The sequence below is a fragment of the Chroicocephalus ridibundus genome, chromosome 1 (assembly GCF_963924245.1).
Source record: "Chroicocephalus ridibundus chromosome 1, bChrRid1.1, whole genome shotgun sequence".
In the NCBI taxonomy this organism is placed as follows: Eukaryota; Metazoa; Chordata; class Aves; order Charadriiformes; family Laridae; genus Chroicocephalus; species Chroicocephalus ridibundus.
In genome coordinates, this window is record NC_086284.1 from 109956381 (window position 1) to 110100559 (window position 144179).

The 144179-nt window shown below is 38.6% G+C and overlaps 2 protein-coding genes across 3 annotated transcripts; one reads left to right on the forward strand and one right to left on the reverse strand.

Annotated features, from left to right (window-relative positions):
* The first annotated feature begins 12128 nt into the window (after positions 1-12128).
* On the forward strand, positions 12129-71332 carry TMPRSS15 (transmembrane serine protease 15). The gene is given in 28 exon segments (XM_063341098.1): positions 12129-12273; positions 14756-14886; positions 15175-15242; positions 16099-16143; positions 18445-18587; positions 20256-20300; positions 22652-22656; positions 22988-23084; positions 25071-25190; positions 31331-31439; positions 34149-34258; positions 36275-36412; positions 37446-37595; positions 40063-40165; positions 40647-40797; positions 41986-42127; positions 46914-47003; positions 48187-48312; positions 48787-48918; positions 53814-53924; positions 56571-56703; positions 61744-61839; positions 65318-65367; positions 65790-65964; positions 67878-68059; positions 68331-68426; positions 69354-69493; positions 71162-71332. Coding segments are annotated over 28 exon segments (3204 nt in total).
* Positions 71333-76200: 4868 nt separating this feature from the next.
* CHODL (chondrolectin) lies at positions 76201-110562 on the reverse strand. 2 transcript variants are annotated; one of them, XM_063356395.1, is made up of 7 exons: positions 110369-110562; positions 87521-87833; positions 86594-86751; positions 83256-83303; positions 82661-82744; positions 80895-80997; positions 76201-76719 (listed from the first exon to the last, which is right to left on the reverse strand). In XM_063356395.1, the coding sequence occupies exons 1-7, from the start codon at positions 110454-110456 to the stop codon at positions 76635-76637; spliced, it is 879 nt and encodes a 292-aa protein (XP_063212465.1). In that variant the 5' UTR covers positions 110457-110562; the 3' UTR covers positions 76201-76634. The 2 variants fall into 2 exon arrangements, with proteins under 2 accessions (XP_063212465.1, XP_063212541.1); XM_063356471.1 differs by lacking the exon at positions 83256-83303.
* Between the last annotated feature and the right edge of the window lie 33617 nt (positions 110563-144179).

Genomic DNA, 144179 nt, shown 5'->3' on the forward strand with positions numbered 1-144179 from the left:
CCTTTTCTTGTTGGTTCCTCTACCATTTGGAGGAGGAAGTTGTCATCAATGCATTCCAGGAACATCCTGGATTGCTGGTGCCTTGCTCTGTTTTTCCTCCAGCAGATGTCAGGGTGGTTGAAATCCCCCATGAGGACCAGGGCCTGTGAAGGCGAAGCCACTTCTATCTGCCTACGGAGGGCCTCATCTGCTTGGCTCTGATGGTCAGGAAATCATGATTATTCTTTGTTACTTATGGAAAAAGAATTAGAAACTTTGTCTTAATATGTGTTATAAAAGACGTGGGACTCTGCTAATTCAGTATTTACAGATTCTGAATGTTACATCTGCGTTAGCCTGCCACCCTAAACCTCTGAAAACTTTTAGATCTATGGGTCCTTACTCCTTCAGAGCAGAGTCTTGGAGGCCAGTTTCTAGCAGACCATGCTAAAACATTTTTGTCCCCAAGTCAATAATTCTAATAACCTGGATTATTCTTTTTTTCAGTTGGTAATAACAGGAAAACCTTGCAATATAGTTGTACCCTAACAACAATGCCTTAGAATATATGTACAACTCAATCTAATCTCTGAATTTTAAGTTAAAGATTATTATTTTGTGACTGAAAATAGTTTAGCTTTCCATTTATAGTTTAAATAATTGACAAAGGTATGAGAGAGGGAATTACATTATTTTTTATGAACAGAATTGCCAGCTTGGTTACACTTCTGTAGTCTTTTATCACTTCTATATGTAAATGAAAAAGAACAGAGATCTCAAACCCATTTGCAGGGCTAGTACTTAATAACACAAATATTTAAAGTTATATTGATCCAAAATGGGTTGCTTATGCAAAACTGTGAAAAATCAGGTGGTTTATAGTCAGTAAAGTGATTACAGGGTTTTGAAATTTCTATTGAAATAATTGACGTATCTGTTAGCTGAAAATGCTGAAACTCTTAGTATACTTGTATAGCAAAAGTGAGATAGACAAATACAAGCTAAAATGCTGATATACTTGCAAGTTTTAAAATTCTTTCTTGTAGAATTACACTGAAGCACCCACTTGCATTCCCTGTCCCTTCCTTCCCATGAGGGAAAGAGAATATTGTATGAAATCTGAAATATTGGTCTCATCTGTAGGGAATTTTTTAAGGCCTGATTTTTGGCAGCATTGCCATTTTATCATTTTCTAATAATTTTTTTATTTTTTGCCACGTTTCAGACTGCCTTAAAAGAGACAATGTTTTTTGTATTAGCTTTTTTATTTTTCTCCAAAGCATATCAAATCTGTCAGAGTTGATTTATATTTGTATATGAGTCCTTCCACGCAGAGTAGTCCTGTGTCTCAGTTGTCCACTTTTCATTGTTTTTTTAGTGGCAATTCTGATTTTTAAATGAAGAAAAATTGAGGCTGAAAGCTTGTCATAGAAAAATATCATTGTTAGTATTTCATGTGTTATGTTATATTTTCCCATATTGGATAGACATTAAAATAAAGAAGTTACCAATAGTTTTAACAACAGAAAGTAATAAAACTGTTCACCATTTAGCATCTTGGGACCGTTTAAATTGTTTTGAAAGAGATTGTATTATTTTTGTAGCACTCACAATGGGTAATGAGGAACAATATGAACACAATGACCAAAATCTGAACTCCTGTTCAAACAGATGAGTCCAATTATATGAACCTTTGAGAAAGTAATTACATGCTTAGTTGACCTCATTTTCAAAATCCAAGAGCATTTTCCTCATCCTTGTGTGTTACCTGTCAGCTACTGTTAAAATAATTATCATGAAAAAAATAAAAATAAGAAACCCATTGTACATTCTTTCTCTATCGTCTTGTCAAATCTCCAATGTGAAAAGTTAATTTGGTGCAAGATGTCAAATGGATTATCACAGAGGTCTAACCTGGATGCCCTTCCACATGTGTTTGAAAGAATATAAATTATCTTTTGTTTTGTAGTTATTTTGTGGGTCGAGTACAGAGGACAAGAAAATAAGAGTGATCAAATCATTTAGTGATATAACTTTTGATCTTTGTTATCTTGTTTGAGGCATCTTGACAGATGCAGTACAATAGTTTACTTATCCTTTCCTCCAAAACAAACACATAATTGTTGCCCTAATGTTATGTAAAGTATAAAGGGGGATTTTTCAAAGGATTCTGCACTGATGTAATTTTTCTTGTACAAGTCAGGCTCAGCTTCTACTGAAACTTTTACCACTAATTTCAAAAGGAAAGGAGCAAGACTGAGGCAGAATGTCTTTGGAAGGATGTGCAGAGTATTTTTTAACATCGAAAAATGCCATGCTGTCAAAATGCTTTGTAATATGCATATTTAGAGAGAGAAAGCTAATGCTTACATTGGACACACTGAGCACTAGGTAAATGCTTATCAGTGCTCTTTACAGCTTCTGTAGCCTCAGCTTTCTCCTCATTTTGTGCACTATTTATATGAGTGAACTCCAAGGATTTCAGATTTACTTCTTCCTACCTTCTCCTTCAAATTAAGTATTCTCTGTCTGACCTGTATATCTGATTTTCCTTTGCTCTGGCTGATGTGGTCAACCAGAAATAAACCCTATGAGGTGGTAACAAATGGCATAATAATGGAGATATTTGAGGGTTTGTTTCTTATGGTCTGCCTTTCAGAATCTCAGAGAGTTAAGAGTGCTGTCACATCCATAATATAGCTACACAGGAGTAAAATATTTCATAAAACCAAACTGGATTTCACATACAGATTTCCCAAATTGTTCCAAAGGCTTATGGACAAACTACCTTGGTGTTTGTAGTATTGATTGTATAGGTTATAAATAGACATAATTATTGCTTCTTAGGCATTTCTTATTCTTCCTGCTCTGGAGATATTTATGGGTAAGTTTTTCCAGGGTTGTAAGAAAAGAGATCAGTTCTAAATAAGAATTTGCCTAAAGGAGCCAAAGATTTAGCAAGATGACATGGAGCCTGGGACTTTTAAAGCACTTAATTTCAGATAAACAAGTGCTATTCCCATTTTTAATAGTTAATGACCTTGTAAGTACCTTCAGCTAGCTGATCTGCAGAACAGGGGATTGTAAGGGGATCTTCCAAGATCTGCAGTCAACAAAGTGCTCAATAATTGAAATAACACTCATGAAATAGAGATCTTAATGCTTTACTTAGTATTGAACATGAAGTTACTCATTTTTCGTATTTTTTTGAGACACACATTTTTGAATATGTATCAAGAATAACAGTTTGCTAACTAGCATGGACAATATTGGGAAAGATTGCTGGAGACTACAGAGATAGATGAGGATGCATTTTAATGACAGTTGTTGAATATTTGAAAACATTATTTTTCCCCATACATTGCCGAGGTTATAAATACTATTAAATGGTTTACATAGGATGGAAAGTCCATGGGACCAGATGAAATCCATCCACGGGTCTTAAGGGAGCTGGCAGATGAAGTTGCCAAACCGCTTTCCATTATATTTGAAAAGTCGTGTCAGTCTGGTGAAGTTCCCACTGATTGGAAAAGGGGAAACATAACCCCCATTTTCAAAAAGGGAAAAAATGATGACCCAGGGAACTACAGACCAGTCAGTCTCACCTCTGCCTGGCAAGATCATGGAGCAGATCCTCCTGGAAACTCTGCTAAGGCACATGGAAAATAAAGAGGTGATTGGTGACAGCCAACATGGCTTCACCAAATGCAAATCGTGCCTGACAAATTTGGTGGCCTTCTACAATGTTGCCACAGCATTGGTAGATAAGGGGAGAGCAACTGACATTGTCTACCTGGACTTATGCAAAGCATTTGACACTGTCCTGCACAACATCCTGGTCTCTAAATTGGCAAAGCATGGATTTGATGGATGGACCACTCGGTGGATAAGGAACTGGCTAGATGACCGCACTCAAAGGGTTGCAGTCAACGGCTCAATGTCCACATGGAAACCGGTCAAGAGTGGTGTTCCTCAGGGGTCAGTACTGGGACCAGTGCTGTTTAACATCTTTGTCAGCGACACAGACAGTGGCATACAGTGCACCCTCAGCAAGTCTGCAGACGACACCAAGCTGTGTGGCACGGTGGACACACTGGAGGGAAGGGGTGCCATCCAGAGGGACCTTGACAGGCTGGAGAGGTGGGCCTGCGCGAACCTCATGAAGTTCAACCAGGCCAAGTGCAAGGTCCTGCACCTGGGTCATGGCAATCCCAGGCACAAGTACAGGTTGGGCGGAGAATGGCTTGAGAGCAGCCCTGAGGAGAAGGACTTGGGGGTGCTGGTGGACAGGAGGCTCAACATGAGCCGTCAGTGTGCACTAGCAGCCCAGAAAGCTAATCGTATCCTGGGCTGCATCAGGAGAAGCATGGCCAGGAGGTCCAGGGAGGTGATTCTGCCCTTCTACTCTGCTCTTGTGAGAGCCCAGCTGGAGCCCTGCGTCCAGCTCTGGAGTCCTTAACACAAGAAGGATGTGGACCTGTTGGAACGGGTCCAGCGGAGGGCCACGATGATGATCAGAGGGCTGGAGGACCTATGCTATAAGGACAGGCTGAAGGAGTTGGGGTTGTTCAGCCTGGAGAAGAGAAGGCTCCAAGGAGACCTTATAGCGGCCTTCCACTACCTAAGGAAGGATGGGGAGGGACTCTTTATGAGGGAGTGTAATGATAGGATGAGGGGTAACGGCCTCAAACTGAAAGAGGGTAGATTTAGATTGGATATCAGGAAGAAATTCTTTACTGTGAGGGTGGTGAGACACTGGAACAGGTTGCCCAGAGAAGCTGTGGATGCCCCATCCCTGGAAGTGTTCAAGGCCAGGCTGGATGGGGCTTTGATCAGCCTGGTCTAGTGGGAGGTGTCCCTGCCCATGGCAGGGGGGTTGGAACTAGATGATCCTTAAGGTCCCTCCCAACTCCAACCATTCTGTGATTCTGTGAAAGAGGTTAGACTAACCAACCCATAGTTAAGTCTTTGCTTAAGACCTTTTTCTTTTCTGTGTTTTGTGGTCCCTTAACATGCAAACAGATGCAAAGATTTTATTCCAAAGCTTCTTTGGAAACAAATATATACTGACAAAAACCTGTGTGTCTAGTGTAGAAAAGGTAGTTTGCATTTATTCTATCATTCTCAATAAAAGCTAAAGAAGACAGAAGAGAACCATTCCCTTGCTATTTTTCTTTTCAACGCTTCCATATCAGCTTATACAGCACAAATCTATATGTAACATTGCTGTAATTGCTTTATTCATAGAACCTATTACATTGTGGTATATTTACTGCTGTTTTCAGCTACTGCTCCACACTGGCTTTTACATTAATTCAATCAGAGCAGCAATAATCCTGCTACTTCTCCTTGACCTTTGTCTTTTACCCGCTTATTTTGTCATTCAGTGTTATCAGTTAAGACTCTGATTCTTTCACATGTATGCCATATCTGTTTCCACCTTGTCCTATTTACTTGTCACAGGGAACTTTGCATTGGCATGCTCTTTTCGTTACTCAGATGGTTCATGCTATTTTCTGTTTTCTTCTGTTCTCAGCCTCCACTAACTAGTGTTATATTTATTGATTGCTATTATTTTCACTTTGTTCCCATGATCCAGACCTTTTCTCTCCTAATAATACGCGTGCATAAAAGGAAGAATGTGCACCTAGGGGTGCAAACCCAGCTAACTAATTCAATATGACTAAGTAACTTAATTTCTAAATGGAAGGCATCATGTTATATTCAGCTCACCTAATTTTAACTACCTAAAAATTAGACAGTTATGTTAAAATACTTATTTATGATGTTCATTTAGTTAATGAAGAAGGGCTGACTGCCACCAGAAGAAAATTCTTCCCCTCACCATTAGTTCTCTAAAGTTAGGTGAAAGTCTTCCTTTATTCTCAGTGCTAGCTTCTAGCTCTGTGATCACTTTTTCTGAAGTAAATTGGATTCATCACAGATTTCCTTTCTGGATACTCTTAACCTGCCCCACTTTTTATTATAATCTATTAAGAAGCACACCTCTTTGATTCTGACTTAAAATAGGATTCTCTGACTCAGTGTTGGGAAGTCCTGGAAAAGTAAGTAAATGCTGAGCTGCAGCTACCGAAAGTCAGACAAGGTAATTGATTGATCTGGAAAGGAAATTCAGTGCTGTCCTGTGGAATCTTTCTGGATGTGCTTAAACAAGGGAAGTAATGATTTTGTTGGTGCTGGGATTTTTTGTGGGTCTTTGCTGTTGTTGTTGACTATTGTTAAGAAAAAAAATATCTTTCTCCAAATTGTGGGAGAGGTAATATATTCCACTTTTGCTTTCTGTGCAAGTTTTTTTTTCACCAAGCTAGTCTGAATAATTACTACTGCTAATAACAGCAGTGCATTTCTAATTACTTTCCTAATATGGATTGATTAACGTGGAGACAGATTAGTTCCCAGCAATCCATTTGGATCATTTCATTGAACATTTAATTTTAATCCATATTTCCGAATCCTCTTCAAGGGTTGTATAAAATCTGTGGGGGTTTTATGCTTATTTTTTTTTCCCCTTTTGTTATAGGCTTATTGGAAGTCAGAATTTAATTAAATTGTGAATGCACAAAACAGCATAGATATTAGCTCATGTGATAGGAATCTAAAACTCCTCAGAACCCTTTGTCAGAGTTTCAGTATGATCTTCCATATAAAGTAAATGTATTAGTTACTTAATTGCATTCAGTTACCCATTACTGTATTATTTTGCACACTATACATCCCATCTGTTTAGTGATCACCCCTAGGAAACTCTTATCTTGTCAGGTTTGTATGTGGAAGTTCTTGGGTAGAGTAAACACCCTTCTCAAATGACTCCATGAGCAGATCTTCCCACTACCAGGAAATCTTCCAATGTGATGAGACCTACCAGACATCAACTCAGAGTTCTCAGCAATTGTTATTTCAATATATACTTAGAGCTCCAATTTGGGAAATGCTAAGGGACTGAAGGCAGGTATCGGGGTCCAGTTCCCTCTTCTATCTTCCCACCTTCACCATACCTTAGCCTAACGGAGACCTACATTACCTAGGCCTCTGAGCAGTTATACTTGTAGCATGACTCTGAAACCAGGTTGGTTTTTTGGTTTGGTTTTGGAAAGTTTTGTTTGGTTTTTTGTTTGTTTGTTTTTTTAACTAGCTCAAACCGTATGACTTCAAGGGGAAAATGGAGACATTGTTCCTTCGGACCTTTCACTTGACTAAAATACAGGTCTTTCTACATTTATTGAACATTTTTGTGTTCTACAGCACAGTTTTTCCATCATCTCTAGTCCAATTTAAAGAAAAGAAAATTACTCATTACTTATATCTTTAATCCTGTATGCACTTGATTTGTTTTTCATTGATTTGGTTTTCTGCCTCCGTCTGTAGAACTCTGCATAGCAAAAGGGACAAATCAGAGATCTGAAAACAGCTGCCATAAGAAAGCTGATTTTCTTTTCATTTTGATGGAGGAGGGCAAATCTGTGTGGGTAACCAAAACATTTTCCTACAGATAGATAGCTATTAATGGAATGTCAGTCTTTAGGTATGTTTGTGATAGACTGGGTATTACAGGAATTATCGGAATACAACATCCCCCCCTTTCTGTGTCAGCAATCTTTTCACCCTGTGCTAGAGACTGACCGAATGAGAAAATAAAAGCAGCCCAATAAGGCTATAAAACCTATGGAGCTGCAGATGTGGATGCAATATAAACAAAATAAATTGTGAGTCTGTTAGGCTTCTACCACAGCAATGACCTATTTCTTTAAAAATTATCTAATCTCAAATTTCACTAGTATGACTACAGTAATAACTCTAAAAAATTATCAATTATCAATACTTAAATAAGTTGCCATATTTCTCTGGTTTTGAACAAATTTAATAGAGCTTTGTATCATTTAAACTATTTTTAAATCATGGTATAATTGTTTTATCATACAGTTCACAACCAGTATCATAAAACTAGAGTTTAGAAAATAACATTCAACTGATTTCACTAGTTTCCTATTTGCAATTTTTTTGCCAATAGAATTGAATAATGTGGTTTATTATTTTTAATTTTATATTATTTTCTCCAGTGAATAATTTCTGTGCTGCAGACTGTTCATGACCTGTGAATACTCACAACTTGCAGTAGATGGAAATTCTCTATAACGTTGGCTAATCCTCACTCTTTTCCTGAATGGATCACACCGTTTCATCAGTTTAAGTCATGTACCAAACCAACCAAATCCAATTTTCAAGAGTTCTATCAGTCTATAGAGGAAATGGAAGTGAAAAATAAACTTTAGAATAATAAATAAAAGAAAAAATATATGGCTAAGACTGCAGAAGGAGAATGAACAAGACAAGTTACTAAATGAGGAATAAAAGAGTAGAAGAAAGTGAAATTACTGGCTAGAGGGAAGTTTGCAGTTAGAGGACATACTTGTCATTAAGAATAGAAATGGCCTGTCAGAAACTTCATAAAGTTCAACCAAGTTCAACAAGTGCTAAGTCCTGAATCTGGGATGGAATACACCTGTGTACCAGTACTGGCTGGGGGCTGACAAGCTGGTAGGGGTGTCTAATTGCTGCCTTTGGCTACCTAAGGGATGACTGCAGAGAAGATGGAGCCAGACTCTTCTCAGAATTGCACAGTGAAGGCCCAAGAGGCAGTAAACACAAATGGCAGCAACTGAAATTCCAATAAGATATAAGGAAAAAAAAAAAACCACCATGCAGGTAGTCAATCCTAGCACAGGTGTTTTTTTCCCTGAGTGGTTGTGGGCTCTTCCACCCTGGAGGTATTCAGATCTCGCCTGGATGTGGCTATGAACAGCCTGATCTAATTTCAGTTAGCCATGGCTGGAGCAGATGACTTTCATAGGTTCCTTCCAGCATAAACTGCTCTAATTCTATAATTCATGGTAAGCTAGCATCGGCACAGTGTTGAAGTCTGTCCCCTCTATTTGAAGATTTCCAAATAAGTATGTGAAATCATGGGTTCTTATATTCTTTTTTAACCAGTTTATAGTAGTACAGGCCAGAACATGTTACAAAAATATTAATAAAAGAGCTCCCTATGGGCTCAGTGTCGAGGGCTTGCCTATTATTTATTGCTACCTTGTTGCCAGCTAGAATTGTTGAGCTAATGAGTTCATTTGTAGGAGTCACAACTCCAATTGGAGACTACACACGCTAAGTTATGTCCTCGGCCAGACTGTAATCAATGTGCATGAGCGTGGATACAACTTGACTGTCACATGCAAGGTGTAGTAAAAGAACTGAAAGGTAAACGTCCACAACTTTTACTTCTCCTCCAGTTAATCACTTCGCCATCAGGGCATAAATTCAGAATTTAAAATCCAGTGACATCTTTGGGTCATAGTGTTTATCTTTTGCCAGTGATACACAGTATCAATGATACAAAGAGTCAAATTATGCAAAAAAATGACAGAGGCGTCCAAAGTCCATCTGCACAGAACTCCTCAGATTTGTGACAGAAAAAGTCTGATTAGGAATAAGGCAGGAATAAACTAGTATTATTTCATTCAGCATGGACGATTACGCTGAGTTAACCTTGGTTGGCTGCCAGAAGCCCACCCAGCTGCTTTCTCACTCCCCCTCCTCACCAGGACAGGCAGAGAAATAGGAAAGGAAAGCTCATGGGTCAACATCAAAACCAGGACGATCACTCACCGATTACTATCACAAGCAAAATAGGCCCAGCTTGGGGAGAAGTAATTTAGTTTTTTGCAATCCCCACGTGATGGAGGGGAATGGGGAGCCAGAGGTTGTGGACTGTCCTTAACAGCTCCTCTCTGCTGCTCCTTCCTCCTCACACTTTTCCCCCACTCCAGCATGAATCCTTCTCACGGGCTGCCGTCCTTCAGGATAAACCTGCTCCAGCATGGGCTCTCCACAGGCTGCAGTTCCTTCACGAAATAACCATCTGCTCCAGCCTGAGGCCCTCCATGGCTGCAGTGTGGATACCTGCACCATCATGGTCTCTCCATGGGCTGCCGGGGATCCCTGCTCAGGGGCCTGGAGCCCCTCCTCCGCTCCTGCCCCTCTCCCCCCGGGGCTGGCAGGGCCGTGTCTCACCCTTTTCCCCTCAGCCCTGGCTGCCGGGCAGCGTTTTGCCCTTTCTGAGAGAGGCTTTCCCCGAGGCGCCGCCACGGTGGCTGCGGGGCTCAGCCGTGCCCTGCGGGGGGTGGGTTGGAGCCGGCTGGAACCGGCTGTGTCCGGCTCGGGGCAGCCCCGGCCGCTCACCACAGGGGCCGCCCGGCAGCTCCCCCTCACAGCCCGGCCCGGGCACCCGGACGAGGTGCCGCTAAAGTGCAGTTATGCGATTCTGCTAAATGTGGAATAACTTAACGTGTATAACTGAGGAAAGTGAGGTATTTAGAGGTACTCTGAACTTCTGTGATAGTGTGAGCGTTCAGAAAAATATATAAACTTAAATCCTTTGTAATGAGGGGTAATGAAATTACTGGTAAATAATCACAAATAGTTAAGAGATACTACAGTGCCATAGTTGAGCAGTACAAAGTTACTCTCCTCTTATACACACATAAGCATGTATATACACGCACATGCGCAGACATGTATATTCATATAAATGCGTGTGTGTGTCATATACAATATATACAAAAGCAGTTCTTACTCTAATTCATCTAGCATAACGACTGGAAGATCTCGTCCGTTTGCAGGATACAGGCCGCGTTTACTCTTGCTCTGTCAGGGGAATATGGTTAAGCTGCCCTGAATTTTACTAGTGTGACACAGTTCAGCTGAAGGCTGAATACACCCTTAAGATAAAATGCACAATCATGAAGAATCTCGTTAACTTTGTTTTTAAGTAAATCATTATTTATTGTTAGTAATGGGCAATATTACTGCATTACTTTCAGTGTATTAATAATACACTAAATTGAGGATGCTACTGTCAGACAAAGAATCTGATTTTTATTTATAATGCTTTAAATCTCACCAGTTGTGTCGGAGACGCTTTCAAGGACCCCTGTTCTCAAACACTGGGCAGAGAACTTTTATGTCATCCAAGAGTCTTATTTCAGGCCTTTCAAATTTCTTCCCAATTTTTATTATCTCCATTTCTGTCAATTTACTAGTAGCTGGAGCCTCTCTCTTCCAAAGATTAACTCAGACAAGTTTCCCTTTCCTCTTACAGGCAGGAATATGGCTGGTTTGCTCAGATTCTCCAGTTCTGTAAGGAGAACTGAGGAATATCATACCATAAGTCTGGATTTAGGACTTCTGATCCGGAGTCAAAAACAGTAGCTCACAGAAAGACTTTATTCTTCTGGAGCTGATTTACTCAAAAGTTTTGACAGATTAAATTTGTTTTGGAAGGGATGGTGCATTGTTTGTTTAATTTACCGTTTCTTTATTAAGGTTGCCGCACTGGCCATCCACAATGCTTTAACTTTATCAAGTTTGCACCCCATGGCACATTTATGCCTGGCAAGAAACTATAAAAGAATATAAAAGAAAAAGAAAAAAAAAAAAAAACAACAATATAAACCAAACATACATGTCTTCTCTGGTTAGTTCTCCAGATACATGCTCAAAGACCCACACCTTATGCAGATTACATTTGTACTGCTGAATTATCATTCAGCACTGAACGTGTTACTGAACTATGACATAGTATTAAAAAACTAATTTGCCAACATTTCCTATATATGTAAAATTACTTTTAAAGAAACTTTTTAAGCAGAATAATGAAAGGTATGGCTTTCACTGTTGTCTTCATAATTGCACTTGTGAAGAATTACCAAAAAAATCCCATGTAAGTGTTAAATCCAACAGCAATATTTTATATTAGTTTTCACTTAAAAATATCAACTTACAAGGAATAGTGCAAATTCAGTGTCCAACCTTACATTTCTGTGGTTTTGCTTATTTTTTATCTGAGACTTAATCTCAGGTGCTTCATTTCTGAAGACATTTCTTCCTATTTGCATATCTTGTGCATGAGTATGACTGTTCAGGAATGTTGTAAAAACCAATGTCAATGAAGTTTTATGGTGTAATTAATTTACAGGCGTCTCTTATAAATATCCGTTCATGTGGATTATTACCCTCCTTTTCAGGTTATTTGAGTCTTTGTCAATCCTTAATTCATACCAGCTTTCAAGAGAGAAATGAAGCCGAGGAAATCACCTGATAAGAAATATGTTCCTTTTAGTTACTATGAATTTTTGTTTGCTTCTCTGCTTGCAGTTTTTGTGTGTGTTTGTGTTGGACTGATTGTACTTTCATGGTTAACAATCCAGGAGTTAGAACGAGGTAAGTAGCCAACCTTTAGCCTTTTCAGGAGTTCTTCAGTAGACATTCAGACTTTGAAGCCAGTATTGTTGTTGCTGTAATTATATTTCATATTTCATGCTATGCTTTTAATGCTGGGAGGGTGGGGGGTGGGGGCATGTTGTGGTTTTTTTGGTTTTCTTCCTCTCCTCACCTGGAAATTGATGAGAACAAAACAGGCAAAAAATGCAAGCACTTGAAGCATATCCTGAAGCCATAGAAAAGAATTTTTATGGTTTAGGCTTTGGGAGAGGTCCTTGAAATACAATCCAAACTATAAAGCTTTGGTTATTCAATTGTGTTCATCAGCTAGAGAAGGTAATATGGCAAATTGTGAATTTTTTCTCTTTTCTCCATGTATGAGGTTTGACTCAGAAGGATATTGGTAATCCACTGAAGTCTGTGGGGAGCTTTAGGTGTTCTACATCTCTTAGAATCTTTTAATTTATTTAAAAAAATATTTTAAAGTAATTTATTGCTGTGAGAGAGATCCTGCATTAGACAGTCAGCGCTGAGCCCTATGTAAAGTTAAGTAATTCTTAATATTCGGCCAATGCTCAGAATGGGATAGAATCAAGCTACTGATAACTCAGACTAAATTAAAAAATCAACGTAGGATGATTTTTCAAATGGAACTAAAATTTTGTTTTAAAGATATTGTGGATATATGTTAACTGTGACTTGGTAAAGCTGCACCTGAGTACTGTGTCCAGTTCTGGGCTCCCAAGTACGTGAGACATATGGAGCTGCTGAGAGAGTCCAGTGAAGGACTGATGAGATTGTGGAGTCTCCTTCCTTGGAGATACTCAAAAGTTGGCTGGACATGGTCCTGGGCAACTGTCTGTAGATGGCCCTGCTTAGGCAAAGGGACTGGACCAAATGATGTCCAGAGTTCTGTCCCAACATCAGCCCTTCTGTGATCTAGGTTTTTGATTGTAAGGAAATGTATCTAGGTCTATGGAGACCTCACAGCTAGTAGGAAAAAGACATTTTGAAATGGGGTAAAGGAAACAGGCAAAAGGCTCAAGAAAAGTACTTTTTTACTATAGTGATTTTCATAGCTGAAAAAATAATTCTGATCCATTGAAGTTTTTGATGACTTCGTTAGCTAAAAGTCCATACTATTTCATACTGAACCATATGAATCCTAAACTAGCTAAAAGCCATTATTTTGAAAAAACTGTTTTATCAGAATATTAATGTTTATTCCTTTAGTTGCTATTGTTTTTCAATGCAGATTTTAAATACTTGTTCTCCTTACTGCCTTTCTTCCCCTCTTACCAGAATACTGTCACATTCCAGTGAAATAAAATGAGTTTAAAGGTAATAATGGTGTATTATTGCATCCAGTTAGAGACAGGCATCAAATTAATGACTTAGGTTTTAGAAGATGAATAGACAAGAATTTAATCATGTACAAATAATAATTACAAAACACTTTAAAATTATATTTAACATACATAATGAAAAAAGGCCTTTATAATTTAGATACGTTTGTTTAAATAGATTTGCAATTGTTGTAAGGACAAATGGCCTTCAAAGAAGCTCAAAGTGGTTGGCTGTTACTAGTTGATAGTAAGAAATTGGTGTCACTAGACTGTGCCTTCTATCACAAGCTGTATATTGTAGTATTTATTAGTAATCTGCTTTTGTGTTAAAACTTCTTTTGGATGTTAATGCCTTCAAACACAACCTAAAAGTGCCACTGGTACTGTAAGTGGCAAGCAAAAGGTATTTTCTATCAAGTACATTAATTCAGGTCTTATCTGAAAATTTCCAGTATTTTACATAATGAGGAAATATTTTTAATGTATAATGAATTGCTTTATGCATACCTCATATGCTGTAACCTATTAAAAATCAAGATTAAATTTTCGGTAAGGACCACTTTTCTAGTTTCCTCATAAATCTTCCCAGCGTTTCGTGTATGTATTGATAAGAAAGGTCAAAATAATTTAACTGGTTTGACACTATTGTTCCCCATGCTGTCATCAAAAACAGTGTACATTTATAGAAAAAGTGTACAGCATTTAGTACAGAAAGTGTGAAGTAGTAATTTGTAATATTTTTTAATCAAGAACACACAAAAAACTCATAATTCACTCACTCTTCCCATGTATCATGTATCTTTGTCCCTTGTGTTAGACATAACTGGACATACCATTGTCCCCTTTATCCATTCACAGTGCTTCACAGTTCAGCATTCAACATGGAATGGAAAGTAATGAGAATCAAGGATAAATAGTATTCATAAAAATATGTTTACAGTTGTAAATATTGTAAACATTGAAAAATGTCTATCAATTTTTGAAATCAGCACTAGGCAAAATATATCTGATTACAAAGCAAAACAGAAATTTAAAAGTTATTTTATTGATGATCTCTGTGGAATAAAATCTAATGTAATGTTTTTCATTTATTTTTATATAATTCAAAACATTGTATTTTATTTTTAATTATCTAGCTGAAGCAGATAGGAGTACTCATGGCTACATGGGAACATTTAAAATACTTTCTGGGACATCATTCACTCCTGCTTTGCAAAACAGATCATCAGATGATTTCAAAGTCCTTGCTTTTGACGTTGAACAATTGGTAAGAACCTGTTGATCTCTGGTTAATTCAAGAGTACATTAATTCCCTGACATGACCTTCTGTTAATGGCTTTTTCCTCTCTCCAAAATGAGATATTTCAGGTACTAAGCCTGGGTAGAACTCAATATATTCTTTATTTGTGAAAATCAGCGAAGCATCAAAGAAAAAGTTTGCTTCTGTAGTCTAGAATGGTGAAGGAAAAATTTAGTATTAAAATCATGAATGCGGTATACAACTGAGTGTATTTTTAATTACTGTATTGGTTCAAGATTTCTCTTTTCCATCTAGATACAAAAAGTTTTTCAAGCAAGTGATCTGCAAACTGAATTTGAGAGATGTGAAATTTCCCAGTTCAAGTAGGTACAGCTTAATTAAACTTTGCAAATAAACATCAAAAGTCCTCACTTAGCTGTTTCTTTCAGGAGTGCTTACCAATACTACACTTTTCAAGACATCCTTGGGAACATCTTATATTATTCCTTTCACTTCTTACATGTTCCAAGTGCTGCTGTGTGAAGTTTGGCACCACTGTGTTTCCTTGGACAAACTTCCTTCTCAGGATTCTGTATGTCCTTGTCTTGGCAAAACCAGTAAGGCTGAGTACTAAGACCAACTCACAAAACTTCTATATTGTAAAGAATTGCTAAAACCTTTTTTATGTTTTGCCAAGGTTTATTAGTTGTACTATGTTTGCAGGGTTGCCGGCCCTTGCCATCTAGAAGAAAGTTCAGGTTAGAGATCTGCTGGCGTAAGCTGAGATGAATGGAAATTCACTCATATGTCCCTATGGGCATGGGTCCACTGAACTCATATTCCTTAGGGTGTTAGCAAGTGACACTGTCATTTGACACCAAGAAAAGCTGCACACAGTGCAGGGTCCATAAAAAGGGACAGTAAAGGGTCCATAAAATAGGCACAGTAAGACCTTCTTCATTTATTAAAGTTTGTTTGACCTCATTTTTCAATATCCCATTATGTTGGTTGTCCTACTGAAGTTCAGCTAGCAAAAAAGTCCAAGATATGCAGTGAGGTCCATAGTGTTAGTTCCATCTGCACTAGTCTTTATAAGGTCCTGATTCAGCAAAACACATGTAATGCTGTCTCCTGTTATTAAACATTTTCAGAACATGTGTCCACCCTTTCAAAACATTGTAAGCTGAACGGGAATCATGCTTTTGTGTTGTGTTTTGATTTATTGTTGTTTTTCTACAGGAAATCTGAAGATGGTCATGAAAGGTTCAAGAAATCAGAGACTGGGTAATTGCATATTACAAAATTTACTTAAAATATGAGCAAGAGACAATGATGCTATTAATTTAGAAATTTCTTCCGTGGAGGGTGAAGAGATGAGAAAATACATCTTTAGAGATTGGGTAAGGCCCTCTAAAGAGCATATGAAGCTTCAAGACATATCTTTCCTCCAAAAACATCCTTTAAGATGTAGAAGAAAAAAAAAAGGTAATAGTCCTTGGGACTGGCAATTTAGGAAGAAAAACGGGAAAGGTAAGGACAGTGAAGTAGGAAGGAAACTAGCAAGAAAGGAAAAGATATGAGTTTCTGGTGAGCTTGCTTGTGGAAAGCTGCTTATATCGGGGTACTGATCTCACTTATTATCATTAGTAACAAGTTTTCAATAAGGAAAGATCTGATGACACACTATGATAGGTGAGAACAAAACAGAGGACAAAAGATTAGAACTCTAGAAGAACTGGAAGACCTTGAGAAATGAATTATAAAGTTAGTTGTCTTATAGGTGAGACCACAAAATTGAAGAAAAGCACACATTACATGACAACTGATGATGCAATTTTGTGATTCTGTGATACAAGCTGTTCTTGTGATATGAATGTTTTCTGTAAATATATAAAGTGGATAAATATTCAGAGGAGACTGTGCAGTTGAATGACCATACTTGCAGAAGAAAAATGGATATTAGCCAACTGTGAATACATGTATGTTGAAAATGAGAAGCAGATTTGAATTAGAGTAATATTTTGACTGGAATAGTGAGGGCATAAACCTAATTCATTATAAAGGTGGAGTATGATCACTTTATGAAAGATTTTATAACATCAAGGAAATGGAGTATACAGAGGTAGGAGTAGGTCATTTCCAGGTTTTTGTCCTTGTGAAGATAAATCCAGTCAGCACAATTTGATTTCTGCATATGGAATGGGACTATTCTAATCAAACTTTGGACATCAAAGATGGAGACATCTCTGAGCTAGTTGCTGAAGACTCTTTGTAAGTTATGGGTTTTTAGGTTTTTTTATCTGGTCTATTTAGATGCCTTTTTTAGGAGGAGATCAGTCATGCCAAAGAACAATTTATTTCTTTCCATCAACTATAATGGTAATCTAGACATCTGCACTGTAAACATCCACATAGATATATATACACACACACTCCTATATCTTGACACAAAGGCCACAGAAATCACAGAAAATCTGATGTCAGTGAATTTTGGATCTGGCTTTTAATACATCAGAAAGGAACTGTCTTCATTTCTGCTTTGAAATAATACTTGAAATATTACTTTTTCTCAAAATTATTTTCTAGTTGACTCTCTTCATTTAAAAAATGTTTACCCCTTTGGGCAATCTCCTTGTTATTTCACCCTTGAAACTCTGCTGAGTCACAAGGATAGCAATAAAAGCTTTTGTTTGCTCAGCATGGCCTAGAGGTTATCAGAAACAAGTAAGAAATTAAAGAGGAGAGTTTTTCCATATATTGCAAACTGCAAACTATGCTCAGCAAAATGGCAGGATTAATCGCCTCTTATCAAAAAGCACTGCTGAGTCAGCTGCAATTGGATAGTATAAATGCTTAAGAATAAAAAAGTTTGCACTTAAATAAATGGAGAAAAACTTTAGCAAGCATCATACTTTGACACCACTTTAATCTAGCTACAAATTCATAACTCAGTAATAGCATCTGGATGGGATGGGAGAGAGCAAAGAGGTAACATCATGGAATAAAATTCAAGACTATAGAAGTTAAATGTAGTTTAACTGCTGATTTCAGAATATCTGTGCTTTTAGTCGTTTCTGTTTCCCTATGAGAATCCAGGCAGTCACACAGCAGATCCTCACAGATGCAGAATCCACGTATGATGTTTGCTTTTTAGAAGTGATCACTTTGTATTATATTTTCATAATATGAATATATTGTATAATTTTCATAACACTTCAAGGCTCACCATCAATATTTTAGAGCTTAAACTAGAAGACTTGTTCAATAATCAATAAACCTATTTCTCCTTTAGTTTATTCAAATTCAGCTCCACTGCAGCAATTGATATGAATGTTGTTTTGGTTTTTCCACAGTGAAAATAAGAGTAGATAAAGAAAGAAAAACTGTTTCTCCAAGGTTCAAACCTACCTAATAATTAAGGCGTGTTTCTTTATGTGTCATCTTGGCCAGCCAACACTTAAAGATACTCTGACTTTGCAAATGTAACCTGTGTTGGAATGAAATATTGTCTAGGTGATAAGTCATATATCATATTTCCTTCATTAGCTTGCATAACTAATCACCTTTTCTGTTTTGTATTGCTAGTGTTGTTGTGGTCTTCGACCTTTATTTTACTCAGAAGGTAGCAGCTGAGAAAGTAAAAAATGAGCTGGTTTTGGGTATCAGCACAAATAAAACTAATCTTACCGAGACTTTGAAAATTGATGTGAACAGCGTACAAGTCACAGGTAATGCTAGTAAACATTTTTTCTCTATACAAATCCTTGAGAACTACAGTTGACATGGATGAAAACTTTGATTCCCAATCAGCAAAGGTGCTCTCATGGGCAGTCTAAAAGAACCATTTACAGTCTTGTCAACTAGAAAGTGTGAGTTGGTGTTGTGTATGTTCAGTAAGGAGGGAATAAAGGACAAAGTAGTAATTTCCCAGTAAAACCACTCAATTTCATCTCTTTTATGTAGCATAACATTTGTAATTTTGATATCCCTCAAATTAATGCAATTAAGCCCCAACTCTGCCATTTCATTAGTAAATGCAATTATCATTTTGTTTTGCTAAAGAATAAGGAAAAGGGCTTAGCCTCACAGTGAGTGAGGACTCATTTATTGAAAAGATGTCAGTAACAATAACAAACTGAATACAGAGCGTGGCTTCTGGAGCAGTACGTCCAAGGAACTGCCTTAGGTAAAGTGTAAATGGAAAAAAAACAAATGTGGCTTTAAAGACTAGGTAGTTTTAAATTCTGCAAATATAAAAAACATACTGATTTTATGTAAGTACTAGAAAATTTATCAAAGCCTAAGTGGAAGCCCAGCAAAATCAATGGGAATCCTTGTTTCTACCTCAATAATCTTCAAAACAGGCTTCCACAGAGGATGAGGATAAAAAGTAATTTAAGTCCTTTGAAGTGAAGTTGATTAGCTGACATTTGAAGACCTGCTGGAGATACTATTAAGTAGCAACTGATTGCTTTAGGAGGAGTGGGACATCTGGTGCGCAAGGTCTCTTACTCTATTCTAAAAAGTGCGTTTTTTGCTAAGTACTTCAGATATTCAAAGGCTAAGTTCAGAGTCTTGACATCTTTATTTCTCTTTACTACTTGCGCTACATATAAAAAGTTGTTCTAAATAACTGCACATCACTGTGGAAAGTGATTGCTCATTATACTTCAAAAATGCCACCGAAGAAAATGATGAAGACCTTTTAAAAAGGTTGTATATCTATAGATGAACTTTGAAAAAGTCCAACTTTTCTTGCTGTGCATCATTAAAATGCTTCTTTTCTCATGAGATATCATCTATCTGTTCCATCAGGAGTGCTTCAATAACATAACAACTGTAACTAATCAACAATCATAATCATATATGGTACTTTTGCATCCTGTTTCTCAGTATGTTCTGCAAGAGAAGTACTATTATTATTTCAGAGAGGGAGGGAACTATGACATGGGTGTGACTTGCTTGAAATAACAGTTTTCAGTGATTAAAAGTAATTTACTTTATTGCAAATTATCCCAGGTTAATTTTAACTTATATATCCAATCTAAATACCATTCTGTAAGACACAGGTGCTCTGAAAAGCTCCACAGAATAGAAAGTGTCAAGACAGAGATTTCCCAGATGAAGATATTTTATATGCTGCAAGACAATCAATAAGGACTGAGGACTTAAAGGGATTAATACAGACCTTTCCTCTTTAGGAAGATTATAGAGTTTCAGAAAAGGCTGGGAACAGGGTGAGATGGTCAAATGGAGGGAAGCAAGACACTGCTAGTAAGTCAAAGAGAAATAGTCAGAGCTGATTTTATTTTTTGTTTAGCCTTTCTTTGTCTGTGTTGTATAAAAGTAGATACTGTGCTATAAAAGGAGTTTGTAATGAACTTGCTTTCTTCCAGCGGCCACTGAAAATCTTACTACAATGATGCCTTTAACTTCGTCAGGTCAGTATCTTTCATAAATCAGAAACTGTTTTTTGTTATCAACACAACACGAAGAAACATAAGACTTGCTATTCAGCTGATATAACTTAGTAAAGCTGCCTTGGCTGTAGTTAGGGTTTGACTGCTACAGTCCATTCAGTGGTAGTTAGCCGCCCTTCATCTTTTCTGACCAGTTGCAAAACCAGTCATCTCAAGTCTCTACGAAAGCTCTAAGAGCTTCAGTAGGTCATCAAAACAAAAGCTGAGTCTCTGTCAACCAGCTGAGTCACAAGCTGAAGTTTTCACAGATTTAAACAGGTAGATGAGGCTGGGGTCATACTCTCATGCTGTGGTTACTGATATACTGAGCAATGTTGGTAGACTTTCATTCCACTATCACTGGAAGTCTTACGATGATAGGGTATGAGCAGACACAACTCCTTGGTCTCACATTTTCACTGAGTACAAACTAGCCAAAAGTCAATCAGACAGACAATACAGTAGATGCTTTGTAGCAGTAGATGCAGGTGGTGTTATCACATACTACATACAAATTAGCACGTGCAAATTCTCCAGGGCAGGTTACCAGACTAGAAGCTTTGTGCAATTTATGCAAGCTAAAGAAATGCACCTATGCACAAAGAAGCCATGTATTTATTGATAGTCTAATTACAGCCATAATGGTGAAAGAATTATTATTTGTCCATTTGCAGGCCTGCTAACATGTATAGTCCTACAGTTTATTCCCAATGATACAATTAAAACTGCTAACATACAAATTTTCTGCTATCTGTCCCTTCCTCTGGCTTGCTATTTTAATGCTAATCATCCTCAAGAAGGAATTGGGAGGCAGGAGGGAGGTGTCAGAGAAATAGGAAAGGAGTTGGAAGTTTTCAGCATCCCGGGCTGGAAAAGTCATCATCTTCCTGGTGTGGATTCCTTCCCCCTTGCTCTTAGGTCTGCTTGGAGTCATTTTTGTATGCTTGCTACCACAGTTTCCTTGCTCTTTCTGTTTCAGTCCAAAGTCCATGTTATACCCAAATTTTACCATAAGTGGTATGTTTATTCCTGCTCAATGCTGGGGTTTGGCTCTGTTGCGCCTAAACACAGCTTTGTCCACCTCAGGTGTTACTTCTGTGAGATTGACCAGTAACTGAACATTTGTAATTCGTGCTTATACCACTGATGCCTCTGTCACTGTCCTGTGCATTTACTTGCATGGTTTTTGCTGTCAGCTTGTGCATACACTTTTGTGGGTGCCTGAAACAAACACAGTATTTTCAACAATTTCCAAGATAGAGCTTCCGAATAACTGTTTTATAAGAACTGCCTGCTCATGCATGCATCCATGACTTAGGTTTTTGAATATTTCGTTCCTTCCAAAATAACAATCCTTTAGAAGATATATAGAGAGATATACAGGTAGATACATATGTATATAAGACTTTGGAGACTGCTGTGAAGCTATGAATGATGCTTCCTTCTCTGAATGCAGTTGTGCGAGAACAGTGCATCCAGCGGCACCCTCCCTGCACCTTCTGCTGCGCTCTCTCTCTGCCAGTGGAACTGTGTCCTTAAATTTACTGACGTAGAGCGCTCTGTAACCCGCTTATTGAAAAATGGCTTAACTTAGTTTAAGGGTGTGTGCTAAATCAGCATGTTTTGATAGAAAATTGTTAGGAAGTCCTCATGCAAGTTTGTGCACTAGTAGGTCTGGGAGAGCAGGAATAGCTAATAAAAGTAAGTCTGAGATGGCTAATGATCAGCAGCTTCTGTCAGCAAAACTGGCAGATGGGAAACTATAGAGAAGGCCTTACTACATCTCTCGCTTTATTTCTTCTAACCCTTCATCTCATTAATTAAGGGAGGGGATCAATTAACTGTAGTGACAAGGGGATCTTTTCACCTGAGGACATCATCATCCTACTCACATATTTGAGTCTTCATGTAGTAAGTTAAATTAGTAAGCAGGCATGCTAATGCAAATTGAAAGAGGGGGAAAAAAAAAAGACTATTTAGGAGCTGGAAATGCCAGAGGCATCCTCAGTGTGAAGATGAATATTAAAAGCACCACTAAGTAGGAAGTTGTATTGGAGCAGTCGTGAATAAGCATTCCATTTTTCCAGAGTGTTTTGCAGTCTACTATCATTAATACAAATCCACTTCTGTACCCAGTCATTTGTTCAAGGATGAATATGTATATACACAGGTATGTACATATGCCTGTATGTAAATATACAAATACTAGACAGGTTTGAGGCTCCTCTCCTCGCACTGTGATAACCGATTTGTTGAGCAATGTTATTTATAAGAAAACGCACATACACATTTCAGTACTGATATTAAAATTGTCACAACTTGTGTTTCAACAGATCCCGTGAGTCTAATTACAAGCTCCTTGATACCAACTTCAGGTCAGAACTTTTAAGAAAGCATTGTTGTTATTTTAGTGGAATTAAAAAACCACCAGATGTCTTTTGCAGTTTATTGAAAAGCATATGACTAGATCTAAAAGAATGACATTTAAAACTCACTTGGGTTCCACATTAATTTTCTCATGTTTATTATGACATTTGACCTTCAGGATCAAGCCACTCAAGCTGGCGTTACCATATCATTACCTAAGCTGGGGTTTGGGGATACAGCAAATAATGCAGATCTCATAAGAGCAAACTAGTTGATGCTTAGTTCTGACTGAGCAGCTGCAGAGGCGCTCCCAGAGAGCAAGAAGTAGAGTTCTAACCTTGGGTTGTGTTTGCCCAGGTTCAGGACAACTCACCACAAACAAGTCTTCAACAACTGCAGGTAGGTAGCTATATATGGGGAGGAGCAGGGAGGTTATATGAAACAGTCTGAGATGTTAGAATTATGCTGTTTGCGTACATCCTCTTCTCACATCATTCAGTTCTCGTATCCCATTTCTATAAATGCATGATATGCAGGTTTACCTTTGATTTGACTGAGAAGACTTCCTCAAAGAGAAGGGACTTCTAAGATTCTACATTTTACGAAACTGGAATATGTGTTGTGTATGTTGATGTGTATATTGACACTCATACTAACTGCTCATTTTTACTTCCTATTATTTCTTGGGGCTTTTTGAAAAAAAAACCCAAAAAACCAAAAAAACAAACCTGTTCCTAAACTCCTGCATGACTTCCAATGGACCAAAAGCCAAAGCTGTTTGAATCTTTGAAAACCTCCCTGGCCTAATTAAATGATAAAATACATACGACATTTTAAAATGGGCCTGATGTATTTCCTGCCATTTTTTGGTTGAGTATAGCAATCACATTGCAACTTAGGGTAATTTGCTGTTTCAAAAAAAAAAAAAAAAAATGTCAAAATGTTTTACTAGAAAATGTTAATTTCTCTATATCCAGTAGGTGGCAATGATGTTTAGTTTTCTGAGCTCAAGAATAAAAGTAGATTTGATCATGTCATATGCAAGCAATGTTTTCTTGCATATTGGACTTGTGCAAAACATATTCCTAGATTATTGGTTGGGGTTTTGTTCTGGGTGTAGAATGTACAGTTCCATCTCTGCTCATCTATGGCAATTCATTCATTGGCACTGTATCACCTCCAATGCTTGACTAAAGTATGTTTGTTTTGCTTCAGTTACCAACAGGCTAGAAAATGGCAGCTCTGTTGCTTTACACTGTATTGCTAGCACTGAAGGTGTTTTGTAAAGCACTTTGAAATGCTTCAGTACATCCAAACCAATTTTGGTCTGTCACTTACTCTGGTATCATACAGTATAATATCATACAAGCATTTACTTAATCTGATTACAGAACTAACACTTTTATGAAAACTAAATCAAGCAATAATGGTTAGAGGCTGCAAGATCAGTTTTAGAAATTAATATTTTTCCCTCTTGCATAAAAAGTTTTGACCTTTTCTAGTAAGAATTTACTGAAGCAAAGAACTATGTGGATAGTGCTAGGTGAACAGTTTCCATAGAATTTAATGACATTTTCAAGAATTTTGAAATTAGTAGTTATCCAAAGCTTACGTTAGCCCCATGATTTTGTTCACTTTAATGGGACCTACTTAAATTCTACAGATGTCTAAGACCAAAACCGTCTAAAGACTAAGAGAGAATGTTTGCAGTGGATGACCATTTATGCTCTAGGAAAATACTATTAGTGAGATTCCACAATTTTAAGGATCTTACCATGTATTCTTTTTGCGGAAATTTGCTCTTAACTTATAAATTTATTTTGCAAATCTGAAAAGAATAGGGTTTCTGATATTCCTGGTATGTCAAAATCCAGTCTTAAAGGCTTTGTTTTCAAGATATGCTGGTTAAAAAATGAGATTCTTTAGCATGATGAACTGGAACATTGTGATGTGTTGAAGCTGAAGAAATTAAATTAAATTGTGTTCAACTAAAACCAGAGATTTTTTACTATTATTTTAACCGAAGTACAGTTTTCTCATGTTATTCAAGTGTAAGAAATTGGAAAATGTCATTTATTATATTGCATAAAGTAGTTTATTTGGGTATAAGAAGGAAATGGGAATTCATGGAAATTTTCTTCCAGACCTATTTCAAGTTTAGTTTCAAAAAATAAGTCACTTCTGAGAACTTCCTTCATTCTGTGCCAAAATTATCTTTTTCAGTATGTGATATTTCATTCCAGGCTTCTAAAAATGCAGTTTTGTAAAACACAATAGAGTGGTTGATTTGATTTGTGCTGGAGTAACCAGAGGTAAGTCAATTTTCTTTTGTAGTGAAACTGCATTACTGCTGTGCTGTTATTGCTGTTGTCCTTATTATTTCAGCTGAGTGTTCGCCACCTGCTGAACTTTGTGATGATGGTGTAACCTGCATTAGAAAAGATTTATTTTGTGATGGAGTCTTGAACTGCCCAGATGGTTCAGATGAATCTGAAGAAAGATGTGGTAAGAATGTAAACCCCTGTAAATCAGTCTTTTGAAACATATTTAAACCTGTCAGTAGTTTGTAAATTGCTTATAGGCAACAAACTGCATAGTGAAGTCCAAATCAATTCTACTAAAAATAATAAAAAGAATGATTTTTATAATCTTTATCCTGTAAATGGAAAGAATTTTCTTTAAAATTCTTGTTAATGTAGAGTATGCTTAATAAATAATGAAGAAAAATTACATTCTGGCTATGTAATATAAATATAAAATAATGCAGAAAATATTGTTTACTATATAAATATTAATAATATAAATAAATATAATGTAAATTACAAAATAATATAGAAGTTGTGTGCCAGCAATATCAAATATTGTTCTTTCCAAATAAATTGAAATTATGACACTATATAGATATAAAGTCACATTACCTATTATCAGAAGCTACCTAATGGCATGTTTGGAGTCAGAAGAGATGTTTCTCTCTTGATTCCAGCGTTAAGAATATCAGCATACAAAACACTACAAACAGCTTTTCTCAGGTTGCTATCTACACTCAGACATATTGATACTGTACATCCAGAAACTTCGATGGGTCATGGGGAGGAGAGGGGGTGGGCAGTGTCAGCATTTTGCAGCCAGGACAGGTGAGTGTGACTACTGCCATGGCAGGATGGGGCCCTGGCAAGGACTCTACTGTTTGTTGGTCGCCCACCTGCAATCTCACTACACCAAGCGCTAGGGAATGGGAGTGTCTCTAGGACTGACACAAATGTTTGAGTTGCTGGCACCACAGTGAGAGATGCAAGATGATGATGTGAATATCTGAGCCACTGGCTCTAGGTGCTTGAGCAGGTGGTTGTACCAGATGACCTCCAGAGGTCCTTTCCAACATCAACCCTTCTGTGATTCTGTGAAAAATCTTGCAAACCTGAAACCTCATTGGTTTTTAACATAAAAAGTTTATATCCTTCAGTGCCAGTGAGTTTATTTGCCTTTATAGAATCATTGAATCATAGAATGGTTAGAGTTGAAATGGACCTTAAAGGTCCATCTAGTTCCAACCCCCCTGCCATGGGAAGGAACATCTCCCACTAGACCAGGCTGCTCAAAGCCCCATCCAACCTGGCCTTGAACACTTCCAGGGATGGGGCATCCACAACTTCTCTGGGCAACCTGTTCCACTGTTCATTAGCATAAAGAATTTCTTCCTAATATCTAAGCTAAATTTCCCCTCTTTCAATTTAAAACCATTACCCCTCGTCCTATCACTTCACTCCCTGATAAAGAGTCCCTCTCCACCTTTTCTGTAGGCCCCCTTTAGGTACTGGGAGGCTGCTATAAGGTCTCCCCAGACCCTTCTCTTCTCCAGGCTGAAGAACCCCAACTCTCTCAGCCTGTCCTCATAGCAGAGGTGCTCCAGCCCTCTGATCATTTTTGTGGCCCTCCTCTGGACTCAGTCCAACAGGTCCATGTCTTTCTTATGTTGAGGGCCCCAGACTGCCTAGTTTGCCTGGGCACCTTCTTGTGCAGAGCAGCCATTCTTCTGTGTAGCGGTGAACGCTGTGAAATTGCACCAAGGAGTCTGACTGCGTTGCTGCTTACCAAAGTGTGTGTGCAGCTTTTTGGTGGGGAGGCATGTGTGTTAATGTCTGCATTGCCCTTCACAGTCTCAGCTCTCAGTTAAAAGTCTGTAAAGCTTTCTTGCAGTGAGAACTTTGCAAATGTTCTAGAAAAAGTTGGAGGAATTAACTCCCTGAGTGTTTTGTTTGGGTTTTAGATATAGAATTTAGTGCTAGAAATCTGGAAAGCTTATTTCCCATCTGCTGTGAGAACAGGCTTCTGAGCTTTCCTGAGAACAATGGTGGGGGCAGTTTGGTCTGAGCTTTCAGAAACGTGTAAAATGCTGGGCTCTGGTTTAAAGACAAACAAGCAAGTAAAAGACCAATTGTTTTTAAAGAATCTGCAAGCCTGATTCTGAAGGCTGGTGACATGCTGACCCCTTCTGCCAGAAGTGGAATTTTCTGCAGCTAAAAAAGGGTGAATTGCAGACCTGCACAATACCTGCATTTTTCTGAGTGCAGCCAACTCAGAAGGGAGACTTAGCTGAACTTTTTTGGGAAAATATCCATCAAAATACTTCAGTAGAATATCCACTGAAACACATCCAAATGTCTGTTTGGCATAACAGCTGCATCCAACTAGATCATAGCAATGATGGGCTTCGAGCAGGTCCCCCTACCATTGAGGAAATCAGAAGGTCCTGAAGTAGCCTCAGCTAGATCTTTGTTCAACTGCAAGCATTAAGGTAGCACAATCCCAAAGAGTTTTGCAGTAATTCATTTCTACCATCATACTGTTGTTTTGAGATATGGATTTTATTTGGGGTATTTGTTTATTTTTCTTAATTTTATTTTATTTTAGATATAGATAAATAAAAAGTGCAGATCCTTATAGTTAAAAAGTAGTATTATACATCTCATCAAAATGAATGCTTTTTAGTCACTATGATGATTAGGTCTGAGTTTACAAGTTTTGCTCACATTTTATTAAATATATTACAATTAGATTCGTTATATAGGACAGAATTTAATTGGTATTCATACATTGGTACATACAAGCGAAAATAAGCTCACCTGCTTGCAGTCAAAGTTATGTAGACATGACTAAGCTGTGCCCTGGAGGCTACACAGTGGTTTAAGTTATGAACAGTGCTTGGGTAGAGTTTTTCAGCTGTGGCATAGCCTCTTATGCACCTGGCTTTTGGATCTGATTTGCATCTCTCCCTAAATCTCTACCAAACATAAGTTGTGAATGCACTACTCCTTTTTAACTGAGGAAATTATTTCTTAACCAGCATTCTAACAGTCACTAAAAAATATGGACAACTGAGCTGAAAATTTCAGGAACGCGCATACAAGTAAAAATAGAGAGAATGTCATAAAGAAACTAGCTACAGTTACAGTCCACTTCAGGAGCTGGATGATTTGCCCCTGTTCATCTTCACTGGTGCCTTTCAGCTACCATTAGTTTAGCAGTTTCAGCTCATAACCCTACAGAAATACAATTCTGGCTGGAGGACAAATTGTTGCTCCATGGCTCTTATGTTACATTTTCAGTCTTAAACCTTTCCATCCTAAACTCAGAGCTTTTCTAAATTTATATATTTAGGTTTCCTAACAGACTTTGCAAAACCAGTGGAATGAGTGGCAATAAGCCATATGCATGTTTGGGATACCTGCCAATTTTTCCACCTCTGATTTTTTCACTTATGTCCCATCCCTAGAGTAACTTAATACAGTCATAAAAAAGCTAAAATTGTCTAGATTTTCGGAAGTGCTTCAGAGTTTCACAATGAGATAAACAGCCAATTCATAATTCGTGCTACAAGTGCTCTTGCACACAATGGATTTGCTGCCCTTTAAATAACTTGGTTTGTTTTTTCACCTTCATTATTATTCCCTCTGGTACTTCTGATTGTAGAATGTTAGTGATTTTAAAGTATAGGATACAAGGGTGAATTGTAATAGTCTCTTCCTGCATTAGACAGAATTCAGTAAAATCTGAGATTCTCAGCAGAGATTCAGGCAGCTGAACACGGTAATGTTTTGGTTTTATTGATTAAAATTATCTTGAAAGGTTCCTTTCTGGCTCTGCAATGCAGTGCAGCAACAACAGGCATTGCAAAAGTGCAGTTAACAATTTCAATGAAAGGGTCCCTAGAGCGAAAGTCTGAACAGCATCTATTAATAATGGCTGGCATTGCTGAAAAGCAGCCATGTAGCACGTAAGCGTAAGGAAAGGGAGACTGGAGGCTGATCCCAGGAGGTGTTTCTTTCTGCAGAATATTTTTGCAGTTATTATGTCTAGACTAACATTTTGTGATTACCTACCTCACAGCATCACTACAGTACTGGGAGAGATTAATCATATGTTGGCCAGGAAATAATGTACTACCCTCGGCAGAGAAGGGTTCTGTCAAGTGAAATAAGTGGACTTGATCTGACCAGTTTGGGGAGCTTCTCCCTTCAATTCAAGAATAACAGGATTAAGCCCTCCTAATGTGCCCTGTATGCAACATAAGTAAATAGAAATGGACAGAAAGATGCATGTTGGGGAAGCTGTGAAAGTGGCTTCTACAAAAGATGTCTCCTGTCACATAAAGAGAACAACTGAGGCTTTTCTGAGTGCTCCAGGAGGAGGCAGAAATGTAATGACTTCTGTGACCCTGCTCACCTTTGACCACAGCTGCCTCCTCCCTGCAATGAGGAAGCACTGGGAGGTTCTTCAGGGAAATAGGAGCAGTCCCAGCTTTCTTCTGCTCATTCCCAAGATATTAAGCACTGACTATTGCAAGGCTATGGATGAGCAACCCAGGGACTTTTGCCTGACTCTTTCTGTCCTGTTTCAAGTTCCTCACCATCTCTTAAAAGATAAGAAGAAACAACAAAAAAAGGAAATGAGAAAAACAGAAATGAATTGTTGACAAGAGCAAATTTTTGTCATTAATTTTATTAGAACAATGTGCTATGTCTCTTTTTACTACTGCCAATGCTATAAACTCCTTTTTAGATCAGGGTGTGTCTTGCTAACCGCTTGTTAACAGTACCGCTTTTTTGCACACTTCATTAATAATAAGCTTGGCACTTTCCTTCTTCTCATACTGACTTTATTCTTCTCAATGGGGAATGGTTGTAAATATTAGCCCATTGGTAAGGACAGGAAACACATCAATTTAAATGGACAGAAAAATTACTTCTATATCAATACCCAGCTCTAAAGCTGTGACCTATCCTGATAAAAAGGCTATATAGAATAGTAACTCTCATGGACCATTTTTCTCTGTGTGTCAAAAATTCTGTTTTCCTCTCAAAGGCCATGAAGATTGCAAAGGGGAATATGTTTCTATTTCAGCTCATGCATTAGACATATCATCATTAGTGAAGTTCATTCTGCAAGGTCTTTATTAACAATGCATGCCTGAGCCTGACTGAAACAAAGCTTAATTTTTATGTTGTGTTTGCTACAGTGGTAGTCAGAAAGGAGCCCTGACTTATCATTTTATATATAATTTCCCAGAGGAGGACTACGCTCAATAAAATTTCCATTTAATTTTCAATATGATTGATTGTTCATAATTTGGATAGTCATTAGAGGTATGATTTCATTTCTGATGTTAGTGAAAAGCTCGATCTAATTTTTGATTATCTGCCTCAAATTGATGAACTTGTCCTTACCTCTCCACATAATCACATATGGTAGTGATTTTATCCTTATTCAAAAGCCCTATGATACTTTCTGAAAAACTGAAGAAAAAACATCAGACGGATTTTTAACATAATGCTCAAGAGATACAGCAAAAGCTTTAACAATGCTTCAGTGTCTGCTGCAATAAAATAACTCTAGGTGAATTAGCATTTCTAGTCTTGCTGAGGCTTAAAAAATACCTTTTTTTTTTCCTTTTAAATAACCAATTTTTAAACTGAAGAACATGCATAGAATGGAATAGCAGCACCAAGGAAACAAAACTAATAAAAACTTTTTGAAAAGATCTATGATGATAGATGACATTTACCTCAGATGAATGAATTCGATAGCTGGCAGGAAACTTGGGATATCCACTTATCTCTTTCAGTACTTAGTAATATATAAAGTGAGGAACTAGGAAGCTCATAAAAGCAGAGACAGCGATAATCAACCGTATCCCTTCTTGCTTCTATTCACATGATATCAAATTGTTTCTGGTAGTGCAAACACAGTTTCCTGAATTAAAGTAGCTGTAGATAATAACTGTTAGGGCAAGCTTCTATTTCCTTACGAATGTATAAAATAAAATGAAAGAGAGAGAGGTGGATTAGTTGAATCCAACTGTTGGATTTGAATTATTTGGATTGCATTGGACTAGTTTGGATAATTGGATTGTCTCTAATTTCATCTGTACTGCTTTTCTTCTCATATATTACTTTGAGATCAAATAGTCATAGGAAATAGAACTGGGAGTAAGTTGGTAGTGTGTTTTACCTTGTCTTCCCATTGTTGCTTACAAAGCATTGCCAAGGTAATCCATGTAAACCAATATCTAAGGTCACCCTCATTTTGGCTCTGCTTCTGCTTTTCAAATAGCATTTTGACAAATGTTCTTCATTATGTCTTTACAGCTACAGTTTGTGATGGAAAATTTATGTTGACTGATTCCTCTGGGTTTTTTCACTCTATGAATTATCCAAAACCATATAATGCAAATATCGTTTGCCAATGGATTATACTGTAAGCCATTTTCCAATAATTTTCTACCTAACATTTTTTGATTACGAGTTGATATTTTTTCTTGCTCATCAACCTTGTGCCGTTTGCTTGTATTCCAAAATATCCCAGTGTCGAAAGTATGTAATACCATTTTCTCCTTTGTATTTATGTAAATTTTCTTTAAAAACTTGCATGCCTGAAACCCATAACTATATCAATAATTTTCCCACTTACAAAAATTCTTAGGTATGTTTTTGAGAAATTTTGTGTATTATATGCATGCACAGGAACATATTTTAAGGTCAAAACAAATCACGTCACTCAAAATAATTGCAAGATATTTGTTTTAAAGTATTACAGTAAATACCAGTCTTCAGGTAATGGGTTTATATGATATAACTGTCACTAACAGATGGAATTTTCAAAAATTCCCTTGTCATTTACCGGTACACATTTCATCTGCAAGCTAACACTTGTGGTCTAAGTCATTTAGGAATATCTTTTAAAAGTGTATGAGTATCATTTGACATAATAGCACAAAATGCCTTTTAAGCCCTAGGCAAAAATAGTGGAATTTGTTTAATCAAGGATACACACCTACAGGGAGGGACAGCTATTTGACACTCTAGGTCCACTCATAGGACAGGGAGAAAAAAAGACAGGCATAGTATGTGCTAAATCTCATCCTAAAGTACACATCTAAAATAAGTCAGATGATTGCAAGTTGGAAGGTCTTAAAAATCTCTAGAATGGCTGCCAGTTCAGAAGTTACTGCTTTGAAAGGCAGTAATTTTTATTATGGCTTTGCAATAATGGCCATTCTTTGATTCTGAGTATTAATTTGGTAGAAGAGTTTCAAAGGAGATTAAGGAAATGCATTTAAAATTGGATAAGATTTGGACTGCTTATTCCCAAGGCTCCTTTGAAAGTGCTAGCATATGAATTTGTTCAGGACTTTTGTCTTCACCTTGACAATTCTGGAAAAAGGCATGGATTTCCTTCTTTTTAGTACATTTGTTCCTTCTCATCTTCAGCAATACTATTCACCGATAATTACTGCCTACACCTGGTTTTAAACTATAGGCATATCCCAGGAAAAGCACAAGATTGTATCCTTCACAATATAAGCCTGAGTTGCTCCTCAGTTCACTATGTTGCAGAATTTGAGCACGACAAATAATTATGTCTCAAGTGCGCTACTTTCTCCTAAGCTGTTAGTTTTGCTTCAAATGCTGCTGTAGCTGCAAGAAGCATTGTATTAGGTAGACATCTGTACCAGGCACATAGCTAACAAAAGCTTAATTTTTGAAAGAATCATAAGCAATTGCAAATAATATAGTACAGGTGCTGCAGATCTCTGTAATTACAGATTGACCAATGACAAAAACAACCATCTAGTTTTATTTTCCAGTTATCTGCTTTAAAAATATATAGCAACACTGACATTAAAGGCCTGAAAAATTCAATGTGGTACTCAAACTTTGTCTCCCTTTTGAACAGAATTTTTTCTATGAGGGAACCTTTTGAGTTTTCCAGTAACCAATGAGAGACATTTTGTCCAATTATTTTTATTTTCCCTATAAAAATGTGTTAAAAGTCACCCTGTAATACATCCATGATTTGATTTCTCTTCTGCCTGTCTACGTCTAGAAAGATTTCCCCGTCACCTTTTGGGAAAGCTTTTACATTTTCGTCTCATTTAATTCCTCCCCAAATGAAGACGTAATTTCCTTTCCTTTTAAAAGTAAAAGCAGTATGCTCAATATTTCCCTGAAAGATTAACTTTCAACTGTGTGTTTTACTCTTTTCAAACCAAGGATTTTTTTTTTCTATGGAGAAATATATTACAACAAAAAAGGAATCAAATGCAAATATTCAAGTACTTCACGCTTCTCTGGTAATTAGTACTGATAAGTGCTGTTGAAAAGCTATCTTCATTGGGTCTCTCAATTCCAGAAAACAAAAAATAGTGGTATAGGAAGCTAAGCTGATTGTGATAGTAGCGTTTTAGAATTTGGACTACCATATATGTTCAGTGGAAAGGCAATGGGAAAACTACTTAAATATAGATTACTGAAAGAACATAACAGTGGCAAAATAAAACCCAGCAATTTTTGCACTTTAGTTAAAGATAATTTTCTTGTTAAACTTACTGGGTGATGGTTAGGTTTGATAACATGTTCCCAAACAGTGGGTTTGAGATCCTCAAATCTTCATGCAGATCCTGATTTTGGCATAAGAGGCATTATTTTGGACTTTCAGGAGACAGATTTTGATATCTTGCTATTCATGTTGATCCCATGATACCATACCTCTGACTTCAGGAAGTCTTCCTGAGCAGTGAGATGTTATCTATTAGTAACATGTATTAAAAAGTAATTTTAAATTAATGAGATACAGAGGGAAAAAACAAACAAACAAACAAACCATAAAAAACTTTTCCGCTGAATATCATTTTAGAGTTTAGAAGGTTCAGTTCCTAAAATATATTTAACTTCAGTGAATAAAGGAGTACTTGAACTGTTACAAAAGGTTTATGCCTTATTCCTTTGGTAGTTTTACAAACTAGAAGTTAGACAAATAGGTCACCTTGATTAATAATCTTGATTCATGTCATTTCGCATTGTTTCTCAACATCATTCAAGCACACGATGAATTTACTACAGTCAAAAAAAGGTAACTAGAACATGACTTTCAGTTTTGAGGTTTATTTTTCTCTTGTTCTCTTAGAGTGCCTCAAGGGCTATCCATTAAACTGAACTTCACTTCTTTTGATACACAACAATATGCGGACAACTTAGATATTTTTGAAGGTATAGGACAAAACAAGATTTTAAGAGGTAAGGTTATCTTTCAGCTAATATTACTTTTCCATTAATAAAATTTAAGTGGTAAAACAAGTGGTTTGAAGTGAAAAAAGTTGCATGCATATGTTTAAGTGTAAGAATGCACCTGTGTAAAGCTACCTTGTTAGACAATTGATCTCGATATGCATATTTACTCTTACAAAGTGACCAGATAAATGCTTCCCTAATATACAAAGAAATCGCTACTCTTCTTTTTAAGATTCAATTTGAACAATCTAATAACTTGGCCAGAGCTATGGTTTTGTTGGGTCCAAGTTTCATTGGAAATATGTTGTCAGAAGATCCTGTAACATCACACACAGCAACATAAAATGAAACATCTACACAGAAACTGTTGGGAGAAGTACTATGATACTCCCTGAAATTCATTACAAGCATTGTGTTGTTTTCCTCAGACCTTGAAATATTGATGGTACCTTATCTCTGTCTCTGTATTCTATTCTGGAAAAACTGGGATTTTGCCCATTTTTCACAAGACACAGTCTATCCAGCTGAATTCCATCAGTGGTGGAATACATATATTTGAAGACAAATACATAGAGATAAGTCAGAAAGATATATTATTATTTATCCTCATTTTTGGAAGCAAGGAGAGAATGAGAATAAGTAGTAGTAAAAGACTCATAAAATAAAGAATGGAGAAATTCTACCCTTTCAGTACTGCTTTGAATTTGACCCCCCTTTGGAATTTCAATTTAGAAGTGAGAGATTGCATCAATAATATTCTCTGCAGCAGTCATTAACTTGCATGCTTCTAAGGACTGCTGTGGGGATACCACAAAGACATAAAGACAATGTTAAAGACCGTCCTTCTGTGGATTGCCTAAAATTTTGCAGATTGAGGGGTAGATTTCCAGGTATTGGAAATAACAAATGTAGCGGAAAGAAGGACTAAAAGATACTTCCAGATTAAGACTCTCCTCTTAAGTAAGTAAAAGAACCTGAGAAGGAGGAAAGAACATAACACATATCTAATTAAAAGTATTATAGATGATGCCCATTGTCTTTCCTTAATAATTTGGCACTGTTTCAAATATACAGGATTACAAGTAGGTAAATAGTTCCTCTCAGAAAAGCAAAGTCTCTCCATCTGTGCAAAACTGAGCAAGAACTTCAGAAGAGAAAAAGCAGAGGCAAAAACTTTCACAGAACAGTGAGGAATTCAGGATTTTCTTAATCCTGAATACAGTCAGTAGTCTAACTGTTGTTGCCTGGCAACATATCAGCTTTAGATGGAAGAGCAACTATTTCACTGTATGATGGCTTGTATTGATCCTTTCATTTCACACATATGGAATTTATATGAGTGAATTTAAATTAATTTAGAGTGTAAAGTCAAAATTTAGATACGTTGTACTGTAGAACCCTAGAACTGCCCAGGTTGGAAGGGACCTTGAAGGATCATCTGGCCCAGCTGCTCGTGGAAAAGGTAGCCTAGATGAGATTATCTTGCACCCTGTCCAGTCACTTTTCGAAACATTGCAGTTGCTCCTGTGCTATATGTATCCTTCACGCATACATCACAAAACTAAATTCCTGTGTAATTTCACAGTTCCCTTACTCTTTGATAATCTGTAAGTGTATGTGCTAATTATTAAACTGTAAGAGTAAGTATATATAACAAAAATACATAATCAATACTATGATTCCAGAGTTTCAGAGTCCATATGTGTAAATTTTGAGAACATTTACAGCATAATAAACATGAATATGAAGATTATAGTGTTGAATATGTGTACTATGAGAGACATTTCTCCACTAGCTGATATCCATATTGATGAATATAAGAGATGGGATATGCAGAATACTTATATATCAGCCAAACAGCTAAATGCCTTCAGGGTTTTGAAGCTATTGTAGGCCAGATCATAGTACAAGAGGGAAAGCATTCTTTAAGACTCAAAAAGCTAATCCACTGTATTTTTGTGACAGCACTGGGGATTTTAATGTTTTTTCTCTCTGACTATATTATTCTCTATTTGTTCTCAGCTTCTCTGTCAGGATCTAATCCTGAGACAATTTACATTTTTTCTCACGAGGCTACAGCACAGTTTATAACTGATTATTCTGAAAATTACAATGGCTTTAATGCAACGTACACTACATTTAATGCAAGTGAACTAAACAGTAAGTGTTCTTTTGTGTGTGTGTTTGTGTTTGTTATCCTGAAAGTTTGGTGAAACTATATTTTCAGCTTGACAAAATAGAGATAACAAGGGAAGCGGTATTTTCTGGCTTCAGTTCACTATCTAGATCCACTTTGAGAAATTGCATACTATTTTAAAGATCAAATCATTGATTACAACAAGACTGAAAAAGACCAGACGCAGTAAATCTACAGCGACAACAAAATGCAGCAATACACCTCATGCACTGGTGATCTTTAGTAGTTGGAAAAAAATTCAGATGCAGATTGGACAAGTGGAGGCTTCTTAAGCTGATAAATTTTTGAGCAGGATGTGAATAGGGTATGTGACTGGGAAGGGATGTGCTGCAAGAAGCAACCAGAGTGCCAGAAAACTCTTGCCATGTGGAAGCCCTCACTGGGGACTGACCTGCACTTCAAGGCACCATGAAAAGACACTGAGTTAAATGACATGGGAAGAAAAGTGATGAGGATGTGAGCAAAGAAGGAGCAAAAGAGAAGGACAAGGCAAGTGGCATCCCTGATGCATGGAGCACCGCACTTATCTTCTGAGCGTTCAGCGCTGGTGGTGAGCCCTTTCAGCTGAAGCAATCCAGGCCTTGGCAAAAGAAAAAAAAAAAAAAAGAGAGAAAAAGAGAAAAAGAGCAGGGTAGCCCTTAGTGTTAGTAACGCAAGGGATCCTCTCTGTTTATCCCACCACACTACTGGTGAAGGATCAAAAAAGAAGGTTGATGAATGAGTGCAAGAGTACGGCTACCTTCAATGATGGTGTTTTGTTAACAAGTACAAATGACACATTTATTTGAGTAATTACATTGCACTGCATAGAAGAGGAATTTGAGTCACTGTGGGCTCCATATATATTCAACATTCAAATATTCCAAATGCAATATTCAATATCCAAATACCCCAAATATTCAAAAATTTACATTGTTCATCACTCATTCTTATGTAATTCTGAGAAAATACTTAACATCTCTGTCTTTTTTATTTACTCTAAGTTCTTATTCACAGATTATGAGAAAGTCAATTGCACTTTCGAAGACGGATTTTGTTACTGGATACAGGATTTAGATGACGATTCAGACTGGGAGAGAGTTCAGGGCCCTACCTTCCCCTTTATGAGTGGTCCTGATTTTGATCATACATTTGGCAACATTTCAGGTAAGATCAAATACAAGTTGCTTGCAGATTAAAGGAAAAGCTTGATTTAGCTTATATCATACCACTGTACAATGTATTCTTCGCAGTGGTATTATTGGGTTGTAATTTTATTCTGCCATAAAAATGAGTCAGGGCTACCAGATGAAACATTTTATGCTACTGATTGCCATCTTGTGGAAATATACCATAACAAAAAGAAGAAATAAAGGAATATATAAAGTGATTGAAGTGTGAGGTATTTAAAAGTTTCAATGCTATTAATATAACAAAGTGCCTTGTCTGAGAAAGGAATTTCTATAATGCAACAGTGTCATAAGTCAAATAACTCCATGTTTACACTAAGGGGAAAAAAAAAGTATATTTACATTTTAGGGAAATCACTTCTATTTCATCCCTATCTACTGGTGACATCCTCACGGTTGTCACAGGATAATTTTGATTTAACATAAAGTTGACCTGCAGGGCACCTGTTTCCCCAGTTAGAATCACACGCTAAACACACTAATTTTCAACATGTGTGCAAAACGCACAAATGCTCCAGCAACTGCTATAGCAAAAGAACTTAATCGGAAGAGTGATCATATCAAATGTGAGTTTTAATTAAAGAGGCAATACTGATAGTAACCAGATTTTGAATGTGTATCACAAATGCCTATCCCAGAATTACACACCAAAATTTTTTTTCTGCTTCAACAGGAAACCAAACAATCTCTCAGTTGATCTGTCAGTCCAGCTAAAAATAATTAACATAATTTGGATTTTGCGATGGTTATATGTATTCTATGCAAGACTTACACAGAACTTATTCAGTGACAAATAACTGGAAAAAGTGCAAATTATTCTAGCAGAAGTTACTCTTAGGAAAAGAAAAATCTTATTCAGCACGTTATTGGGTAGAAATTATTCACCTCTCTGAGTAAATGCACATTTTCTAAACAATCTTCAAAACACTGTTTTGTCTTCCCACTCGACTCCTAGAATACAAATCAGATGAAAGAATATAACATTTGTTTAATAAAACACTTGACAGTGATTTCTAACTCTCTTGAAAATGCTAATTTATTTCAGGTGCTCTCTGCTTCACTGTGCTACATCTAAGCTGACATATGTAATGTTGCTATATGTAATGTTGCTTTTATATTGAATATTCAAATTTATACAACCTGCATTTAAACTAAAAATGTGAGCTGCGTCATTAATACCTAGCTATTAGATACGTTCAGTGCAACAGTGTATTTTTCTTTTGCTGCTCTTGAAAAGCAAAAAACTTAGTACATACTCAACAACTGATTCTGAATGCTCAGATAATCAATGAAACAAAGACAAAGAACTGTCATTTGACTATATGAAGACTTTTTCTGAAAAAGAATGCTGTGCTCATTTTCTTAAAGCTAGACACCATGTAAATTTTAATGCATGCTTTCTAAATCAACACAGGAAATTAAAGGCCTGATTCAGATTTCAGACTAATTTTTGGGTACTTTAACCTCCCACATGAAAAAGCTAGCTAATCTAAAAGTATAAATAGCAGAATATAGTATATATAATTTAAATTATTTAATTATATTTATATTTATTTGTAGATTCTATGAATATAATATTTACTTATGTATGTATTATGAAGGTAGGTAGGTAGATAGAATAAAATCTAAGATTACAGATATGATTTCAATAAAGCAAGAATTGTATTTCAGGACTTTTAACTCTACCTAATTTTGCTTTTGCTGACGAATCACAGTGCTTCTGTAGCATTATATTTCTATATGGCAGCAAGAAGTTCAAGTTCCCAGCTGCAAGGAATTAACACAGAAAAAGTTGAAAACTCAGTTTCCCCAAATAACATATTTTTCTTGTTTATAATGCTTCCCCTTGCTATAAAATATTCGTGTAGTCATTGTCTCACTCCCCCCAACACACAACCCATATTTCCCATTATTATGTGGATAAAAAGCATAAAAATGTCAGGAAATTCTTCTGCGAAATCACAAGCAGAGTCAAACAGGAAAACATGAAGCGTTCAAGGCCAGGTTGATGGGGCTTTGAGCATGCTAATCTAGTGGGAGGTGTCCCTGCCCAGGCCAGTGGGTTTGGAACTAGATGATCTTTAATATCGCTTCCAACTCCAACCATTCTATGATTCTATGATACCTTTTTATAAACTAAGTAGAAATCAGTCAGGTGAATTGCTGTCTTCACTAAATAAAAGGCAAATCTACCACTGGTTTCAAAAAGGCTAGTTTCCCATTTCATGTCTAATTCTGAGGAGCGTCTAAAAAGCTTAAAAGCTGTGTTGTTGACTGACGAATATAACTTGGGATAATCATTCACATTTATTGTGTCAGGAATCTTCCCAGTCATGCAGCACTATCTGTGCTTGATATTAACAGTATTATTTTTATTGTAAAAATTCTCATTTTGAAAAAAACAGTAATTCTGTATTGACTAAAATGTGCGCATTATCTTGCAGGATTTTATATTTCAACACCCATAGGACTTGGATTCGGAGAAGAGAGAGTCCGGATTCTCAGTTTGCCTTTGGTCTCTTCAGATCCATCTTGTCTAAGCTTTTGGTATTTTTACATAATTCCTAAACATTTTGATTAAGAATAAAACCAAATGGCTGTCTTTCATATATAATATTAATCCAAGTTAGTGTGCCAGCAATACAAGGCTGCTTCTGTTTGGATTCCACGATCAGTCTCAAGTCCAGGCCTGAAACTTTGACTCCTTTACAGGTTTGAGTCTTGCAGTTAGCTTTAATGCATTTTCTTTTTCACCCTGCGTCCAATACTCATTTCTATACATAAATGATATTAAGAATTCCTGAAATGTTTTTTTTGTCATGAAGCTTAACTAGCCCTCTGAAGAAAATATAGCAAAGCACCAAGGAAATCATCCAGGTGTAATCTCAACATACAAATAGGGTTTTTTTCGTGCTTATTGCAAATTAGTCCTAATTCCATAAAACCACTTATAAAATAAAAAACTTAATATTTTGTCATGAAATTTCACATTGTTTGAATACTACTAAAATTGTTCTTCCCCCTCTAGGTATTTCATGTACAGTACTAATGTTTATCGTTTAAGAGTTAGCATAAGTGATGAACATGGTTTGGAAAAGATAATTTTCCAGAAAGAAGGCAACTACGGAAACAACTGGAATTATGGACAAGTAACTTTAAATGAAACATCTGATTTTAAGGTTTGTTAAACTGCTACTTCATTTTAAAATTTATTTCAGCTAAACTGATCTCAGAGTTTTCTTCCAAATGAACCCAGTGATCCACAGCTCCAAAGATAATATCTAGCATTATTTACTAACCTATGCCATCAACTAAATATTAGCATGCAGAAGACTGGAGTCCCCATTTGAATTGTCATTCCCTGCCTTCTCTGCTCTGGAATTTAAAGTATTGTTATTGTAGAAAACAGAATACCTTACCATGGTCGTGGGACAATCAGTATTATCACAAAAGAGAGCTTTCCACAAAACAAGGGTATTCAAAGCCTATCAAAATCTCCATAGTTAGTGTGATACGAAGCACTTAGCCATGAGAAGATTTAAATTAAATAACTTCAGATTCTGAAGCTGTATTTTCACTACTTAATTACAGAATAATTCACTGAAAGTGTTTTCCAGATGGAAATGTATTTGGCACCACATGATTAACAACCTACCTGACTTACGTGTAAACAAAAAGAGGAAACTTATGCTAGACAATTCCTTCAGCAACTCACTACTGAAAACAATTTCTTTTTATAAGTATTTGGAATGGCTTGTCCTGCTATAGTACTTCTGATTTATGCAAAAGCATTGCCAGAAAGATGCATTTACCATTTGAGGAAGTAAATACATCTGTGACCTCTCTGCACCAGATTTCCAGCAAGTGTGTGTTTTATGATCTCAGGAAGAGTACTGTACCTAGCTGTACTTCAATAGCACAAATTCCTTGGTAGCAGTGTTACTTTAAATATGTGCGTATTAAAGCGCAATAACAAATAAATAACATAAATTTCAATTTTTCATGGAGATATGCCATTAGATCGGGAGAAGTTTGGACTGATGAGATGAGTAATACAGAGTTTGTGTTTCAAAAATTGCATGTATTTATTTATAAAAATAAAAGTTATTGAATAGTTTTAAAATCATGTTCATCATCTATACAAACAAGCTCCTGCGTTCCTTAGAATGATCCACTTGGTTTGCATAGTGCTGATTTGTTTTGTGAGGAATCCTGTCTCATCCCTGATGCGCTCCTCTGACATAGGACCGGTGTAGATTACAGTGAAAATAAGAGCATTCAAGAAAGAAGACAGAATGGTTCAGCACTGGAAGCTGAACGATGTTTCATTAAGTTACAAAATTCTATTTTTTTTTCATGAACTTCAGGTTATTTTTGATGCCTTTAAAAAGCGTGGTCCCAGTGATATTGCCTTGGATGACATTGGCCTGACAAAGGGAAAGTGTAATGAAAGTATTTATGTAGAGCCAACTGCGATTCCAGTTGTTACTACTGCCCCTTCAGTTCCCAGTAAGTAAACACTAAATTACAGGTGATTGCCATTTCCTATTACTGTATTTGTGTATGAGTGATTCAGAATTTTCAGCCTTCATTTTTGTAAAAATCTCTCTTCATCATTATAAAATTATCATCAGGGTAATGCACTAGGGATCAGGTTGCCTGCCCATGGTTCCATTAATAGCAGCAGAACTGGTAGATTCACAACTTAAGCTATCAGTACAGTATCTTCCAAAACTTGAAGACTGGACGATAATTAAATAATTCAGAATTTGTCTCTGAAATCTTTAATTACTAAAGTTTCCAGGAAGTCACTGAGGGGAAGGAAGAAGAAAGAGAAAGAAGACCGTAACCTCTATATTTGAACATATAAGCAACGTAGCAGGGGGATAAGAGAATGAGCAAAGTGACATAATGATATCACTAGAGGTCTCAACAGTAAAAAACCAGCAAGTTCTGAGAGCACATGCACACTGAAAAATTCCATGTTTAGGGGAATGAGTCTATGACAGTGCTAGAATGGTTTAAGAATGGAGCATGATCTATGTGAGTGTCTAATACCCAAGATGGAGGTATTATCTGGAACAAGGCTCACAATGAATGAGTTCTTTCCAATATGCATTTGGTTGTATTATTATTCCTACTATATCTGATTACATTAAAAAGGAAAAAGAAAGCAATATTTGGTTTGAAAAAAATTTGAATAGGGAAACAGAAAGGAAAGAAGGGCAGTTAGCACTTCTTCCAGTTTCAAAATGAGTGGACAAAAAAAAAAATCAAAGGACTCTTTCCATTCCTTGATCTAATGAGAGGTTTCAATATTTGCATAAATTATGGAATGTGTCAAAACCTAAGCCTGATTTCTTCAATTTTGCCTTTGCTAACTCTACTCCTTGTGGCAAGGCAGAAGCGATGAATAGGTGCTTGCTCTAGTAATAATTGTTTGATGAGGCGCCATCTCATTTCATCTCACTATCTTCTTGTCACCTCTTCTGAATCCCAGGTTGAGTGGGAAACTGGAGGCAGGCTGGTTTTGTTCGCACATTTTTGCCATTTTCTCCAAGTCAAGTAGAAGTTAATGAAACGTCTCTGCCTATAGCACATATGCACTTCTCCACACAGGTTGTACAGCTTGATCCATACCCCTCACACTGTAGAGTCTTTTAGAGGAAAGCACAGAGATTTAATCTTCTTCAAAACATTACAGTTTCACAAAGCTAGTTAGAAGAATCTCACTGAGAAAAATACGAAAAAAAAAATTATGTAGCCATCAGTATAAATCTGGCAAATGTATATAAAACAATGAAGAAAGATTGCATATGATGTTAACTAGGTCCATGCACATTCAAAGGAAAAAATGGTATAAAAATGAATAGAGCTTGTAGAAAAAAAAGGTCATTAAAATATCTGATAGAGCTTTGTAATTTATTTTGAGAGAGGCATGAGCTTTTGGGGAAAAAAAGACATTTCTACAAAAGACCTATTCACAGATGACTTCAAATCATTCAAACAGTGAGTATGTTCCACTACTGCCTCCTATGAGATTTACTGTTACTTACAAAGCACAGCTAGTTGCTCTCTTGACAGTATATAGTAAACAAAAATGGTCTAAAATCAAAATAATAGAAAAAGACTGTTTGCATTGTATTCATGTTGAACTACTGTGTAGTAATACTGTCATTCTATCAAATATATCACCTCTAAATCTACTGCATCAGGACAGGTAAGAAAACAAAGCCTTCTAAATATAAGAGCAAAATTCAGTTTTAGAGTTCCATCCTGAGATACAGGGAGGTAAAGTTCAACAAGATGTCTCTGTCAGAAAAATTAAATTTTAATAACACTAGTAATTTCAGTCGTAATTTACCAAAGTGAGTTTTGAAATTTGATTGCAGTTTTCATTGTAGTAATGCTGTGGAGAGGTGCTGATGTCTGCCACCTCCAGCCATCTTTCAGGTGCTGTGGGTAAACACACCTCACAAGTTAGCATCAGTCTAACAACTAGTGGTAGAATGACCCTGTGGTAAATAGTAGCTGAGTGCTGCTGTCAAAACACCAAAGAAATGTCATTCAAATTATAGATCCCCTATTCAAAATATGGTGATAAAATTTTACTACTCAAAACAAGGAAGTGGTCATGTGGCAGATAGCTCCTTGTGAAACAGATTAAAGAGGATCCATAGTGTCCTTTAACATGATACAAAAGCACAGTCTAAGCTGTTGCTGGGGAAAAACCAGTTTGTTTGAATGACTTTGTTGAGGCATGCTATGTATGTGCATCTGTAACCTGCTGAAGAAAAGGGAATGTTATCAATCATCTTCAAAGAAGTATGAAATTACTTTGATGGATGTGGTGCAAGCTTACTAATGGTTGCACTACAAATGTCATGTCTATAAACAAGAGATGAAAGAGTTTGAGCTGAGCCAATTTCTTTTGCTAGACTTAGAACTTCAGTAAGAGGCACTGGCATCACTCACAGTGCCACAAAAGCTCATTGAAAAGTCAAAAAAAATTTTTGGTGGTGGGATAAGGAATCTGGATTTGCTTTTGTCTTTTGCACAAGACTGTCACCTTACGCTTTCATCTAAAACAAAGATTGCTTTCATCTTCGTATTCGTTTATAATCTATTTTATAACACAAACAAAAGTGTGGAAAATACAGTGTAGATTCCACACTTAAGATGTATATGTCAATGTAAATTAAAGGTTAGGCCAAAGCACAGAGGATTGTTTTTTATGAATAGGTCATATATCATTTTCTGTGGTGTTGAGAAAATCGTCTGTTGTGCTCAATGAAAGGACCAAGATTATTGGTGCTGGTTGCTGTTTGGCTTTCTAACAAGTGACAGCTGTATCAATAACTCCATATAAATTTGTATTTAAAGATCGCTGGAAATTTTTAAAGCATTTTTTCCACACATGAGGAAAAACAATTACTTCTATCCTTTTTCCATGCAAGAGAAAGAAGATCATTACCAATGTGCCTTACATGTAGTCAACACTGGATCACATTGCATCATAAGTTGCTCCTGTTCTGCTATTAAGAGAGTTGGTTTTGCTCTGCTCATGTCATCAGATGATACTGGCTAAGAATCATCTATTCTTAATGCAGCTTTGCAATAGTTGTGTGTCTGTTTGTACGTGCAGTAATGTTCCTTAAAAAAAAAAAAAATTGTCATTTTTATTTGTTGTTAATGGTATTTACAGAAAGTAGTCCTCATTGTGAGCCATACAGCTGAAACGTAACATTCTTGTTAGTCAATGTGTGATTGTTAAGAATTCCTTTTCCTTTCAGAGAGTTCATCTTTTCTTGACGGGAGTGATTTGGTGAAGAAATTTCTATCAGATGGCTGTTGTGAGAAAGTTCAAACATTTCTTGTATTTAGTGGAGCTTCCTCCCAGAGGGTTTCAATGGGCAAACTCAGTAGGACTTGTAGATTATGCAGTCCTCAAGCAAGTGGCTCAGAGTATGCAATACTGACAGACATAATGAAACACAAAATTTGAGCCATAAGGGATGGGAGAGTGCTAAAGTTTAGCCAAAGTCTGAAAATTAAGAAAATTCAAAGAATAAAACAACAACAAAACAAAATTAAAAGAGTAGATTTCGTCTGCCTTAACTTCTATTTCCTGAAGCAGGTGGAGGAGCATTGTTTATTTTTTAATAAAGTAGTTGCAAACAACAGAAGTGGGAAAACACGAAAGTTCATTCTGATGGTACAGCTGAAGTGAAAATAAATAATGTTTCTCAATATGAAGTGCAGTTTTGAAATACGAAGCTGATGTATTTCAGATATAAACCACCATCTAAACTATATATTTAAAGAGAATACTAAATATATAAAGTACAGTTAGCGATGTCTGTGTGTGAATGTGTGTATGTATGTATATACGTATCTAAAATATGCGCTTTTAAATAATTTTTGTTCATTTTTATGTAGAAATGCATATACATGTTTATGATAAAGACCTTTCTTATTGGAGCAGTTGTTTCAAGGAAAAAGCGAATGGCTACTTTTACCATTTACAAGGTTTTTTACCATTTACAAGGTTTAACTGTAAAAGTTATTAGGGTCCTGATGAAATCAAAATAGCAGTATAAGAGTTTTTTTAGCTATAAAATTTATCCACTACATGATGAATGGGCTTTATGCTTGAGTATCTCTGCTAATGCTGTAAGAAGATCAATCATATTTTAAGCAAGGCTAAGGGAACAAATAGGTTATATTGCGGTGGGGGGGGGGGGCTTCTCTTTGACATTTTCTAGATTTTATATTAATGTACTAATAAATTATACAGTCAATTGAATCACATTCTTTTCTTCATATTTTCTGTTATGTGCACAGCTTGCAGGCCAATAATCACCAAATGAAGTACAGGCTCTGTCCTTCCCCTAACTACATGGGGAAGACTTCTCATAGCACCATGACAAATAGTGGTGTGCACCTGGGCACTAGAACTTCACAAACAGCAATATATGAACTAGAGCTGTAGATAACACTGTGGCATCGATTGTATGTGTCAGCAGGTCTGACTTAGACACTGTAACTAATAAGGACAGTGAATTTCTTACACACCTGGTTTCCTCAATGCTCTGTGTCCTTACCGGGGTGCTCGCTTCTCACAACTCATTGTTCAGCCTTTATCCCAATGGCACCGTAACTGAACCCTTACAGTGATGAGGTTAGCTTGAATATCTTCTTCATAAAATTACTTTTTCCAAATTATCTGTGTTACAGTGGGTTGCAAAAGTAAGACAATAGGCTAATTATGGTTTTGAAATGTTTTCTTTTTCAGCTGACTGTGGAGGACCAGTTGAACTATGGGAGCCAAACAATACATTCAGCTCTGAAAACTTTCCCAAAAATTACCCTAATCAAGCTTTTTGTAAGTCATTCTTCTCCAAGCCTTCAGAAAAAGTTTAGCCATATAGAAGTAGGGATACTAAATCTGCTTTCCCAAGTCAGATGCTGTCAAGCAAACAATATCTAAGCTAAATACAGTGGGATCTTTTAATTGAAGTCTATATGGCACTTAGCAGAAGCTGAGGATTCATGTGCCAGTTGATTAAAAAGTGATGAAGACAAGCATAACCTTTTGGAATGGGTTCAAACCAGTCAATTCCATCATGCCTATTATGTCAATTATCTTTATGTCAATGCAACAAGTGACAAGGCGCTGAAAGTCCTCGTTTTACCATTACACCTCAATGTATTTGCCAGGTTATTATTATATCTTTTCTGTTGAATAGTTAACCTTTTCTAGGGGCAAAGAACATGTGCATGCATTTTGCAAGGGATCCTCTCTTTATTGAATGTATCTTAACATGCAAGTGAAAAGACATTGTTATTCTACTGATATTATTTGATTTAGATTAGTCTACAGCTGGCAAAAGGGAAAATGTTTCAAGGTGGTCCACTCTGTGCTGTTGATGGATGAAGCAAGAAGAGAACTTTTTCATTGCTTCTTAATGAAATTTTAATTATTTATTATTTCACCTTTAACTGAAGAACTGTGTTGAGATGCTAATCACAAGTGTTTTAATTTTGTGTTTCTGTCCCATTTGAGATATGTCTCTCATGTCCATCTTTACATCTTTACAAGATTTCCATAGTATCCACACGTAGATAGATCAAGTGTGATAAAGTGTAGGCTAAACAGAAGCAAGTACTTCTCTCAAAAGACATCTAACTTGAAAGATAGGCTTCTGTAACTGATTATAAAAATTATCTTACTATCAAATAAGACAAGTGACAAGACTGCCACATTTTTTGCAGTTACAAAAGAATTAGCTTCGCTACTTTAGGGAAACTCATAGTTGTCATGAATGGTAAAAAAATGCATGTGTGTATGTCTTAGGAGCCTAAATCCAGTTTTCACGTGTGTTTTAGAGAATGAGAGTCAATTGAATTTTGGATCTTGACAGCATAAGTTGCTTTTAAAGATAAGATTTAGACTTCTAGTCTCTTGGGTGATTCTTACTAGTTTAGCAGAGATTTTTCAACATGAAAATGACACAGTAAATGTAACAACTGAAAAAGTAATTTTTGTGTGTATTATTATTTTCTAGGTATGTGGTACTTAAATGCTGAAAAGGGAAAAAACATTCAACTTCATTTTCAGGTTTTTGATCTGGAAAATATTCATGATGTAGTTGAAGTCAGAGATGGCAGAGGACCAAATTCCTTACTTTTGGGCAAGTAACAGCATTGGGTACTAAAATGAATGTAATCAGACAGCTGAAGCAAATGGATGGATATAATATAAAGGAAATTAATTCTCTCTAATTTCATTCTACATTTCTTCACGTATTTTGGGTCTCAGAAATTAGGAGGAAAACTTGAGAAAGCATACTGTATGTGACATCCCATTTTCCAAATGTTTGCATACACTCAGCTTTCTGTGCAATCCAAATGAAATTAGCTTCTCAATAAATAAGACTGCTCATGTACGTAGACAAACAGAAGCATAATCTCTTAGTTGAATCTTATTTTTCTATACTGATGTGTCAAATTTGGGGTTGAGCTTTGATCACTGCAGTCTGATAGTAGTTAGGTTTGGGGGAATAACTGTATTCATGTGGTAGCAGGATTTGCTTTTGAACCCAAAACACTTTGAAATACCTAAGAACACAATAGCTTAAATGTATTCGTGTTCTCCTGGCAAATAGCTGTCTATACAGGACAAGACCCATTGCCAGATGTCTTCTCTACAACAAACCAGATGACAGTAATCCTCATTACGGACAAGTCTGCAACAAAGAAGGGATTTCTTGCAAATTTTACTACTGGCTACCATCTAGGTAAGCATATGAACCCTTGTATTTAAAAAATTATACCACTGGTCAAATACGTTTGAGAAAAGTTGGGAGTGTGGAAGGTGACTCTTAGCCCTTTATCAACAGATGTGTGAAAAAGTTAAAGAGGAAAAGCCTAGCAATTATCCATCTGTACTTTATGGTTTTTTAGCATGAAAAGTGATGGGTTTTTTGCTTTAGTGTGATTGGACCAATGTCTGTATCATCTGCAACTCTATGTGATGTGTGAATTTTGCCTCAGTATTTTGACCAAAAACTATTCGAATGTTAAGAGGGCAAATATGAACTATTCCCTATACAAGCCCCAGGAAAGAACATCCCTTTGTGACTCATTTCAGGGTGTCATTAATGTGTGTTTAAATGTATTTGTAAATTATTTATTATCAATCATATCCACTAGAAGAGAGAAATGTATATGATAACTCTAATTAATATTTGCAATACGCTGCTTCTTGAATCTTTAAAAATTTGGTCCTTAGCATGTGAAGGATCTGGGAAGAGTTAGTTAGTCTTCCAAATATTTGGACAGCAGTGTTTCTGGTCCCAGCCAGTCCCCTTCTGAAAGACACCTTTTGTTGGGAATTGCAATTAGTCTTATCTCTCGTTTGAGTAATTCAGCAATCAGCTCTCCAAAAACACAAGAAATGGAGCCAAATGGTAAAGTACATGGAACAGCAATATGCTTACCAGTACAAATACTTACACCAGCTCTAGGCCAAATCTTGACAGAACTAATTAGACATTTTGTGTTACTTCTGTGGAAGTCTGACAGCAGAAAAGAAGAGAAAGAAAAAGCAGTATGTATTCAGAGATGTGTGAAGTACCACTCATTTGCACGAACAGAAAATCAACAGGAATCTACACTCTTTTTCTTACTTTAAATATCATAAAATACATGTGTCTCCCAGCATGTTTAGCTAGCTGCAGCTTTTTTATAGACTAACAGTAATAATAACATCAATTTTCTTAATCTTTAAAAAAATCTTAACCATTGATTTGCCTTTGTAAAATCAACACTGAGAGGTAGGTTTATATGGACATTTGACCATTTTGCTGCTTCTTGCCTTCTCTATCACATTTCTTCTGTCCAGCAACACTATGCCTTTCATTTTAGCTGGTTCAGCATCTTTGCTGAGACAGCTTTGTCCATATTTTGTTGTAAAATAAAAATTAAGCTTAGCAAGGCAGAGTTCTTAAAGCGGCCATTGCCAGTTCTGGTTAAATATATTTAAAAGGTTCCATTTGTGAAAGAATTATGCTTATTCATGATCTTTGCAGCCAAAGGACAGAGTAATATCATTAGCATGCAGGCCCAAGGATAAAAGGATTGTCAGAAAATAAATTAATTTTACAAGAAAAGCAGATTTTTCTTTGTACTTTATTCTTCCATGAAATACTGAGTTTTTTAAAAGGAAGCACACTTTGAAAAGAAGTACTTTTTGGCAGCATGCAATATAATAAAAAACCTAAGTGACAACTGAGTTCTGTGAAAAATCTGTTACCAGTTATGGACACTGAATGTGTGAAAATCTGATTCAGGCCTTTTATAAACCATATTCTTTTGCTTCCATATCGTACAACAGCCCATACCAATTGATGAATGAGTCATTTTATATGACTATTAAAAATAAAGAAGCAAAGCAATTATTTTGCTTACCTAAAACTTCTCCATAATTAAATGTTTCAATTATTAAATCCAGGAAGGTAAAATAAAGAAAATAAACAATTTTTCAATAGCACTTAATTTTATGACTGTATATTTCCTGTAAATATATAGAATAGTGCCATTAAAGATACACTTTATCCATAGGAGTTACGACTTTATATTTATTCTCTATCTGATCTGCTTTTGTTACATAACTGATACTGAAGTAGCTTAATCCTTCTTTTGTGAATGCTTTCCTCATTCATTTCTGTTATTTTTCTCTTTTCCACCTTTACTCCCTTACGGCTTTCGAAAGGAGACTCTTAGCTTTCAATGCCTCTTTACTTGTTTGACTTGACATACTTTTGTGAAGGTGCTGAACATCTGAAACTTGAAATTGTTAGTCACTTTTGACAGGATTTGATGAGGATTTGTCATCAATCCAAGGTTTATTACATGTAACAGAAGAACGCTAGTAACTGAGCAATGCTAACTATAACAGGAACTACAAGGTATAATAGGTATAATACCATATTCTTAGAATCATAGAATTGTTTACATGGGAAAAGACCGTTAAGATCACCGAGTCCAGTCGTTAACCTAGCACTGCCAAATCCACCATTCTACAATGTCTCTAAGCACCACATACACACATCTTTTAAATACCTCCAGGGCTGGTGACTACAGCACTTCCCCAGGCAGCCTGTTCCAACGCTTGATAGCCCTTTTGGTAAAAAAATATTTTCCTAATATCCAAACTAAACCTCCCATAGAGCAACTTGAAGCCATGTCTTCTTGTTCTATCACTTGTTACTTGGGAGAAGAGACCGACCCCCACCTCGCTACACCCTTTCAGGTAGCTGTAGAGAGCAATAAAGTCTCCCCTCAGCCTCCTTTTCTCCAGGCTAAACCAGCCCAGTTCCTTCGGCTGCTCCTCAGAAGACATGTACTCTAGAACCCTCACCAGCTTCATTGTTCTTCTTTGGACACGCTCCAGCACCTCAATGACTTTCTTGTAGTGAGGGGCCCAAAACTCAACACAGTACTTGAGGTGCAGCCTCACCAGTGCTGAGTACAGGGGGATGATCACTTCCCTAGTCCTGCTGGCCACACTATTTCTAATACAGGCCAGGATGCTATTGGCCTTCTTGGCCACCTGGGCACACTGCTGGCTCATAGTCAGCTGGCTGCTGACCAACACTCTCAGGTACTTATCTACCGGGCAGCTCCCCAGCCACTCTTCCCCAAGCCTGTAGCGTTGCATGGGGTTGTTGTGACTCAAGTGCAGGACCCATCACTTGGCCTTGTTGAACCTCATACCATTGGCCTTGGCCCATCAATCCAGCCTGTGCACATCCCTCTGCAAATCCTTCCTACCCTCAAGCAAATCAACACTCCCGCCCAACTTGGTGTTGCCTGCAAACTTACTGAGGGTGCACTCGATCCCCTCATCCAAGTCATTGATAAAGATATTAAACAGAACTGGGTCTAATATTGAGCCCTGGGGAACACCGCTTGTGACCAGCCACTGTCTGGATTTAACTCCATTCACCACAACTCTTTGGGCCTGGACATCCAGACGGTTTTTAAATGGGCGAAGAGTACACCCATCCAAGCCAGTTTCTCTAGGAGAATGCTGTGGGAAACAGTGTCAAAGGCTTTACTAAAGTCGAGGTAGACAACATCCACAGCCTTTCCCTCATCCACCAAGCGGGTCACTTTGTCATAGAAGGAGATCAGGTTTGTCAAGCAGGACCTGCCTTTCATAAACCCATGCTGACTGGGCATGATCATCTGGTTGTCCTGTATGTGCTGCATGACGGCACTCAAGATGATCTGCTCCATAAGCTTCCTGGGCACTGAGGTCAGACTGACAGGCCTTTTCTTCCCTGAATCCTCCTTCTGGTAGATGGGCGCCACATTTGCTAACTTGCAGTCAACCGGGACCTCCTTGGTTAGCCAGGACTGCTGATAAATAGTTGAAAGTGTCTTGGTGAGCACTTTCACCAGCTCCCTCAGTACCCTTTGGTGGATCCCATTTGACCTCATAGACTTGTGTGTGTCTAAGTGTTGTAGCAGGTTGCTAACCATTTCCCCTTGGATCATGGGGGCTTCATTCTGCTCCCCATCCCTGTCTTCCAGCTCAGGGGGTTGGGTACACCGGAAAAAAAATGGTCTTATTATTAAAGACTGAGGCAAACAAAAGCATTAAGTACCCCAGCCTTTTCCTCATCCTTTGTCACTATGTTTCCCCCCACATCCAATAAAGGATGGAGGTTCTCCTTAGTCCTCCTTTTGTTGTTAGTGTATTTATAGAGACTTTTTTTTATTGTCTTTTATGACAGAAGCCAGATTAAGTTCTAGTTATGATTTGGCCCTTCTGATTTTCTCCCTGCATAACATCACGACATCCTTGTAGTCCTCCTGAGTAGCCTGCCCCTTCTTCCCAAGATCATAAACGCTCTTTTTTTTTCCTGAGTTCCAGCCAAAGTTCTGTTCAGCCAGGCCGGTCTTCTTACCTGCCAGCACATGGGGACAGCCTGCTCCTGAGCCTTTAAGATTTCCTTCTTGAAGAATGTCCAGCTTTCCTGGACTCCTTTGCCTTTCAGAACTGCCTCCCAAGAGATTTTGTCAGCCTCCTAAACAGGCCAAAGTCTTCCCTTCAGAAGTCCAAAGTAGCTGTTCTGCTGACACACAACCCCCCTTACTTCTCCAAGAATTGAAAACTCTATCTTTTCATGATCACTATGCCCAAGATGGCCTCCAACCAACACATCACCCACTTCTCTGTTCAGAAACAATAGGTCCAGCGGGGCACCTTCCCTGGTTGGCTCACTCACCAGCTGTGTCAGAAAGTTATCTTCCACACACTCCCGGAACCTCCTAGACTGTTTCCTCTCTGCTGTGTTGTATTTTCAGCAGACATCTGGTAAATTGAAGTCCCCCACGAGAATAAGGGCTAGCTATTGTGAGGCTTCTCCCAGATGCTTATAGAATATTTCATCTAATTAACTTCTATTTATCTGAAAATCGTCTTTACTTTGAAAAAGAGATGGAAAGGAAAGGAAAGGAAAGGAAAAAGGAAAAAGGAAAAAGGAAAAAAAAGGAAAAAGGGGAAAGGAAGGTTCTGCATATTCTCCACTCAGTTTTTCTTTCAGGTCAACTGTATGATCTCCAGTGAACATCAACCTTCTTCATAATCATAGATTAATTTTCCTTTCCTATTTTCCTTCAGGAGCATGTGCAATTAATGAGCATCAGTGTGGTAGCGGGGAGTGTATACCATTACATAACCTTTGTGACAACCTACCTCAGTGTGAAGATGGCTCTGATGAAGCAAAGTGTGGTAAGGTTTCCTTTATACAAAGATCAGGACCACATGCATATTTGGTAGGAATTACCTCAGAAAACAGCCACAAAACTTCAGCTAGCATAAATTACTGCAGCTGCATGCAGGCCATGCCAATTTACACAGCAGTATCTCGTTGGGTTTGTCAGGGCCAAAAAAGCAAAGTCACTTTTCTGAGATAGTGTCTGTAAGCTGGTGAAGATCTCCAGAAAAGGTAGGAACTTTCTCTCTTCTTAAAATGCTGGTTGCTTATAATGGCCTCAATATTAAATGAAAACTCATTACACGTTTTCCTTCTGCATCCATTTCATATTCACAAATTCTATCACTTTTTTCTGTAATTAATTTCAGTTTCAAAGTAGTATAAATTCTGCAGTGTAGGGTAGAGAATAAAAGTCTTCTCGACGGAAATTCCTGGGTAGTCTTGTGGGCGTGAAGCCAAACTGCAGCATATGGCGCCCTCCAGCCTGCCTGGACTCCATTGCTATAGGGTGAAGGGATGGCACAGCTGCAAAAGCAGCATCTGTTGCTCATAGTGGTTGTGCACGTTCCTGCAACACGGAAACCAACAGCTGCTATTGCTTAGTCCTCTGGTAAAATGGTTCTTTCCAAAACGTAGGTGTACAGTTTATGGCTTCATTTCACACAATGTGGAAATAGCATTCTCTAAACAATAATTTAAATGTAAAACTAATGTTGAAATCATGTTGGGCCCAGCACAGAAATTAAATTGCTGTTTATGACAAAGTGTTGTGCTGATAATCTATTGTGGAGCACTAATGGAAGAGTTAAAAGCAGGATTTTAAGCTCAGTACAACATCATCTTCCTGTGTTTTAAAGAGGACTGCTGAGGATCAGATATGTCTTTGGATGTATGCTGACAGTTCTCATTGATTTCAGCATCTTTTACATGCAGATATATATTTTTTTCATATATATATGCAAATATGTGTATACTTATAAATATGTCTAAAGGCACATATTCACTCTTTGCATTAGTGCAACTAGCTATTTTGTTGCAAACATATTCTGTCTTTAAAATGCATGGAATAACATTCACTTCAGCTTCTTCTTAAGCAAAGAGGACTTGAAAGGATTTTTCTAGCCGTTGCTAAAGATCTGAACAAGGTAACCAACACCTACATTAAAATGATGTACATTTTCCCAAAGATTTATTTTGCCATAGACTGCCTATTACTTCATAAAAAATTACCTCACATTAAAGGACTGGGAGAATTGTTTCCAAAAACCAATTTAATCCAAACATTGGCTGAATCAATCTAAGCCTTAAGATAAAATGAAAATTCAATTAGACATACTCACATTGAGTCTTTTCGGTGCCCAAAAATCTTGCTCTTTTTCCTGAAACCAATTTCAGTTTCTTATCAGAAGTGACAATTTGAACTAGGCAAACTGTCATTTTCAAACACTTCAACTTCTGAAACTTCCCAGGCACTACAAAGAAAAGTCATAGGATGTCTCTTCCTTTGCAGAATTCTAAAATATATGACATTTGAATTAAACAGCTGTTGAGTGCTCAATGACTCTTTTATTCCTTACCAACAATGTATTTGGAGAACAACGTGGATCTGATAAGGAGAAAGGAAAAGGAATTGTAGTTCAAGTAGAAGAGAAGAGAGGTGTAAAAAGTAATCTCGAGAAATCTCACAGCGCAAGAAACTCTGAGATTTTTCAGGGCTGTTCAAAAATTTTTCATGACTGAATTTTACCATTAATTGATCACTGTATGTCACTTCTTCCATTCATGCACTCTGAGTGTCAAAGAGGCATTCCTAAAATTCTGATTTTTTTTTTTTTTATTATAAGGGGTATACTTATTTTTCCACATTTTGGTTGAAAAAGTTTTTCTGGACAACTATGATTTTTTTTTAAAATTGTTTTGGCAACCAGTACATTTCAAATGCGTTTTATGGCTTTCCTTACTTCATGCTGGCCATAAATGTCATCTGCCTGAAATGTAGCTGTAGCTCCTGAGATGTATATGGGATTCTGTTGACCTCCTTAAACCTTGTGGTCCAACTTCCATAGTCACTGTGCCAATAACATAAGATTTTTTCACCAAAAACTTAAGGAGTTTCTGAATATGTTGTTTGGGAAAAGTTTTGATAGAAAGATTACTTTTCACTGAGCTTTTATTATTTATGTGTGTAACAAAAGCTTCAATGAAAACAGTGAAAATTCTCATGGCCATTGGAACTGGAAAATGCAATATTTCTGTCAGCTCTGGTTTTAACCTTATTTCTAATCCGTGTTACTGAGGATCGTATAGCTAAAGCTTCACATGGTATGTGGAAATTGCATAATGCTGGCTAAGAAAAAACATTGGTTAGAGTTGATGGAAAGTGTACTGTTTATTGTCTATGCATGAGACGTTTGTAAAATACAGGGTATGAAACTCACCTGCAGCAGAAATATAGGAGATAACAATAACATTTCCATCCTGTGGGAACACAACATCCTGGAGATGCAGAGTTTATTACTGTTGTAATGTATTTTAACTTCTTTTTTTTTATTTTTGCTGGCAATAATAGATCTGTTTATATTACATTTCTGTTCTCTTTGGGCAGGGGCAAGGGTGGTTTACCACCTATCTAAAATGCTTCTGTCCATTTTGGTCTACAGTGAGATTGCTTAATGGTTCTCTAAGCACCGAAGGGCTGGTGCAGGCCAGGATTGGGAAGACGTGGCACCTGGCGTGTGAAAATGATTGGGATGAAGAGATTTCAGACACTGTTTGCCAGCTGCTGGGGCTAGGGTGAGTTAAAAATATTCATTGTCCTTGTAACTAGTTTACAGGTTTGTTGAGTCTGTACGTCGCTGTTTTCTTATCATTTTACTGGTGTGTTTACCATCCAAAAAAAGGGCAAACGTATATTTCTGTGGCAGGTAAAGTGCTTGATGTGCCAACAAGTTTGTAAGTAACTGTTGCAAACCCTGTTTTGATGGCATTCATTACAAGATTTATGGCTCTGAATATGGCAGATGAGGCATGAGGATATATATTGGAGAACATTGGGAGACTCATCTGGAGGTATTAGTCTTTTATCACTTTATGTCACCATTTGTGTCTTCACTTTTATGAGGATGGCTCAAGACTAAAACTGGAGCAAACAGCAGCCTTGGCTGCTCTGCTATCATACTAATGTTCATTTCAAGTAAATTCAAGATAATCACCTGGGTATTCTGCTACTGGTCTCCCAATATCTTTCTTACCTCTCATTAGACCTGAGCTGTTGGGAGAGGAAACTATATTTCTCTTGGGGTATATTTAGAGGGGGGAGGGAGAAGGGCAGTGTGTGACTGAAAAAATAGGCTTGGCTCCAGTCACTGTTGAGCAGAATTTCCAGGGAAGGGGTGGGGAGGGCTGAGTGCATAAGTGTTGTATTTTTCAATCTATGGTAAAATTTATGGCCTAAATGATGGCCTTGCTTACACTGTATGCAACTTCACTGCCATCCACTGAATAATAAATAGCTTTCCTACAGTGCTGAGGTTTTTAGGGAATGTCACTCCTTCAAGTAATAATCAAATTAAATTCTAAGCTTGCAATTCATTAATGTTGGTCTCTGACCAAAGCAAGATGCCTGCAAATGCCCTTCTGATAAATTAATTGTAGAAATTCCAGAGTTAGGAGGACTTAGAAAAATATCCAAGTGTTATTTTAAAATATTTTTAATAATTGGATGAATGTGTGCTGGTTTGTTTTTTTACTTTTTTCCCTTCAGGTAGGTACTGCATTTATGTAAATATCAGACACCTGCAGGCACAAATCCTGATTATAATTTCTGTACGTAGTTATCTCATTTACTTATGCGTACAAGAACATACAAACTATGACTAAATGTTCTTCTAGTCAAATACGTTGTCCTTTACAGTGGCCAGTAGTCTTCTTTCTCTGATTCTTTCTCCCCCTCCTCCATCTCTTTTCCCTCTATAACTGCTGGACACTGGTCATTTTGTGGTCTATTGGTTTAATTTACATTTTTTTATTTGATATGCTTCAGTGAACTTTGTCTTCAATGGTACTTTCTATTACCTTTTAAAAATTACTTATGCTTTTGTCTCCATAACATTCCGTGTTTCAATTTGTTTCTATAAACTAGTCAGATATACTTGTTTAAAAAGTCCCTTTTAAGTTTCCTAGTTATTTCTTTTTAATTTCATTTCCCAGTTTATTACATATTCCCATTGTCAAGAAAAAGTATTTTTAAAATCTAAATTACATCACATTCTCATATCCTGGGTGCTCTTGCTGTTACTGATCCTACAGAATAGAATAAAATAAAATTTTCATATATATATCTGTATATAATTCCTATAAGCAGCATGATATTTCTGCTTTCCACAAATCCCCCCGTAGCAGCATATTTGTCAATAAGCAGCACCATATTTGTAACTAAATGAATGTTTTTAATAACAGGTCTTGAGTAGGCTATAGCTCATGCTTCTATACTGAATAATTACCTAGAATCATGCTTTATTAGAGAAAGAGGCTAAGGTTCATCTAGGACAATTTACTTTTGCTTTTAATTGCTTATGCATTTGCTGGTCTCATTTACTGTTTAATTTATGGAAAGGACTGAAATGATAGGAGTCCTGCAGAATATCCTGATTATTTATGTAGCTGGGCTAGAAAGTGCAGCATTCCACATGGATTCTAATAAATCACACGCATGAATCCTTTTGCCTCCATTTTTCAAATATGTGGCTGTTGCATTTGTGACGTGTGCCAAACAGGAAGCGAATCTGCCTATGTGTTCATCTACAAAATATAGCTTACATTTACAAATATTCTTAATGAATCTGGAGTGCAAGCTGCACAAATTGATGCTCTTCAGAAACCAGAGCAAGATCCTGTGCTCAGTTTGTGCTTGTAACTACGTGCATCTGACAACACTGTTAAAATCTGAGTATTGTTAGCATTGCTTTTCCTTGAACCAACAAAATCATTCGTTGAGCTTTTCGTCATTCTTTCACAATTTAAGGTTGGACGAGATGGTCCCTGAGGTCTCTTCCAACCTGGTATTCTATGATTCTATGATTCTACTAGTCTGGTGTGAAACGTGCTTGTTTCTCTGGGACCAGAGACAGCTGGGTCTCTACTGAATTGTACCTAGGAATGGGGATGGACCTTGCAATTTTTGCCATACCCAAAAGTCCAACAAGCACTGAGAGTTTAGGACTTGCTCTCAACCCTGCAGCCTATTTTCTTCAAGAACTCGCAAAATTCTTGAGAAGGAAATGAGTTCAATGGAATACAAGGTCTTGTTTGAGATTTTCAGGTTTTCATCCTCCCCACTTACGAATGGTCAGTAGTAGCTACATCTCTGCTTCTGGAGACACCTCAGAAAAATCCTGTCTTTGACTGTCAGACCCAGGTTCTCCAGTGTGTTGAGAATATAACATATGGCCTGAAAGGGGTGGCCAAAATCCCACAAAATTTATGCACAAAGAATTTTTATTCTGATGGATAAACTAGGATAATAAACAGATAGTATATATCGTACTCTGCTGTAGAGCCAATGAGGGTCATGTGCTGGATGTAAGAAAGAACCTGGTTCTCAGTGTGTTCAGGCTGTGTTTGCACCATTGAGGACCAGAATTAGGACAGTCCTAAAAACTTGACAATAGACTTAATTTCATGTCGGTTGTCACCAAGTAATAATGTACATTTTGACCTGAAAGCTGCAGAAGTCGCAAGCTAGGACAAGTTCTAAGCTTCACTTAGGATCAGACACTGCTTAGTAAGATTGGCTTAAACCCATTGCTTAAGAAGCTTCATTTCAAATCCAGAAAGTACAGAGGGGTTACTTTTATTTATCGTTTGCAAATTTTCATATAAAAAATTGTGTGCGCACAAGCATTTAGAAAACAGCAGCTCTTCGTATGAATTTGCATGTGAACAAAGCTTTTTTATGCCAAAGACAGTGTTTGGTATTTGTAATTTGCTGCTATTCTTCATTAATTGTTTTTCTAACTGTCAGAAAATCAGCGGATGAAACAGAAACACTGCCCTGTGACTCAAACACAAATTAAACAAAAAGAAAACATCCCACAGCCTGAGAACTAAACAATGAATTACAAAATGCGTGAACATATTTTCTTCAAATAAGAAACGTGTTGGGTTTATTGTGTTGTTTTGTTGTGTTTTTTTTTTTTTTTTTAACAGGGAAAAGAATTATAGCTATCAGACAATTGCACTTCTATACTTATTCTGAATATTTTTTTCAGCACGGTACCACATCATCTGAATCTTGCCCAACATTTGCTACTGCTTGTTGTTATTGAGCACATCTGAGACAGAGTTAGAGACTGAAATCATAGTGATCCATAGAGTATTCAGGTACATGAGGACCAATAATATCTGAAGAATTTACTGCACAGATATCTCTCTAGATCTCTGTGTAAGAAACTTCTGAGGCTTTTTCTGCAAATTTTGCCTAGTGAGCATTTTGAATGGAATGAGGGTTACTAAACACCTAGGTTAGCCTCTTAAGGGCCATTTTTGTAATAACCTGTGAAATTTCTAAAAGATTAATTCCATTAACAGAAATTAAAAAGCTGTGACACTGCATTTCTGGACCCACAGAAAAAACTATATTTTTGTTACTGAACTGACTTATCTCCAGGAAAAGCGTGTGATTTCTTATACTTACAGAAATGCTTAACCCTCATCATTTACCAATAAGTTAATTAAAAGAGTAGCAGATTGATTTTTGCAGTCACTCATAAAGCTTCAGCGCACTTAGAAACCAAATGAAATTATCAAAGGTTTTCTCAAAAAAGGGCTTAAGAGTTTATTTCAAAAAGCTGGGGAAACTTAATAAAGCCTCTGTGGTGACAGAGAATCTCAGAGAAGTTCCAAACTGTAATCCAGAAATTTCAGCATTTTTTTTAAAAAAAAAAAAAAAAAAAAAAAAAAGGCAGAAGAGTGGGAAATAGTTTGCTCAGTCTTTGCTGAAAAAGACCAAGAAAAAGATGCTGAGGTGAGATTAGAGATCTTCACAAGTATTATGAGGTTGGTGGGAGCTTTGGCTTGGAAGATTTATCCTGTTTGCCCTATTACAGGGTCTGTTACAGTAATCTAGTAGAACACAAGTGCATTCAGTTGAAGTTTCCTGGTATAATGCACCATGGAAAATGTAAGCCAGTAATATTCATAAACGTATATACTCTAAGCTTTTCTTGGTAGCACGTTCATTTTTTACATTGGTAAAAGCCCCTGCTCACTAACTTTTTCAAGAAACAATTTAGTGCCTTTTACACACATTTGCACTTATCGTCACTCAATGATTAGGCTGGTCCTTATTGTAGAATTTGACTCTGCCTACCGGGGTTGGCACTTTACCATGAAAATAGTAAATTTACATGAAATATAGTTTCATTTCTTCTCTAGGCACAGAAGTATAGTATCAACGTAATTACCCCTCCTCGAAAAAGCAAAACTGATATTCTGACGTTCAGTTGTTACTGTTCTGTTTTGCATACTAAGATTTAGCTCCATACGTTTAAGAATTGGTATTGCAAACCCTTCATTGTGGCACAGAAAATCAGAAATTGATAATTTACTGCTATTTAAATAATTAATTTCTGTTTCTTTAAATATTATTGTATCATTAGAAATCTTACAATAAATGTAAGAGTGAAAGTAGGTGAACCCCATTTTAATCCACGTGAGTTTCAAGCCTCATGATAAATAGTCGTTATTTCAGGAAAAAAAATATGCAATTAATTCTACCAGTATAATAATTTCCCAAACATTCCCAATATGCATGTGTGTGTCTTTTCCTTCCAGGGATGCAAATGCATCATCAGCTGTATTATTCACTGGAGATGGCCCATTTGTCTACATCACCAAAGCAGCTAACCACAGCCTAATATTTACAAAAAGGTGGGTAGAATGAGGCTTCTTCCTCATACAAAGGATAACTTGAAGTATGGTGATGAATATACACTAACTTCTAGCTCAAGTTTATCTGAGAGGTAACGATTCTGTATGAGGTCTGGCCTATAAACATATCTAGGTTTTGTTCTCTGTCTACTGATGAATTCTGTGTAACATTGGACAACTAACTCACTCTTCCCCCTTCCATTCTTGTCCATCTATTGTAAATTTTAAAGGAGAGAGATGCTTGCTACATTTTTAGCTATCATTCAGTACAATCTTAAGTGAAGTTCTTATACATTTACTGTGAAAACGATAAGTACTGCTATTTTTACAGAACGTTTCTTATCTAGAAATCTCTGAGTTATGAATATATAATATAGTAGAAGAATTAAAATGGAGTGGCGTTCACCCGTGGTTATATAGTACTTATCACACTAGGTTCTCACTGTAAACAATAGAGAAAAATAAGCACTTCAAATTGTGATCCATCAAGGCATTTCTTGAAATACGAGTCGATAATCCATGAGTCTGTAATCCACTGGCATTATCGATACAGACTTAGTCCTAAGTGTGAACTGCTAAAGTAAGCAATCCACAGACAGGTACCTATATTTAGACAAATTAGCCCCACTCAAAAATGATTTGTTTCCACATTTAGAAGTGAATCATTAGATGAGATGATCCTCAGAATACATTCGATTATATTCTAATCTTTCTCAGTCCAAGTAACAGCTGAAGGGATTCTGAAGGGTCCTACAAAGTGGTAGCGTTTCTTGTAGATTAAATGAAAATGTAACAGTAGCACAGGATTATATTCTCAGGAAATTCTGGGATTTACGGTACACCTCCTAAAGGAGAAAGGGTTGCGATCATCAAATAAAAAAAGAATATATAATGAGTTTAATTACTGTCTTTCTGCTTATAAGAGGGTTTATTATACACACTTTCCTGGAATACTACCAGAAGTAGCGTGGCAGAAAATCACTGATTGCCAAAATGCTGAAACCATGTTGAGGATGGCAAGAGTCCATGTTCTTTCAGGTTTCCTTTATAAACATACCACATAGTAACAAAGCAGGAGAGAACTCTTAATTTGCTATGTTATATTTTATCTACATTTAAAAAAAAAAAAAGATACATTTTATGTTCTAATTATACTCTGTTAATCCCAAACATTTATCATTCTCACTGGTGGTGAAAGTATCTTAAACTAATGGACTATCATTGCAAGCTATTTTTCTTTCTTTCTTGAGTGGATGTCTAAACCAGCATTGCCACAAGAGATCTTAAAGAGCAGTAATGATTTAAAGATGTCTTCTCTTAATATCTATTAAACACTAAAAAGTGATTAATGCAGGAGGAAATGGAATAAATTCATTCATCTTAGTTGTATTTCTGTTGCAGAAATAGGTATCTTCTACCATGCTTCATTTAAACAGCTGATAGGAATCATATTACAGGGTGACACTATTACAGATGCACACACTTTTTTTGTACGTATAATAAATGATAGAAAGATCACACAGATTTGGTAATTAAAAAACCCATATTCATTAACTGGTAATCAAACTATAAAATGTATTTCTCACATTGTCTTTGGTCTTTATTCAAGCCTAACTACCACTGAAGCAAAGGAGGGCACATATAATAGGACTGGAAAGCTGTCCTGGCAGAGACAGCAAAACTGTTCTCTGATGCCTTTAGGTAACGTATTTCTTGGCAGGATAGCTTTGTAACAAGGCAAAATCCTGCCTTGAAGATCCTGTGTGAGCAGATTCCACAGGCATAATTGCTTATGCCAGTCCTAAGTGAAGATCGTACTCACAGATGTCCCAGCTACTCCAGATTTCTGCCCAGCGCGCTGCTCCATAGATGACATTCAGAGAGGCACACGCAATACCTCTGTTGCCTTTTGGACTCTCCTGTGCTGACCAAGAGGCAACTGAGGACTGGCGAACTGAAGTGCAGGCAAGGAAGTGGTTTACATACTGGGACATAGCTTCAGAAAGAAGAAAAAGCAGATGGCCATGAAGTCATTTCTACTAAATCAATCAGTAGGTACTGGTGATGGGGCAAAGACGCTCATTGCATGTGACTCCCTGCTTCAGTGTAAAAAAATAGGAACAAATCTGACACGTTGGATGTTAGTTTGGCTAGTTTATGCATCTGCATAAGAGAAAGCATGGGACCAGATACAGGAGCTAATATACAGTACCACTGACCACCATTTTAAAGCCTATGGAGGGAGCTTTGTCAAGAGTATTTAGTTGCTATGAAGTTTATGCAGAAGATGGTGTTGGTTTCCTGTGGGTTTATGCATTTCTGGGTGTCCTCCTTGATGTTTGTCTCACCACCAAGGGACATCCTTATGAAGTCAACACAAATTTGAATACAAATTACAGAATTTGTAATATATTTTAATACAAAACACAGGTTTCCACTCTTTAAATTGCAGCTTTAAAATTATGCTCAAATCTATCTTGAAGTGGAAAATGGCTATGTGAGACTACTCAGAGCTGGAGGCATATCTCATTCTTACCCCCTCTGTAGTGAAGATTTAACTGGGGAGGTGGGGGGTGGTTACAGTTCCCACCTGCCCTTCTTGCACCACTAGGTCATTGTGAAAATGCTGGGTCACGTCATGCATTATTTCCCTCACAACAGATATCAAATTTTAGAGCAAACACAGTGAGGGATACATAATACCATATCATGTTTGAAGTATCCTTCCCTTTTTCTATTTAAAAATTATGTGGAAATGCATACTGTAAACTAGCCGTTGGCAGACTTTTTTTTTTTTTCTCTATTTCTGTATGTATCAGATTTAAATTGCTAGCACACACACTGTCCCAAGTGTTCAGATTCATTACAAGCTATGAAGATAATCTTGAAACCTCTGGGTATCAGAAACACTTGAGTAGTTTTGATCTGTGGTCTTGTGCTCTTCAGACTCTGGCTTTATATCTCTGCTAAATAATTTCTAACCCTGTATATATAGCTATATATTTTAGAGTGCATTATAATCTAAGTAAGAAAGATACAGTGATATCAAACTAATCTCTTAAATTCTTTGGTCACACTGATCTCTAGTGGTAAGGTATTGAAAACATCTCAAAAGGTAGAAAAACCAAATGCAGTTACAATTATATTGAGAATCTGTCACAGACAGATGACTCGTTTCCCTAAAACACAAGGGGAGTCTACTTTTATTTCCATAACAGAGACCAATTAAATGTTCATTGAAGAGGAATATGTACATTTAATATTATATATAATATAACGTATAATTATAATTAAAATATGATAAAAACTGTAGGACAACATATTGTACTTATCAGTTTGATGCTGAAAAACCAATGTACTTATATATCTGTATAAATGTATATAAGCTATATATGTGAGTGTACGTATGTATATTTGATAGTCATTTAGTGTTACCTGGTATGCAGATACTTGTGATTTAATTGCACTTTCATTCTAGAGAGCACTGTTTGAACAACCTGGTGGTTCATCTGCAATGTAACATTAAACGTAAGTACACATACTCTGGGAATATTTCACACAGAAATCAAATTGTTCAGTCCATAAAGCGTAATGTTTATAGTTTGAATTGAAAGGTTAGGGAATGAACTATAAAAGCTATACTCGTAATGATATAAACACGGGAAAATTTACAGTCTTCACTTATTTTCAAAGTATACACTAGAGACAGGTCTATACTGAAAACACATATATAAAAAATCCAGAAGGTGTGAGGAAAGAATACGTCTAAATCCAAGTTATACAGTGGCATCTTCATTTCAGCTATAAAACACCTATCTTTTTTCCACAGTAATACTATTTTTGAATAGTAGTTCAGATACGACAAAGCCTATTTTTCCAGGAATATCAGATAGTCTAATAAATGCAAAAAAAAAAAATCTACTTTTTAATATTTATTTTTTTTTTTACAGCTTGTGGCAAACACCTGGTATCTCAGAACAATGGAACAAGGATTGTAGGTGGAAGTGATGCCAGAAGAGAGGCTTGGCCTTGGATAGTTTCACTCCATTTTAATTCCAGACCTGTTTGTGGAGCTTCCCTTGTCAGTGAGGAATGGCTGGTGACTGCAGCACACTGTGTATATGGGTAATGTTCCTTGCACTCAGAAGCTAGCGCATTCTGATACTCCCACAACATGCAGGTATCCAAATGGTGGAAAGCCGTTCAGTAAAGCGGGGTTGAAGTTCGACCAGAGCCATTGATGAATCCTGTATAGAGCAAAACACACTTTCAAAGGATCATACTGAAATCACTGGAGAGCGGCACTTTTTAGAGGGTTTCTAGGTGCTTACTTTAGAATAAAATTAATATAAATTCACAAGTGCCTCTTTCTCTCCACTGACTCCAGGGCATCTTTCCAACTATTTGTGATGGCATATGACATACATGCCATGTCTTTTCTTTTTGATTTTCATGATGATGAAACGCTTATTTTATGTGCAGGTTCACTAAAGAGGCATCAGATTATGAATAATTTGTGACACTGATATAAAAAAGTAACAGCCAGCTGACTGTTTAATTACTGTATTTTGAATCACTTGTGGGCGCAGCTAAAGGCTCCTTTGCTTTCTGGTAAACCCTCAGTCCTTACTTTAAAGCAAAGAATCGTGGAAACTAAGCAGCATTTTCTGAACAATGAAGAATTGCACTTTAAATATATGGTATTAATACTGACCATGTGCACTTAACCCGTAATTAATGTGGGCCTCCATTAACTAGTTGAATGCCTGCCAGTGCTATAAAGGATGACATCATACCTCATAAAGGTAAAGTCAGTGTTGCCTGTTCCTCCTGTATACTATCATAGATTGATCAAGACTTACTGTGCATCATTGGAATGAATCTTGATTTGTGTGCATTGATTAGGCAATAGTGGGTATCCCCTAGATGGTGTTATTTGTACCATTCAAAGAAGTGATGCATATTTAAATATTTTCTAGGGGTTTCTTCCATAACAACTATAATAAAAACGAGTGCTGTAGAAGACACCTAGAAACCGGAATGGCAAAAAAAACCATTAGTATTCAAAATTACAGTAGAGCTTTCATTATAAATAGCTAAGTAGCAAGGCAGTGGAGACTATGCCAATACATTAATGCTGCCTCATTGCATGACAGGAGCTATATTCCACACAAAGACTAATGAAAAGGATCAAGCCCTCTTATTTCACACAATAAATCCACACCTGTCTTGGTACTTCCTTTGCACTTAAATCACCTTTCCACTTTCGCTTAAATCTCATTTTATCATCTTGACTTTGCTGGAATTTACCTAAGTGGGAGCCTACAGTTTCACACTTTAATTCTGAACATTTAACTTAAACGCTCCTCGTTTAGAACAAGATAACCTCTTGATGTCAAACCAAAAGATCAGCAGAAACCAATTCAGTACAACAATCAGGCTGGAAACATATTTTTGAAACTATGAACTTGTTGATTAAAAAATAGAAAGTAATTAAGTTCTCTAACGTAAATACAGTCTCAAACCAGCATGCGTAGCTCAGCAAAAAATGCAGATTTTGTCTTAGCATATCTTTTTTTGATTTAGATTAAAAAATTAAGAGACCAATTTTCTGAGTCTGAGCTGCAGCATTTCCAATGACATTTTAGACCAATTATTCTTTAGATATTCCATAATAATTTTCTAACGGGAATGGATATTAATTGCCTGGTGGGCAGTCAGCAGTATTCTTCACAGTGTTTAAAAAGCCACTGTAATTTAGTATTTTCCTCCTCTGCACTACTGTCTGATTAATTCTTTATAAATAATGCATTATGAGCTTAACATAAAAAAATCAACTGCATATTTCTACGGTGGGGATGTTTAAGATAGTGTTAGTATCACAAAATTGTAAGCACATCCACTACATTCTATTTATTTTGACAAAATGTGCGAATGCTATGAATTAACATGAGATTAAAGATTAGCATTTTACCTAACATATTTTTCAAAACTTTCATTAATCACTCATAATTGTGAATATTCCTTTCAACGTCTAGGAGGCAATTAAAACCATCTCAATGGAAAGCAGTTCTTGGCTTATATGACCAGTCAGATATGATACAATCTTCAACAGTAGTTCGAAACATTGATCAAATAGTTATAAATCCTCATTATGTGAAGCGTACAAAAAATAGTGATATTGCTGTCATGCACCTTCAATACAAAGTGCAATATACAGGTGAGTTGTTATTTTCCCATAAAACAGATTTACTCTGTTATGCAAAACCTTAACGGTGCTAAGCACATGAGGGTGATGGGGTGGCTGTACATTTTTTACAACCTAATCATTCTGGAGTCAGTCCAGTACTTCCTGGATATCTTGCCCAAAAAGTGGGTTTGAATTAATGTATGCTTTCTTACATGTACATTAATTCATAAAACTTTATAACTTCATAAAAACCTGAATACAGGGAAGAGGTTGAAACTGATTGCTTATTTCTCATTCACAGATTACATACAACCTATCTGCTTACCGGAAAAAAATCAACAGTTTTTACCAGGAATTAACTGCTCCATTGCTGGCTGGGGTACTATTATGAACGAAGGTGGGTCATCATCTTGGAAAATTATGACAGGCATGAAGCTGTAAGGGAAAGCTTGTTCCTGATTCCACAGGATTGCTAAAATTGAATAGTTTAGAGAGGTACTCCTCTATATGAAAATTTGGGAACTATCCCTCTCCACTGTTCCTTCTCTTAAGCAAAGTAATAGAGTTATAACATATTTATTAGAAAAAATATACATATCTAAGATCATTAAATTATGAGAAAAAAGCTTATTGCATGCTCTTAGAAGTTATGATGACTACTTTTCTCAATATGAAATACGTACATCTTATTTCCAGATATTGGGTGGGGAGAAGGAAGGTTATTCTTTCTGACAATATGCAAACGATTTTTCCCAGAATTCAAGCGTACTGACTGTAATTTGAAATGCGTGGTTCTGTTTGTATATCATATGCACCAGATTTGGAGCCCCTGTGAAATAATAAACATGCTATTTCATTCCCACAGTTGCTCGTACGCATTTGCATCTACATTTTCAGAATGAAATTGCATTTATAACTCTGGGTGGGAATTAGAAACAGAAATTTTTGTAAAAACTTGAAATAGTCAATAAAAGTTACACAATGAATAGTGAGGAAACATTGGACAATCCAAGTTCCTAAGGTCTTAATTACCCCTTAGATCTCCCCACAGTGAGTTCATAGTCATTGATTGTAGTAATCTTGATTTAATTATAACCAAATTCAGTCCCATTACACAAATAAAAGACAGGATTCTGTTAATGAGCACCGTTTAATCAGTGACTGTGTTACAGGGGTACAAGCCTGAATAATACAGCAGTGAGGCAGGGCTTCCTGCTGCTCAGTAGCGTGCCCAGCATGCTGGAACAGGAACAAAACCATTGGTGTTCCGAGCGGGTTGTATGTATTTATTACAGTGGGTAAAAGTATTTTGTATTTTCATCAGGTCCCACTTCAGACATACTGCAAGAAGCAGAGGTCCCTCTCATTTCAAATGAAAAATGCCAACAACAGATGCCAGAATATACTATTACTGAGAATATGATCTGTGCAGGTTATGACATAGGAGGAGTGGATTCCTGTCAGGTAAATACAAGTGGCTTGTTTCGACTGCTATCATACACTACATCTAATTACTGAATAAAATGGTCCTTGATCCTCCGATAATTAAAACCAGAACCACTGTCCATTAATATAATTTCTACTTACAGTATTTTGCCCATTTAATCCTTTATCAAGATACAAGTTGAAAAGATAAAAATCTATTTTGTATCATCTTGACATAAACAACCATAGACAGAGATAAATAGGAGGACTGGAAATTTTCTGCACTAAGTTTTGAATAATTACTGCTGAGGAAAGAGGGACATGCTTAGGGAAAAGCAGAGTACAGAGAAATAAATACCAAATAGATTGAAGACTCAGAAATGCTTCATGCAGGGAAAGAGAGCGCAATGATGCTTTTCCCAGAATCTGTAGACTTTGGAGACCTTTTGTAAGTGGATGCCACAGTATTTAGGGTAGGTTGCCTTTCTGCATTGATCTCATATGCTGCTTCCTGGGGATCTAGTCTTTATCTGTTCCAGCTCTGCTTACAACACATGGCTTCTTTTTGAGGACGTAGTCAGAGTTGGCTGTCATGTAATTTTTCTTCCAGCAACATGGAGTCTATGGCATGGAGACTGGCTGGTTCTCCTCATGTCTGACGAGGAGCACTCTCACTTAACTGCTCTTGCCTTGCCCTCACAACCTAAGCCTTCATCAGGTGCAGTGACTTTGGCTGGTTTTGTTGAGAAGGTGGAGTGTATGCAAGCCTAATTTCACTTACCATTCGTTCAGCCTCTTGGCTTTCCTCTTTCCTTTTGCCTTCTGAACCTCATACGGTGTAGCACCATAGGCTGATATAGAGTACAAGTGACCAGCGTTGTGATCAATGACCGTTCAACCATAAGCAAAGATGAACAATTGAGTCCTGATAGTGCTTCAGCCTTTAGGCTGCTGTCACAGCCTTTGAACTTTTGTGATGCCCTAGAGTTATGGGCAGAAGTATTTTAACAGCTGAGTCCTTGCAGAACTCTCCCGTAAAGAACCATTCACAGGGCTGTGAGAAGACAAAAATAGTACTGGTTCAACTAACTTGATAGACAATGAAAAACCGTCATTGTTTTCTTTCTCACCAAAACAAGACACTCATGGCTGACCCATCCCCCACTCAGGCTGTGAGATGAGTCAAATTTGGTCTCCCCACGCTCTATTGCAATGCTACATCTGCTAAACTATTGAGAAGGAGGTGTGAGAAAAGGACACCTCCTCCTCTGTGAATCTTCCAGACTTTTTCTTGAAATTTGAAATTGCAGAAACTCTGGGTTGACCAAAAATAGAACTGCATTTTGGCTGAATAGATTCAACTAAAAAATAATCCTAGACATTTACCCAGGCTTTATGAAAGATGAAGGGCTAAATGTGAAAGTAGTAAGCAAAAAAAAAAAAAAAAAAAAAAATCATTTGAAACCCAGTCCTGTATGGAAAGACTGTTAAAAGCATAAGATCCCATGCTTTAAAAAAAAAAAAAAAGGAGAAAAGGAAATCGATTATTTCAAGAATTTTTCCACATGGAAGAAGTCATATTGTTCTCACATATATATGGATACAATGTCTACAATGAGTAAGGATCAGCACAAACAAAATGTCATAAATAGGCTCTGCTTCAGAGTTGACACCGTTCACTTCTAACTTTTGAATTTCATATTGCAGGGAGATTCAGGTGGTCCTCTGACATTTGAAGATGGTAACAAGTGGGTTTTGGTTGGTGTAACATCATTTGGCTATGAGTGTGCACTTCCCAAAAGACCAGGAGTGTATGTTCGTGTCACCATGTTTGTAGACTGGATCAAAACAATCATCTATTAGCTTGATAATTTTTAGTGATAGAAATAGAATTTAAAGGTTGAAAGTAAGCCATTGTATTAGTGATGTAAACCACTGGTATTCCAATCTTACAGTTAGAGAAACTGAACACATATTTAAATTTTGGGGAGGAAAATATTAATAATTGAGAACTCTATTACCAATTGAGAGCAATATTTCAATGCAGATGCTGTGGTGTTGTTAACAAATAGTTTTATCATTTTACTTTTTATTTTGTGTGAGACCATGGGGAAACAGTTTCTTTCAACACCAGTGGAGGGCTTTACAAAGCACGGGCAGTAAAAAAGTTTGCAAACTGCAAATGCTTTATTGAGATATGGTATAAATTATTAATTTCAGGCCAAACACTACCTGTTTTTATGTCTTGACACTGTATTTTTCAACGTGAATTTTCATTTCAATGCATAGGTAACTCTTCTCAGTTATCTCAACACATATCAAAATTAAGGTATACGTTATCAGTTTAAACTGGGCTCATGGGAGTTCTGTCTTGTAAATTACAAAAAGCTCTGGAATGAGGTCTATGGACTGTGCATAAAGGCTGATCATGTATCATGCTGCTTTCTAATGAATAAACTGAATGTAAGCCAAAAGTTCTCTCTTGTGTAATTCGTTTGGAATTAATAGAGTTAAATAAGGATTGAATGTAGCTTTTTAGTTTTCTTTTTAAGCAAGTGTCTTGGCAGTTATTCAAGCAATTATAGATATGTGCTGTGTACACCCAAGCACAGATTCACAACACTGCAACTTCCTCTCATAAAAAGTAATGTTTAAAAACATCTGACAATAATGAGTATCAGCTATTGCCGGTGAATAAAAAGGAACGGGGTTCCTTTGATACATTACATGCTTTTTCTGTACTGGTGACTTTTAATACTGATTTTATGCTTTATATAAAAACTATCACGACAGCCCATTACAGCAGTCTAAAGGTGAAAGAATACGAAGAACAAAAAAGTGGGGTTTTTTTTCTCTTCTTGAGCTCTTTTCTAAATAGGTTTCTATTAAAATATAACTACCTACTTGTTGAAATGCCTTAAATTCAATGGTGTCTTAATGTTTGTGTAATATGATGCATTTCTTTTATTTCTGTTTTCAGCCCAGTGTGGGAATCTAATATATTTTAATTCCAAAGTTCTGCATGAAAATACAAAGTGCATTCTAACTGACTGTTTATGTGTATCTACACACATACATATAGATGTATGATTTGTGTAAGGAGCTTCCCCACTTGGTGCTTACAACGCTAAATGCAGATAGGAAGTGCTCAAAATACAAGGCTGGCTTACAAACACAAGTTGGCAGTCACCGATAAAAAAAAATATCAAGTCTCAAACTGTTTTCAGGTCTTCATAAGCATTAGCGGACTAGGTCCAGACCAAAATATTTCGCATTATCAACACATCTGTGACCACAAGGAACACAGGCAGGTGTAATTAAGCCAGAGAGAAGAGAAAAGGTGTTTCAGACACCTTCTTCCATATAAACCCCCATAGTTTTTAACATCAGAATGTTAAAGCTGCAAATCCTAGCTTTCACAGTGGACTACTGTTTCTTCCGTTACTCTGCTTGAAAACAGTCACCGAAAATAAAGTGCGTTCTGCTATCAGTATAAATTGATTCCGAGGAAGCAATTACGTTAAAATGCTTAATTAAAATGCAACATGATTTCTGCATTATTTACCATACATCACTATCATAAATGGTGTTTCAGTCTGTTAATGAAATATGAGACCCAACTCAAAGCAGATACAGTCACTAGAAAATGTGCTTTCCAGAAATACAGTAATATACTTTTATTTATGTGTATTTTTTGCTTCCCAAAATGCAAAGCATAGATGTATTTTGAGGTATACATTAATAAACCACCCCCTCAGACTAAAAAATTTCATATTATGAACTCTGGTATAGAAACATATATGTAATATAGGCCAGTATAATTAAAAATATGCATTTTATTTCAACTAATTTATGTCTAGATAGAACTAACGTAACTTGAGCCGACCACATTCTAGCCTTCGTTCAGCATCCATGACTTCAGTTGCCTGCATATAAACCTGTGGAGAAAACAGTTATTACTATGTTAAAACACGTGGGCAGCATAGATTAGTTTCGGTTGAGTCACAGAGCCAAAATACTTTGAAATAGAGGGTGGAAACCTGATGTTGACTTACACGTGCCTGCAACCAAAAAACTTTAAAAGATTAAAGAAGGAAACAAGAGCTTTCTCTCTCAGATGCTTGTAAGAGGCCAAGATCACTAAGCAAAAAAAAAAATAAAAATCTGTTCCCTGGGGAAAATAGGGGCGGTGGGAGTATAATGTTTTTAAAATGCCAAACTAAAGCCATGCCATCCATCTGAGGACTAGCTAAGGTTTACAGTTCATCCTTCAGTTCCTCCCCTCACCTACAGCTGCCATTTGGAAGAGATTTAGAGGGGCAGTGAGCAGAAGGGAATGTGGTCAGCATGAGGGGACCCCATAGCTGTATGTAAAAGTCAAGCTCATTTGAAGTGGCTCTAGTTGATGAAATCTGCCACCTGAAATTGGAAATAATTTTCCTTTCTCCATTCTGTAGATTTTAATGTGAATATGAAGGACAGAGAGGGTTGAGGCTTTTTGTTGGTTGGTTGGTTGGGGTTTTTTGGAGCACTTTTTCTTTTTAAATAGCAATTCTGTTTCCACTAATGGACCATGATGCGTAAGTACCTGTTGTTGTTTTTCTGGATTCTCTAAGCCCCAACAAAATCCAAAGGAAATACCAGCATAAAGTCTAATTTCTAGGTATTCTCTCTGCAAGTGTGCAACACACCTATCTTTCCCCCTTTCCTCTTTTACCCTTACTCCTATCTCCCTTTTGTGGGGGGAAATAAGGGAAATACAGATGAAAGAATTTGTGTATGTGTAGGATTTGTATGTTTTGCATGGAAAAGAATCACCAACTTAAAGGTGGGAGTCATTAGACTATAAGTTTGATCTGTGCACCATTTGCAGTCTTCTAAACAGGATTCTTAAGTGTCTTTAGATTTCACCTGGTATCTAGGAACAACATCCTAAGCAAAGGAAATACATGGAAGGAAACTACTTCCTTCCCCTAAGCAGGTGATATGATATGGAAATATTTTGCCCCAATAATGAATATTTTTTATTTACATATAGAATCTGAGTACATTATAATAAAAGATTTGTGTGCCGCTTCCCATTCTTCCGTCACACAGAGTTTGACTGGTCCATGCTGGTAACTGCCCAGCAATCACCTTCACCCCATAAGACAGGCATCTAAAGGTATTTGCATCTCTTAATTGCTGCACAGAAATAACTTTTGCTGCATTAATCGTAATATTGATTGCTACATCTTTATGTGTCTTTTGGAGTCCCAAAGTACGAAGAAATAGTTAATCCTTCAATTAAGTTAAAGGAAGTTTATCCTCCAAGACAATTAAAAAGAACTAATTCTTTTTTTTTTTTTTTACCACAACCGTTCCCAAGAAAGAGGACTCTCTTGCCCTCCATTGAGTTAAGCAGTGCTTAAGTCAGGAGAAAAACAATTCTGGTCTTGGTGACCATGCAGGATCATAGTATTTTCTCTCTATTTACAATCACTACGAAGGAAAATAAAGTACGGAATCAAGCAAAGAAAGAAGTTGTGACTGGAAAAACTACAGAGTATTTTAAGTAGGAATAGCAATACTTAACCTGAAGTACAGAGGACGGCTTCTTCAAAGAGGGAGTAAAAACATGGCCTAACAGCAACGTTAAGATGCTTCCAAGAGTGCTTCAGCAATAGCATTGCACAATTTGTATTAGCGGTATTGAACTTTTAAATGCTTTTCCTTTACTCAGAAACATTGATACACATTAGTCTCTGAACTCCAAGCTGTGGTCAACATCAGCTAGCACAGCGTAGGCAACCCCAGGAGTAACACAGTTCTGCTTCTGTCCATCGCTCCCCAGCTTCCACCCGGCGGTAGTTTTGAATCTGTGGTAATGACGTAGCGCCAGCTAGGTTGAACTCAGGCTCTTGAACGCTTGCTGCAACTGCAGCAGAACCCCTTTTCACTTCCAGCTCCAGCACCGGGCTGTCACCAACAAATCAGCCAGAGTGCCATCGCTACCACCCCAAGGTCTGCTCCCAACGACTGCTAAAACCATTCTCACAGCGCAGAAAGCCCCTAAGCAACCAAGGAGAAGGGACGTTAATGACGTTAATAATAACCCTAAAAGACGACTTTAAATGCATCAAGGTTACCTCTAAATCTTTCTATCAATTAACACAATTAACTTTTAGCTTTTCTAACACAATAACTATTAGCTTTTCTAGCTAATAGTCTGAGTAATGCTGGGATGAATCTATTAGTGCCACTTCCAAGAAAAGCCATTTGTCGTCTCTTTGATCCAACATTACATTACTCCTAACAAACCTTTAGCTGTATTTAAATGATCTTTGATTTCTTTTTAACATAGATTTACTGAAACAAGTAATTTTAATCTTAAACTCTTTCCCGTTGTGATATTATTTTTTTTTTCCTCAGAAAAGGTAAAAAAAAAAAAAAATGTTTTACTTAAGTAATGGCTGCCTTCAAAGGACATCTCATTAATGAGGTATCACTTGCCAAGTTACTTGTGTTGACCTTGAATGTGTCAAAAAGTTATGGTTATTCCCTGGCAAAGTGGATTCATTATATGACATCAAATGATTTTTTTGTATCCTTGAATTTTGCCACATCAGATCGATGTCACAACAAGGTGGCTATCTCTGCCAGCGTCCGTGTTAATATTTAATAATCAGTGTGCCTGAGGATCAAAAGCTGTGTTAAGTGTGCAAATAAATACTAAACAAATATTTTGTATCAAATGTTTATGCAAAGATAAATAATTGTTACACTGTAAAATTGTCAGTTCCATTTACAGTACATCAACTAGGTTACAATGCATGAGAGACTAAAGGAAACAAAGAGGGTTTGTTTAACTACAAACAGTCTTAAAACTGATACATTGTAGATATTTCCCCATAAAAACTTCAAATGCTCTGTTCATTTCATTGCTCACATACTAGCTAACTTACATCTCTTAGCAAAATAAACACATACCCTTTATTTAGCATGGCATAGTTTGTTACTGAATTAATAACCAAACATTATATAAAAGTGATCTGAACATTTGCCTCAAGGGGGAGCTTACAGTTCGTTCTTGTAGATCCTTTGCATTTTCAAGCCATTCCAAGCCAATGTTCTTAGACGACATCATAATACAGCCTGACTGCAAAATGTTATTTTTGCCTTGTTTTCAGTCAGTAAATCATTATACCTCCATGCTACTGTCCTTCCTAGGCGTCTTTGAAATCCATAGTGTGGACTGGTTTGGACTGGTTTTTGTTCTTCCTTTACTGCAAGATAAAAATATAAACTATTTTCAGTGCTCGTGTGCCTTAGCAGTCCTGATTCAGGTTCGTGATCAGACCTGGGTATGTCCTCCCCTATTGGAAGGCCATCTTTGTTGCTGTCATAGCATGGGTTCCCCATCCACAAAAGGGCCGTGGCCCATGCTGCACCAAGCACAGCACCCCAGCGGTGGGTCGAGGTAAGCAACTGCTACCAAAGTTACCAGACCACCCTGCTTAGCAGCGCTCCTCCAATGAACTGAAGTGACCCGGACCATTTTGTTCAGGTTTTTTTATGGTTTTTCCCCCCCCCCCCTTTTTTTTCAGTTCACATTCATCCACACCTGCTCACAGAGTGGTCCTTTCAGAGAGGGGCGTGGACACTGTTTGACCAGGGTGGTGGGAGGCTGGGTGCTTGCCTTGTCTGGGGGGACTTATGGGGGACGGGGGCACACACACTCCTGAGCCCATGTCCAACGTGCTCGGGGTGCAGCCCACCCACCCCGGGGGGCTACCGCAACCCTGCCCACACACATCCTGAGCTGCATCCCCGTCACCGCCGTACATTAATGGGTGACAGCATCTACTGGTACACCAGAAAGCCTCTTCCCTTCAGGTCTTGACCTAAATTCTAATGGAGTAATGGCACATGAATCAGACTCCTAGCAATGAATGACTGGTGGAAAGCTTCCTTAGACCTAGTTTTCATTCAGAACTGTCAATAATAGGTTTTGTGTTTGGGTTTTTTTTTAATAAAAAAGATAAAACTGGTTCCAAAACTACTGCAAAAATGATCTGTCTGATCTTTACAGGGAGCCCTGAGGTACTCTGTAAGTTGATGTTAGTCTTTCCACATGGTTAGCATCTCTGCTACAGCTGCCACAACACACCACCTTCCCTCACTTAGATGGCAGATGACAGTACACTGCAGTTTGCTGCAAAGAAAAGGCACTTCATGAGCCACTGTAGCTGCATTTCAACCACAATGTTTTAGTCTCTGGCCAGAATATTTCACACTGATGTTTTTTCCCAATTAAGTAAAAACCAGAGGAGGAGAAGTAGCCCTACATAATTCTGTAAGTTGGAAACCTGAGAGTCAAGATCCCAACAGTCCTGTACGTTCAGTTTTACTCCTTTCCTGGTGCATAAATGTAAGCGAGTCTGAGTTGATTTAAAATGTACTTTGAGGGAGCTGGACGGTACAGTAGTTTTTAGTCCCTCCAGACTTACCTCTGAAGTCCTACAAAGTAATGCATTATGTACCTGAGCCCATTGGAGTAATTGAAAAGACTCCCATTGGTTTCAGTGGACTTTAGATCAGGCCACAATGCTATAAACAAAGCAATCGCAATGAATCAAGTAGTCTCAGCACTTCTTTCTTTAAGAAACTGACTCACTACTTCCTTCCAGATTAATGCAGTAAAATCAGGCATATTTTGTAAATTAATGATGAAGTTCTTTGAATGAAAATTCCTTGCCACACAGCAGGAACAATTTCTAAATACCTTGGATCAGAACTTTAGCTGTATAAACTGAATTTTTCTTCAGTGAACCTATGCTGATTTTCAACAGCTATACGTCTGGTTCGGGAAACAGGTTTTGGTAAGAAAGGTAAGGAAGATGCAACAAATAGCTTGAGCATATCGCTGTTTTGACCATCAAATGCAATCATAGAAACTGAGAAATATACCAGGTTGGAATTTAAACTTTCTGCAAGGCATTCAGATGATAATGGAGATGGGTCTTTGAAGCAGTTTCTCCTTGCTTCCCTGGAAGAAATGAAAGGGAGAGCATCTAAGCATGAATGAGCTGATCATTTCTAGTAGCTACAGGGAAGATGTTTTGCTTTGCCTTATTACTACCCTTTAAGAGCCCAACGCCAGGCAAAATTAGTCATGACCTTTCAAGCTAGGCATGTCCTGGTTGGCCATGGATTGTGGCTTTCAGAGGAAAGGTCACCATGTTGTGGAAGCCTAAAAAAGAATGAGAAGTCAGGTTCATTTGGAAAGTTGGGGATCCCTCCTTCCCCAGCAGGACAGAATCCTTTTCCTAAAGCTCTACAATATCCAGATAATCAGTTCAAGTGGTTGCCTCTTTTTTGATTTGCTTTTTACCCAAGAACTGTGTATTTGTGATGAACCAAAGTGATTTGCAAGGTGGGTCATATCTGGAAATATAACTGAAAATAGATGTGGAAACATTTTTTAAAAACAAAGTTATGTTTCAACAGATAAAAAAAAATACTTCATTTTTTGTGATACCAGAATATCCTCTTTTGATTTATATGAATCTTTGGTTTATTTTTTTAAATTAAAAGCTTTGGTACAAGCCAAAATGAACATTCTGAAAAAAAACATCTGTTTTGATTCAAATCCATTTTCTCCCTGATTTTTGTATCACTTAATCTACCAAACTAATCAGCTAAGACAAAGAGTACAATCTTCCAAGCTGAATTTCCAATATCTGTGTCATGCAATTTTTAAGTCTTGGAAGTTCAGATGAATTACTTCTGGATGAACTGCTATAGCATCAAAGGCCTGATCAAAGCTCACTGAAGTCGACACTACTATTTCTATTGATTTCAGTGGGCCATGAATCTCTCATCGTTTTCCCAGGAGTATTCGAGAGCTGAACTTTTTCTCGGGAGAGAAAGAGCTACTAGAAAAGATATGAACACGTATGTCATACTTACCAAGAAATCCAGGTCCACCGTAATAAGGGTTCCAGCTTTAGATTACGTATATCATTGTAATTGTTATACATATGATTCCTTTATTACTCTTTTTGCCTTGAGTTTCCAACCTTCTACAGCCCCAGTGTTGAGGCTTGGAGACAACCTTTCACAATAATGAATTCACCTGCCATAAGACAGGTTGGAAAGTGCACATTTTCCTTTTCTTTATAGGAAAGTGCATAACAAAGACACAATCTACTTTACGATGAAGACCTCATAATATCTTTGTGTTCACTTCTTTCAATGAGACACATCACTAGGGAGTGCTGCAAACATCAGTCTGCGCTCACTCATACAGATATTAGCAGTGTTTGGAGTGTTTTCTTACTTGAAATAAGGTATTTCAGCTATTTGCAGAAAATGCAAAATAAAAACCACAAAGAAAAAGTAAAGACTCAAAGTAAGGAAGATTTTTTTCTTCTAATTTCCTAAAACAGTGGTGTCATATTCCTTACTAGTATTCCTGCTCTTCAAGAGGGATAACAGCTTGTGAATCTGTTTATCACTCTTGCCATTTTGCCAAAATAGTGTTTATACATAAGACATATTTCACTTTAAACTTTTCTGGATTGCATTAATTTGAGAACGCTTCCTAAAAAAAAAAAAAACCCAAAACAACCCCAAGACCTGCAGAATGAAAGATATCCTTAAAATTTTCAGAAAGATTAGTTCAAAAAAAAAAAATTATATGTTGTCATATCTTGGTATATCACATTTTGAGAAAGATAAAAAGTTCCAAGAATTTTAAAACGTGAATCAAAACATATCCTTTTCCATAGACTGAAATGTTTCTTATTTGCATAATAATACAACTGTTTGGTACTACATCTATGTACACATGTCTATTTACTTTATGCATCTTTTTTTGACAGATACATGCTGTACAAAGGAGTGGCACTGGCGTGTGGCTCAAAACATGGGTTTGCTTTCTGTTTTCGATTTATCTGCTCCAGTGGCTCATCTGTCATAGGTATAAGATGTGCTCTGGAACAGCATTAAACAGCTGCTGACCCCTTGGGTTTATCCTTCAAACAAATGGCACTTTTGGTCAGAAACTGAGGTGAGTTCTTGAGTTCGCCCTCTATCAGTGAGCACCCCAGTGTTATTCCCCAAACCCCAGGTGCTGTGTAGGTGCTAATAATGATGGAAGAGGTGAAGGAAAAGTGCTGCCAGTAGCTCAGCCTATCAAATGGTCAGCAAAGATACCTTCTTCAGAAAGAGATGAAGTCATAGTGGCAATATACTTTGAGAGACCTGGAACTATTTCAGTGCATTGCGGAAAAGCCTGATGGTGAACGTTCAGCTGTAAACGACTTGGATTTACCAGATGAAAAGATGCTTAATTGCATATATGGGGACAGACGTAAGCAGTCCTTCAGTATGAATAGCTTGCCAATGGAAACATGAATTCTGCATTATAAAACCATTTTGGATTAGTATACTTTACCTTTTATGAAGCATCTGGAAACAGCAAGTCCCAAAAGCCACTAGTATCAACAGCAGTAATGGTATAGTGGGTATTACGACGTAAATTAGGTTTGGAATTATACCTACAAACCAAAAAGTTCTCATTAATGTCTCCCATGTTGAAATATTCTTAACCATGTGAGTAAAAATCTGGATTAAAATATCAGAAACACATTAAGTTACACAAAAGAACACTTATACATTTCTTCTATAGGAAGAGCTCCAAAAGATGACTCAGCAATATCAGGAATAAAATAGCACTTCTCCAGCAATGTTCAAAACATATCTTAAGGACTTAAATTCTGACATTTCCAATTTTGTAATTGAAAACTCAAATATTTAAAGCGAGTACATTTCACAGCCTATTATTTTTACAGGCCATATAACCTGTCTACTCAGTTGCCCTTGCATGTTGGATTTCCATGCGTGCAGGACCACAAAAGGAACAAACCCAGCTCTTGTGTCCCCATTCCCCTTAAAAGGCAAAGGTACACTTTCCTTGACTAATGAGGAAAGGGCTAAAGGTGCTCCCCTGCAGGTGTCTGGGCCAAAGGAGTGGGAAAACGTACAAACTGAGACTATTATCTACCTAGAATAGAGGATGGGGTCTACAACTTCCAGAATGGGTCTGCCTGGTTTTCAGTAACTATACGCCCATGTTTTATAAGAGTATACATTTAACATACAAATTGTGGGGACTTTCTTACCCATTGTCCCCTTTTGAACATATTTTCACTAGCAAGAATAAATGTGAATATTCAGATTGGGTTTGTTTATGAGTTTTTAGATACAGAGTCTTTGCATGGTTTGTATAAACAGGATTATTGATTTCAAAAAAACAGTTAATTAGTATATTCATTCCTCTGGAGTTACAAACAACAGGAACATCAGTTAGGAAAATGGCTCAAATCCAGCCAACAAGAGTGGAAAGGGAGTGCCAGTTTTCCATAATCCCATACTGTAATCCTGTAAAATCCTGAGCTGCTCCTCAGAGATGTTAAATTCGCTGAATTAAGGCCATGCTACAACTCGTCATGAACCACAGGACTCTGTTAAGGACATAAATTGCAAAATGAAGTAGCTAGGAGCATTACAGCAAGCTCTTAGGCAGCGGGTATCCATTTTCAAAATACCAAGAGCCTTCTCTGCTAGAAATCTCAGCAAAGCCCTTAACTCCCTTTGGCATGTGGTATTCCTTAAAACACAGAACGCTCAGGGGAGCTATGTCACAGTGCTCATTCTGCAGACAACGGAAAGCTTTATGCCCTGCCTGCTAGAAAATATTCATTTGTGCCATTTTTGTGAGCCCAGGTATCAGATATAAAAGATAATGTATGCACCATATGTTTGTTACACAAGTTGGGGAAGAGGTGGGGAGGAGATGGAAAGAGACAAGGTTACCACAGCCTAGAAGGTGACACTCCACAGCTGGGTGAACACCGGTGAAACCTTGTGTCTTGACAGAGAGTCACCAGGGTCAGAGACAATGGTGCAATTTCACGGACTGTTAACCTGTAAATTTGGATCAAAGTTTGGGGAGATATGGAAATAATTTGTTTCCACAGTTACAAAAAGAACTGACTAAAACTCTTGAAATGTTATTCAAAAGTATACTTTTTCAGGGCACTTCCTGGGGAAATAGACTGCTTCCTCCCACTGACAATAATGGAAACTGTTAAAGATTAATTTAACTGACTCCACTGTTAATATTTTTACCAGAACAGTAAATTCATATGAACATATTACCTGTTTCAGTTGCAATAACATGATACTGATCTTCTGGTTTGCTTGTGTCATAAGGATTTCCTGCTGGCACTGTTGGAAAGATACCTGAAAAGGATATCAGACATTTAAAAGAGGGGTAGACGTAGTGCTTAGTGATATGGTTTAGTGATGGTTTTGTCAGTGTTAGGTTGATGGACGGACTAGATGATCTGAAAGGAACCTTCCAACCTAGGCGATTCCATGATTCTGTGATTTTATGAAAACAGTGAGTACAAAATATGGCTGTTATGTTGTTAAATAAATTAATAGTAATTATATCTTAATTGACATTGGAAAAATTAACATTTTCAGGCTTGATTAAACTGATGGATATAAACATATAGAAAAGATTTTATTCCAAAATTGGGATTACATCTGGAACAAGAATGATGAGCAGTGCTATTCTGAACAATAGCCATATATTTGTAGTTATTGCTCTCTAAAGGATTCATTTTTCACATGTTCCAGTTCTAAACTGTGTCTGTTAAACTTGAGTAATTTTGGAGGTTCTTGTAAGCTATCCTTATATTTATGTATTTACCATTGCAACTCAATTCGATGTTACAAAATTTCTTACCGTGATCTGGCTCCGCTCTGTCCCCTAATTCTTTTTCTAAGACATTATCTGTTAAATCAATATTTGAAATCAATTGTTAAAGAACAAAAAGTGTGTGCAATAAAATAGATGTTTTCATTATTTTGCATGCAGTATCGCAGAGATACATTATCCAAAAACAATAATTGACTAATTCTTTAACATTTAATCTTCTTACCAAAGACTATTCGCAAACTAATGTCAAATCACTTCCAGTTCATATATTTTCAACACTTAGAAAAGGGCTATAGCTCATTCTAGTTCCATTTCTTGGTGGCTTCTCCTAAATTACTGGATAAATCACCTAATCCCTTAATTTCTTGTGCTGAATAAAACTCCTAACATATTCAAAAGTTCATTTGTGCACACGACCCTAAAACAATATGAGAGGAAGTGCTCTTGATTAATATTTAAATCTTATGCACATTTTCAAAAATACGCTTACAGAACATTGGCTATGAAGCAAAACAAAGCAGCACAAGTTTTTGAGGTTAGATGTCAGCTTCAGGTAGTTTGGTTTTGTAACAGGCAGCCCTACAATACTAATCATGGGAAGCGGGTTCTAATGCATCACGTATAGAAGTGAAGTTACCGGAAGAGGAGTGATAGTATCATATTTCTCATAATGCACCAGAAACTAGAGAACCACCTCACGGCTTTGAGCTGTATTGCAGAAGCTTGCTAGGGATATTGTTACAACAAAAAGTTTACAAAGATTACAGAACTAATTACCTCATATTGGCCATAGGAGTGGAATCTGCACGATTGTTTGAATACCATTCCTTTATCATAATATCATATTAACAGAATAGAGCTATGAGCCTGCAGTTCCAAGTGTCCTGATAAGCACAAAATGCTGGGAGAAATCGAAGAAGCAATAAAGCCTACCAGAACAAAGGCAATTCCTTCATCTGATAAAAACTGGCTACGCTTGGCCATATATAAAGAAAGATATCAAAACAGCACAAAGAACTGAGTTGCTGGCTCAAGACAGCAGAAGAGGAGATGAGTTTTTAATTTGATTGCATAATCAAACCTACAGGAGCTGGACAGGAACTAAATGTGGTTGCAATTACCAACTATAATTAAATTAAAGATCGCTGAATGATCAATATGATCTAAAGCCAGACCGAACATTGCAACAGTAAATGCTGTCAAGGGAGGCAGTATAAAAGGGGCTTAGAAAAAACTGAAAGGGACTACCAGAAATATAGCTGCTGCTTGAGTGAGACTGCCTGACAAGGGCTGCCCCGAACTTGCTGCTGACACAATTGGATGTAACTTCATCGTGGTCACCTACAACCTCTGCGTTTTGGCTTATGACTGGTATCGCACACCATATACTCAAAACAGACGGGAAAGTTGTGAAAAACAATATACTCAGATAACAAAGCGAAATTCAATAAGCATGTAGCACCTTAATACTCCCAGTAAAATGGTTGTATTTTGTATTGCAAATGGCTGACGTTGAAGCTATTACAGTGATTGGGGGCGGGGGGGGAAGGTCATTTGTAATTCTCACTAGTTTTTAGATCGCAAATGTAATTTTCTTGCACTGTGGCACTTCCCTCAGGCAGTGAAAGAAGTGTCATATAACTATTTGTATACATTTCTGCATCTACTCTTCTGCCTGTGATAGAAAAATACATTTTGGGAGAACAGTCTGTTTAGCTAAAGAGCACAATTCCTACAGCTTGAAAAGCAAATAGCTACAATTCAGCAGTACTCTATCTAGCTGCATAACAATGTCAGTCCTAATAATAATCTACCTATATATTGTTTGCCTTATTATATGCCTCATTATACACTACTAATCTATCTCAACATAGTGAAAGAAACATAAATTCATTTTCATTGTTACTGTTATCACTTTGTTTTCTGCCAATCCAAAATACCTGGCATTTTTTCAGGAAAAAAAAAATCTTCAACACATCGTAATTAGAATGGTAAGTAATTCTTTATTACAGAATAATTATTTCACTTAAATTTTTTTGTTTTTAAGGATATGAAATATACTTGAAACTGAGCCCTTTTCATCAAGCCTGCATTTTCTGACATAAAAAATGTTGCTATTTTAACAACTTAAAACATTTTTATTGTTTTCTCCTATTTCAAAATAACTGTGATCGGTTGTAAAAGTGATAAAATTGTATACATCACAGTTCCTTGCAAGGCCTGTGTGACCAAGGTGATAACTGATCATCATGAAACAGAAATAATCACCAATAATTTTAGAAGGAGGAACAGATTTGGGGGGTAGGATGAAATGCGTGGGTATATCAAGCCTTCCAAGTATTTAATATTTGCTTGCAATATTAATTGCCATTAATATCTGCATTAAGATACTAGACAGTGAGAAAGCTATCTATCCACCAAAACTGAAGGAAGAAAATAGTCTGGATCTCTACAGACCGTTCCCTACAAAGAATGTGATTATTGCTGGGTCATGAGCATGGAGAAAGCAGGTAGGAAACTGCAGAACTGGGTAGATCAAATAGCTGCTAAGAGTAGGATTTCATATGCATTCTGACTTTCAGCTTAGTTTTTGAAAAGCAGACACCATAAATTATTTAAAATTATTTCCATGATCCTGCTGAAAGACATGTTTTCATTTACTGTAAGTACCCCCAAAAGTAGAAACTGTTACAGGCTCAACTTGAAAGTTTACTTTTCATGTCCTTTTTCTGTTTGCACAGAGTTCTAGTTTATAGTTCACATTTCCTCTACTGACATATACACAACCTATGTCATGTCTGGAAGTACAGCCAAATTGCCTAAGACCTGGCTTTTCCTGTCACCATCTGAGCTAGTGTGCGTCTGCTTTTCCTATCGATAAATCTACATGTATGAGTGCAGAATTTTCTTCTTGCTGTTCTGGAACTTCTTTCTGTAATCCAAAACTGTTAGAAACAGCCATCACACGTAAATTGGTATAAAACGTCAGAGGTCTGCAACTACAAGGACAGGGTAATTTTTTTTTTTTAAAGTAGGACCAAGAGATATCTTGGTCATCCTACTTGATAGTGAACAAGGGAAGTAGAAAATGGCCACTTAAAACACTTTTTGGAGAACAAAATGACTAGTGAATGAATTAAAGTAAGTCTGGGAATGCATGATAGTGAAGCTAGCCTTGAAAACATTCTTACTGGATACAGGTATTTTTGCTTAAACTACCAGTAGATTTGATTTATTACATGCCTGTTAATGTTAGCTCAGCCACTCAGACACTGAAGGAATCAGTACCACAGGCCACAAGAAAGAGGCAGTTATTTTTCTAAGAAAGCGTCCCACCTGTGAAATATAACTTGAGTTTCACCTACCTGGGCCATACTTGCAGATAAAATTGTGCTTCATGTTGCATCTGTCATCATTCCATTGATAAAGGTATGGCCCTCCCAGACCAGGGTTTGCAGTCGGCTGATGATACATCACAACACAGGCTTCACTTCCACAGGAAGGCTCATCTGTATACCAATTTCTAGTGGTACACAAAGAAAAACTTTCAAATTTTGAAGGTAAGGTTCATCAGGAAGCCAAGCAAAGGAGTTTACATCAATGAAAACAAGTCAACTCCAATGGCCCCGTCCTCTTCAAAGATATGCGGCACTTCCCATAACTCCTTCATGAAAGGAGTTTAGGGGCTGGGCTCCACATCTCTGGATCTTAAAAAAAAAAAATCTGAACTGCCAAAGCACTTATGCAGAAATAACACTATACTGCTGTTACCTGTTTTCCTTCCTATCTGTCTCTTACCTGTCCCTTTGGCCTGAGTCCTGTGAGCTGCTGCTACTCCGGCCTTTTGCTTAATCAGGAAATTAAAAGCTTTTCAAAAGACAGGGTATAAACAGAGCCATTTACACTAAGTAACATGCGTTAATTTATTTGCTGGCTGGCTCCCTGATTCGAGGTGGCCAGAGTCTTGCAGAATTTGTCTGTGTGCTTTCAGACCACATCCCAAATCCTCTATGTGGGGCATAAAAACCTCCGAAAAGGCATACAAAGGCAAACTCCTGAGACGGAAGCAAAGAAAATTGTGGGCTGAAGCTACACTATGCTATCTTTTTACAGCTTCAAATTCAAAACCCTGGCTGCCAGCTCCCCTGTTGTCTGGAGAAGTTAAGGAGTCGTGTTACTAACTTTTATGGGGCAGCAAGTCTCCAAGCTTCTTTATGGAAAACTTGACTTGCCAGCCATTTCGCTCTCCATTTCTTTCTACGAAACCTCAATAACCAGTTTTACAGACTTACCTGAATGGTGAAATACTTCCATCTGCCCACTTGTAGAGGTTGGGGCAAGGACTTGAGGTGGCTAGTTCATTGCCACTTCTCCACAACCCAATCCAGAAATCACCATCAGAAATCCCGGAGCCCGATTTGGTAAGGTTTTGCAACATGTTTTCTATTAGTTGCTGCTCAGCTTCGCTTTCCAGGCTCAGCAAAGCCCCACCATCCATTTCACAAGCTTGGCGGGCCTCCTCAAAGCCCACGCGTCTAGACAAGTCCTGGAAATAAGCTAACTTGTAGCAAGAATGCTTGAGACCGCCATAGCACACCTTTTGACCTGAAAAACATCAAAATGAGAGCGTTTAAAGTATACCAATGAATAGCACAAATGAAAACAAAAAATAACACAGCGTGAATACACTGATGGAGAAGAGTAGTTTTTTTTCTTGTGCCCCTCTCTGAAAAGACGATGATACAGTGATACTGCTGAAAACATTAACTTTTATTTAAATTGCAAATATCATACAGTTCATGGTTATCTGTGGCTTTCTTCCCAAGGCCTGTGAAACTCTCCAAGACACTGAAGACTCTCACTAACTTCTAGAAAAAAATATTCTCCTCTTTAATGACTGTACCATCAGGCCCCTCTGTTAAAGCCAAGATCTGTTTGGATGGTGTTTTCTTAACTATTTCATACTAGTGGACCAATTCCACTTCTATTTAATAATCAAAGCTACCTGACCAGAAAAAAAAAAAGTTTAAAATTCTCAATTTTAATGGTGGGAAGAAGCTAGTGTTTCCTTAATCCTGCTATCTAACCTTGAGAGGGTGTATTCACAAGGACCTCACAGCTACTCCGCACTACAACGTGCCTAAATGAAACCTGTAAAGGGTGTGTGGAATATGAGTGTCTGCTCCTTTAAGGGTATCTGGTCAACAACTTTTCCAGTGTAAAAATGGATAATAAGAAAAGGAGGAAGCCATAAACAACATAGACAGAAACATGACAGAAAAACATAATGGAGAAAAAAAAAAAACACCCAAGAAAAATAATCACCTCGTCAGACACACTAAATGGTGGGCTACCAAGAAACTGCAGGCAAACAGGACTTTGCAAACTGGGGGCTTGGGATGTTGGAGGGACTAAGCAATCTGATGAGGGACCATGCAGGGTTAGGGAATGGGGAGGAATGGACAGAAAGTTGTGTAAAGAGGACTAGTCACATGTAAAACAGGGGGTGTGGGGGGGTCCGGACTTCTGTGTCCCTAGTGACCTTCTATCTCTATCTGCCAATACGGAGACAGGGACTTGGCTGCCTATGTTTATGTTTTACGTGGGTGCTGTTGAAGGCAGTGCCTTGTCTTCAGCAATCCGTGTGGTGGCCCTGTCAGTGACCCGTCTGTCACTGGGATACCTGCTCGGCTGTGCTACTGGTTGAACGAGCAATGGGGAAAGCAGCAGCCACATCCCACAGCTCGTAGGGCCCAGGTACCAGGGTGGGCACCATGGGACAGGCAGGAGGGAGTCCTGGGACTGGAGATGCTGGAGGAGGCAGCCACACTCTTAACCACCCTTAAACTCCAGATATCATCAGATATCACGATACTATCCAGGTATCACAAAGAAGTCATGTGGTGCTTTCAGAAAGCACTATATTTACTGGATTCAAACCCCTTTTTTTCTTGCCCTTCAGAGTTATGTCTGGAGAAAGAATCAAAAGCCAAATGACAAAATAATGTTGTTTTTTTATTTTCCAGTACTTTGTCTGAGAAAGACGCATGCCTTTTTCCTAAAAAGGAAAAAGTAATTATCATCTTCAACTAGTGAGATTCTCTAGAGTTTATTCAATATATACAAGATGTGGAATGAACAAACTCACTTATCAGCTGCAACTGAACACCAATAGGCTTATCTGCGGACAGGAAAAATGTTCTAAATATATATTTATACAAGGTAATAAGCTAAGTGACTCTTAAAAGACTGAGTTTATTCAGTATGGAACTTTATCATTGGAGAAGAAAAGTAGGAGAGTTTATTTTACTAACTAAGGATTACTGAAGCATACCAAGGTAATAAGAACTACAAGGCACTATCTAGATTTTTTAGAAATCAACAAATTTTATCATTTTACTGGAAAATTTTGCAAGGAAATTTTATTGTACCATGTTAGTTTTGCATTTGAGAATGTTGTATTTACTCCCACTCTTAAATAAACGCAGATACACGACTCTCACATAAATAACCCTTTGGCTTTACCTTTGAACAGGTATTATCCTCTTTTACATTAAAAAAATAATTTGTTGCTGTGAAACAGCAACATTATCGTATTACTAAACTGTACTTCAGTTTTTTAAGCCACTGTTTTTTCTATATACATAGAATAAATATACAGGTGAACAAAGAAACCTAAAAGATACAAAAAATTTCACTCTTCTTGCCCTAGTGTTACTTCATTTTCATATTTAATGTCAGAGTAGCACACTTTCTGTAGTATCACAGAATCTTCATGGTTGGAAGGGACCCTTAAGATCATCGAGTCCAACCAGACAACCTACAATCTCTGCCACTAGAGCATGCCCTGAAGTGCCACATCTAGACGTTTCTTAAATACCTCTAGGGATGGTGACTCAACCACCTCCCTGGGCAGGCTGTTCCAGTGCCGGACCACTCTTTCAGTAAAGTCATTCTTCCTAATATCTAACCTAAACCTCCCCTGCCGCAACTTCAGACCATTTCCTCTGGTCCTGTCATTATTCACCTGGGAGAAGAGGCCAACACCCACCTCTCTCCAACCTCCTTTCAGGTAGTTGTAGAGGGCAATGAGGTCTCCCCTCAGCCTCCTCTTCTCCAAGCTAAACATGCCCAGCTCCCTCAGCCTCTCCTCATATGACCTGGTCTCCAGACCCCTCACCAGCCTGGTAGCTCTCCTCTGGACACGCTCCAGCACTTCAATGTCCCTCTTGTACAGAGGGGCCCAGAACTGAACACAGTACTCGAGGTGAGGCCTCACCAGTGCCGAGTACAGAGACACGATCACTTCCCTGCTCCTGCTGGCCACGCTATTCCTGATACAAGCCAGAATGCTGTTGGCCTTCTTGGCCACCTGGGCACACTGCTGGCTCATGTTAAGCTGGCCATCCACCAGCACCCCCAGGTCCTTTTCTGCTGGGCAGCTTTCCAGCCACTCTGCCCCAAGCCTGTAGCGTTGCTTGGGGTTGTTGTGACCGAAATGCAGGACCCAGCACTTGGCCTTATCAAACCTCATACAATTGGCCTTGGCCCATCGATCCAGCCTGTCCAGGTCCCCCTCTGTAGAGCCTTCCTACCCTCAAGCAGATCAACACTCCCACCTAGCTTGGTGTCATCTGCAAACTTACTGACGGTGCACTCAATCCCCTCATCCAGATCATTGATAAAGACATTAAACAAAACTGGCCCCAAAACTGAGCCCTGAGGGACACCACTGGTGACCGGCTGCCAAGAGGATTTCACTCCATTAATCACAACTCTCTGGGCACGGCCATCCAGCCAGTTTTTTACCCAGCGAAGAGTACACTTGTCTATGCCATGATTCGCCAGCTTCTCCAGGAGAATGCTGTGGGGGACGGTGTCGAAGGCCTTACCAAAGTCCAGGTAGACAACATCCACAGCCTTCCCTGTGTCCAGAAGGCGGGTCACATGGTCATAGAAAGAGATCAGGTTGGTTAAGCAGGACCTCCCTTTCCTAAACCCATGCTGGCTGGCCCTGATCCCTTGGCCGCCCTGCACTTGCCAGGGGAGCTCACTCAAGATGATCCTCTCCATGATCTTTCCTGGTACCGAGGTCAGGCTGACAGGCCTGTAGTTCCCCAGATCCTCCTTCCGACCCTTCTTGTAGATGGGTGTCACATTAGCCACCCTCCAGTCATCTGGCACCCGCCCTGTTGACCAGGATTGTTGATAAATGATGGAGAGAGGCTTGGTGAGCTCTCCTGCCAGCTCCCTGAGTACTCTTGGGTCAATCCCATCTGTCCCCATAGACTTATGTGTGTCTAGGTGCAGAAGCAGATCACTGACTATTTCCTCCTGGATTATGGGTGGGTTGTTCTGCTCTCCGTCCTTATCTTCCAGCTCAGGAGGCTGAGCACCCTGGGGATAGCTGGTCTGACTATTGAAGACAGAGGCAAAGAAGGCATTCAGTATCTCAGCCTTCTCCTCGTCCTTGGTTGCAACTTTCCCCCCAGCATCCAGTAAGGGATGGAGATTCTCCCTGGCTTTCTTTTTGTTGATGTGTTTATAAAAGCTTTTTTTGTTGTCCTTAATGTTAGTGGCCAAGTTGAGCTCCAGCTGGGCTTTTGCCTTCCTAATTTTCTCTCTGTATGACCTAATGAGATCTCTGTACTCCTCCTGAGTTGCCTGTCCCTCCTTCCAAACATGGTAAACCCTCCTTTTATTCCTAAATCCCATGCGAAGTTCCTTGTTCATCCAGACTGGCCATTTTCCACGCCCTTTAGGCTTGCGACACGTGGGGACAGCCTGCTCCTGGGCCTTTAAGATTTCCTTCTTGAAGAGCATCCAGCCTTCCTGGACTCCTTTGCCCTTCAGGACTGTCTCCCAAGGGACTCTCTCAACCAGTGTCCTGAACACATCAAAGTCTGCCCTACGGAAGTCCAAGGTGGAGGTTTTGCTAACCCCCCTCCTTACATCGCTATGAATTGAAAACTTGACCATTTCATGATCACTAAACCCAAGATGACCTCCGACCACCACATCTCCCACTAGTCCTTCTCTGTTTGTGAACAGGAGGTCCAGCAAGGCACCTCCCCTGGTAGGCTCACCTATCAGTTGTGTCAGGAAGTTATCTTCCATGCACTCGAGGAACCTCCTAGCCTGCCTGCTCTCTGCTGTGTTATATTTCCAGCAGATACCCTGCTGGTTGAAGTCCCCAACCAGAACAAGGGCTGGCAATTCCGAGACTTCAGCCAGCCGCTTATAGAATACTTCATCTGTCTCCTCATCCTGGCCAGGTGGTCTGTAGCATATTCCCAGCACAACATCTCCCTTATTTGCCTTCCCCTTCAACCTTACCCATAAACACTCGACTTTATCATCACTGGACTCTAGCTCTATACAATCAAAACACTCCCTAATGTACAGAGCCACACCCCCACCTCTCCTTCCTTGCCTATCCCTTCTAAAGAGCTTAGTAGATTGCATACAGCACAAAAACTGACCAAAGACTTCTCTATATCTGCACAGAACATAGTTTCAAGAATTCACAGAGAATATGCAGATTGTATCAAAGTTGCATGAATATAGGAAGAAAAAAGCAGGATTATCTCATGCCTTTTAGCTAAATCTGAAAGTAACTCTAATTTTTGGGAGCTTTCCACAAGAAAAAAAAGTAAAGCTAAATTTTGTTTCCTATGATTCTTGTAATCTTCCTCAAAAAAAAAAATACCTCTGAAACCTTTTCTTTATGACACCCTATTAAAGTTCATCTGGGAGAAGGACTGTCAGTAAGAGAAGTGTCTTTGTGGTCTCATTCTTATTTAGGGTTGGCAAACAGACTTCTGAAAAGCTGCTTGCTTATCTGTAATTAATGTGCCAAAATAATACAGAATTGAGAATAACCTAATGTAAGGACAAGCTTGTGCCACGGGTATCTGTGGAAAAAGCCAGGCTCTGAGATCAAGAGGAGAGCACATTTGGACTTTGTCTGATAATGTCCTGAAAACTCTGTATATGTCCTAATTCCTTTCCTGCCATTTCCCTTTATTCATATAGGTTACGAGCCTTGCTATCAATGAATGCAGTAAGAGCCACAGTCCCAGCTCTCCTAGTCCTTCAGCAATGATGCTGAAGAATCAAGGGGCAGACCCTTTGCTACAGATGGATATGAAATAATGGGTTTCTTCATAAGACTTCTTTGAAGAAAAAGCAAAAAACATCCCCCTATTATCAAAGTAAAAAAGTGATAACTCTAAATGCTCTAAAGTGGGAAGTGCAAGGATGAAAGCTGCACGTGAAATCACAGCTCATTTCCTTCATCTGTAATGCTGCAATTCAAATTTTGTTAACATGATCACCACCTTGTTGTTTTTTCCCAGAAGCTCCGTCTCATTGACAGGACAGAGTGCACAGTGAAGGAGGAGCTGCTCGACATTTTAGTCCTCACCACTGGGTGAGTGACTATGGCTTATTGCCAGAGTACACATGTGTACATAACAGTGCAAACATCCAAAGGCTAGCACTGAATTATGTAGGACTCTAATCATTTAGAAGGAAAAGGGACCACACCTCTCCCTGTAACTAAAGATTGGATTGAAAGCATGACTCCAAGATGTATATGCAGTTTTATGGAGAAGATTTACAGAGAGTCCTTTGCTCATTGTCTTGTTCTTTTTATTCCCAGACAGTTTTTAGAAATAAACTCTTTTATGATTCCTTTAAGTCTTTGCACACACTCCTCCTTGACACCAAGTAGTCAGTTATGAGCAAATTCAGGTATCAAAATACCCCTGTCATGATTTCTGTCATGCAGGAACATTCAATCCACTGAGGTGAGTGGCTGGCCGCTATTGACCTCAATTCCTGTGCTGCGCCTCCCTTTCATGGGAAAACAGCTCGCTTTCCATCCGTAACACCCGCATCTGCTCCCCTTCCCCATGTGTTTCTCAGGTGGCTGAAGTGCCCCGCTCACTCTGTTCTCACGCACTGTTTCTGCTTTTCTGTGACTGTCCCAAAACGTCAGTCTGATGACCTCTCCAACTGGACAAACAGGTCCTTGCTGGTTAACTGACCAAGCTTCTTCACGGTACTTATCTTCCAGTCAGCTCTTGCACAGGGACACGTTGCCAAACAGCACATGCAGTTGCTGAGCTGCTGTAGGGCTTGTGTCCATAAGCCATAAGTTGTGCTGTATGCTGGTCCAACACAGAGGTTGCATCAGTGTCGAGGCTCAACTCCATCACCCACACCAAGCTGAGGAAACCAGGTGGGACAGTATAGAGCAGGGAGGAGAAGGTGAGGTGCTTGCGATGCACAGTGGCGGCAGCGCTGTTTGATAGGTGCCACTGCAGCCCCTAATACGTGTCTGTTTTGTGGACCCCGGTAACAGCTTGCCACTGTTGTGCACTCAAAGCAGGAAGCCTCCTTGGAGCCACCCAGAATACAGATGTGAAGGCCTAATCTGTACCCAAGGGGTCATCTGAAAGGGTAACAGAGTTAATACCTTGAAACTTTGTGTTAAGACTTCTTTTTTTCCTAAACTGTTCCCCTAAATCAGTTCCCCTAAACTGATCTGAATTTGAGGATACCATTCTTCTTGCAGATGCTTATGCAGGGTTAAATAACTCTGAAATCAAGTACTATAAAGTGAAAGAATTGAACAAGTGAAAGTTTGTGTACAATCCAACTCCTAAATTACTTCTTTAATTTGCAGCCCTCTACATCTGTGTCAAAAGAAATAATTACCTCCTTACAGGCTGATCATTTGTACAAGAACATACCTCTAGAAAACAATAGAAAAAACAGCAAGAAACCAAGAAATATTTATCATTAAGACCCGTCAAATGTGAATGAAGTATGCCATGCAGAGTAGTAAGCTTTCCTGAAGCTGTGAATTTTTTTTGTTCTAGTTAATTTAGTCCCTGCGTTTAGGTAATGACCTACTCTGAATCTTTTCTTTCTTCTTTTGAAGGGGACTTTTATCTGCTGTAGCGGAGCTAGTTCAATGTGTTAATGGAAATCTGCAGTTGTGCCTTAATAGCTGGCAAATCAGTTGACATTTTAGTGCTCTTCTCCGAGCACACTGAGAAGTCAAGTTTTCAAGCTTCTTTTTTTTTTTTTTTTTTTTTTTTTTTTTTTACAGCTTTCACTCACTACTAATTTCTTAACTACAAAGCAGAAATAATTCACCAGTGAAAAAAAATATGTCAGAATAGACCACGTCGTATGGCAACAAGAGAAGTACGGAAACATTAATTATGGGCTATTTTTCCTTCTTCTAACATCTTTGCAGCAGACAAGCCTCCACTGTTAATTCTAAAGCAACATTTACTATTTCAACTGTATAAATTGAATTCCAATTTTTCTGTCACAATTGACTAGAAACAAGATTTGTAAGCAACTCTATTGGAATGAATCAGGCTAACATACCACGCAATGTGAATAAATATAGGCAAGTTAGGCTTTTATAACCTTTCCACAAAAATCTGTCCTGTGCTGCTTGAGAGATGAAAGAAAACATGAGGGAAGACATTGTTTCACCACAGGGTATTCAGGAAGGCAAAAAAGAAAAGCATGTTATTGTATTTAGTCCTCCCTTCAGCGTGAGACCAAAGATCTCACTAATTAATTCAATAAGATGTAAGAACTCATTCTTACCATTTTCCCTTACAAACGCTCAGATAAGTTGAGGTTTCAACCAACCCTATCTGGCTATCCGCAGATGTGAAGGTGGAGTGCTTATACCCTTCATTCATGTAGTGTATCAGTTCCTTAATCCTTGACCCACCATCCCTCACCCAAGCAGAACAGCCCAGACCCCAGTCAGAAGCAGGCAGAGAAATAGCCAAAAACACACACTTGGCTCGGTGTCATGAACCCACATGAACTTTTTCATCAAGAATTGCTTTCTTGCCTGCTGAGGGAAAGTACTGTGTTGAAGCAACAACTAACTGACAAAGACTGTTCCCTTTTTTCCCCATTGCAGAACTGCAACATTGGTTCTCCCCAGTTTCATGAATAAAAGTGTCTCCAAGTTTGTTCTACCTCTCCTGCATACACCAGCCATACAACAAAGCTCTGGCCCTGTTCCCTCAGCCATAGCAGCTCTAGTTGCCTACTGCAGAGAAACTGAACTGTCTGAAATCCCCTTGCACTCAACGTTGTCTCACCGCCCCATTAGCTGAAGAAAGCAAGTGTACAGTACTTGGTCTAAGAAGTGCTAGCTACCATTTCCACCCACATGGATCAGTTTTCGCCCTTGAGTGTCACGCAGCAGCTCCATAACAGAATGTTTTGATATCACCATTAAAGCAAAGATAGCTTTTAGTTGAAATACCCAATACTTAGTTAAAACATTTCTGTAGATAATTCTGCAGGAAACAAACCAACCAACCAAACAAGAAACTCATTCAAGAAAAGGAGAAACAAGCAAATTCTCAGCTGGTATTTAAATCAATTATGTCTCCATTATGTTTTAATAACGATGCTTCATTAAACAGAAATAATAGGTTCCTTTAGGTCTGTCATGACAGAAGTTATCGCAAAATGTCATTTAGAAAAAAAATTACCACTAAAGTACCCAGCTTAAATACTCATTTCCCTGACATCATCAGGCTCAGTCCGAACTACACCCCCATGGGCCACAAGGGGCACAAACATGAGTTAGCTGGAGGTTTTGGAGATGTCAGGTAGAAGATAAGCTCCCTGCTGGTAAATCGCATCCCTCTTCCTCTTGGACGTCATAAACTAACCTACAGTCCAGGTTTCACTACCATTAGGATCCACCTGGACTAGTGGAGAACAGTAGCTGCGTGTGCATAGCATATGGGATGAGAGAACAGAAGAATGCACAAAGCCTGCTGTAGAAAAGTCCATTATGTTTTCACACTGTGGATTTTTTTCTTCCCAAGATAATGGATTCAGCAGAAAACACAGATGAGCATGTGCTACAAAGGAATGTGGAATATTTAACATTAGACAGAGTTCCAAAGGTCAGCGTAAGGCTGATGGAGGCTTCAGAAAATAAAGTAACAAAAAGACACAGGGACTTAAGTGAAAGTGATCATGAAATAATAGCAAGATAGAAATGTACATAAATTAACAAAAATATTCCACTGGCTAGATAACATTTCTCTGCTTGTGTTACAGAGAGTCGTCTTGGTCCTGAGCTTGTGTGAGCACATTGACCTCAGAAGCTGTACAACCAGCATGCAGGACACTGGGCACAATTTGTTTTCACCTCTTCCTGTGTCACAGGCTGCTTCACACCAAATCCCAGTAATGCACTTCAGAATGTGTCCAGTAAAAGGCTAAAAGGTATTAAATTTTCCTAATCACATTTTGATTCCAAGCTGATTCATCTTGTCAACTGACCTCTGTATCATCCATTTTGATTGGGTTCAGCTGCTGGCCATGTTTTGATATATTATGTTACTGCTGGTGGTGTTTTACAGTATCATATTTGTGTCCATCTACTGAATTTAATTTGTTTTTTTGATGATTCATATTACTTTAAAAAAATAGTGCTGTGATAAGATTTCATAATTGTGTTCTGTCTTCATTTATGGTAAAAGCAAATTGCCATCTTCTCTCCCAAAGTTTGCAATACTGAAGACACATCGTTCTCCAGTTGAGTCAGTATTCAAATAGCAGATGTTGCTCAGCTAATGCTCCTGAGCAGCTTAAGGAATTCTGTGTGCTAACAAATTTGCCATTCAAATACAAACTCCTCTACAGACCATATGCCAGCCTGTATCTGTATTAATTTCTTCATAACTAACTCTTCCATTCCTGATTAGGTACTATTTTTCCTCCCACCCTTCTAATAAAGTCTGCAGAGAGAAAAGAGATATTCATTATTGATTTATAATTTTTTCTGGATTAGGGGTTATGCCTAATTGTCATAATACAGTTTCTCTAAAGCAATGTTTCTTTTGTGAAAAACTTTCAAAGGTTACAAGTCCCTTTTAAGGGCTTATATAAAATAACTGAGGGCCACTGTTGCCTATTAAGTAGCTGTACTTCAGGTAGATATGTGTACAGTCAGGCAGTTTGTATACATAATATCATATGGTCGTCAGCATGTAGAGAATGTCCAAGGTGGCTTAATAGAGGCTGGCCCCGACCTCTCTTAAGCAAAACGCACCTATTAGCAGACTTCTTGCAATATTTGTCATAACAGAGTCCCTTTCTTGATAAATCCTTAGGCATTAGCACATAAAAATTATAGATAGCACATATAAAAGGATAAGTAAAAGGCAAATTCTTTCTATTCTCTCTCAAACACAGGCCAGAATCTATCTTTAGCCATTAACCATCCCATAGTCTTGTGAATTAGCAAAGATGATGGTAGAGGTCCTCAGACACCAGCCAAACAGTCGTCTCTAGGATTAATGCAGCTCTTGGAGAGAGAAGAAAAACCAGGGGATGATGGAAGCTGTAAGTAAAAAGTACTGTATTGCACCATTCATACAGAGATGTAGTACAGTTATGCAGAACATGAAGCTACACAAGAAATATCTGTCCTAGTCCAGTCATTGTCTTCTTTATTCAGTTCATTTACAGGTGAAAACTCAATTTCAGCAATATGTCAGCCTTTACTAGTTATGCTGTTCTGTTGCCAAGTGCTTTCGGGGACAAGGAGTTGACCCGGTTATTTCTGAATAACAACTGTTCTCAATAGACCCATAATAGCTACACTTTTACAACACCGAGCAATCAGAAATGAGACAGTTCTATTTGAAAAGGAGCATTGGGCAGTGCTGATTTGAATATTAAAGAATATTACTTATCACTAACACCTGGATTTTGCCATCTGGCTGAATGCAAATGCAATTAAAATGAAATCTGACAGCTTCACTGCATATTGCAGCAAGATAGCTGGTTAGTAAAATAGGTGATGAAAAAATATACATATCAAAAGCTGATGACAAGTATTAACCTAAACAGAGTATTTTTGGTGAGGTTTATTAAAGCCTCTATGTGCTCAGAACCTGCACTGTTCTAGGTCTTGGGAAGACACAAGCAAGGATTCTTTATCTTGCAAAAGATGGGTAAGTTTTTCATTGTGTTGAATACAGCACTGGGAGGATTTGTCTTCCCCAGAGCAGGCTACAATTTTGTTTGGACTTTCAAAATCAGGAGCGACCGGCTTGCTCTTGATGTACTGGGAACTGGAAAAATCTGCCCTCATGCAAGGGTGCCATCTTCACCAAGCAGCAATAGGTTTATTCAGTCATTTCACAAAGAAAATAACACACACTTATTTCTTATAATTACCTTCTCAGCCTTGGCACACATGGCAGGGATCTCAGGCCACTAACAATGGAGCTGTAAAGTAGCAGCTTGATGTCTAAATCTCATTAGAAGCTAACCAACACTTCACCTTTTATAATTACCCTTGCAAGAAAACATACGATTACAATTACATAAATCAATACAGGGTAATTGTCTTCAACTGTAAAATGAATATCCATTTTTATGACAGTTTTAATCACTGACTTGAGTGATGTGTCAGTATAAAAAAAATATCTATGAAGTATTTCCCAAGTACTACTTCTCCTCCCCTGGTCAAATCATTAAAGCCCTGACAGATTTCCTTTCTTCTAAGTGAAACATACCTACTTCTTGGCATCAGCTCTGTTTCAGATATCTAGCACATCATAAATTTAAAGCCTGCGATCCATTTAGCTTTTCCTGTAATAACTGCTTTCCTCTCTTCTGATCATGTGAACTTTACGGGTATACATCACAGGGCTGACCATGGCAGCCAGCCACTTGCTTCCATAAGGGGCCAGTGCAAAACTGCACCGTCCTAGGGGCTCGTGCAAAGTGCCAACATGGTTGCCAAGACAACTCCCTAGAAATTGCAAGTTGCCTTCCTTTTTCCCATGTTAAGAAGGAACTGAGACCAGCGTCAGACCTATATTTTTCCCTCATCCGTCTTTGAGAGGTCTAGCGTCATTGTGACTGTGACTAACACGGGCTCCTTGGCATCACTGAGCATGAGGAGGACAACGCACTTGGAAACTTAGCACTGGCACCCACAGGGAGGTTAGTCCTGTGTTTCAGAGTGGCACAATATGCACCTTCCCGATTGGCGATGAGGAAAAATGTCACCATGAGCACAGGACATGGAGCACAAACATTTTCTTTTGCATTATGTACTCAGGACCTCAGTTTCTCTAACAATGAATTATGTTTCTTAGAAAAAAAATGCAAGAGTACCCCAAGTATAACACTCTTCATGGATATAAATAACCCTATTCACTTCCGCAGACACAAGCAGGGAGGCCAATGATAACACCCAAATGTCAATGGAATCTAATCAAGCCTATTCAAAATAAGAGGAAATATGATGTGTTAGAAACATCTACACATCTACAAGTCTGCTCCAGGATGTGGATTATTTACCCAGGATTTAAAAAAAAAAAAAACCACACATAAAAAAAACAAAAAACAAAAAACCCCACACAACAAACAAAACACTGCTGAAGCTGTTAGCAGTGGTTTTGCTTGACTGTTTTCATTTTTCTGAAGTCTTACACACACTAACATAATTTTCTTTATATATCACAGCCTAAAGACATACCAAGTGTGTTCTGTCATTTCAGCTGTTTAATAAAAAAAAAGCATAAATACTGACACAAACAGAGACAAGAATGGCAAATCAATAGTTTTTGTGTAGTTGTGAAGACCAGAACAGATTTCCCAGGTACTTTTAAGACAGACATAATATGGCAGCTAGTAAGTTGTTGTTAGCATGCTGTGGAACAGACTTGACAAAAACTGTAGAGTCGGAATGGCTTAAATATAACATGTGCCAGCCTAGAGAAGCAAGGAATATTCTTAATCTCTTCTCCCAAACCAGGAGACATTTGCTCGCATACTTAATTTTATATACATCAGTAGACTCCCTCAATAGGATTTCTCACAGGCATAAAATTAAGCAATTCTGGGAGTTTCTGCTGATTGCTCATTTTTTACTTTTGTATCTAGAAGGAAACAGTTCAATTAAAATATACTCATCAATCATTATCCAGAGCAAGCATCATCCATTCTCTTAGTCTTTTCCAGTGAAATTTGAATGTCTTTTTCCAAGTATATGTATTTTCATGAATTTGTTACCAAGATACCTGTATTTCCCACAGATGCAAGTAAAATTTATGTAGATATGGATGTGAAGTTACGTTAATTTCCTTGGTTTATGGAAGTTTCCTGGGGTAGAACACCTTACACACATCTCAGTACAGGAGTGCAATAAACTGCCCGTCTTTTGCAGTACGGCCCTGGTTCCAGTGGGGATAGGATTAATTTTCACAAGGAGCTGGGATGGGCCACAGTCCAGGCTGACCTAAACTAGCCAAAGCAATATTCAATACCACGTGATGCCATGCTCAGTATACAACTGAGGAAGCTGTCCAGGGGGCAGGAATCACAGCTCAGGAGCAGGCTGGGCTTTCTGGAATGTTGTTGTTTTCCTCTTTCCTTCGCTGTTCTGTTAAACTGCCTTTATCTCAACACACGAGTTTATCACTTCTAGGAGAGGGATCAGGATTATTATTTTGCTCTCCTGTATAATATCAACTTATAATATCATAACGTCACTGTTCAGGCAGTTATATTGGTGTGTTTATGTGCTATTGCTGTCCCGCCTGTACCTCAGGTGTCCTCTCTCAGGATTTATTAGTATTCACACTAACATTCACACCAAGAGCTTTCCTCAGCTCTTCCACCTCCTTTTTCTCCTTGGAGCCAGGTACAACAGCTTTTGAGGATTTTGAATATCCTTGGGATGTTCAAACCAGCATGGTTCTACGACTGTCTCCTGAATGTGTTTCAGGTCTTGTTAAGGGTTAAAAAACTACTTAAGAATACCACCCAGAAATCTGCCCTGAGGCTGGATAGTCATGGGTAGCATTGCATGTAGGAGAATATGGGCAGACATCTATAGAACTTCTCCAGTGGTTTGGAACTTCACTCACGAACAGCTACAGGACCCTGATAAACTGTTGGATATTTGAAAGGAAAATGCTGCAGTTATTCCAGAGAGTCACAACTTATCTCCCTATGCTGGGCCGTGAGAAATGACAAGTCTTTGAACAAATTTAACAGGAAATAGTTCACGCCGTAGCCCTAGGGTCAGTTCGGGCAGGGCAAGATGCTAAAAATGCGCTCTACACCACAGTCAGGGAGAATGGCCCTCCCTGGAGTCTCTGGCAGAAAGCACCAGGGGACACTTGAGGTCAACCCCGAGGGTTTTGGAGTTGGAGATACAGAGGATCTGAGGCCAGTTACACTCCAACTGAAAAAGAGATATTGGCAGCATACATGAAGGGTTTCAGGCTGCTTTGGAAGTAGTTGGTACAGAAGCACAGCTCCTCTTAACACTTCGATTGCTGGTGCTGGGATGGATGTTCAAAGAGAGGGTCCCCTCTACACAGCATGCAATAAATGCTACATGGAGTAACTGGGTCACACTGATCACACAGCAGGCTCAACTGGGAAACCCCAGTCACCCAGGAATTCTGGAAGTGCCCATGGACTGGCCAGAAGACAAAAATCTCAGAATATCACCAGAGGAGGAAGAGACACATGTGGAAGAGGCTCTACCATATAATAAACTACCAAAAAATGAGAAGAAATATGCCCTGTTCACTGATGGGTCCTGTTTTATTGTAGGAAAACATCACAGCTGCTGTGTGGAGTCCTACACAATGAGTTGCAGAAGCCACTGAAGGACGAGGTGAATCAAGCCAGTTTGCAGAGGTGAAAGCCATCCAGCTGGCTTTAGACATTGCTGAATGTGAAAAAATGGCCAGTACTCTGTCTCTACACTGACTCATGGGTGACAGCAAATGCTCTGTGGGGGTGGTTACAGCAGTGGACGCAGGGCAACAGGCAGTGCAGAGGCAAACCCACGTGGGCTGCCCCATTGTGGCAAGATATTGCTGCCTGGCTAGAGAAGCTGGTTGAAAAAGTACATCACGTAGATGCCCATGTACCCAAGAGTCTGGCCATTAAGGAACATCAAAACAACCAGCAGGTAGATCAGGCTGCTAAGATTGAAGTGGCTCAGGTGGATCTGGACTGAGCTATAAATAATTCACCCTTATGTTGCCAATGCGCCCATGACACCTCAGGCCACCAAGGAGAACATGTAACTTACAGATGGGCTTGTGACCAAGGACACTGTTGCACAGGTTATCCACGATGTGAAACATGCTCGGCAATCAAGCAAGCCAAGCGGTTAAAGCCTCTCTGGTATGGAAGACAATGTCTGAAATATAAATACAGGAATGCCTGGCAGATTGATTATATCACACCACCACAAACCCGCCAAGGAAAGTGCCATGTGCTTACAATGGTGGAAGCAACCACTGGATGGCTGGAAACACACCCTGTGCCCCATGACACCGCCCAGAACCCTACCCTGGGCCTTGAAAAGCAAGCCGTGTGGCAACATGGCACCGAAAGAGAACCAAGTTGGACAACGGGACTCATTTCCAAAACAGGCTCATAGACACCTGGGCCAAAAAGAGTGGCACTGAGTGCATATATCACATCCCCTGTCACGCACCAGCCTCTGGTAAGGTCATATGATAAAATGGACTGCTAAAAACTGCATTGAGAGCAGTGGGTGGTGGGACCTTAAAACACTGGGATACACTACCTGGCTAGTTAACACCAGGGGATCCGATTGAGCTGGCCCTGCCCAATCAGAACTTCCATGTACTGTAGAAGGGGATAAAGTTCCTGTAGTGCACCTGAAGAATATGCTAGAGAAAATAGTCTGGGTTAGTCCTGCCTCAGGCAAAGGCAAACACATCTGAGGGACTGCTTTCACTCAAGGACCTGGGTGCACTTGGTGGGTGATACAGAAGGATGGGGCGATCCAATGCATATGTCACGGGGCTTTGATTTTGGATGAGAATAGCCAATAAATCAAACTATACGATGTTAATTGCTAAATAACACTGCCACTGTATATTGTCACTACTACAATTGCTATATGCCATATCAGCAGTACTACAGTAAGAATCACACAAAGTAATGAGGGATGAACTTCATTGAAACCGAGTAAAGTGCAGTGGTGATGGGACCAGAACTGGCTTCAGCAACTAGCACCCAACAACTTCCTTGAGATCAACATCTTCAACCCGGAGACTGTGGGCATGGGCCACACCAGACATACCAGCTATAAACTCCAGATATACAGCATGCAATGGTCCAGCACCACACACCATCTCTCCTGCCCTGAGACACTGTTATGACAGATGGAGTCCAGAGACATGGATTAAATGAACTCAACAGACATTTTAGAGGGATGGCCCATAGACCAAGGGAATGATATCTGTATGTGTGTATATATATATGTACACACACACACACATATATATATATATCAACGATAGGAAAAAATGGTGGTGATCATTTGGAAAGTGTAAGATCTGGGCATGACATGGATGGTATAGAAAAAGGGGTGACTAATGTCCTGGATCCAGTGGGGACAGGGTTAATTTTCACAAGGAGCTGGGACAGGACACAGCCAGGACAGCTGATACAAACTAGCTAAAGGGCTGTTCAACACCACATGATGCCATGCTCAGTATATAGCCAGGGCAGCTGGGGGCAAGAATTGGCACTCAGGAGCGGGCTGGGCTTTCTGGACTTTTGCAATCAGCGACCAGTTGTACATTGATCATGTTTGTATATTCTTTTATCATTATTGTTGTTGTTTTCCTCTTTCCTTTGCTGTTCTGTTAAGCTGCCTTTATCTCAACCACGAGTTTTGCCTTTTTCTTCCAATTCTCCTCACCATCCCACCATGTGGGAAGGCAGGTGGGGGAGAACCAGCAAGCAGACCTGTGGTTCTTTGTTGCCAGCTGGGGCTAAACCACAACAAGTAGTTCCACAATTAAAAGAGAAAGCAACAGACAAGTCCTTGCTCATTCACCTTCTACTAAAAAAGAAGTGGGAAAAGACAATCTACATGGGACCTTAGAATTGTTGACAGTTTACTTCAGGCAAAACTAGAAGGGACCTTTGAGAGGAGGAGAAATAAGTTAGAATTTTTTTCTCTTAGAGTAAATCATCCTTTATAAAAAGCCATATGGAGGTAAAGCATGCTTGATTAATTCACATCACATGTATACAATCCCATATGGGAAGAAACTGTTGAGATACAGAGTGGGATTCATCTCATTAAACTCTACTCACTCACAATGTACCTGTCCCACCCTGTTCCCGAGCTGGCCCACTGACCTCACTGTGTAGACAACTGAGAGAAACTGGTGTTTTTAGGGTGTACATGCAGTATTTTCAAGATCTATGTTAAAATGGAATTAATCCCACACTAAAAATACTGATTTTTTTTTTCCTTCACTGCCTATAAAGTGAGAGTAGAGTGATCAGCTGTATACTGCAGCTACATTTAGATTTAGAGTCATGCCAGCTATTTAGTTAGGACTCAGTATTGCTTAAGATTGCTTGGAACTGAAGGTCCTACTGTCTGTCAATGGTGGGATTGGGGACTGCTTCAGCAAGAGACTCAAATAATTTCTGACTAGTGAGTGACAGGTATGAGTATGGGATTACACTGCAGGAACGAATATCAAGTCATTGCTTCATCTTACTTATTTCACATTAGTAATATATATTTCTTTTTCTGATCCATGAAAGATTTGCAAAGAGAAAGTAGGTATGAAAATCAGTTTTTAAAAAGTGCTGTAGAGAGCACTTTATGAACCAAAGCATGTTTTCCCGCAAACATCTTATAATAAAGAAGTTTGATCCACACAGAATCAGACCTGAACTACAGAGAAGTAGAGTCAAAGCACAGAACATGACTTCAAGAGGGCAAGAGACTTTTTTGCACCTAGCTGCTATACTGGGACAGCACACCAGCCATGTCTCACTGGGAGCAAGAAAAGCCATGTGAAAGACAAACGGACTATCCATACTGTCTCACATGTTATTTGTCATAGCTCCCTCCATGGTAGGTATTTTCTCTTGGGCCCATTAGCCAAGTGGGGTACCAGGGCTTGGCAATCACAAGTTTTAGAATTGCAATGCCTTCCTCTATCTTTGAGGAAGACACTGAGAAGGAGAAGTTGTACTCCTGGAAAAGCAGCATGCTCACCTGAGACAAAAAAGCTAGAGTTTTTCATCATTCTTTCCTTGGTCCCCAAATACAGCCACAGTCTGGCCAACCTGCATAGCTCTCCCCCATAGGCAAGGTAAACTTCATAGGGTCAATAGAAGGGGATCACTTCTACTAGAGAAATCTGATTCCTGAAACTAATTTAAGTGCTTTGATATTTCTACCCTGCTATTGAAGGGCACATCCACCATCACACATCTCAGGTTATCAAAACTGTGTTCTCATCTGACTCATAGCAGTTTACCTAATATAAAGTGTCTTTCCACGAAGTATTATGGAATTCCTTGGTTAGGAGCAAGGTGTGTTTAGTAGAAACATGTATTATATCCAAGAGTCATCACCGCATTTCACTTTCAGAACCTAGATCATCGATTTGTCCCCAAGAAAAAGATTGCTCAGAATAAGTGCGTAAGGAGAGGAATTAATAAAAGGGTCCAGGAGAGTTAACCGCCCAACCTCTCTTGCATTTCTCAAAGTCTCAGCTTGAGTGATTACCAAGACCTATAACAAACAAAAAGACCACGTGGGCATCCATGTCCATTAAAAGCTTTTCTAGTATGGAACTGAATGCCGGGCATTCACAACAAAATGTTGTGTTCAATACACAACTGCTGCATATGTACCCTGTGGATGAGACTGTTTTTTCAAATTAAACTTTCTCAAATTCTGAGATACAAATGTAGCTAAAAATTAACAGTCCATGCCCCTGCCCCACCTCCCCCCCCCCCCAAAAAAAAAAAAAGCCTACAACAGTAGAAGGTTTCATCTACAGAAAATACTTAAAGTCTGACAGAGAAAACTCAGGTGTAATAAGCAGGCTAAGCCAATTGAACTAAATTAAATTGTGCCTTTTGAGAAAGGGTTTGTTATCTCTATTCAATTCATTACCCATGAATATACTTCTTTAATTATCTTACTTTACAATATTTTATGACCAACTCAAATCCGGTCATAAGCTGTACGAATGAACATATCCACATCCTTAAAGGCCTCCTAAAAGCAAATAAGCCTATAGTTTAGGGGCAACTCTTGTTTCATCACCCACCAAATGTTTTTCTTCAATTAGTGTTTTACATATCCAAATACTTTCACACCAAAGTAGATAATATTGCTTTAAAATACCATATCAGTATTTAATCTGCTATTGATGCATAGCAATCACAGAGCAAAATTTAGCAAGCCATAGAAATACAAAAATACAGCATACAGTAATCATTAAAGTATAACGTCTATGATTAATGCATAGGCAGTTAAATGATTAGTAATAAGATTAGCTTGCATCTTTCCTGCCCAATAGATACTTAAAGTAATTGCATCTTTGCAAACTGCATTATCATCACTTCGTGTTCTTCATGATGTCATGGGGCAGCAAGGCAGACTCAGCAGTTTCTCCTGAGCCTGCTTTGATTTATTTTTTTTTCTTTAAGAATCAATTCTGTGGCAACACTAGATATTCTGATATGGAGGCTAGGAGCACTGCTCACAAAACATCCATCTAACTACATTAAAAATTAGAAAGCATTTGGATTACTTCTCTTTAACAATTCCCAAATTAAAGATGACAAAGAAACAACACCTACATGTGAACTGTTTGATGCAAATATTCATTTTAATTATATCCTAGGAAAATTAACATACTTGGAAAAAGAAACAAAAACCCTTTACCTAAGGAAATGGCATTCTGAAAAGGTAGATCCTTCCTTCTCTGCCCTCTTGACACTGTGGTCAAAATGGTTGCAATTTTGCAATTATTGCTAGGTCTTCTGCAAACTTACTGCAGTAAATGGGAATCTTTCCACAAGGTCCAATGAGCACTCAAGTCAGTTTCAGGAATGGTTTTTATGTGGGTGATAGGAATTATATATTTAACTTATTTGGAATGAAAGCAGTGAGATTCCATTTATTGCAGATTATCATGACTGAAGTACAAATTAGCAAATTTTCAGAAACAGGTTTAAGATGTAGACTTATGATTTTAAATGTAAACCTCTTTAAGTCCAAACTGTTAGTTCTTATACAAGATAGACAAGCTAGATGGAAGTCAGACGGACAGCACACACTGTCCAATAATCCAATTAGTACTATTGCTTGTTTGAAAAAATGCCAAAATATTACCAGTACTAGACCTAGATCCGTGTGCATGTGGCAGGATAGAGGCGTGGTCCTTGCGGGGGGTGGGGGGGAAGAGTTCTCTTGACAGTACATGAGAATATTCTGGCACAGGCATACTAAATGTCTTTGGCTGTTACTGTCTAGAGACTCTTTATCTAATGAATACAACTTCAGCTAATACACCTGATAATACATAAATGGTTCCCTCTCTAAGTGCCTTCAAATCCTCTCCTGTGTTCTACCAGCCAAGTATTAGCTGCATACAGTGACATGAGACTCATCACATGCTCTGAAATGCTTCAGGGAAATATGGGGTAGTGCCTGTATTCTTCCAAAACCCCAAAGCCTTATATGCATCTAGGAACAGTCTGACTAAGCAGTATACACCTATTACACATTTTTTTAAAAGCTGAAACTCAACTCAGTTCACTACATGTGTCTCTTAAATGCAGAAGCTTCAGCTAGAAGATTGGGTTTCCTCAGCCACACATGGGCTCCTGTACTGAGACTGCTAATGCAAAATGCATCTCATGGATGAATAATCTTCGCTATTCCTTAAAATAACAAAGTGTTATATAGTATTCACACAAATTGTTAAACTAAGAGCTTTGCTGTATCATATATGACTGTACAATTCACAATATAAGAGAGGCAGATGAAATATTTCAGTGTACACTTCACCAGGCAACCTTTTGCAAAGTGTTGGAAGTACTGCTACTTAGCTATTGCTTCCTGGAAGCTAGAGTTTCACCAAAAGCCCAACAGCACATTTCAGTTCTGCACATGAATTTGCTTCAAATAAGACATCACCAAAATGGTCAGTGACTGTACTCCATCAGCAAGTAAGAAAGTTACCTTAATTCAGCAACCAAGTGTTTGCTATCAAAAAAACTACAAAGAAGTTTTCTTGACATGCTGCTTCTACAGCCTCTGAAACAATTGTATCCAAATAATTTGCATTTTTCTGGAATCAGTTTGTACAGAGACACGTTCCTGCCTGCATATACAGAGATTTACACACGTAACTTGTTAACAAGTGCAGTCAAGTGTGTAAATCTTGGTTTCAAGATAAATGTATGGATGTGCTTGCACACCCAACATGCCTCCAAGAGCCTGTTAGCTCTAGATAAGGGGTTTGCCACAAAGTGCAATTAGAAATAGCCTTTTCATTAAATTTAATAGCTTCTGAGCTGCACCTGTGTGCTAGAAATACACAATGGAATGGTACATCTCTTAAATTAAACCAAAGCTCCAATGTTAGATATAGATTTCTGAAGTATTGTCTTCCTCTTGCGTTTGAGGCTTGTAGATATAGCCACACGTAACAAAACTACTTATGCCGTATGCTCTTAAGAGTTTGCTTTTTCCTCCCAACTACAGTACAAAGAAGAAACATTCCTGTAGAGATGCAAAGAAATCTCAGTGTATAACTACTCCTCAGACAGACTCTAGCAAGTCCCTGCTTTATCTTTTTAAACGATTAAAACGGAGCTACATTACGCAGGCAACGAAATCTAGAAATCCGCCAGTCCGAGACAACACCGCACGAGCAGGAACTGACTTGAGGCTGCTGCAGAAGTTTGACAGCCAAGCTTTCTGCCCCCGAAGCCCCAAAACGAGAGTCCCTTCCAGCTCCGAGGGGTGCGCTGGCCCCCGGCAAGCCCCGCCGGGCCCCCGCTCGCTCGCTGCGGCCGCCGCCGGGGGGGCTCGGCACCCCGTTCCACAGCCCGCCTCCGACACGCGGGTCACCTAACGAGTGGGTTTGGTCCCCGCTCCTTCCCCTCCGGGGCTCCTGCTCCCCTGAGCTCTGACTCGCCGCACCGGGACCGGTAGCCGAACCGCCCCCTCTCCCGCCCCGCCGCGCCGCACACCGGCCCCGCGCACTCACCGCTGAGGACGCGCCCGGCGACCCCCCCGGTCCCGCACAGCACGACGGCGGCCACCAGCGCCAGCCCCAGCCCTCCTCCGGACCCCATGGCGGCGACCCCGCTTGCCGGCTCCCCGCCGAGAAGCGCTGCGAGCACTCAGGGCAGGCCGATGCCCGCCGGCGGGGAAGGGGGCTCTCGCCCGGCCCGGCTCGACTCCGCTCCGCTGCCCGCCACCGCCTCCCCTCCGCCCCGCCGCCCTGCCTATATCTGCTCCCCGCGACGAGGGCTGGCCCAGGCGGGCGGCAGGGACCGCCCCCGCACCGCCCCCCGCCGCCCCCCGGCAGGCCCCGACGGCGGCAGGACCCTGCCCCAGCCCCAGCCCCTCCGTGGGGGCGGGACGGGTGCGGGGGGAGCCCCCAGGGGGCAGCCGGGGTTGCGGGGGGCGCCGGGAACGCGGGAACAGACACCCGGGGCAGCCCGGTTTCGGGTGGGCTGAGGAGCGGTGCCGGGCATCGTCCGTCCCTCCCGGCCGGCGGCGACGGAGCGGGCAGAGAGCGGCAAAAGGGCGCCGGTGCCCGGCGGAGGGAGCCGGCCCGCCCCCGTCGGGGCTGTCACTTTGCGCCCCGGACTCGGGGGGCTCGGAGGGGGCGGCTAGCAAGCCCCCCACGCTGCCGGGTCATTCGGGGCTTGTAGCTGTCTTCCCGGCTGGTGAACGTAATGGAGACCCCAGGCCCGTGTGGATTTCATATCTTAAAGGCTTTATAGACTTCCCTGGTGTGTGTTTTCCCTGGCAAGAATGCAAACGTACTGTTGCCAAACTAAAAAAATGTATAAATATGTATGTATATATACAGGAAAGTCCCTTTTTCTCACTGCCGTAGAAGATACAGTTGTCAAATTCACATTACTGTTGCTCTGAAAACCGTTGTGGTAATTCTTTTGGACCTCTTCAAAGGGCCGCTTTGAAGACTTTGTTCTTCAGAGTCATGTTGTTGAGTTTTTTTCTGCAAATACAGTTTGTAGATGTCTTTTATTACTTGTGTACTTGTGAACGCTTTGTTTTTAAATAGGACAGATCATTATAGATAGGTTTAAAGGACATCTTGTATGCAAATTATTTGGTGGTTTGCCAGTCAACTTCTTTCTCAGAACTCAGATGGAGATCATATCTATATGGCATATTGGTAAGTCATTTTCCCTTTGCATGTTTGTAGCCAGGTTTTGAAGTCAATACATCTCAGATTACTATGGATTTTAAAACACTTGATAGATTTCCTAGCTGCCTTAAAGATACTTGAGATCAGTTTCTTACTAAAAGAAAGCTTGACGTTTATAAGTAGCAATGGGAAATTATTTCAAGCACTGATGTGTTTTGCTACCAACTTTTTCAATTTAATAGCAGAGATCTTTACTTGTTTGACCGATACATCTATTTTTCCATGTGTGTTTTAGGCTTCCAAGCCAATAACTAATTTTTTTTCTAAATCTATACGTAAATTGAGCTGTGATCTAAAATTGGCCATTCGGAGCAATACAGTCTGAAATGGAGAAGTTACCTGAAATCTCCATGGCATCTGAGATTCAGCCTTTTCTTCATGTAAAGCTGATGGTATGCAGAAAGAGAAGAGCATGACCAAAAACTATAATGAATACAATGAGAATTTAAAAACTTATTTGGTAATCAAAGCCTTTCAGCTCTATATGTTTTTAACCTACTCCTGTATTGCAAATATGAGTTCAAGTTTGTCTGGATTTTCTTGGATCTCAAGTGATGTCCAGCCAAGGGAGGTGGGGAAAATTAGAAAGATGTTACAAGTTTTCCAGAGTGTAAAGTCTCCTAGCATCCTAGAAATTACATATGGACAGTAAGGGACGAAACCCTCCAAAGTGGTGGGGATCTTACATTGAATACCAGCCATAGACACTGAAAAAATTCTTCTTTCTTTTTCTTACGCCTTTGCAAATGTTTGTTAGCTTGCCAGCTCCTAAAGCCATGTTAAAATGAAATCGCCATATATTCGCATAGCTAAAGAAACTCTCGAGTTTCTCGTGGAATTAATAGCATGCAGAGGGAAACAAAACAAATTCTGCCTCTAGTAAATTACTCAGCACTTTTTGGACATGCTTTATGCTGGTTTATTAGCCAAAATTGTATATCCAGTGACTGTTCCTGGCATTCTGCTGATCTTTGCTGCACTTCTCATCACACAACTCTTTCAGGGAAAAGAAAAAAAAAGAAAAAAGAATAAGTGCAGTTTTGTTGAGACCAAACTGCATTTTCCTAATTATCTGCAAAATTTCCAGGCTTGTCTTCATCTTGTTTTCAGCCACTTGCTGCTTTCTTTCCTGCAGAAAGAAAACACAGAGCCCTGTGATACTGAGGAGCTTACCAGTGCCGATTCACACCAGCTAAGAAGATACATATTAATCTGTCTACTTCTCCCTCTCCCTTTTAATAGTTGAAGTCTATTTCTTTTTTTCAGGAAATGGTGATTTCTCTTTAAGTTAAAAATAATTGCTTCCCCGACCTGGCAACTGCAGAATCTGCACTTGTTCATCTGGGCCTTCTAAATGATGGAAACAGGACTCACTGCTGGGACTGGGTTTATGGTCTTTATAATACATTTACCCTGTTGATACTGTAGTTTCATCCTCAATGTATGTCCCATCTCAGAGCTGTGCAAAAGACATGGTTGCGTTGTGAAGTGACTGAGCAATGTAGAATTTTAACAAATTACAATAATTGCTTTACAACTAAAAAAAATAGCAGTGCCTATTTCGAAGTTCTGGTACCCAGAATATAAATAGCTTCTAGTTTGTAAAACGATTATTGCAAAATCCTGATATCTGGTATGTCCACGAAGCAACTCTTTGAAAGGTGGACTGTCTTTTCTCTGGCATCATGGTTTTGCCACATTTGCAAGGTTTTATTTCCTAATCTGGAAAAAAAAAAAAACTTAGGAAGAGGATAGTTTAGCTGAACAAAAAGCTTTCAAAATATTGCTGTCTTCAAATTGGGGCTAGGTACTTATCTAAGGTAAGTTTTAGTCTAAGCCAAATTATTTGCCTCATCACAGAAGAAAAAGGGTAAGCTTGAGGGCTTTTGTTCCATAAGGTATTTAAAGCATTGGATAACTTCATGGTATTAAGCCTATGAATTTGCAACTAAGTATGATCTCTAAATGCTGATGTGTTTCTCTTTGCTGCTTTTTAAACACTTTAAAGACCAGATTTGGCCAATCATAAAGCAAGGTTACTATTTAGTATCACTAATCAATTTTCAAACAAGCCTAGAAAGGGAAAAAAGGAAATTAAGTTGGAATAGTTGCCCTTTGGGGTGGCTTAAGAGTTCCTCTATTTTACCATTCATCAAAGCGGCAGTGCTGTATACTTCACTTTCATGAAGTACTGTTTAAAATCTGAGTTACAGCTGTTTGGCTGGTTCATTTCTCAGCAATGATTATTTTAATTTTCTTTTCAGTTTTCCCCCTCATATCTAAAATTGTTCTGCCATTTGCCCGTGAGCCTAGACGATGCAGTCTCTAAAGCTGCCCCGGTGTACAGCTGAAAGTAGGAGGAGAAAAGAATTTTGTACATTTACCATACGCACTGAAGGGCTTGCACACGGATAATTTATTAAATAACTTTGCTAGAGCTCCGTCAATTTGATATCTCATTGGCTTCCAAAAACAGTTTAAGGTACTTAGCTTCCTCTGCCAATTTTCTTGGGACTATAATAGTATTTTATATTTTTTTTAATTTTGCAGTTATGGAAAAGAATTCAATACAGATGCTAAAAGCATTTGAGAAGATGTATACTACAGGAGGGGATTAGAGAAATGTTAAGCTTTCTTCACCCCCCTTTAGCAGTATCTGAGGTACCAAACACACACAAAGTTAATGCGAGTCGGTCTAAAAATGTACGTCTAGCCTGCACAACACGGTGCCGCTTCGAAATTCCCGAGCTACCTGCGAGTTAGCGGCCTGTGTAGCCGGGGCCAGCGAGGCGCCCTGGCTTGAATTGCAATACCCCGGTTAGAATGGCACTGTTCCCACCTCAATCTGGCCAGCTCTGAAGCCAGCTAATTCAGCGCTAACTCAGACGTTTCTGCATAGTGATGCATTGCACAGTGCAAAATGCCGCTGTGGCTGTACGTACAATGCGGGGTGACTGACAGTTACGCCGAGTTCTGCCAAGGAGGACCAAAGTAATTTAATTTCCCTCAATTATAATCCATTTAGATGTAACATATAGCAGAAGTAGCTTTAAAAAAAATTAAAAATGAACAAAGCATTTTAGGTGAACAGGGTTTCTTAAAGGCCACAGGATATTTTTTACATACTAGCACAAAAATTGTAAGTTCACGCATTTTTTTAAGCATTCTTAAACTGTGATATCTTGTATCTATTAAAATAACATGCCCCTCCCCCGCCCCCACCCCACCCCCTTAAATTCTCATTAAAGCTAGTTCTTCAAGCAAAATCTTCATGGCTACAGACCCAATTTATTAATGTTTCTTGGGTTTGGATCAGATTAATCGGTAGAATGAAACTCTGCGTGTTAATTAAGCCCGATTCTCAAACCAGATACAAAACACTAAGTGAGCAGCAGTTCTGTCCCAAACCGAGATAGTAAGTCATGTTTTAAGCTGCCAAGATGAGCATTTTGACAACTTTATAGCTTTATTATGAAAACACATTCAAGGCAAGGAGGTAATTGAAAACAACTGTTGCTAGAAAATTCATCTTTTTGGGTAAAAATAGTGGCTCACCAGAATTCACAGCTGAGTCAAATTTCTGGCTGCTTCTTTCTCTGTCCTCTCAGGGGAAGCAGCAAGTGCACAGCAATATTCTCTTAAGACATATGCCCAGGTGGCCTCTACTGGAGGAAACTAAGTTGTATCTTTGGGTGAGCACAAGCACCTGTATATCTTTCCTTGATGTGCCTGAATGAGAACTTAAATCCTGGTTATTAGTGTTCATCAGATATCATGTAGCAAATTTGTGAGACTAAAAGTATCATGATTAATATTATGCTTTCACTGTGTTACCCTGTTTTCCCTGCATAGCAGAGACCATGCCAGGACCTCATTTGGATGCTAGGATCTCTAAGTGTTACAGGTACCAGCAGTATTTATGTAAACTTTGCCACTGTATCCGCATGAAAAATGCACTGCACATTTCATTTTTGTTGTGACGTTTGTGATGGTCTAGTCTTATTTTGTGCTCATGTATTTTATCAAAATCTTTGCGGTCTGGAATTTTCTATAGACTTTCTAGGCAGCAAATTTCTTCAGAAATGTCTTGAAAGTCACTCATCAATTTTTTCAGACCTTGTTTTCACTGCTTACACTTCACTACTGTAAGAACAGGTCAAGGAGGACAGCTAGGAGGGTTGATCAAGCGCTTTCGTGAATCAGCAACCATGTGAGAGGGTGTACAGAATTTATCTTGTGCTTCTTTAGTCGTAGTGCTATTTTATCCTAAAAATGGTATCTTTTTCTCAAAGCATGACTGCCAGGCCAACATACCCATTCTTCCCTTCCCAGCCACTTTCAGACATTTGAAAAGAAAATGTGATTCAAAGAAGATGTGGTAGCCAGTAAATGTTGATGACTGTTAGGTCTGCTCAGCAGTAAAGGCTGCCTGACTGTCTCAGGATCCTTCCTTTCCCTGTGGAACCTGAGTTGTGGGTTGTATTTTGCAGTTTCTTCTTACCATTGGAGGTATTTGTGCCTACCAACAGAAGTGGTTCCTCTAGGCTGTTGGAGACTAAGTGAGCATCATGTATTATTTTTGAGGATGTAGTGATGTTTCCTTTTAAGCACTTTCTTGCAATGCATTTCTGTTTTTCTCAGCTCTACCAATGCTTATTCTGTTCCTCTACTCCTTATCCTGTTATCCTAATTTGATAATTCTATGAGTGTGTGTGAGCTGATGCAGGCAGGATGCAGGAACAACCACAAACCACGGATGGAAAGAAAAGAACAAATTTAATCTCGATACCTCACAGACTGGAGAATCTCTGAAGCAGCACCCGGGCAGAGGCAGGCAAGCAGGGACCTCAGGCACCGCGGCGCGAGAGAGAGTCCTTGTTAGCAAGAGTCCTTGGCAGTGAGAGAGTCCTTGTTAGCAAGAGCGCGCGCGGACTCCCTGTTCTAGCTGGTATTTAAAAGGGTTCAAACAGGCATAGTTTTCCCACCGTGCTTTGATCTTCTTCAACAACAGGCCAGGATTCTCAAGCAGCTAGATAAGGTGTCCCTGAGTCCATCACAGACTTATGTTATCTAAGTACAAGTGTTTTTCTTGCAAGCACCCGAGACTGAATAACAATTAGTGTGATATATGTGTTTTCCAGTACCCCAGGTGCAAGTCACTTGAGCATATTTACAATCCTCCTCGTCGATCTTCCATTGCTTTCCCACAGAGTGTTACTGCAAGTATCCTGCAACATTACCCTGCCTCAACCCTCTTCTTAGAACATTAGGCTTCCCTAACTGCTGATACTGAGGCCTGTAGCTCATTCTTGCTCCTCCTGAGAAACCAGAATTGTGTTCCGTAAGCCCTGTAATACTGTGAAAGCATCTCTGTAGTACTGCTTAGTCCTGATCCCCTCCTAACAGAAACGATATGGCCATGTGCAGAACTTTGCTCCCTGCCACACCTTTGTTTTTCATCCCAATTCACCCATAAACCTATTTTCCTTTTCAGGTTCTGCTGCCTCCTAATGCTGAGACATGGGATCTACATGTCAGCTGCAGAGGTGAGAGTACTTTGGCAGCTACAAGGGGTAGGGATGTCTTCTCTCTTTCCCTCTGGGAAAGACTTAGTGTTGCTTAAGTAGAACAAGGAGTCCTGCCTCTCACACAGTGTTTGCTTTTGACAACGTCTCAACTTTTTAATGACTTAAGTAACTCTAATGAAAATCAGCGTTCGAGTAGAAAACAAACAAACAAACCAACCAACCAACCAACCAACCAACCCACTTTTATTTCACTACCTTGTTCTGTTTCCTAATGTGTTCTGATCAGATCCTGCAATTTGTTAGCAAGACCTTTCGCCACGCTTACAGCTTTGTGTTATGAAGTTTGTAGCGTGCCTGCTTCTGCCTCTTCCAAGCAGAAGAAAGAGGCAACGTTGATGCTGGCAATTTGTTATCCAAAGTCTACCTCATATAAGTAGCTGTTTGAGTCTGTTCCTCCTGGTCTGGATAGTCAGGTCACATCTCTTAGCCAGCCTGCCTAATGTGTTTGCCTACAATACAGAGGGAGTGAAAGAGGGTATCTTGCAGACCAAGCAGACCAAAGTATGCTTGAGGTCAGGCTGGGCACACTCACAGTGCGATACAAGAGTGTGTGTGCAGAGGTGATTTCTTGCACCTCTGCTGGCTGAACTGTGGGGACTGTAAGCTATTGAACCATGACCAACTGAAGCAGAAATGCAAGAGCGAAGGGAAAGGGACATCAGAAATATACTGGAGCGAGATTTTCTTGTATGGCTTCAGAGGCTGTTGTACTTGTTCATTAGAAGCTGACATTTCAAGTTTTTCTTGTTGTCCTTCTGATCCTTTCTTGCCAGAACTAACAATATTACTTAGAATACCTCAAAATAAAAATATGGTTCCTGAAGAAGAGTGTTATCCTTCTTTAAGAGCCACTCCCCAGTTCCTTAGAAGAGGAGCCCTGACACAAGAAGGTTAGCTTACTCTAGTACTACGTAGTCAGTGTTTCCCAACCTTGCTTGAACTTTCAGGTTGGCAAGGCCTGTCTCCTTGGGACAGAAAGTGAAATAAGAAATCCCTGAATCTCTGACCTGCATTTCCTTGTTGACCTTGCAGAGGTTCATAGCGTGGAACTTTTACATTACCTTCCAGCTGTGACATCCTCAGGGCAGGAACCAGATCTGTTCAAATTCTGTCACTTAAGTCCAAGTTTCCACTAAGAAAGAGCTCTACTTAGGCTTGGGAGAGGATAACCTGGATGATACTTTGGAGTATGACTTCTCTGGCCCAGCTTTGAGGAGAAAGAGGCCAAGGTCTCGGGCCCTGAAGTCTGTAGTCTAACAACAGGTTAGAACCTCAGGAAACCGAAGGATAATGACTAAGGACTTCACATCCAGTGGCTCAGATCTTTAATTCCCCTCCATGAAAAGTCCCCCATCATCCTAATTCTCAGGCTTCAATACTGAGGACTAACTGTTAGGGGCTGTTGCCTTTGCTACCTGTGTCCTCCCCTTCATTCCTCCCACCACCCCCCCCCCCAACACACACACACACACACACACACATACACACACACACACACACATTTCCTGCACAAAATCGTCCTTCACAGCTCTAGCTCTGTTCCAACCAGAAGTCCTGCAAATCAGAAGCTCCTGAAAGCTGCCCCTTACTGGAAGCAGAAGGGGTGGTAAGTAATTGTGTTCCTGTAAGATTCCAGGTTTCTGGCCTACCGTCTTTCTGGTTCAGCTGCTGGCAACTGGATCCCAGGGCAGCTGGATCTCAGCCTTTCTTCCTGGGCGGCCCGTGTTTCATATTTGTGTACATTTGTGCTTTTTGTGTCTAGATAAAGTTTAAAATTAAAATGTTTCTGTAATGAAGATGGGTTGCATGTATAAACACAGCTTGAGAAAGAGTAATGCGGTGGGGTGGAGAAAAAGTTGGAGTTCAGCTGGTAGCTAGCTGCAAATAAGGCAAAACCTGGAAAAGCGTAGACTCGTTAGTTCAAACACACCTAACCTTTGGTGCTCCAATTAAGGAAAATGCTCAGTATTTGTGCAGTAAGATAATTGCCTGTCATTCATATCCTACATTGTTATACCTATGGTGTCCCCTGCCCTGTTTACTGTCCATTTGGCATTTCATTTGAAAGACTAGACAGTATGGCTCATTAACGTGTTCTAGTTCTCTGACTGAAATCAAATGAGCTGTGAGGCTAAAGCTCTGGAAGAAGTTAAACCAATTGCCATACTGCTATTCTAACCTAACACTAAAACAGTTATCTCCATGGATTCGTTCTCTTGAACAAAAGAGAACTCTCGCGGTATTTTCTAGATGCAAGGTTTATTAAAGCTACCTATGCCTTGAGGGGTTGCTTCTCTAGTAAGGGGTAGCTTTGTCATAGATCTCTCTTTAACAGAGAGAACTACCGTGGCCTCATAACTATCAGATGGTGGTAACAGGGTGTCAGCGACTCCTCGCTGTTTCATGGTTCTAATTCCTGGAGAGCTGGGATTAATTCAGTTGCAGATGTCGATTGTTGCTAATTCAGCTCTGCAGCGATAAGGTGGCTGATTCAGCAGGAATCAGAACTCATTTTCTTCTAGACACATATACTGGTATCTCTTTTCACAAGCTAAGCTATTTAAGATCCTCCCTACCTTGCAGAAGGAGGAATGCCAGTTGTAAGTACTGTTCATGCATTCCCAATGAGAACTAATCAATGTTGGGGATGTCGGGAACTCTGAAGACTTGGCTCTCATGCTTCTGTCCAAAACTGAGCTTTGGCAACTGATGCTGTTTGAACATGCTACTGATCCTAAATCGTTCCATTTACCTTCTTTCATTTCATCCTCTTCTCCCTACAACCTCCTGAAGAGAGCCACCTGGGGGACAGGGAGGGAAGAGTTAATCCCCACAGAAAACACCCGGCAGCAGCTAGTTTAATGGATAACATGCATGAAATACAAAATTATCCTCTCTAGAAAGTCTAATCCATAGATTTTACTTCGTATTTATAGAGAAGACTGAATAATCTCATGAGACTACATCGTTGAAATAAAGCTTCACTTGTTTCAACTGCAGAAGGTTTTGCTCAAGGAGGAAGGAAAGAGAGCTGCTGACATCTGCAGCACAAAAAGAAATCTAGAAATTCTAGAACTATGAATTCCTATATGAAAAGTTTGATTAGTAAAAGCCTGAAAAGAAGTGTATAGCTTTATAGAAGGAAAGAGGAGATTATTCTGTTCCTAGAAAACATTTGGCAAAGGTTATTTTTATTGCAAGAGGATATACTAACCAGGATACTACTTCAAAAACAAACATCTGGGGGATTTTGTCTTAGCCAAACCTAGGCAAAAACAAGTACTGGCCTGCTAAGAATGCTGGTTACACGTGCCACAATGAAAGCTGTATGTAATAAGCTTATGCAATACATACTCTGATTTAAAATATGTGGAATACCTTAAGGATATCTGCTCGTTAAAATGATTCTTGTCAAATGCTATATTGCATAAGTTGACCCATGGCTTCATGAGTTTCCAAACTTGGAATGCCTTCAGCTAACTAGAGCTGAATGTCAAATGACAGGCTGTGTCTATGAGGGGATGGGTTGGAAAATGCTTCATGTCCTCTTGGAGGAAACCCACTGCAGAAAACTGATTTGAACATTTATTGTTCTTTCTGAAGTCACATGGCCCTTCTACTGTATGTGGTGTAAACTCATATGTTTAGTTTTGTAAACAGGCTGTAGAACAACTCAGATATTAGGGAATGTATGTAGTGAAACTGTGGAGACAGTCATACTGGCAAAGCTTCCATCATGTGGCTAGTCCACAGGCAAGCAAATTAAGGATTACTGTTATCCTTTTAGGATCAACTTCCCAAAGCCACTTAATTAGTCTCTGAGTGTGTATGGATTCTCTTCTTTCCCAAAATCCTGCTAACAAGTGTTTTGGTGATCTGAGTATGCTACTTAACCAACAAGAAAAGCTAGTTACTTTTCAGAGTTCAATGAAAGAAAATTGAATAAATAATTATATTAAAATATAACAAAAATGGCTAAAAGTTGCAATAGAATAAGTTTTTCTTGCCTATTAGCTTTGTACAGGTTTGTACAACTTGTTTGTACAATTTGCAAAGCATCAGACTAGTAGAACTGCTCATGCAAATTGAAATTATACCTAAGAGCAGCAAGAGAAACCCTTATCATTCATCTTTGAAAGACCACATTATGGACAAAATCTCTGTTCTGTTGGAGTTGTTTAATTTATGATTGTTTCAATAGGAAAACCAACCTTTTTTAATACTTAGTTTTCAGGGATCTCCAAACTGCATCAAGAGTTAGAGAATATTATTATGTATTCTATATGTATATATATATATTACATATTAGAGTATAATATTCCCCACTATCCAAGTACAGTGATGATAGCTAGAAAATCATTGAGCGCTGTAAGCATTAGTTATCTGTCTCAAAAAAATGCAAAAACCTATCAATTCCTGTGTTCTATACAAGCTGCTTCAGTCATAAAAATGAAAAAAAATAAAATTGATCATTTCACATGGTGCATGTATCCAACTTTTTGCTGAAATTTGAAGAGTTTTAGTGATATAGCTGATAGAATTGTCAGTGTTGGATTGCCATGACTTCCTAGCTTAACTTTAGACAAGTGGTTAATGGTAGGTAGTTGTGCCTTTTTTCAGTGTTTGGAATTTTGTTGTTGTTGTCGTCTGTCTTGGCTTAGGTTTTTTTGAAAAACTAAAACCTTACCACACAAATAACTAACCAAACTATTAAAGGATCAAGAGTGTACCTGTTTGGAGCAGGGGATGGTGGCAGGATAGCACCTTTCTGCTTGTAAATGCATAATTACTACTTTCTTATTTCTATCTCTTATTATTTTCCCCAAAATATGAATATCAGGCTATTTTCCTCTCCTTTCTTTGTAGATTCTCCTTTTCCTCCTTCCTAGATTTTTACATGAGATTAGTCTGTTCTCCTGGCTCGCACTGAAATTGAGCAATCCCACTCCAAATAGAACCATCCAGTTTTATCCAGGGATTTCTTGATTTTTCTTTCTTTCATGTACCTTATTTAAATATTTTGTATTCTTCAGGGTAGTACTAAATTTCCCACTCTTGATGATAAGTCCACTTCAACATACCATGACCTCTCACTAGTTTAATCTTTTCCTCTGGATACTCCTTTATCTTCATTTTACCCTTCTTTGTTCTTACAGCTTCTATTCCACCAACATTTGTTCCATGCAATTCTCTACACATGGTTCCCTTTCTTCTCTGTAGAGAGAGAATGTTAATAACAGAATAATCCTTTAGAAAAGCACTGAAAATATAAGGTTATTTTGCCATAGATGAATGTGGGAAAATAATGGAAGATAGGCAACAGCGAGGAGGGTTGTAAACATGCTCAAGTGACTTGCACCTGGGGTGCTGGGAAACACATATATCACTCTAATTGTTATTCAGTCTTATGTGCTTGCAAGCAGAACACTTCCACTTAGATAACATAAGTCTGCGATGGACTCAGGGACGCCTTATTTAGCAGCTTGAGAATCCTGGCCTGTTGTTGAAGAAGATCAAAGCACGGTGGGAAAACTATGCCTGCTTGGACCCTTGAAATACCGGCAAGAACAGGGAGTCCGTGCGCGCTCTTGCTAACAAGGACTCTCTCGCTAATAAGGACTCTCTCTCGCTCTACAGTGCCTGCGTCCCCTGCTTGCCTGCCTCTACCTGGGTGCTGCTTCGGAGATTACCCAATCCATGCAGTATCAAGATTGAAGTTGTTCTTTGACTTTCATCCATAGTTTTGTGGTTTTTCCTGTGTCCCGCCTGCACTGGCTCACACAATGGAAGAAGACGACCATTTCACATATACAAGGTGTTTGTTTCTGTTCTCCGAGCAGGGAGCAAAATTGATCAAAAATTAAATGCAAAAAATCTTAGTGTTTGTGGCTGTTCCAGCTGCCTAATATGGACAACCTGATAGTGTGTCTTACTAAGATGGACTAAGGAACTGCAACTAAGTGACTGCACAGGAAATGTCCTAGAAGCAGTGGTCTCAGTTGGCAGAATTGGCTATAGATATGTTGTGGTGTTGAAGTATCTCAGGAAATGACTGGTTTTGTCTAGTTGTTAAAAGCGTCAGAAAAAACTATGAGTTAAAATACATATACAGTAAGGCACTGTATTTCAAACATTTTCCTAAGCAAGTTGAGGAAAATAAAATAACAGCAAGTTATCTTTATAATCACTGAGAACTTGCAAATGTTTACAAATAATGCTGTAGCAATACCTGAGTAGAAATGGATCTTTAATTTAATTTTTTTTTTCTTGTCTCTCCTTAATTGTTCATCCACTCACATCAGGACTGTCTCCATCTTAAAAGTGCAGAGGCTAGAAATGAGTGGTTCTTCTGTCTATTACAGGAGAAACTGTATTTCAAATTTTTTGAGTATCTGGACATCTTAAAGATAATTTTGTTGATCTAGATGTTGTAACCAAAAACTGAAAAAATCTCATGTGTGTTGCAGATCTTGCCCTACTTGCCTTGAGGGCCATGAGAGACTTGCTGCTGAATTGAGTGACCCAAGACTTGGAAATCTTCTTTCTACAAATAATACAAGCTCAGTATCTTTTCAGGGGCTTTATTGATCTCGACTGACATGGTGGCACTGAACTGTTCCCAAACATCTAAGAGAATTTCCCAGGCTGCCATGACCTCATGGAGCTATATCTGTGATTGTCCTCCATGGGACAATCATGTCCTATCATGATCTGTCCAAAATTGTTGGTAATCTTGCAGGGAAGCCAGGACTTAATTGTGTGGTCTGCTTTAATTTGGGATGAGTATCTGGGAGATGTGAAGTACTAAAAGTCATATTCCACAAAGATCTTCACTGATGCTCCCGCAATGTGAATGCACGTTGAGGGTTTGGGTGGCTGAAATGTCCAAGGTCCTGGGGAATGGAAGGAAGCCTTCTGGAAAGGGATGTATTCCTTTGTAATGAATGTGAATAAATTCATGGGACAAATTTTATTTAAAAAAATAGCATTGCTGATGGTAATTCGACAAAAAAGTTACCCTTCTACTCAGCATTTCCTGAGGAGTCCCACACTGCCATCTTCTGGGGGCATGAATGGAAGAGAACTGAAACTGTGAGAAATGAGAAACGCAGAGCTTAAGGAGAGCATGCTCTGTTTTCAAAGGTTGAAAAAGCTCCTCATTGACTTCTTAAACCAGTTTGCAGAGTTCAGGAAAGAATGTTGAACTCCATTTTTGCATCTTTTTGACCTCTGAATAACCTGTACACTTACATTTCTGATGGTTGCGTACTCTTCCTTCTTTAAGATTTTTGATCTGACTGTGTGGCATACGAACTAATAACCACAAGGATCTGCTTGCATCTTCAGGCCCTTATTAATAAAACATCATGGTAGTTATGATAGAAGCTGGCTAAAGTAACTTTGGAAAAGTTCTTAATTTCTGGTTAAAAAAACTATTTGAATTACAAGTTTGAAAGGTTTTCCTTTTGCTTTATAAACAAGAAAATTTATTTTGTAGCAACAAATCTTTATTAGAAACATCAATCTGTGCAGGCATATTGGTTGAAAAAAAACCCACAAAGTAAACTCAGGGGAAACTATTATGTGGAAAATCTCTTTTGGTAAAATCAGTTTTCACCTAATGATTCTAATTGCAATGAACCTGGAAGATGATTGACAAGTTCTCATTTAAAAACAGCAAAAGTTTTTTCCCTTATATTTCTTCATTCTGTGGCATTGACTATAAGTTGCACTTTCCATATTACTACTTTCACGTTGACACTTTTCATTTTATGACAAATTACGTATTCCACATTAAAGCTTTCTATGGTTAGAGTCAAGGCTTCAAAGAGTCCTAACCACAAGGAGAAGTTTGCCAACCCATATTTAACAGAAAAAATCCCTGCTGTGATATTGTGTCAAAATAAACTTTGGCCGTTTAGCATACTTTCTCCAAGTAATGGACTTTTCACCCTGTTATGAGATCATCACATGTGGTCCATGTTCCATAATTTATATTTCATCGAATTTTCAGATCACAGATCTACTTGCTTATCCATGAAAATCAATATGATTTCTGTATCCATCTATTAAGTTGTGATGGAAAGGACATGAGTCATCACTGGCTAACTTTACTTTATTGAATATGATACAACACCAGTTTAATAGCTTCTGAATATCTTGTCACATTTAGCTATACACCACTACTGTGGCAACCACTTCTCCTTTAATAGTGATTTGTCTGCCCTACCCCTTCCAATGCTATTAATGTGTTTCAGTCTTTAATAGCTATATAGTTCTTCAGGTCTGCAGTGGGTGTGCTTTAAAGTGTATTTCTACAGATGCAAGGTAGGAAACAAAAGCAGTAAAGGAATATAAACATTGATGTACTTCAATGTTTTTTTTGTCTGTATTTGTGACCAAAAAGAAGACTGTGTGTATGCTTTCCCGAATGTTGCCTTAGTATCATCTTCAAATGTTTGTTTAGTGTAACAAAAAAAAACCTGCAAGGACAATAACAAGGTCTGTATAAGGATAAGTATGATCACTTGTCTGTATAAGAAATAGCAAAGTAAGAAATTGTTGTGACTTTGTAAGAAGATCTAGAAAAAGGTTTCTCAAGCGTCTAGCTTAGGGTCTAGATATGTTTATTTCTGTAACTAGAGGACTGAAATGGTTTTCTGAACTTGTTAAGTCAGTCTGTTGGAGGATCATCCTAACGAATCATCCTCAGCAATGCCTTGGATGCCACATTCAGAATTTTTGTACTACTTACAAAATGTACTTTTGTACTACTACTTAGGTGTCATTATTGACTCACTGATCAACTTGAGAAACTCAGTGAGGCTGTAGTAATAGAAAGGACTTGAGTCATCACTGGCTAACTTTTAGGGCTTAGAGAGTTTTGTGAGAGAAAACCCTTCGGCATTGGTCTAGGCAATAAATTTACCCATCACAAAGACAGTTTGAGTGTTCTATTAATTTCTTTATGGAAGCTGTTCTGTGCTTGTGCATTAACAAAATCTGAGGGTTTCCTCTTCTTTAGTTGAGGGACAGGCCAGATAAAAGTGCAATATTCAAAGTAAGCTGAACAAGACAAAGAGAAAACCCCAATTTTGCAGTCTGTAAGTGCAACCCTGAAGTTAATTCAGTTGTGGATGCTGAGAACTGCTTATTAAACAGCAAATGAGCTAGTAGGTCTGTAGTCTCCAGAGAGATACATTTTCGGTTTTTATGTATTTTGGATTATTTGAGGCAAGGGAATTGGATCAAAACTGTCTTAAATCTTGTGCAAAGGACCACACTGAAGGCCAGACACAAGGTGTCATGAAGCCAGTGGAAATGCTGTAACTCATTTCAGTGGGCTCAGATCCATTCTGTGGCTGTTTAGCCTCATCTGCGCTCATTGGCATAACACTGATACTTGCAGCCAGGGCAGGTGAAATCTGATCTAATGGAGGAGAAGAACAATGGTATGACAACCTCACACAGGACCACATGTTGCACCAACTGGCATTACTGAATAACTCCACACCTGCTAACTATCTTGCCCTTTTGCAATATGCAAGCATCCGTCCCTATAACCGTTGGGAATTATACCATGGGGATGGCATCCTTGAAGATTATGCCATAATGAGTATTCTGCTTTTTAAAACATACTTCCTGAGTAACATTATGTGAACAGTAATTAATTCTGGTAGGCTCAGAACAGGATTATGAAACTACTGTCTAGTCTATCTAATCAATTTATTGCATCAAAAAACCAAATAAAGAAAAAGAAGTGGGGGAAAATATTCTGTCCACAAACTAGGTTTTCTTGTGCTGTGAATAAAAATATCAATTCCCTGAGGAGGAAGAGAATTATGCTGCAAGTCTGCTGTAGCATTCATGGTACCAGAGCTAATATAATAATCATTACTCACGTCATCTTTGTGAAATAGAGGAAGAGAACAAAGGTGAACTAAATGGTCATTAAAAGTACTTGAGTTAGGGAAGGTGCTTTTCTGGAACACAGGCTTCTCTGCATGCTGTGGATTTAATTTTGGCAATTTGAAATAGACTTGATCAGAAAGCAGAATGTTCCCTCCAGATGAACAGCCTAATTTTTCCACCTAGAAATCCTAAAATGAAATGTAAATGAGAAGATTCAAAACCAATAATTACAATAACAACATTGTACGTGTCCAAATGCAGAGGTTTGTTTTCATTTCAGATCTGATCAATAATACCTTACTTCTAGTTCATACTGAAAGTGAAGTATTTAATCTGAAGTTGAACACTGTACTGGAGTGACCTACTAAGAAAAATCAAAACAAGTGGACTTCTTCCTCCCAGGAGTGAATGACAGTTTTTGAGCCTCTACCCTTGCCAGTGGCCAAATTCAGGGAACAACATTATGAAAAAGATTAAACTCAGACAACAGTTGCAGGAGTGTGGTAACGGGCAGATCCTATAAGAAAATAAAATTGCGTTGGGATTGACAGTGTATGTAGCTCTTTTCTGGAGAACTTTTAGTCTAAGGGAACACAGTCTGGAATCTGAGGGTTGAAATGCGGATTAGGGATGTGCTCTCTTCAGCCTGTGTCTCTCCTCAGCAATCTGTGCTCCAGCGCTTTACAAGCATCACAGCCTGCAGGGCGAATGTTGCAGATGCCGGGTTAGACTATCCTTCACGTTTCCCCTCCAAGTACATCCCGGAACTGGAGCATGCTGCTGAGGTCCTGAAGGTCTGCTGCACATCTGTGTTGTGCTGGGCAGAGAGATTTGACTTTCTCTTGTCTTTCTTGTTTTCAATTTGCCTAGACATAATGTCCAAAGTGTATATTTCAGGCCACAATAGTTACTGAAAACCTGACCCTAATTAGTTCCTATTTCGATTATCTCCTTCTGTCACAGTTTCTATTACCTTTCACCCTCCTCACTTGCTTATCTCTGCATATTTACTTCTCTGAAGTTCACTCACACAGTGTCAGCTCACAAAGCTGAGTGTTATTACTTGCATTTAAGGTCAGAATTCAGGAACAGTTGTCAAGATGGGTGTCAGATATTTCAGCAAATAACTATGTGCCTATTTCAAAGTTTGAACATCTTATATCCACTACGGAAGGCTATTTCTCTAAGTCAGGAGGGCTGCTGTTTGTCTGTAAGCTGGTGTCATCGGATGGAAGTTTTGAGACAGCATGTGCAACCAGTAGCAAGCCAGTAACACTGCATAAATTTTATTCTATTCTGATTGTTAACCAAAGCCTAACCTTAGTAATATCTGAAACTCCCCTATTCTGAAGTGAAGGCTTAGAAAGTGAGTTCATATGGGAACAAGTAATTAAAAAAATGTGTAACCAGCCAACTGGATACCTAGCTCCCCAGGGTGTAATAGCAGTATGTTAGCATTCAGAAGAAGAACAGATACAGCTGTTGTCCTGGTTTAGTTGTCAGTCTCATTCTATCAATAGTTAAGTGAAAAGTTAATGAGAAAGGGTAGTTTTGTCACCAAGGTCAAGCTTTGAGAGGGGCTTCATTTCCAATTTTTCCACAATCCTGGAACGTATCTAGTAGTTCTTCAGATCCCAATCAGTAAAGTAAGGTTAACAGTACTTACCTCACATTGGTTATCTATGTTTTCTTTTTTAATTATTCTGCTATTTGAGGCAGGCATGATTTCCTTCTAGATCATACTAGCAAAGGTAGCAACAATAACGATCAGAGCTTCTGGGTAACTGAGCAGCACAAATAATAATGCTGAGCACAAATCGTTCCAGCAAAGAGCTGATGAGTATCTGCTTGTAAAGAGACTCTGAGGATCTTTTTTCTTCTTTTTTATTACTAGCAATTTATGTCGATTGTCTTTGCTAGTGCATTGTGCTTCACTGTCATAGTTGAAGCACAATATTAGAGCAGCATTATCTGTTTTGATAATTTTCACCTGCAAATTAATCATCCTCCCTTCTCCTGAAAGAGGAAAATGTCTGTTTTCTTCTGCCATTTGGGTTGGCTGGTAATTAGTCTTCTAACCTGTTTGTTGCTGGGACATCATCAGGACTATCAGAAGTCCTGGCAACTTCTTCAGCTGGTAGATAAGGCAGTAAAAACAGTTCTGTTTTTCTATTGTCTTCAATGTTGAAAAAAATCTCAATATTTACAATATTTGTAATTTAGCTGCTCAGTATTCATGTATCTGTAGTCACTTCCCTACCTCAGTTCTTACCATAATGCTAACCAGTGAAAAGAATATTATTTTTTTTAAAAGAATTGTATACTGTACTTACAGACCTTCTGCAGCATGTCATTTGCACAAATAAACTCCGTCTATAAAACCTGAAGACTTCAGAAAGACTAGAAATGGTAACAGCATAAAGTATATTCTGTACTAAGAGTGGCCCTGTGTTAAACGCTCTAGAGAAAAACAACTGATGAACATGCAAAGATCATTGTCAAACTACAAAAAATGTTACTAAAAATTTATCAGAAAAGTGACTGAGGAAAAGGACTTCTGGTTTTGCTTTATGTGATCCTGTTGCACATCTAATGGAAGCAAATGTTGCAAGGTGTGTGGTTTCTTTTTTTCTGATCTTCATACCCATCCAAAAAGAGGGTGGTTTACATCTAGTCATCAGTTCTTACTTTCTCATGTGCTATTTCCAGAATTTTGAAGTTTGTTTTGATTTTGATACACTGTTGCAGCTGTGGAAATCCATTGTCATAATATATTTGGCTTTATATCTGTAATCTCCTCATTTCTCTCACTTCTGTGGAATTGCACAGGTTGAAGCCCTCATCGGGGATAACGCTAGTACCAAGTGAAGCAGGGGTGAAATCAGGCCATCAGAGACTTCATTTCTACTGGAAAACACATGAGCTGGGAAAAAAAAAGTAGCTTGGCTTTCAGATTTAAGGATGTTCTGACAGAACTGGTAGTAATAAAATCCAAACAAAACACCATTTTGCATGGGAACTGAGCAAATTTGATTTGAAAGTTACTGATTCACAGCGTAACCAGAAGCCTGAAATCAGTGTGGTGTGGCGTGGACATATGGCCATGTCAGGGAAGCTGTTTGCAATATCCAAGTCTTGCATACCATTCCTTATGTACTATTTTAAAGAAAACTCTAAGAGGTTCTAAGCAAAAATGAACAGAAAGTTCCTGCCTGCCAATGGTAATAAATTGAGGTGAATCTGCCCAATCATAATAATACTTGAGAAAAATATGTGTATGTATGCGTATTCATCTGCCTATTTTTTAATACACTTGTAAAGCCCACTACAGATGGTATTGTGTTCCCATGGACAACTTAATGGTTCCATCAAAATTTTTGACAGAAGCCAGCCAGAAGGTTGTCTAGCCAACCACTCAGCCCACACACTGAGACCTAAGTCCACCAAATGGATCCATTTGCTGTCTGGGCTTTTTAATTTCTCGGCAAACCATTTGAAAAAAAATGAAGTTAAACCTTCCTGCCAACTGCGCTAGGTAGTCAAAGGATTGCTCTGATAAGGTAAGGTTCTATCGCGAACACAGCTCATTCTGGCTTACAGTGGGCAGTCCGGATAAATAGGAGAGGATACACTGCATAATTGGCTGTGGGTATCTATTTTACTTCTACGACTACCTTCCAGATAATTATTGTAAGTAACCATACAGTTTCAGTAAGTCTGAGGCTACTAGGAGCTAGAGGTCTTCATTACTGATATTCTGTGGAAGCTCTACTAACTATACAGATTTTTTTTCTGTATTTTTGAAGGAAAAATAGATAAAATGTATTTCCCATTTAATTCAAAGGAGCAATTCTATAGGGATGAGGTTAAAACAGGCTAAGGCATCTTAAGGTATTTAAAAACTGACCTTTATAAGAGTGTAAAAGCACACTTCTGTTGGCTCACTGCAGAATTTACAGTTACAGTTAAGAACGTTACCTTACAGTATATTTCAAAGAATTCTATTATCTGTACCATAGTACCTTAGCTGGTAAAAAGTTTGCTTGATGTATGTACATTACTTTATTGACTTGCACTTTACTCCATGATAGATTTATTCCTTTAAGTGACACTGAAAGTAATAAATATAAGACTTCAAATGAAAAACACTTTTATTGGCACAGTGGAGAGAGAAAGAAAAAGCAGCTTATAAAATCTTGGCACAAGCAGTCTACACTTGTGAAATGAGGCCAAATTAGCAAGGAAAAACAGTAAGAACGGAGCTTCAGCATGCTGTTCATTTTCCAACAGTTTAAAAAAAAAAGACAGACTGAAGGGCTGGTTGTGAATTTTTCACTGAAGTTCAAGCAGTGGTATATTTTATTGCATTATGGAAAATGGAGGGGTTTTCCCAGTTCCAAAAATATCCCACTGCACTATTTGCTACAGTTCAATATGACTGTGTGTGCCGCGCAGAAGTGTACTGTGGATGTGCAATTCACAGTACGAGTTCATCTTGCTGGGTAGGAGGGTTGGAAAAAATGCAATAGCAGTAGTTTTTAGTGATAACTTCCACATAGCATATATCCTAAATGGTTTGCAGTTAGATTTGTTCAGATTACTAACACAGAGACAGAGGTCAAATCTTCCTTCTATGTATAGCGAGAAGCTCAAGGGCTGTTTTGCACTGAGAAGGCACCAGTTCTTTTCACATCCCATAAAAATGCACAAGCTCTTGCAAAGCAGATAACTATTAATTAGTAACCCAAAAAAGGTGATAGCCAGTTATAAAATCCTATTTCTGATTCTGTGAACCCTGAGATATGGTATGAAATGGACCTATGGTCAAGGCACAGCATGATGTGCAAATCCCATCCATGGTGAGGTTTACCATCTCTAAGATCACTGGTATTCTTCTAGGGTCTTGGTCAAAATACAGATTTCTCAATCAATGACAGCAGTCAGGACTGGAATACGGACTTAGCTTTGAAGAGTCCCTTGGACAATGCACTCTAGTATTCTTATCTTATTAATAGATCTACAGTTCCTCAACAGGTGTATTTAATATTTCAATTGAACAAGACAATACACTATAGATATACTCAAGATTAATATGCTTTGACTACATGTACATCTCCTAACTATACATTGACTCTATATATATTGACTAAATAGCAATCACACAACATCCATGTTACAGAGGCATACACCTAGATTAACCATTATGTAGATCACAGACTCCTTGTACAATATTTTTCCCCTGCAAGAGCACTTTGATCTTTCTTGTTGAGATCTAAAATAAAGGCAGGTTACTGTGTACAGACAGGAAGATAGACAGGTTTTGGGGAACTAGAATTTCCAGTTAAAGTTAATATGAGCTAACATTACAGTTTTTAATTTCTAGTTATTAGTGATTTAGTATAATGAACTTCAAATTCAGTTGTACCTGCGGATATCTATATTAATGTTATCTATGTTATTGAGCAAATCCAGAGTGTCTTGAATTTTCTGTTTTAAACTTGATTGCTGTCTCCATACCTTATACACTGTCCTTATTTAACTCCTACCCTCCTTCACTGTGTTAGAAGAATACTGTGCAAGCCCCCTGAAGTCAGCGGAAATTAGTCAATAGGAAGGAGTGAAGAGACATCCGTGTCAAACGACAGTAAGAAGGTATCTGAGATATTGACTTCCTATATTTTCCTCCCTTCTGATTTTTTCTTCCTCTTGTGTCTTCCTCCTGCTGCTTTGTCACCAGTTTGCACTTGAGTATTGGCAGTGTGCTGTTGTTCTATTTTCTTCTTTTCTCTCCTAGCTCCCTTCTCACGCTCAAGTCCGTCCCTTTATTCCTATTGTTCCAGTGATTTCCTATTAAACATGGACAGTGGGATTGAGTGCACCCTCCGCAAGTTTGCTGACGACACCAAGCTGTGTGGCACGGTTGACACGCTGGAAGGAAGGGATGCCATCCAGAGGGACCTGGACAGGCTTGAGAGGTGGGCTGGTGCAAACCTCTTGAAGTTCAACCAGGCCAAGTGCAAGGTCCTGCACCTGAGTCACGGCAACGCCAAGCACAAAAACAGGCTGGGCGGAGAATGGCTTGAAAGCAGCCCTGAGGAGAAGGACTTGGGGGTGCTGGTGGACGAGAAGCTCAACATGAGCCAGCAATGTGCACTCACAGCTCAGAAAACTAACCGCCTCCTCGGTTGCGTCAAGTATGGTCAGTAGGTTGAGGGAGTTGATTCTGCCCCTCTGCTCTGCTCTGGTGAGACCCCACCTGGAGTACTGTGTCCAGCTCTGGAGCCATCAGCACAAGAAGGACATGGACCTGTTGGAATGGGTGCAGAGGAGGGACACAAAGGTGACCAGGGGGCTGGAGCACCTCTCCTATGAAGACAGGCCGAGAGAGTTGGGGTTGTTCAGCCTGGAGAAGAGAAGGCTGCAAGGAGATCTTATAGCGGCCTTCCAGTACCTAAAGGGGGCCTGAGGAAATGTAGTGATAGGACAAGGGGTAAAGGTTTTAAACTGAAAGAGAGGAAATTTAGACTAGATATTAGGAAGAAATTCTATATTGTGAGGGTGGTGAGGCAGTGGAACAGGTCACCCAGGGAAGCTGTGGATGCCCCAATTCTGGAAGTGTTCAAGGCCAGGTTGGATGGGGCCTGGAGCAACATGGTCTAGTGGAAGGTGTCCCTGCCCATGGTAGGGAGGTTGGAATTAAATGGTCTTTAAATTCTCTTCCAACTTGAACCATTCTATGATTCTATGATTCCTAGTTTGACATGATATGAACTGATCAATGAAAGGTTTCAGATGGACAAACAGCTATTGGCAAGACAATATATCTTGGCCAAAACAGATAGATAAACATCTTCTAGAGAACAATCGTGGCCCAGTATTCCTGGTGTACAACTCTCCGCACTTCTACTTCTCCTCTCCTGGTCATTCAACTTTTAGTAGCTGGGCATGCGACACTGGAATGATCAAGAAGGAAGCGTAAATCTGTGTGTAAGGATCAAATTGTGTACTGGAATTGAATACAAGTGGTCCTTCTGTTTAGAGGTATAATAAAAATAACTATATTCAAAAATTATATACTTTCCTTAAGCAGATCAAACTGGACCAGTTTAGTAATAGCACATAAATCTCTCATCCCTTTAAATATTTGCTAGCAAAGGAAGTAACTCATGCCATACTTTGTTTCCTGGCTTTAAGGTTATGGGAGTTCTGTTAACAGGAACTCCTCTCACCTCTTGAATGGGTGCCGTTTTGGGTCGTCTGAAATACAGATGCTTGTAGCAATGTTTCATTAGGGTCTTTGTGAAAGTTTGGCTACATAAATTGATCAGTGCTACAAGTCAATTTTTATTTCTACATGGCTAGTTAGTTCATGCCAAATTTCCTGCTTTTTCACGGTAGTTTCTAGCTTTCAAATCAGCTTGTTTTGAAGCTAATTTAAATTATGTCTGCTACCATAAAACCTGTACCCTGCACACACTGTTGAACAGGACTAACAGAATTCAAAAATCTGCATTAAATAAATGGTAGAAGAAAACTCCTCCGACTCATTCCAGCAACAAACCAATTATATTTATTTTATTGACAGTTGGCAATTTCTTTTTATGTTCACACATAATGCTCATTTAAGGAGCTTATTGAAATAGCAGGCTGCTATCTCATTGGTTATTTCATTGGATTTTACTCCTGAATTGGTTTAAAGAGTAAAAATGATGAAATTCTTCTTATGAATCAGATATCTCATGGCAGTTTTCCATGGGAACGTTGAACTGTGCTCTTTAGATATTTCTGATCTCAGATTTGAGATTTTGAGTTGTTTTGTGACTGCAATGGCAAAACAAGGCATCCTGGCATTTAGAAGCTTTCTTCCTTTAATGAATCTTATGTAAACTCCCTGCCTAGCCTGAGTCAGTTGTGATGCACCAATCAGTGTCAGTGAGAGAGTAAGGTGCATTATGGTTGGCACTGTGTAGCATCCTAGCAGTAGCTCTCCATTAGACGATCCTGGCTCATGGGACAATGAATAGATTATGCAGGTGAATTGCTTTACCCATGAGGTCAAGAGCAGGTAGCTCAGAAGACTTTTTGGGGAGTGGAGGAGTGTTTTGTTATTTGTTAGGGGTTTTTTTGTAAAATTGTTTCTAGTGTTTATTATAACCGTAAGTAAATAACCTTTTCAGAGCCCAGACAGATGGGAATACATTGATCACAGAACCTTTTTCCTGTTGACATTTCTGAGCACATCTGTGTTTCCATCATTCCTCATGGACTTTCCTCCCACGTATATGTCATTAGTTGTGGTCTATCCCAACATAGATTTGTAAGTCTGATGGACATATAATGCTGACTTCTATATATAGGAGTCCTATGTGAATAGGACATGCTTTTGCTGGAGAGTCATAGCCGTAGTCAGCAGTTAACATATCTGCAATGAGGAAGGCAGGAATTTATGTTTATTGAATTGGATTTAAGCTTTGCAGGTGCCAACCCATAGAAGTTCACTGAAACTTCATGGCCAGCAGCCACGGAAATTGAGTATCTGCTGAATAGGGCGTTAAATTATCAGGGCTGCTGAAGCAGGCTTGCTGATACAACGTTGTCATATTTTACTCTGTCAGAACTGTTTTGTGCATGTTTTTGACAAAAAGGATGAATTTCACATGACAGATCTCTTGTTTGGAGAGATGCAGGGTGATTAAGCTGTTAATACAGTTTTTTATTATTCCTTTAGAAATATTCAAAGAGTATTTCTTTAAATACAGCTCAACGTTGTGTGGCAAAGGTTGAGGCACCTGTGCAGCAGTGAATGAAGGCTATCTAAATATGAATGACTAATTATCAGGGAACGGGAAAACACTAGTTTTCTTTCATAACTGAGATGGCTTCATCCTATTCAGAATAATCTGTTGGGAAAATAATTAGCATAAAGAAGATGGAGTTTTGATAAGTAACTTTGATGTTCATAATTATAGTAATTTTTGTATAATTTCTTTCATTTATGCTCATGTTTTATTTCGGTTTTCTCTTTCAGTCATAAAAGCTGATATTAAATTTTAGATTAAACCTATCTCAGTGTAGACAGCCTCCTTAGGAAAAACTGTTATCTTTGTATGGTAACAGTGGACTTAGCACAAATGTGCTGTTAGGATTTCTTTCCATCTCTCCGAATTTGTCTTCCCTACCATAATAAATCATGTAGATTAGTGTGTCAGGAAGCGTCTAAAACTATCAAATTTAACATGGCATAAAAAGAAACCTTTTTCACTTTGTTTGTATAATGTGCAATACTTTTCACTTCATTCTAGACAAAAATGCATCATCCAAAGTGTGGAGAAAAGAGTGGAAATATTGGCATTTTTGTGCCATTCAAACAATAAAGGAGAATCTTCCTGTCTTAGCTGCTGTGCTTGAAGGAGTAGTGTCTGTCAGAGAGCTCCGAAGGCTGCCATACCATACTGTGCTTGTTCTTGTGCTTAGTGATACAAAAAAGGTCCCTATGCTGTCCTAGCTTTCTGGCCTCTACAATGTGTCTCAGTCAGCTGAGAAATCTAATTTCTTACACAACATTTCTTTACACAAAAATGACAAAATTAGTTTAAACATTACTAATGCTTTTCAGATCTATTTAAATATGACTCTGTTGAATAATTGCTACATCCCTCCTCCCATTTGCTGTCTAAGGAATTAACTACTAGGTTCTCCTAGTAGCTAATTTGGTGTTAAATTGCTCATATTGTTCCTCCTATCAGGGAACAGTACTGACAGGGAGGCTTTATTTCTCTTCTTTTTGATTTATTTGGTGTTTGTGTGCATGTGTTTTTCAGTAGGAATGCTTGGAATTCATGGTGCTTACTTTCTGGAACCCTGCTTAAAAACACATATTATTGCAAAGTACTTTCTATCACTTTTTTTCCCAAAAATTCTGTTACGTGTAAAAGGTTAACAGGGTTCTTATAGCTTACGTAGGTAAACTATACTCCTGGCTGCTCACAGCTCAGTGATTCTGAAGATATCTTTTTAGATGACTGACTACATTATAAAAGGAAGACACACAAAATGTAGGGGTGTTGAAGGATGAATTGTTGCATGTGTCCCATTGAAATCCAGGGAGACTTTTGTGCAATAAAATTATTGTCCTGCAAGACTTCTGGTCTGCAGCTGTGCAATTCAGCTGCAAACTGCTGAGCAAGGCAGAGAACTCATGGCTGAGCCACGGTGCAAACAGGCTATATATTGGGGATGCAAGCAGGGACAGACTACAAAGGAGGAATTTAGAAAAGCTGTCCAGGCACAAAGGGATGGTGTCAGGAAAACCAAAGTTCAGTTAGAGTCAAGATCTACGAGGGACATGAAGGACAACATGAAGTGTTTCTGCTACTACATTACAGTGTCTCACAAACCCCTGCTCTTAGTGTCAGGGTTCAAGGAGGAGGGCTACCAGCATTGGGTGAAGATTGAGTCAGGGATAATTTGACAAGTGCAAGTCCATGGGATCATCCAAGGATGATGAGGGAACTGGACAATGTCCTTGCAAAGCCACTGTCATATTTGAAAGGGCATGGAAATGACAGGGACACCTCTGATGAATGGAGAAAAGTAAATGTCACACAGATTTCGAAAAATGGCCAAGTAATAAACCCAGAGAACTGCAGGCTGGTCAGCTGCACTTCAGTCCTGTGGAGCACAGGAATTCTACTTTGGAATATAAAGGAGATAGTGGTGATGGGGAATAGTCATCATGGATTTACCAAAGGTAAATTATGCCTAAACAGTTTGATTAAGGGCTACAAAGATGATTAGGGGATTGGAACACCTCTCTTATGAAGAAAGACTGAAGGATTTGGGTCTCTTCAGTCTGGAAAAAAGACGACTGAGGGGGGATCTTATCAACGCTTATAAATACTTAAAGGATGGGTGCCAGGAGGATGGGACCAGGCTCTTTTCAGTGGTGCCCGGGGACAGGACAAGAGGTAATGGGCACAAACTTGAGCATAGGAAGTTCCACCTAAACACGAGGAGGAACTTCTTTACTTTGAGGGTGGCAGAGCACTGGCACAGGCTGCCCAGAGAGGTGGTGGAGTCTCCATCTCCGGAGACATTCAAAACCCGCCTAGATGCGTTCCTGTGTAACCTGCTTTAGGTGACCCTACTCTGGCAGGGACCTTGGACTGGATGATCTCCAGAGGTCCCTTCCAACCCTACGATTCTGTGATTACCTTCTAAGATGAAATGTCTAGGACTAGGGAAGAGTGGCAGATGTTATTTATCTTGACTTTATCAAAGTTTTTGATGCTGTCCTCCACAATATTTTTGTGTTCAAATTACGGCATTATGGTCTGGATGGTTGGACAAAACTGATTGGATGGTTAGGCTCAGAGAGTGATGTAATAAGTCCGACTCTAACTGTAGGCCAGTAACAAGTGGAATACTAATGTTGTTATCCTGGATTCTGTCCTGGTTGATATATTTGTCAATGACCTGAGGAGGTGATAGAGTAGCATGCTCAAGTTTTCAGCTGACATAAAATTGGGATGAGCATTTGATGTTCTTGAGGGCAGGGCTGTCATCTAGACACATCTAGACAGGCTTGAGGAAAGGTCCAAAAGAAACCTTATGAAAATCAAGGTCAGATGAGAAGTCCTGGTCCTTTGAAGGAAGAACTGATGGTAACAATATAGGCTGGAGACTGCCAGGCTGGGGAGCAGCTCTGCTGGAAAAGCCCTGGGGCTCTTGCCAGCAGCCTGCCCTGGCAGCCAAGATGGCCAGCAACATCGTGGGCTGTATGAATAGGAGCACAGCTGGTAAATTGAAGGAAAGGATTATTCAGCTCTGCTTGCACTCGACGGATCAAATCTAGACCACATCCAGTTTGGGGCACAGCAATACAAGAAAGATTCCAATAAACTGGACAAGGTTTAGCAGAGGACCTCCAAGACGATCAGGGGCTGGAGCACTTGCCCTGTGAGGAGAGGCTGATGGGCCAGGGCTTCTTTAGCCTGAAAAGGTGAAAAGACAGCTGTGGAGGGACCTAACAGCTGCCTGCCCATACCGACAGAGAGGTCACTGAGGAGGCAGATACAGGATCTTTACAGCAGCGCATGGCAGGAGAATGAGAGGCTATGGGCATGAGTTGAAACAAGAGAGTTTCATTCTTCATACTGAGAAACTTTTTCCCTGTGTGGACAGGTAGGCAGTGGAGACCCAGAGAGACTTCACAAACTCCATCCCTCGAGGGTTTCAAGACCAACCTGGACAAAGGCCTGAGCAGCCTCTATGACCTTGTATTTGACCCTGCTTTGAGCTGGAGGTTGGATGACAGACCTCCAGAGGCCCTTTCCAAAATGAGTTAGCCTGTGATCGTAAGGATGGGTTTTGAGATGCTCAGTTACAGGAAATCACTGACAGAATGGTCTGTTAATAGGTGAATTCCATGATTCTGTGATCTTGATATGGTTTTATTAATTACAAATTACATATTTCCCTAGAATATGGTAGAAATAACATAAAGATAGAAAGATGTGGCAAATACAATATCTATCTGATGGATTTTCAAAAAATTGATTGAATTCCAGTTCTTTTTTCTGATTATTTAGTGTTTTGGACATCACAGATTAGGAAAAAAATTTATTTGGCTCTTTGAAGCAGATACCTTAACCGTGTATAATTTGCTTTCCAGAAATACACACATTTTCTTATTTTCCATTTCCTATGCATCAGGGTAAAAGGACTTTCTGCCACTCATCATCATCAGAAGCCTACAGTAAAAATTAGTTTAATGAAAATGAAAATAATGTCCTTAATCTGAATAGGTTATTTATTTTTTGTTTTTTATTTTTATTTATTTTTATTCGATTTGTGTCGAGTTGCTAATAGAAGTAGTATGCAGTATGTCTTCTTAGAGACTTGCTGCTACCCACTAGCTCTTCCCAATTTGCAACTGGCTTCTCAGCAAATTTTCTGGTCCTTCAAAATAGGAATATCCCCCCATTTCTATAAAAATGCCATTTTAACTTTTGCTTGCGGTGTACTTGTTCAGAATATTTTTCCTGAACATTCAGTTCCAGTTTGATATTTTTGATGTGTTTGAGACCTCTGTACAGGAATGCTTTGATAGCACAGCTGTTTCCTAGTAGTTCCAGATTCTGGACCCAGGGAATAAAGTGAGAAGTCTGGAGGATATCATCAGGGAAGTCGCTTTTATTTCAGGGTCTGTTTAGTAAGAAATTATTGGAGGAGTCCCCACTTGTTTTCCTGTGTTGGGGAATAATTTTCCACTTGTGAGTTTTTTTTTTGTGATAGGTTGAAATAGCAAAATAAAGCAGATCTTTATCTGATTATGATTTGAACAATTGCATTTGACAATCCAGTAATTTTTTTTAAGAAAATTAATAAGAAATCATCAACCTCACTGGGCTGTAATTCCAGCTGATGAAGTTGTTGACACCAGTGTAAAAGAAATATCGTGAAAAAAATGAAGATTAAAAATTCTCCTCATTTTCATTGGTTGTGATGAAAAAATACAAATGTATGATAAATTGTCTTGTGAGTAAAGCAAAGGCATATTCAAAGCATCCAATTAGTGAGTCTGACAATGATATACAGATGATACAAAGAAATACAGATCAGACAAAATGTTTGAAATGTTGGCTAAATGATAGCAGCGAAACAATTAGAAACTGATGTGGCAAATAAATTCAAGCCTTCACTAAAAGCTGCTTCACCACAGTGATAAGAATCTATTTGATTACTGTCCTTAAATTAACCATAATCCACTGCCTTTATTGGCTGTACATACTGAACCAGCATCAATAATTGCCGCACAGCTGAGACTGGTCTTCAGGCACACAGTGTTGTGGTTGTCAGGAAATCCTACACACAGAAAAGGGACTTGTCATGACCCTGTTCATTTTCTTTTTTCAGATTCTTTACGCTTTCTCAGTATCCTAGCACTTCATTCTCCTAGATACTTCCTATTTCTTCCATTATGTCGTCTCTATATCCATGTGTTTGTTTTTCTTTTCTCCCTTTCTCTGCCTACAAAGCTCCAACTCATCTAAGACACTCACAAAGACTACTTTACTACCTGTTTTCTCCTTTCTCCTGATTCTCTTATTTTAACATTTATCTATCAAAATTACCTCTTTCATACAATTCCTTCTTATCTGCATTCTACCTTGATGCTTGTTTCAACCACTACCATCTCAACATCTAAAATAAAAGCATTATAGTCCTTTAACCTACGTGGGTCAATTTTAATAGTTTTTGATTTTTGGAAATGTTTATTATACATGCCTTTTTAATAACATTGTGTGAGTAAGGTAATGTCTCAAACTACTTTGAGACCTCAAGGTGCTCATGGTCTTCTATCTGACAGGAAAAATAAAAAACTAAAAAGGCTGTATAATATATCTAGTCAATAAAATATGTATTAGCCTTTGGTTTTGTTTGGCTGTAATTTTGAATTTTTCTGTACATTGTTTTTGCTATGGAAAATCACAAAGCTCAAATGTTTTAGGGTCTAGTTTTATACTTCAGGTATTACTTGCTGGTACAAAACTCCACCATACGGCTCTGGTACAGAGAAAGATGTTTCTGGAATAAAAAGTGTGAGTTTGAAGCAAAGCTCCAGTGCCGACTAATACATACGTAGGCAGGAAAGATATTGTCCTTGGAAAGGACGTGCTGAGAGGATTACCAGTCAAGAATATTCAGCAATTATCCATGCTGAATTTGTGACGTATGAAACGTTTGCACAAGATAACCAATGCTTTAGTCTTACAGCAAGCCATTATTTGTTGAGATAACAAAAGATAAGAGATTCTTCTGCAATGAGTATGAATAAAGATAATTTTTCATGCTAAAACATCATTGATATTGCATCCTTAATATATCTTCTCGGAAAAAAAAATGGGTTTAAACTATCATAAAAACAGTATTTGGGTCATTATGGTAAAACTGAGAGAACTCTTCCCTTAAATGCAGTGATACTTTCCAGTCTAAACAGTTGCCAAAAGCCATTCCATTTTGATGTGTTTATGTAAGATTACTGTCACAGCCTGCATGCCGTACCTGCTTGGTGAATTGTGTTGGTGGATGTCTTTTTTCTTGGTGTCATCTTTGTGAAAGAACCTTAGAATGCTTATATTTGAAACGTAAGGTTGTTAATTTAGGTAAATCAGTTTTCTATTATTCCATATGTATATTCTATTTGTCTCAAGCCACAGAGTCAGATGTCATATTCATGATAGACCATGAGTCAAATTATGTTGCTCTAACTTGAGCAATCCACTAATGACATCAACCAGGGAAAACTGGTGGCGTGAACTCCAAACTTTTATTATACACTTTGGCTCAGAAAATCAATTGAGACACTACTGCAGTGACTTGTCCCTAAACAGAAACAACAAAGGCACTCAGAATTGCATTTCATATTAGAATTTGACTCTACTGTGAATCATACCTATCATTCAAAATAATTCTGAGTACCATGTTGTCAGACTGAACAATCAGTTCGAAATACATGATTTATTGTTCATCTCTCCTCCCTGATACAAAACAGGGAATCTATTGATTTTTTTTGAGGCCAATTTTTATTGTGGTGTGAGGCATCACAATTGCTATTAACTATAATATTGTATGTGCAGTGAAATAGTCAGCGCTATTAGTTAATGTGCAAGCAAATATCGACCAGTAATTTTCAACAATAAATGTAATGATACAAGACACGAATGTTTGTTCAGCATTTTATTTTGACAATCCAACAACTGAAGAAAATTTCAGAGTCAGAATCTGGCTATCATTAAAATTTATGCAAAGATTTCTATCCATCTAGGTTTGGCAAAACTGGCTGTGAGCCAAAGGTCTAATGACTTTAGCTTTAGAAGAAAATCAATGGTATGCAAATAATTATTGAATTGTCATAGATTAAGCAAAGCAGCTCAAAGATTTAAACAAAAGGAGGGGTTTTAATTCAAAGAACAAAAATGTGCTACTATTTCCCTTGAAATGTAGGCAATGTTTGTATCAGTGGTCTTTATGTTTTGTTAGAAAAAAATGCTGGGAAGCTGAGTGGCAAGCATATTTAAGACAAAGTATACTTACCTTTTTCACAAGTATCCTGGTTTAAGGTGGAACAGAACCAATTTTCTGTTCAGTAATTTTACTTTTTGGTTAAGCTTCTTCTAACTCTCTAAAATTAACAGCATATTCTTCATAGAGTGTCTGCTTCCAGAATCATAATGTCTGATATTTATAATTAATACCAAGGAATGGTATGTACAGAGGCTCTTGTTTACACTTATTGCTATAACAACCAAGGTCAGCTAACTTTGCTATTTGCCCCAATGGAGGATCGGAAATGGAAGAGCATAGAGGGGTCCCACCTACAGGGAGGAGTGGACAGGACAGGTGACCCAAAACTGACCAACAGGGTATTCCATCCCATCTGCATCATGCTCAGAACAAAAGCTGAGGGATCAAAGGGTCAGCCTCTTTCTTCAGTGTCTGGGGTACAAGGAGGACCCTGTCTTTTCTTCTGCCTTTAAGCCTGATCCGTGTGTTTCTGAATCCAGATCTAGAATCCAGTTCATGTCCATTGCTGAGTCCAGTCTGGGACTTTCCCAGTGCCTGCCAATGACATGATCGTCATCCCGGGAGCTGGATTATGGTTTTATATATATTTTTCATTATTTTCTTATTAATATTATTATCTTTTTCTTACTGTTATTTTCTTATTGCTATTTCATTATAGTAGCTTAGTTTCTTTTCAACTCATAAGTCTCCCTCTCTTTCTCTGTCTCTCCTATTCTCCCTCTCTCTTCTCTGAAGGGAGAGAGATAAAAGTGAGCCCCTGTCATTCATCTTAGGGGCCGGGCCAGCCCAGCCCAAACCACAACAGCCATGAACCATGTACATTATCTGATAGGAACAGAAATATTTTACTTTTTGCATGTAAGAGCATTTCTGTAATGATCCCTCTGCCATGCATCAGTGCAGCAATAGGCACTGTGGAGTAGAGCCTCTCCAGGTACCCATTGGTTTCGGTGGTGCTACATTCCCTTGCCTTGAGGAAGGCAGTACCTCTCAGGCTGCACCTCCACTGATGTCAACACCAAAGG

Coding starts and splice junctions, on each gene's coding strand:
- CHODL (XM_063356395.1), bottom strand. CDS start 110,456: ATGGGGTCCGGAGGAGGGCTGGGGCTGGCGCTGGTGGCCGCCGTCGTG. Junction 87,834..110,368: donor CGCCGGGCGCGTCCTCAGCG/GTGAGTGCGCGG, acceptor GATGTTTTTCAG/GTCAAAAGGTGTGCTATGGC. Junction 76,720..80,894: donor TTCCAGATGCTTCATAAAAG/GTAAAGTATACT, acceptor TTTATCTTGCAG/TAAAGGAAGAACAAAAACCA.